This window comes from Bos mutus, chromosome 29 (genome assembly GCF_027580195.1).
Source record: "Bos mutus isolate GX-2022 chromosome 29, NWIPB_WYAK_1.1, whole genome shotgun sequence".
Classification (NCBI taxonomy): domain Eukaryota; kingdom Metazoa; phylum Chordata; class Mammalia; order Artiodactyla; family Bovidae; genus Bos; species Bos mutus.
In genome coordinates, this window is record NC_091645.1 from 6,692,409 (window position 1) to 6,836,587 (window position 144,179).

Genomic DNA, 144,179 nt, shown 5'->3' on the forward strand with positions numbered 1-144,179 from the left:
GTCTCAAGAAAAGGAAAGATGGCATAGTAGCATTTGCCACCGAAGTATTTTCCACTCAAAATATACCACTTGCTCAAACTCTTTCTCCTTATACCAGCTTTTCCTGTGTTGGCCGAAAGAATTCCTTGTCTCCTTTGGTCCTACAAGAGGTGTGCCATGGAGTCCTCAGTCCTTGGCTCTCTCTGTGTTCTATCCATGGCTTGGTATATGTGTGCATGCATGCGTGCTCAGTCGCTTCAGTTGTGTCCAACTCTTTGTGACCCTATCGGCTTTCCTTTGTCCAGGGATTCTCCAGGCAAGAATACTGGTGTGGGTTGCCATGCCCTCCTCCAGGGGATCTTGCAAACCCAGGGATCAAACTCACGTCTCCTGCATTGCAGGTGGGTTCTTTCCCTGAGCCACCTGGGAAGCCCTACATGTGTGCAATTAGCTATATTTAAAGGTAGAAAGTCTCGAACATTCCAAGAAAGTTTTATCAGATAAAATTGTATAAGATTTCAGATAAGTGAGATTCCTTTCATTTAGGATATTTGAAAAGATATATTGAAATATAGCAAATGATAGCAAATATAACAAATATTAACAACCGTGTCTTGTGTTCTGGTTCCCCCGATCCCTAGAAAGCATGCAGCTTTCTTCCCTTTTCCTACTAGAGTCTCTCTGCTTTATCACCAAGATCAGGGTCTACACGAGGCTATGTGGTAGCTTTGTTCAAATGAGAGAAAGGTGCCCCTTCTCTAGGTGAAGGCAGCCCAGCACCAGATTGCATGGTCTGGTAAACAGAGCACAAGCTGGTTTCAACCCACATTTTTTCCGTTGGTTGAGTGCCCCTGTTCAAGGTGTAACATGCACAGTTGTCTATGGTGGCATCGACCATCATTCACTTAGATATTGTACCATGAATCAACTTAGACTAATAAAATGTGATACGTTAATGGAGGATTTGGGAAATAAAATTCTCTATGGAAGCTACTGAAAAAGATAGTCGGTTTCATTGGACATGAATAAGAAAGAGATAGCCTTAGTTAATGCAGGATCATGAGATCTTGTAACCAGGCCCAATAGGAAGGTATATTAGGTATAACACACAAAGACACAGAAATGGCTCAAATACAGTACAGGTTTGCTCCTCACTTACATCAGTTAAGTTTTTTATTGCTGACATCCAATCAAAAATTGCCAGCACCCAACAAGGTTTTTGTGTTCCTATAAACATTGTTGGGGCTTCCCAGGTGGTAAAGAATCCACCTGCCAATGCAGGAGACACAGGGAGGTGGGTTCAATCCCTGGGTCACAAAGATCCCCTGAAGTAGGAAATGGCCACCTGCTCCAGTATTCTTGCCTGGAAAATTCCAAGGACAGAGGTGCCTGGCGGGCTAAAGTCCATGGCGTTGCAAAGAGTCGGACGTGGCTGAGCACGCACACACATAAACATCGTTGAGCTTTGTTCTGGGGTGGTCTTGCGTTAGTTAGAAACAGTTTTATTCTTTCAGGTTTTACTTTTATTATTTGTTAAGAACAATGAGAGAGCCTTTAGTTTCGGGCTAATTTAGTCCCACTGCTGAGACAAGACTCCTTTGAAAACTACTTAATACTCCCATGAATTATGAGGGTTTTCAGCCTAGCTGGATTCTGTGCAACCCCATGGACTATAGCCCTCCAGGCTCTTCTGCCAATGGAGTTTTCCAGGCAGGAATACTAGAGTGGGTTGCTGTTTTCCTCTCCAGGGGATCTTCCCAACCCAGGGATTGAGTCCAGGTCTCCTACATTGTGGGCAGATTCTTTAACCTCTGAGTTACCAGGGAAGCCTTAGCTGTTGAGAAGAGACACTAATTTCAGCCCTGTGTGAGTTCCAGATAGTGTTCCTTCTGCTGCTGCTGCTGTTAAGTCGCTTCAGTTGTGTCCGACTCTGTGCGATCCCATAGATGGCAGCCCACCAGGCTTCCCTGTCCCTGGGATTCTCCAGGCAAGAACACTGGAGTGAATTGCCATTTTCTTCTCCAATGCATGAAACTAAAAAATGAAAGTGAAGTCACTCAGTCGTGTCCGACTCCTAGCGACCCCATGGACGGCAGCCTACCAGGCTCCTCCATCCACGGGATTTTCCAGGCAAGAGTACTGGAGTGGGGTGCCATTGCCTTCTCCAAGTGTTCCTTCTAGAACATTGTTTTTCCAGACTCAAATAGTTTCCTCACACGTGCTGATCAGTACTGTGCTGAACACTCAAGGGGTACCCTCTGCACACTTCCCAAGGGCTCTCTCTCTGTGCCGCTCTACCCTTTATGATGCTTTATCCTGTGAACTCTAGCTGCCTAGGTACCCTTAGAGTCCCATCTCTGACTCCTCCTCCAGACAGTGTGCTGGGCCCTGCCTGAAGTCGCACTCCCTGAGCCATGTCCCAGCACCTCTCTCTCCAGGGTTGGAAGGATGGGGCTGATCTTGCTTAACTTCTCAATGACCACACTTCTTCACTGCCTAACGTCTATGACCAATGCCTTGAAAACCATTGTTTCAAATATCTTGTCCTGTTCATTGACTGCTTTGGGAAGGAGGGTAAATCTAGTCTCTTAACTCCATCTCAGTTAGAAGTGGAAGTGCCCCAGCTCCTTACAGCTCCTGGCTCCTCGGCTCTCAACACAAAGCTTGCAGGATCTCTGTGCTCTTTTCCGTCAAGCCGCAGAAAGAGAAAACATACAAAGGATCACATGTGGGTAATTTTTATGAGTCAGGTCTGAAGGGGGGTTGTTCACATCTGTGACGTCTCCCTGGCCAGACATGGATCACATGGCCACATCTGACAGAAAGGCTAACGGGACATTATAGTCAAACAGAAAAAGGAAATGGGTTTTGGTGAATGTCTAGCCAGTTTCTGCCACGTTGCATTTTTATGGACACCAAATGCCTATTTTATCCTTCCTTCCACAAAATAGAAGACACTTATTCTGTGTCAAGGAAGACAGTCATCCATGAATTTATGATCTTCAAGTGATGCTTGCTCTTCTCCACTGAGTCTGAATAGCACCTCTAATTATCTTGCAGGATATGAAACAAACAAACAAAAAATACATTATCTGTTTCCCATGCCCACCCAACATAAAGTATTGGAGCAGAGTCCGTTCAGACAAAGGAAAAGAGTGGGATTCTACTGTGGCCCATAGCATTGATAAATGCTCTGCCAGCAGGCACGGGGAGGCCCCTCTCCCCTAACAAATAGGGCAGGTCCTTTGATTAGACTTTTATTCTAGTTTCTGAAAAGAACATTTTCATCTTTTGCTTTCTGCAGGCCCTGGCTCCTCCCTCTGGGAGGTGCTTCCTTATTAATTATCCTTCCTGATCTTTTTTTTTCAAAATTATTTATTTATTTATTTTAATTGGAGGCTAATTACTTTACAATATTATAGTGGTTTTTGCCATGCATTGACATGAATCAGCCATGGGTGTACATGTGTTCCCCATCCTGAACGCCCCTTCCACCTCCCTCCCCATCTCATCCCTCAGGGTCATCCCAGTGCACCAGCCCTGAGTGCCCTGTCTCATGCATCGAACCTGGACTGGCGATCCAGTTCACATATGGTAATATACATGTTTCAATACTATTCTCTTTTATGGTATGGTGACAGCCCAAATTCTGTCCTGAGGAGCAGTTTTTTCTCAGGGGGTACATAGATTTCATACTTCTTTTCTGTTCATGAAATTTTGGAGCCTGTCTGTGTCTGAGGCATGTGTGGTCAACATATCTTTAATATTGGTTCATGGCCATGTGTAGCCTTTGCATGCTTCTGCATGCTTTCTCCTTCCACAAGCTATTAGATTTATGCCACTTCTTCTTGGCCGCAACACAGTCACATGACCAAACCTAATTGTAAGGAAGGCTAGGAAATCATACAGTCCTCTTGCCTCATCAGGAGAAAGCAAAAACTTTGGTGAGCAGCTACCCAGTTTCTGCACATAAACCAAAACTGCGGAAGGTCGAGTAGGAAGATCAAAAAAGTGAAATCCTTCTTGACATCCTTGAGCTACTCAATCAAGTTCATTTTATTAATAGCACTGGATTTTTCAATGGTGTTAGCTAACATTCTTTCTATTGCTGAAGAGTTTTAGTGGGGTTTTCTACAACTTGCTATGCCAAGTATTGTAATTAATACAGTTCAGTTGCCAGAAGAATTTTCCATTAATATCAACTAACAAACCAAACACCCTGTGATGCCTCCCAGTTATCTATTTGTGTAAAGAAGTTAGAATGTCTCATGTTTGGGTTCCCATTGAAGCATCTGATGTATCAGGCTTGCATCCTGAGAGATTCAGCTTAGTCCATGGGATGAGGCTTCAAAATACATAACACAAGAGTTTGGAGGCTGGCTAATTCCAGGTTTGAAGAACACTCGGAATTCATGTTTATCTGAGAGTTAATCTCTTAGTAGAAATTCGATGTGTGATGCTCCCCTGGTAGTGGTTTACTTGCTAAGTCATATCCGACTCATTTGTGACCCCATGGACTATAGCCCACCAGATTTCCCTGTCCATGGAATTTCCCAGGCAAGAATACTTGAGTGAGCTGCCATTTCCAGGAGAAGGAAATAGCAAGCCCGACCTCAATTCCCAACTTAGGAACTGAGCCTGCATCTCCTGCTTGCCAGGCAGATTCTTTACCACTGAGCCACCTGGAAGTCCATACGGCGTCTCAAGTTCTCAGAATCTACGACCACATCTTTGAACTTCTCAAGAGCAGAAGAAAACCCACAGCTTAGTCACTGGTTCAAACTTGACTCCAGGGTTTTGTTTGTTTGCTTTTCCCGGCTGAGAGATCGGTTGAGTCTTGGCCACACTTCTTGGTAATACCCAATCTGAACTCAGGTCTTAAACTAAATTCAAACAATCTTACTTCTCAAGGCCAAAATAAAACTGAGCACAGTTCTCATTTTGTGGTGTCTGCTTCCTTCTGTCTCCTTTGTCAACAGAGAAGCTCACTGGTGTCTGCCTCCCTTTGCTTCCTTATTAAGAAGAGAAACTCATTTTCCCATTTCCTTTTTCTGCTTTTGGGAATCATTCATTCATTCATCAATTCAGTCAACAAATATTTACTGAATGTCCACTGTGTATCAGACTCTGCACTGTGCTAGGAAAAAAGCTAGACTGAGCAACTTCCAAAGATCAGAAAGGAGAAAAGCTCATGGAGCATTTAGGCAATTTCTAGAATGGTGCTGTGGAAAATAAGCATGGGGGGGAAATAAGGTGTTGAAGTTAGATACTATTGAGTTTAACCTCCAACTTAATTACTTACAAATTGTGTTAATTGTGAAATTAAGCTATCCTATCTGTGCTTTAATTTCTTTGTTGTAAACGTGTGGATAATACCATTATTTCAAGGTTAGATTAATAGCTAAATGATACAGTGTTAGTGAAAGCGCTTGGCACAGAATGGGGCATAATAAATGCTCCCTCTTCCCTCTTTCTTTTTTTCTCTCTCACCTTCCCTCTACTTTCTTTCACCTTCTCTCTTTCTCTTTCTCATTTTCTGTTTTCCTTCCTTCTTTTCCAACACCCTAATTTTCTACCTGCCTTTTCCAGTTAAACATGCTAATGGCTAACTTTCCATCCTCTAAGGTTAAACTGAAATTCCAACAAATAGTCATCAGCGCAAACAGCGCAGATTATATGCCCTTTAAGTATCTAATCGAGACTATAGATAAAAATTTCACTTATGAGATATGTACTTTCTTTCCTTCCTAGATACTGCATAGTTGGTTTTTTTAATTCTAACTCCAAAAGTAACACATCACTGTCCAACTGGGTTGATGGTCTAGTGTTACTTCCCAGACATGTTACAGAGGAGTTACTGTAGAGAGCAATTAGACATCCAAAATAATAATCAAAAGTTAAAATGATGACAGAGCAAAACATTTTAATGGAAGACGGAAAAGCATGAGGATTTAGTAGAGCTTTTAAAGCTACTCATTTATCTAATTGACCATACTTGATAAAAAATTACTATTTGGATCTATTTCATTTTAATAAATAATTATAATAGGTGAATAATGAAAATAAATAGGCTTGTTTGATTCCATTTGCCAAATCTTCATCTTGAAATAGAGTATTCATTTTAGTGCTCTAGAATTTGAGTATATCATATATTATCATATATTACAGGTAGCATCTTAAAAAGGATATTTTTGTAGAATGTATTTGTTGACTATCACCCCAAATTAAATCTGTACTTTAAAAAACTTTGTCTTTATTAAAATGTGTGAAATGCTTTGAGGCACTCAAGATAAAGAGTGCCAAATACTAAGTATAATTAGATGTAGAAAATTTGCACGTGCTAAAAATTATGTTCAAAGGCCTCATTAATTTTTTTTGTGAAATTCACATTTTGAATGAATTCCCAAAATATATGAAAGGTAATTTTATAAAGCCAAAGAAGACTATTTTTATTACTACTTATTTAATATTTTTTTAAAAAGACAGATGTTGTATTATCTCTTGAAAAGGAAATATTTTCCTAACATGCCATTTCCTGTGATATATCACTTCCTACACAATATGATAAAAGTCAAGAAAAAATTCATTAAGACTCAAGTGAAGTTATACTTAACAAGCTCTATTGGGGTTGAGAACTGATAATTTGCTAAGCTTCATCTTAGATACACTTTTAAAGGACAACGATCTATGATTGTTTGGGAAAAAAATTTATTTCATAGTGTTTGAAATGAGGGAAATCCTCATTATGTAAACAAGTAAAATTAAGAAATCAAGGTACATATATAGTTCATTATAACTATATTTATATACCTACATATTAAATATACATTTTAAGAATAGAAATAAATAATAAAATAACACACAATATAATGTTGGCAGTAATTGTGTTAGATGATGAAATTATGGCTGGTTTATTTTTTCTACTTTTGATACTTGTCAAACTTTCTGAAAATGAACCTTTAGGAATGTAACTACTATTTGTCTCTGAGTGGTGAGTGAAAATTCAACGTTAAATATATGTATTAGCAGAAGCATTTATGACTTACTAGTAACTCTCCGGAGAAGGCGATGGCACCCTACTCCAGTACTCTTGCCTGGAAAATCCCATGGATGGAGGAGCCTGGTAGGCTGCAGTCCATGGGGTCGCGAAGAGTCAGATACGACTGAGCGACTTCACTTTCTCTTTTCACTTTCATGCATTGGAGAAGGAAATGGCAACCCACTCCAGTGTTCTTGCCTGGAGAATCCCAGGGACGGGGGAACCTGGTGGTCTGCTGTCTATGGGGTCGCACAGAGTTGGACACGACTGAAGCGACTTAGCAGCAGCAGCAGCAGCAACAGCAGTAACTCTCCAAAAATAAATTTTCTTTTTGGTAATTATATTATGTTCCTTCATAAAATGGATAATAGTATGTTACAGATTGGTGAAAGGAAGTTCAGAAAACTATTGCTTATTAAGCAATAATAGTTTAGATTTTTGAGCACCTACTCTACATACTTTACATTCTTCTACTTAGTACTCAGAACAACCCTACTAGGGAGTACTAGTTTTATCTCCGTTTTACAGGGAGTACACCGAAGCACAGAGAGGTTATGTATCTGGCCCACGGTCACACAGCTAACAAATGACAGCAACAGAATGAACCCAGGCAGTTTGGCTCCAGTGATTTCCCGTGATTATCAGGTAGAGAGTGATAGAGCTGCAATTCAAACTCAGGTCTTCTTGATGCAAAAGCAGCATGCGTTTTAGACTTTCAGAGCAGCTGGGGAATCACTTTTAGCAGGGCTCAGTGATGCTTTCTTAGGGGAGGTTGAATTCTTTTTGTCTTTTAGATTTATATATGAGCTTTAGAGTTCTTTTAGCCCTACGGGATAAACATCATAGCTAGTCTTATAGTATTTAGTCTTATAACAGAGCGCTAGGAAGAAGTCATAACTGACTTTTGTATAGTGATCTCTTCAATTTCCTAAACAGTTGCTTAGTCATTTATGTGATTTGATTTTTAGAACCAGGGAGGATGATAATATTCATCACATTTTACTGCTAAAGAATCTGAGGCTCAGGGAGATCCAATGACAGTTCAAGGTCATATTCCAAGTGAGTTTTAGAGCTGAGACTTGACCCAGGAATTTATCTTTTTGGTGGAATTTGAAGAATCATGTATGCAAAATTAAGAGTTATTGTTGGCCTCCACATTTAGTATGCCCCAAGCATCAGTCCATGGGGTTGCAAAGAGTCAGGCACGACTTAGTGACTGAACAACAATAGCAATGATCTGTTATGTATGTTTCCTTCTTTCAGCGGAAATGACCACTCCTTCCTTTGCTCGGACCTGTAATTATAACCCTTTTAATAATGCTTGTCAGCCCAGCATTCCAAATCTTGTTTTTCCTAGTTCTGCTAACTTCTTGTATAATAAATACCGGGCAGCACTAGCTAATTAGCAAACAGCAGACACTGCATACTGATACTTAATTCTTACTCTTCCACGGCCCCTGTTTGCTGCCAGTGACTTGTGACCTCACCATGAACCCAGATGCAATAAAGCCACCACTGTGATTAGGCTTAGAATACATGTAATCTTCTTAGCCTTAGTTGAAACTGTGAAAATCCCTTTCATCTTCAATTATTATTTATTTTGCCCTTTTCTTCAGAGGGCAAGGGGTTGTCTAATCCCCCAGGCTGAGCCTCAGGAGTCTGTTTTAGCAGGAAAGAATGCCAGATTTGCATACCAGGAGCTGGAAGACTGGGCCATGGGGCAGAGAGGCCATGACCCTGGTGGGGCTGGAGGTGGGGAAGCTTCAGGACCTTGCTTGTCTGATGGGTATTTTCCAAGGGAGCTGCTTGAAAAATGACGTGTGAAAAGTTCCTGGCTATGTAAAATTCTCCTACCTGGAAGAGAATTAACAAACTGTAAAACAACAACAATGATCCCTAAACTGAGGTGCTAACAGTGACTCAGGAGTCACTGGTTCAGAGGATTCAGCTGATTGAATTTTTGCATTCCCAAAGGACCTCAAGTCAGTAAAGCCAAGGTGTGCTCACTGAAGACGCACAAACTTTATTCCAGAAGAGCTGAGCACGTTGGAAGATGTGTTCATCAAGACCATATGCCCAGATTGAATCACCTTGGAGGAACTCGGCTTTAATGAGTCAGTGGTAAAGGCTCGGCTGAAGAATTGTTTCAGCAGATGGAGGAAGTAGCAGCAAGACAGCTGCCACTGCCGTAAGCACTTGTCTAACGGGGCCTGGAGCTTTAGCTTCACATGATCCTGATCTTCTTGAGACTGCTGGAGGTCCTGGTACCATTTTGGGGGGAATTTATTATGGGATTATCAGCTTTAGGAAGGCTAATGGACAAGTCCGGGGGCATCCGACCCTCTCTGTACCATATGCCACATTGTGCAGTAGCATGCCTTCCCTGGGGAAGATGATCCCAGCTGTCAAGATAAGCATCTCTTCTCCAAGGTGCACTGACCGAAGGAGGCGGGCACCACTCAGCGTGGCTTCTGACTCAGGAACTCTGCTGCTGACACAGATCTGGGATTGAAACCCTGATCGACAGAAAGGTATTCCAACACCTTTAGTGCGTAGACTTAGTCTATACAGACCAGAGCTAAGAGTTTGGTTTTTTTTTTTCCCCCTCCTTTGGAAAGAGCAATGACAAAAGCAAACTCCCCTCTCTGCTCATTAAGATGTTGTCTGTCTTTCCTTTTGGTTCTTCCTAAACCAACTTTCTGAAATACAGATGGTCATTAGATGCAGAGAGGGTGTAGGGGCAGGGATTACTGGGGGACAACAGAAACATGTCATTTTATCCTGTCTCCCAGGTTGCCCCAAGTTGAGTTCAGCTCAATGAAAGGATCTTCATTCGGTAATGCAGTTTAAGAATTCCTGTTTCCCACAGACCATCTATTATCTGTTTCACAAAACACCTAGGTTACGGTTAAGGCTTTGGGCGCGTCAGGACTTGAAAATCTACAGGCAACTTACAATTCCAGTGGTATTTAAACACTTCCAGTGTGGTGCACTAGGCGTTGAAGTGCTGGGTAGTAAATTTTCCAATAATTTTTAGGAAGCTTCTATGAGATTGTTATTTAAAAAATTAATTGATCAAGGAAGCTATTACATTTCTTTAAAAAGTAAATAGATCTAAACATTTCTTGGAAATCAAGTAACTGCTAAGAAAATAATCAACTAATAAAACACTCTCAGTGGAAGACTTGGAAAAGTAAGCTGAGGAAATCTTCCAGAAAGTAGAATAATGAGACAAAAAAGAACAAAATAGTAATTTTTAAAAGTCTTAATAATGCTGGTCTAGAGTTAGTTAGAAAAAGGTAGAAAAAAATTGTCTAAGAAATAATGCAACAATGCTTCTGGAAAATCAAGTGCATGAGTATCTGGGTGTCAGAAATTACTTAGTTACTTAAAACAAGGTATATTATGTAAAATCTCAAAATGCCAAAAGTAAATAAAAATAAATAGTAAATCCTGAGAGTTCCAAGATAATCATACATTAATTTTCAACATTTTTAAAGTCAATATATGTATATTATAGAGAATTTAGAAAAGTACAAAGATGAAAAATCACCAATAAGTCTATCATTCATATTTTAAGTTTCCTTCCAGCTATATGTATAATCACGCACATATGTTTGCAAAATAGGGTTGAGTGTACATATGTATATATGTATATGTACACATTTATGTTTCATATGTAATTTTATATCTTGCTTTTTCCAGAATAATATTGTATCCTAAACATTGCATGGCTCTAAATATTTTGCATAAACATGATGTTTAATGGCTGTAAATATTACATTTTATGGATATGACATTGTCTTTTTAACCAATTTTCTATTCATTGGTACTCAGATGGCTACTAAAAATAGTGCTGTATTAAATAGCTAGTGCATAAAGTCTTTGAAAGACTGATTATTTCCTTAGGATGGATTCTTACAAGTGGAATAAATGTTTAAATGGCATTTACTCTTTGTTGGATAATTATGCCTGTATTTAAGACTCTTAATGCACATGGCCAGGTTATTGTTGAGAAAGTCTGAACAATTTGGTGAAGCCATTCGAAGCGGATTCCAGGTGTATGAGATGAAGCGACCAGACTAACTTGGGAGTTAGTAGCAGAGTCACATGGAGAAGGCAATGGCAACCCACTCCAGTACTCTTGTCTGGAGAATCCCATGGATGGAGGAGCATGGTAGGCTGCAGTCCATGGGGTCGCTAAGAGTCGGACATGACTGAGCGACTTCACTTTCATTTTTCATTTTCATGCACTGGAGAAGGAAACGGCAACCCACTCTAGTATTCTTGCCTGGAGACTCCCAGGGACAGAGGAGCCTGTTGGGTACCGTCTATGGGGTCACACAGAGTCGGACACGACTGACGTGACTTAGCAGCAGCAGCAGCAGAATCACAAATGGAACACAGTTCTTAAAACTTGTAGTCCAGCAGCCTTTGGACGCCCTGCCCCTGCCCCCTTTGCATTGCTTTCTGCAGAAGCGGGTAGCAATGTTTAAGTTCCTTGTAGAAAAAAACAGGCAGTGTATAGCACCCAGGACTCTAAGTAATTCAGTTCAGTTCAGTTCAGTCGCTCAGTCATGTCCCGCTCTTTGTGGCCCCATGGACTGCAGCACACCAGACCAGGCCTCCCTGTCCATCACCAACTCCCAGAGCTTGCTCAAACTCGTGTCCATTGAGTCGGTGATCCCATCCAACCATCTCATCCTCTGTCGTCCCCTTCACCTCCCACCTTCAATCTTTCCCAGCATCAGGGTCTTTTCTGGTGAGTCAGTTCTTCACATCAGGTGGCCAAAGTGGCCGAAGTGATTGGCAGTAACATAAGACATGGTTTCATATCATTCATGTTTTCCATCGTCATTAAAGCATTTACTGTCTGTGCCAATCAGGACATTTAATGTCCTGCCGTAGCCCGAATGACAGAATGTCTTGAGCCCACAGTTGGAGCATGGCAGAGGCTGTGCCAGGTGCTGGTAGGGTATAGAATTGGTAGGATATAGAGTGGGAAGAAATCTACAAAAAGAATGCCGATAGGACATGCTGAGACGGCATATATATAAACTCCTGTTTTATAAGCATGCTTGGGAGGGAGACGACCTTGTCCTGTCTTACTCAAGGAGGCTTATCATTTGCAATTTTCTTTGGCTGCATAGAACAGAAAACACAACTCAACAAAGGGTTAAATAAGATAGAATGTTTGCCTCTCACACATAAAATAAGTTCAGAGATTGTGAGTGGAAGAATGCCCCACTGAAGTAATTTATTTATTTACATATATATATATTTTCTGGAGTATAATTGCCTTACAGTGTTGTTCTTTCTGCTCTCCAGCAAAGTGAATCAGCTCTGTGTATACACATACCCCCTCCCTCTTGGAGCTCTCTCCCACCCCCACCCATCCCACCCCTCCAGGTCATCACAGAGCCCCAAGTTGAGCTTCCTGTGCTTTACAGAGAGGATTGATCTGGGAATAGTGGCAGGTGCAAGCAGGGAAAATGGAGTCAGGAGATGGCCTTAGGAAACCGCTACTTGGTGAGACGTCAAGAAGGGCTGAAGTGAAGAAGACAGGGTGAATGGGAGAGAGTCTGGAGGGGAGCATCAGAGAATCGGTGTCAGAGTGGAAAAGTGAAGTCGTTCAGTCGTGTCCGGCTCTTTGCAACCCCATGGACTATATAGTCTATGGGATTCTCCAGGCCAGAATACTGGGGTGGGTAGCCATTCCCAGGGGATCTTCCCAACCCAGGGGTCGAATCCAGGTCTTCCGCACTGCAGGTGGATTCTTTACCAGCTGAGCCACCAGGGAAACCCCAGAGTGGGAAAGTGGGGCACAAACAGGAAGAGGGCAGAATGACAACAGGGTTTGGGAGGCCATCCCCCTACGAGAAGACTTCTGTCTCCTTCCGGGGATGCGTGCCTTGCAGGGAGGCTCCCGTCAGTGACTGGCCTGCAGACCCGGCTGCCAGGCGTGCAGTCACTCCAGGACAGCGTGGGGACTTTGCTGCCCCGGAAATGGAGCTTTGGTTCTCTGGGGAAGGCATGTCTCTCAGCACTGATAAGATAAGTGGAATCAAGATGAGAAAAGGTTGGCTGCAAAATTACCGAAACTTAAAATGCTGATACTCTGTACTTCCTGGAGAGATCTAGAAAAAGTCATTGTGATGATTGCTGGGAATCCTCCTCTAAGATCCATTCAGTGCACATTCATTTTTTTCTTCTTTTGAAAACAATAATTATTCCTGTAAAAATAGAAATATAGAAAAGTAGAAAAATACATAATAAAGCAAAGCAGTAATTTTGTCATCTAGAGATCATCTGTGATGACATATCGGTGTATGATTTTCTATATCTTTATGTGTGTTTGTGTGTATGAATAATGGAAATTATGTATTTTATGCCAAACTGGGTTTAGTACAAATATAGTACAAATACAGAGATTATCAGCAGACACTTGATAGTTGAACAAACTAGGTATATATTTTGTAATTTTCTCCCAATTTTAAAATGCAGTGAAAAATATTGTGAATATCTTTCCAGATAATTCAGTATTTTTCTTAAACATCATTTATAAATGTTGTATAATATGTCATCATGTATTTACAACATTGTAATATTTCACCTGATGCACATTTAGAAAATGCCAGTTGTTTTCTATGATAAACAACATTGTAATATGCATCCATGGAGTTAAATTTTTATAAACTTCTCTCTCTAATGATAGATGTTCATAAATTCCTACAAATAGAATTTTTAGGTAAAGAGACACATGCATTTTTAATGTTTTTGATACATATAACCCAATTTTTCTCTAACAGCTTTTTCTTCAATTATAATCCCACCAAGATCATGTTAATGTCCATTCTTTGCATCCTCACTGGTATTAGATATTTTTATATTAAAACATGTATGTCATTTAGAAAAATGCAAAATGGTTTCTTGTTATTGTTTTTCTATTCCTATTACTGTGAAAAATAATTTTTGACATTATTATTGACTTTTTGTGTGGTCAGTTGTCTTCAGTTGTTTATTTGTATTCCTGTTCTTTATCTATTTGGATATGTTAAAACAATTTACAAGAGCTCTTTATATATAAAGTATAAAGTATATTCCCTTTTTGCCTGCCTTAAATGTCAGACATTTAAGGCAGGCAAAAATCTTCCCTATTTCGCATTTGCAAAATGTTTTTCCTCTTATGATTTCTTCCTTTTGCATAATGCTTAAAAATCCTTTGACCACAATAACATTGAATAGGTATTCACCTCTATGTTCCAACAGCATCTTTATGGACTAGAAGAAATGTATTGAGGGACCTGAGATAGAGTCAGAAGACTCGGGCTGCTGGGATGTGTGGCAATAAAGAGGGAGGAGTCGAGTGTGGCTGTTTCCAGGCTCGGTAGGCTTCGGGGAGGGTGGAACCAATGACTAAAACCAGGAATACAGGAAAAGGAACAAGTCTGTTGGGGTAGATAATGACTGCAGCTCTGTACAGGTTGCATTTGAGATGTCTTCCAGGAAGCCTGGCAGAAATGCCCAAAAGGCAGTTGGAACAAGGGTGCAGAAGGCAGGAGTGGGACTGGGGTTTTCAGTACAAATACAGAGGTCATCAGCAGACACTTGATAGCTGAACAGCATTTTCAGCGCATCTCCTGGATCAAACAATGTGCTGAGCAGTTTACTGTATTATTTCCTTTAGGAGGTAGAAATTATTATCCTCATTGTATTTAATTAATTTATTTCTTAAGTAAATATTTATTTAATTTTTGACCGTGCAGGTCTTCGGTTGTAGCCCAAGGGCTACTCTCTCAGTGGCCCGTGGGCTTAGTTGCCCCTTGGGTGTGTGGGATCTTAGTTCCCTCACCAGGGATTGAACCCATGTCCCCTGCTTTGGAAGGCAGATTATTAACCACTCAATCACCAGGGAAGTCCCTATCCTCATGTTATATATGGGGGACAAGCCTACAGAAGTTAGATGACTTTACTAAGGTACTACGCCTGGTTAGTGGTAGACCTTGGCTGTAAAATGAAAGAAGACAGTCTGATGACTGAGTTTAATCTCTAGCCAGTTTTGCTCTTTTATCACAGGAGTGTCCTCAAGCAAGGAAAGTCCGGGTCCTGAGGGTGGAGAATTGCCCTCTGGAGTAGTGGGCAGCAGAGAAGGGGAGAAGCCAGCAAAGGGGTCTGAGAAGGAAGCAGAGGGCCGTGTGTGCGTGCCGACTGACACTCCAACCAGGATGCTCACAGTTTGATGACAGGGGCTTATGTTCTAAATATTCTCGTAGATACATGAGACCTGACTCCTCAACCTGACCCTCAAAAATTCAGTCACAATGTTTTACACAAACATGTATCTTGATTTGACCCTGATGCTGTGTCAGCAACTTTCTTGAGTTACTCTCTGAGTCAGACCGTCCCAGTCCCTGGGTCCCCACTTGTTATGAGCGAGGGGCTCATTGCCTTTTGCTTGAGTTGTTGAATGAGTATGAGTATCCTTTTACCTTTGAAGCATACATTTTTTCCCTCTTTTGTTAGATATTTCCCTGCATACTTAGGACTTTGTAAAATATACAGTCAGCCCCTTTTCTTTGCAGTCTGAATGTCTAGTGTGTGCGTGCACAGTTGTATCTGACTCTTTATAACCCCATGGACTGTAGTCTGCAAGATTCCTCTGTCCGAGGATCTTTCCAGGAAGAAAATATTGGAGTGGGTTGTCATTTCCTTCTCCATGGAATCTTCCCCACCTAGAGATCAAACCCACGTATCTTGTGTCTCCTTTGCAGGTGGATTCTTTACCACTAGCGCCACCTGGGAAGCCCAAATAGTGTTGCATATTTCTAGACAAGGGCTGCACCCCTGAATCAATACTGGACGTAACTCCCATTGCAAGTTAACACAGGTTTTAGACCAGCCTAGTAGATTAAAAGCAAAGTCTTTGAAGACAATAAAGAAATGAACTGCAGCCTTAACTTGGCAAAACTATTTATTAAAATAGTGATTTAGGAGATTTTTTTCAAATGCCACTCTCAGCTGTATATCTCATTTGAGAACTCTAATCCTCTACTTCAGGAATGAACTTTCTTTAGGACATCCCTGGCTTGTCCCTGTGGTTTGGTATAATTATTAATGGTGACCCCTTTCACTCTCAAGAGTCCCAGTTCGGATGATAAAAATTTATGGTGTCCTCTAACAGGCCTTTTGGAATAAAGTCCATGTCTTTGAAGATTGTGTTAATCTAAGAAAAATCACTTTACCTGTCCTACAACAGAACATTTGGCACCCTACCTTACAGTCATTTACATATTTCTTCCGAGCAGCAATTAAAAACCACATAAGCTAATGAATAACTCCTATGGCTCTCCTATTGTTCAAAGCAAATAAAACAACTTCATAGGGGCTCGCCTAATATAGGAGGCCTGGGAGGGGAGCATGAGGGTTTCAAGTTTGTGTTTGCAAAGCCATCATTTAAATTAGTTTTTCCACTTAATATGTGCAATAATTTGTTCCCACACTGGTCAGCAAGGGAGCGGAGTCTTAGAGAAATCTGACTCTGTGCCGTGTGCGACACCATTCATCCTTGAATTCCGAGCCCTTTGTGATTTCCTACACCTTTTACAGACTTGAGTCACCCGCTTTACTGTTTTTCAGGAGAGGGTGTGCTGTGGTTTAGCAACCTGAGGGTAGTCAGATGGTCAAAACATCCCCAAAGATGCTCTGAGATTTACTGCGGAAAGCAGGTTTCATGGTGCCAGGCGGCTGCTGGGAGGAGGCGACACATGGCACAGCAGCAGACCCTTCTTTCTGGAGGGAGAACGGCTTGCCAGGATAAAGCTGGGCACCCTTGTGGACAGTCTGAGGCAGATGGGGTCTCAGGAAGCCTCATGATCTGGGGGTAGAGGGAGGATGGGAGACAAGGATGGTCTGCCTGTTTGCTAAGGCCCTTGCAATCTAAAGAAGCTCTAGCCTGACTCTAGTTTATATTCTGTCCCCACTTACCTGGGTCCCTGTTTGCAATCTACTTCTGAGCAAAGGAAATAAATTCAAAGCAAAGCAAGGGAGCACAGACGCGTTTGCCCTCCAAAAAAAATGTGCTTGGAGAGCGCTTATCTTGGGGGAGAAATATACAGCAGCTGAGCGGCTTACAGAGCCACAGCCAGGAAACTAGAAGAGAACTACAGCATAAGGTTTGGTTTGAAAATGCCTTTGCACAGCCTTTTTCCACCTCTCAGGTAATGGTGCCATGGTGGGGTGGTTAGAAGGCTGGGCTGTCACTTGCCGGAATACATCCAGAAGACCCAGAATACTATTTTAGAGTCAGAGGTACTCTGCAGAGATCTCGCAACCCAACTCTGTCATTTTACACAGGGTCTTTCAGAATCTAGCCTGTGAACTGCTAGGCCGTGGTGCTTGTCAAGCCACTCTGAAAGTCAAAAGTGAAAGTTGTTCAGTCGTGTCTGACTCTTTGCGACCCCCGTGGACTATACAGTCCAGGGAATTCTCCAGGCCAGAATACTGGAGTGGGTAGTCTTTCCCATCTCCAGGGGATCTCCCCAACCCAGGAATCAAACCCAGGTCTCCTGTATTGCAGGTGGATTCTTTACCAACTGACCTATCAGGGAAGCCCTTCAAGCCACTTTAGTCTAAAAGATTTAAAAATTGTAAACTGAGAGTCATTTCTTCCCTCTGTGAAGAACTGTCATGAGACCTAACTGAGTGACCCTGGAAACAAGCTGCAGGACTTCCTTCCCAGTCAGCAGCTCGCTCACCGTGACCGACCACTGTCCTCGGAGAGGCAGCAAAGTCGAAACCTCAGGACCCAGTCCTCAATTTTGCATTCTCTGGTGTAAAGAGCCCTCTTCCCCTTGTGTATAAACTCCAGGTCCTGAATCTTGGTCAGCCTGCTACACACAGTAAATCTAAACCTCTGATGCTCCAACAGGCCTGGGTGAGAAAAGGAGATGAGGTGAGGATGATTCAGCCAGACCCGGCTGGGAGAACACGCTGGGGCCTGTGATGTTGGATCAGGCAGAGCTGGCTCACATGATGTCTCAGACAGCCACCCCCTCCTTGCTTCCACCACCATTAGCTTCTACTTCTTTTTTAAAATTTTAACTTGTGAAAACTTTATTGTTTTAAATAAACTTTTAAGTGCAGACCCAATCTCTAATCCACATAGAGTGAATGATTTACTTTTCCATGTTGTAGGGGAGTCAATTTTGTTAATTGTGTTTTTCAAGGAATTTGCCCATGTTGCTTAAATTTTTAAATTTATTCACATTAATCTGTTCATAATATATTTTCATTAATTTTTTTTTAATGTCTATAGGAACTCATACTGCCAATTTATGTTTTCTCAAATTAGTACTGGAAAATTTAAGTTTGAATTTGGCTTTTTCATCACAAGCTGTTTGCCCCCATGTACGTTACTTAAAATGTCTAGGCTCTTTACTGGATTAGAAATATATATTAGAGGCTAGGATACTATAATATGATCCTTATTATTTAGTTAGTTTAACGTGCCATGAGATAAGAAAAAAGAGAGTAATTGCTGTAGCCGATACTATTCTTGGAAGGTATCACAAGACACTGATACTTGACCTGAACATTTCAGGATATGTGAGCTAGCTTATAGGGCTGCGTATACACACCCAAAATGTCTAGGTCTTGTTTTCCTCATTTGTAAAATGGGAAGAATAATCGTATCTATTTTTAGGACTGCTGGGATGATTAGATGACATGTGTATAAAACCTGGCGCATACCAAGTGCTGGATCGATGCTTGCTCTTATTATCATGTAACATTATCTGACCAGTTGTCTAAATTGTCTTTCAATGCTGCTCAGAGCTTATAGGAGAGGATAGGAGGAAACTAAGCCATGGATGCCCTCAGCACTTACAGCCCAACTATCCTCCTGTTAGACCATTAATTGGGCTTCCCCTGTGGCTCAGCTGGCAAAGAATCCGCCTGCAACACAGGAGACCTGGGTTCGATGCCTTGGTTGGGAAGATCCCCTGGAGAAGGAAAAGGCTACCCACTCCAGTATTCTGGCCTGGAGAATTCCATGGACTGTACAGTCCATGGGGTCGCACAGAGTCGCACGACTAAGCGACTTTCACTTCGTTTCAGACCATTAATAGTTGAATAGGTGTGAAAGGCCCTCGGCGTTCACACTCCCAAGCTGTACCAGATCACGGAAAAAGAAGAGGCTGGGGCAGCTCAGATGACTAGTGTGAGGTCACTCACCTCGAAAACCAGGAGTGCAGGACCCAAACCCAGCTGATGGGCCTCCTGAAACTGTTTTACGCGTTGCCTCGCCTCTAAATTCTCTCTACCCCGCGGGGCGGAGGCGCAGCCCACGACCTCAAGAGTCCCATGTTCAGCCAGACCGGTTACCTACCGTCTGTCTCCCCGCAATTCACTTAACTTTTTAGACACTCTCACTTGCCAAACCTGAAAACTGAAACCCACACCTCCAGCTTTGTGGCCAGGATTACAGGCGAGAAAAGCACTTCGGAAACTGTCAGGAGCTGTAACGAATAACGTCTGCAAAAGGGCATCTGCGCGTGAGCCTCCCCAGTCTCCGGGGCCCAGGAATCGCTCGGGTCTCCCCCCGAGCCGCTCGGGCGGGGTGAGCAGGCGGGTCAGCCCGCGGGGCTCGGGTCTGGGCGTTTCTGCAGCGGCCGGGGAGGAGTTCCGCCCTCGCCCCCGTCCCGCCCCGCCGCCGCCTCGCGCCCGCACTCGCGCTCCCCGAGTCTCTCTGGCCGGCCCCCGGCAGCGCTTCCCGGGTCCGCAGCAGGCACCGCGCGGCAGGCGGGCCGCCACCATGCAGGTCCCGCACAAGGAGCACCTGTACAAGTTACTGGTGATCGGCGACCTGGGCGTGGGCAAGACCAGCATCATTAAGCGCTACGTGCACCAGAACTTCTCCTCGCACTACCGGGCCACCATCGGCGTGGACTTCGCGCTCAAGGTGCTCCACTGGGACCCGGAGACCGTGGTGCGCCTGCAGCTCTGGGACATCGCTGGTGAGCCCCGGGGCCGGGAACTGGGGCGGGGGCACCTCGCAGACCATCTCCTGTGCCAGGGCAGCGGCTCGCGGCCCCGCGGAGACCCGGGTCTACCTCCCGGGCGCTGCGCCAAGAGAAACTTTCCGGGGTGGACTGCAAACTTGGTTTCAAAGGAAACAAAAAAAGTTTCTCCCTAGCGCGCTGCAACTTCACGTGCGTTCCTTGGCGCTTTGCGGCGGCTGCTTTATCTCCGCCTCCCACAACCTCCCCTGGGATCTCTGGGCTCAGCGCGGGCCTCCCCGGGACCCAGAGGGAGACCCTCCGGAATTGCACTAGGTTCTGATCCCCAGCTCACTTTCCGGGCACCGGCAGTCCTTCGGGTGACGCCGCCCGGAGCGTCCCGCCCGCCCTTCCTAGCCTGGTGCCGGGACCCGCGAGGGGAAGCCCCTAGACCAGTTCACAGAGGGAACCAGGAGAGTTCCGGACTTGTGGTGTTTCCCAATTCCTGTTCCTAACTGCTCCCTTTATTCCAACTTTCGACACCCGCTTTTCTAGCGTTCAATCAAGAAAGCTGGAGGTTCTCTGCTTTGAGAAAGCCAAGGACCTTTCTGTGTCTGCATTGGGGGTAAATCTCTCACTGTTTCTGTTTGTCCTTCTGTCTCTCTCGTCTGTGAGAAGGAGATCGAGTATATATATTCCTGTTAGGGTCATTTTTGTATAAGGGTCTATTCTTTGCGACCCCATGGACTCTAGCCCACCGGGCTCTTCTGTCCATGGAATTCTCCAGGCAAGGATACAGGGGCGGGTGACCATGCCCTTCTCCAGGGGATCTTCCCAACACAGGGATGGAGGCCAGGTCTCTTGCGTTGCAGGCGGATTTCTTTACCGTGTGAGCCATTGGGGCAGCCCCTTTCTATGACATTCGCCACAGATTTCTTGATTTGTTCCTAAAGTTTTCACTGAGAGGTCTGGAAAATGAGGAGCCTCTTACAATGTTTGAAATCAGAATTTGATTCCCAGGGTTTGTACCAGGAGTTGGGGCTTCAGTCTAAGGTGGAGGTGCAAAGTGTCCCTGGACCCAGACTGTCGGCGTGTCCAACCCTTCACTGCGGATCCCGAGCTCACCATCCTGCTCCCCACAAGCCCCTTCAGCTCAGCCGCTTCCCCGTTAAGTTGGAAAGCAGTCAGACAGTGACAACTTCGGGACTCTCCTGCTAAGAAATTTTCAGGTCCCCTGGGATTCCTTGTGAACCCCTTCAAACAATCAATCCACTTCACCTGGGTCTATTTCATAGTCTGTGGCACTAGGAACCTTTACAAGTGCTGGACCCAAACTGGCCACTTCTGTTTGAGAAAATAGGTTCATTTTAGCAGATGCATTTGACTGGAAACTTTATTATGGCTTGAAGTGAGAACATATGTGGGAAGTTTTCCGAAGGGCATTTCTTGTTGTGGGGATTCCGGTGCCTCTTTAATCAGGAGCTGCCAGGTCTTATGATAAAACTCTTGACATGTGAACAGATTCATGCCTTTAGTGGCATCGTTAACTGCTCTAGGAGCACAGGGATTAGCAGAGACCAGAAGATGTCATTGGCCACTACCTGATTGGGCTGTATATGTAGAAAACCCTCTGTGAGCCTGGGCACTTTGCTGCTGCTGTTCTTAGTGTCTAACACCTCTGATGTTGCATCAACATCTCTAGGACCCAGGTGTAGAATTAGCTTACTCTTTGAACAGGGGTGTAGCTGTAATTTAGTTTTTTATGTGAAAATCAAATGAGGATGTGACCTCAGGCATGTTACATAATGTCTGTGAATCTCAGTGTCCTAAGAATACTCGGGTATAGAGATGAAGAGCCTAAATTCCACTTGAAATGCTTCCATCTGAATCCCTGTTTCACCCCATATCTCTTGGGCAATTTTAAGTAAGTTTCCCAACTTCCTAGTCTCCGTTCCTTATCTGTAAATAGAATGCTTTCTCCCAACAAAGGAGAAAACGAGAGGAAAACCGACAAATGCTAACTGAACCCATTAGTACTTACTCCCTAGGAGACCTGCAGGAATTGTTGCTATACTAGCTACTTTTTGTTTTTTGAATATGTGTAAATGCTAGGCAAGAAGGACATGATATGAGTGTGCTAATTAGATCTTATTAAACAATAATTCCTGATGAACGAATATAACCTGTTCTAAAACACCCAGCACCATTTTCCAGCTCTATCCATATTACAACATGCCATCTTGAGCAATTTCATTCTCAAGCTTAAAAATACCTCCTCCAGTTCTGAAGTTGCCGTAGAGGCTATAGTCACAGAAGTCTGTGTATATAAGAAATCCAAGGAGCCTCAGAAAGTCAGTTCTATAGCTATGGTGGTGTGCACCATCTCTGTAGGGAAGTTTATTTTTCCCAGAGCTTTGATGTTCAATGCTAACCTGTCATTTCAGCCTCCAGCCCAAAGAGCGCTGTGGGCTGGGTTTGAAGTTCTTGGTGATGGTGGTTTAGTCACTCAGTCGTGTTGACTCTTTGCAATGCCATGGACTGTAGCCCACCAGGCTTATCTGTCCATGGGATTTCCCAGGCAAGAATACTGGAGTACCTAGCCATTTCCTTCTGCATGGGAACTTCCTGACCCAAGGATCAAACTGGGACCCCCTACATTGCAGGCAGACTCTTTAACCAACTGAGCTACCCAGGAAGCCGGCTTAGAAGTTGGGCAGCAGGCAAAGCTTATTGAGAGGTGGGGGGGGTGGAGCTGGGCCATTGTGGGGAAGGATGATTGGAGTGTAGAATGGACATGTTTCAAGCTCCATAGCTAGTCCTGTGAAGAGTAAGTGCATATGGAACCCAGCCTCAGTGGCCCAGTCAGACCCCAGTCAGACCCAATCAGCTAAGTGTATCTTAGAGTGTCTTTAGATCTGCCTGTCGGTCCAACGTTGGGGAATGCTTCCTGTCTGCTTGCTGCTTACTTTTGGCAAGTGTCTTACAGGCACGGGTAGTGACACTCATTTTGAGCTTGCTAGGGGTGTTGATGAAGTAGAGGAAACTTGCCCTGTCCTGAGAGGATATCACATCCATCTGCTATCAAGGGAATCTTTTGCTCAATTAGACTTTTAATATCCATTTGGTTCAGGGCCAAGTCGGGTCCTATTTGTTCAACTATTTCCCGTGATCTTTGTCTTGTGGTCACTTAGACTGGCCAGTCTGCTTCTGCAAAAGACTGCAGAAAGTACCTTTTAGGAACTTGTGAAGTAGACCTTGAAATCACTGAGATGAATCCCACAAACCCCATAGAAGACTCTGAATCCCAGTGATTCCACCATAGAGGAGCATCTGAGTTAGCTTTGGATTTGGAAACTCTTGATAGAGTCAGAGAAATTAAGTAATTTTGCTCAAGGCCACCCAGCTAGTAAGTGGAAGAGCTGAATTTGACTCAGGTCTGTTTGATTTGGAATCAAGCCATGCTTTTTATAACCATAGCCCTGTGAGGGACCCACTGGGGTTATACACAATTCCTCTTTAAGGGCACTGCTTATTTAGTAGATGGATTATCCTTGCCTTCTTTCCCTTATTGCTAATATGTTTTTGGATGGTACCACAGTGCAGAGAGTGAAAAGAAATGGAACAGAAATCTATTTCTGGGCTTCCCTGATGGCTCAATGGTAAAGAATCAGCCTGCAATCCTCCTGAGACATGGATTCGAGCCCTGATCTGAGAAGATCCCACATGCTGTGGGGCTCAAGCCTGAGTGCTCGACTACTGAGCCTGTGCTCTGGAGCCCCGAGGTACAGCTGCTGAGCCCTTGTGCTCCAGATACTGAAGCCCACACGCCCTGGAGCCCAGGCTCTGCAACAAGAGAAGGCACCACAGTGATATCGCAGGGAAAGAAAACAATTGCCACTTGAAAGATGGGCAACTGAGATCCAACAAAGTTTCACGATTTGCCCAATGTCAAGTATTACAGCTTTAGAATATCCATAATGTATAATCCATAATTAATAATATATAATTAATTATATATTTAATAAATATAATAAATAATATATTTATTAGAATACATCTGAAGTATTCTATTGATTATTTTGATGACTCCATTAGCACTTTCAAAGATAACAACACAATTTTGTCTACAAATCTTGCTGTGCTTTGGGAACCAGGTACTGGAATTAGGACAGTGATAGTAATAGTAGCTAACATCTTTAGACATTTATTCTTACAGTTGTCGTGCATACATAATTTTTAATTTCCCAGTAAAATAGCTGGTTAAGTGGTAGTGCTGGAACTTAAAACTTGGTCATTGAATCTAGCTCCTAGGTTCCTAATAGTTTTGCTCTACTTCCCACAGTTCAGAAATAGAATACTTCAGATGTAGTCTAATAAATATAAATTATGGATATTCTAAAACTGAGATACTTGACATTGGGTAAATCATGAAACCGTGCTGGATCTCAGTCCCCATCTTTAAAATGACAATTGTTTCATGGTATTGTCTCTTGCAGTCTCTTTCAGCTCTAATATGGTCTCACTGCCCAGTTGCTTCTCTGGTAGCTCAGCTGGTAAAGAATCTGCCTGCAATGCAGGAGACTCTGGTTCAATTCCTGAGTCAGGAAGATCCCCCGGAGCAGGGATAGGCTACCCACTCCAGTATTCATGGGCTTTCTTGGTGGTGCAGATGGTAAAGAATACACCTGCAATGCAGAAGACCTGGGTTTGATCCCTGGGTTGGGAAGTTTTCTTGGAGGAGGGCATGGCAACCCATTCCAGTATTAACATGCCCAATTAGTATGTAACAGCTTATTCCAACTTTACTTACTAGCTTTGTGACTTGTACAAGTTACTTAATTTCTGTGCCTTGGTTTCCTGTCTAAAACCTGGGGACAATGGCAGACCCTGCATCTTAGAATTGAAAGAATGAGATGGGTTAATTCATGTAAAGCTGTGCCTGATGCGTTCTGAATGTTAGCTATTACTCTTCTTTTATTAACTGTTATCACAAACTTCTTTCACATACATTTTCCTGCTTGATCTTCTCAGAGTTGCTGAGGGCATAGACAGAGCAGGTGGTGTCAAACCTATTTTATATTAGATCAAGAATCAGAGACCCAAGATCACAACAGCTCTCATGTGGCAGAGGAGAGCAGGAAGAGCAGGTCTGTTTAACTCCATCTTTGATGCATATATTTGAGAAAAATGACCAGATCTGTGGGTCATCAGAAAACTCAATCCCACATTTAACAGATACAGTAGAAAATAAAGTTGGCAGGTGATGTAGAGAATCCTTCTCTCCCATGTGAAAAGTTTCACGGCAAGACTCTCCTAAGTAATACATTCCCCTAAATAGTTAAAATCCAACACGTAGGAAAAATATTTCCCCGCAGGGCACATCTGTATTGACTTTCCCCACCTAAGCCATGTGACGAAGCCCTGGAGGACATTAACTCTCCAACAAGCAGAGGGGCAGCAGAGCGGGTCTAGAGTTACCCGCGTCTAGAGGCAGGAGCCCAGAGCATCAGTGGCCCTGAAGGTCATCTGGGTCACAGTGCTCGGTGGTTTTAGTGTCTGTGATGTGCTTCCACATTGTAAAATTCAACCGAGGTTTTGGACTTGACCTCTCTTCAATAGACTTCAACTGAGACTTCCCTGGTGGCTCAGACGGTAAAGCGTCTGCCTACAATGCAGGAGGCCTGGATTCAATCCCTGGGTCAGGAACATCTGGTAGAGAAGGAAATGGCAACCCACTGTAGTATTCTTACCTGGAAAATCCTATGGACAGAGGAGCCCAGTAGGTCTACGGGGTTGCAAAGAGTCAGGAACGACTGGGTGACTTCACTTTCTATTCAATATCTATTTTTTTTTTTTAATTATTTATCGGCTTGCTGGGTCTTTGCTGCTGTGCGACCTTTCGCTAGTTATGGTGAGCAGAAGCTATGCTCTGCTGGCAGGGCATGGACTGCCGTGGTGGTCTCTCTCGTTGTGGAGCCAGGCTCAGTGGTTGTGGCTTCTGGACCCTGGAGCATGGGCTCGATAGCTGTGGCCCCCGGGCCTAGTGGTCCTGCGGCATGTGGGATCTTCCCGGATCAGGGATTGAACCCGTGTCTCCTACATTGGCAAGTGGAATCTTTACCACTGAGCCACCAGGGAAGCCCTTTTATATCTATTTCTAAAAGACAGATTCTCCGGGAGGTTTTAGAAGTGTCTTAAATATTAATGCAAGGGATCTGAAAATGTAGAGAGTGCTAAATTTGGCAACCGCTATGCCAGGCAAAAAAATAAAAATGCATGGCAAGTCTGGGCCACGTTCAAGTGGGCAGTTATTGTCTTGTTTCTAGCCTGGCTAATTACAGAGTTTCTAAATACCATGTGGGTTAACATGCTATGTGCTTACAAGTAAATAATATGTACACTGAACGGAACAGTGAACTTTCGACATGAGGTGAGGGCTGGGTGGGGAACACACCTCAGGGCTTCTTACAAGGAGGTTGTTAGACTCTCTGGGCATCACAGACACATGGGCATTAGGCCTGTGGGATACGTTCTCTAATCTAGGCTTTAGATTAGAGGACTGGTTCTGACAGGTGGGCACAGAGCAGCCTGACCAAGGAGCGCTGAAATGCTTGAGAGGAGGGAATGTGGGGAGCAGCTTCTATGTGTGTGTTTGATTTTTTCAGCAAATGTGTCTATTAAATGCCTGCTGCTTCCCTGGTGGCTCAGACAGTGAAGAATCTGCCTGCAATGTAGGAGACCTGGGTTCCATCCCTGGGTCAGGAAGATCCCCTGGAGAAGGGAATGGCAACCCGCTCCAGTATTCTTGCCTGGAGAATTCCATGGACAGAGGAGCCTGGCGGGCTACACTCCATGGGGTCGCATAGAGTCAGACATGACTGAGCGACTAATATACACACACACACACATCTGTTAGGCACTGTACTGGTTGGGGAAACAAGAATAAAGACTTGAACAAGACCTTAACAAGTTCATGGTTTAGTGGGCATGATAGCGTGAAAGCAAATACACTGTAATGGTGAGTAAATTGTGTTGGTAAACGTGACTCTGAAATTCTCTGGTGATACAGAAGGGGTCCTGTCCACACCACATCCTCCATTCTCTGAGATTAAGCCTGATCAGACTAAACAAAGCCTCTGGCTAGGGTGATTTCCTGAGCTCTTTCCTAGCACCAGTGACTCCCCGGGAGGGACTTCCATGCCACACACCTTGAGACAAAAGTTCATCCTCTGGCCCTTTTTAATTCTGTCTCCTCCTGAGGAGCTCATGCATTCCTGTGGCTTTAAACTCTGTACTGGTGACTCCCAAACTGTGCTTATAACCTTGCCTTCTCATGAGGTTCAGACCTACAATTCCATCTTCCTACTGGACATTGCCTTTATGATATCTCAGATATATTGCAAGATCAATATGTCATAGCCAAGTCGCATAAAAAAGCAAGATTGCTTGTTTTCTCTAGTAATAGAGTAATATATGCTCAATGTAGCAAATGTGGAAAGTACAAAAGAAAACAAAAATACGACACAGCAACAAGGAACATAGACGTTACCGCTCTTAATGAAAGTAGTAAATGATGTCTTTGCAAATCTTAACCAGAGCTATCTCTCCACGTCCCGATCTTCACAGTGTAGTGAACTATACTGCTTTTTACCCAGTTACGAAGCCCTGAAACCTCTGCTGTCTTTTCTCCGTCTCTTCTGAGCTGCGCATGCTCTCCATCTCCAGGTCAGATGGTGATTGTGCCTCTCCGGCAACTGCCCTAAACCAGGGGCAGCTCTGTTATCCCCTGTCCTGCTGTCCTAACTCCCTGGCTAGTTCTAGTCTCCTCCTCCTCCAGTTCTTATGTGGACTAAGGTCAAGTTTATCTTCCCAGAATATCGCTTTGGTGGTTCTTCATTGCCTACAGATTATAAACATCATGGTGAAAGAAATGAAAGTCCTTGGGATGAGATGATTGGACAGATGATGACTAGAAAGAGGACAGATTCTAAATTTTAGAGCTGTTGAGGGAGAAGTTCGTGGGGTCCAAGATGTTCAGAAGTACGTGGAGTCCTTGAGGCCTGACCTGGTGCAAAGGAAACCCGGGATCTGTCTCACTGTGGACTTTTCAGAACACAGTTACTCTCATTGAGGGTCAAAATGATACTTAAGATTTTTTTTTAATGTGTTTAACTTAAAAAGTCATTTTACAACATGAGAATTTGAGAAGTGTAAGATCCTGCCTGGGAAAATGTGTTCATTCATTTGATAAGCACAGGGTTTTTAGGAGGGGATGAAACAGGCATTGGTATGGAATCTGATATTCCACAGGGGACATGAAGTTATTTAAATATAATCATGCAGATGATTACTGACTGTTTTGATAAACCTCTGAAGGAGAAATGTCAGGTGCTAAAGAAAGTCAAATCATGGGCCCTGCCATCGCCATGGTGTGGAGGAGAGGGCTGTGGCTAGGAGGAGGTGGAGAGAGGCAGCAGCAGCAGACAAATTATGAAAGGATGCATTTGCTCTGCCAGTGGTTAAGAGGGGTCGTTCTGTACATTTATCCATTTATCAGAGAAAATCTTTGCAGTTAAAACAGCACCATGATTCTGGCAAATAGGTCATTTTATTTCCAGTTTTATAAGCGAGGAGACTGAGCCAAGGGTAAGTAGAACGTGGTGCCTGGTACGCTGTAGTTGCTCAGTAAAAGTGGGTTTGGTGTTCAATGGCCAGTGGGTTGATACTACGGTCATTGCGCAACTGAAACATTTTGAGGAGAGTTGTCTTGTGGAATGTTTAGACTTGATTGCTCCCTCTTCTGAGAATTAACGTTGGAAAACCCTGCAAAGCTTTCAACGCATTGAGAGTCTTTTTAACAGTGTATTCTCTTTGCTTCTGGAATGGACCTTCCCAGATGGATATGGTGGTCCTGCTGCTCCTTGGGTGGAAATAGGTTTATTCTGTGAAGGGAAGAGCCTCATCTTCTACGGGGGTGTATTAGAGCAGTCTCCATCAACCTGACAAGGTCAAGTCTGAGACTCTAGCCTGGGATTCCAAATTATTGAGTTCCACTAACTTTTTCCAGTTGTTTGAGAGCTTGCTTGAGAAGTTATATGGTCTTAAATTACTCTCTGAAAATATGTCAGGGTTTAAACTTCACCATTCCCCACTCCCTTTAGCTTTCTATTCTCAGGTATTAATCCTGTCCTATCTTTTCTATCTTAGAAAATAGCTCTCTCTTATCCCTCCTTTCAGTAGACATGTTTTCCTCACAACTCGTCTGAACTACTGCAGCATTGCACTAAAGCTCATCCCTTCCTCAAGCTTTCCCGCCCATCAGCTTGCAATCCACAGAGGTGAAGCTCCTTAAGGCAGCGTCTGTCTCCAGTCAGGTGTTCTCCAGTGTGGCAGCCTTCAGTGGATACTCATCACTCTCAGAGTGAGAGACTAAGCATTTTAGCATGAAGTTCAAGGCCTTTCTTGATCTGGTCATTGTTAGCCATCCTAGTCCCATCTCCTGTACCTGTGATTTTGACCATTCTGGATATCTTACTGTGGCTTCAGTTCAACTACCATCCCCTTTATACTGTGGCTTGTACAGTTGTCTCTGGCTAACTACACTTTCCCCTTTCTTTTCTTAAATAGCTCCTATAGGCCTTTGGTCATCACCCATCTCACTTCCTTCAGGAAGTCTCTTTTGAGTCCAGGTGGCTGAGGAAGATACTGTTTATCTGCTCCCATAATATCCCATGCTTACCCCAGATTAGAAGTCCTCTACCACTGCATTGAGATGCTTTTTCTTCCCAATTATAACCCTAGAACTTGGTTCTAGTCCGTGTTTAGTGAGTTTTATTCAATAAAAAGCTTCAGTCAACTATTTCATCATTGCTCTAAAAATTTCTTCAATAAACAAAAGAAACTTTTTGTTTACAAACAAAAGTTTTTCATGCTTCAAAGACTTGGTAATTTTCTGAACGCTAACAGAAAAAGGCATGCCTTTTAGAATTGATAAATACAGCAATCATTTTTCTTAAGGTGGCATTCCATTCTATTTTTCACCATAAAAACTAGGGAGTGACCTTAAAGAGCATTCTTAAGAACTGTGCTTCTTCATTTAACAAAATCTTCCTAATTCAAAGTGAAACGTCATTCATTTGGAGGTCAAATGACAAAGCTGTATTTTCCTTTTATGATTTTTGGATAGATTAGATGAAGTAATAAAGGTAATTTTGACAGAGTTAAAACCTGTAGGTCATCAAAACAAATCCTGCATTTTACAGTTGAGGAAGCTGTGCTCTGAAAGGGGGTTTCTATTGATTTCTCAGGCTCAGAGAGCTAGTCAGAGGTAGAACTGGAACAAGAATGCTGGCTTCTCTGATTTGTTAGGGATGAGATGTGAGGAATTAAAAAATTCTTTTTAAACACCGGGTGTTTTGGCATTGTCTTAGTCCTGGGGCACAGGAATAAATGAATTTAGTAGGTACTCAGCTTTGAGAGCTTCCCTGGTGGCTCTAAAGCGTCTGCTTGCAATGTGGGAGATCTGGGTGTGATCCCTGAGTCGGGAAGATCCCCTGGAGAAGGAAATGGCAACCCACTCCAGTATTCTTGCCTGGAGAATCCCATGGACAGAGGAGCCTGGTAGGCTACTGTCCATGGGGTCGCAAAGAGTCGGGCACAACTGAGTGACTTCACTTTCAGCTTTGAGAGTTCACAATAAAGCAATAAAGAAGAGAGAATGTTGGTATGGCGTTGAGGTGAACCAAAGACACCCACAGTTTGGATTCAAAAGACATGCCTGGTTTAATTTCCCCAGTGCTCCATTACAGGCTCAATATGTGGCCCCTTGGACTTCCTCTTCCTTATTCACACTCCGTATTTATCGCCTCCGCACCTCTGCTCCTGTTCTTCTTACTAATTCACATGTCCTTCCCTTTATCTCCACATACCCAAAGACCTGCCTGAAAGGGACCTCCTGTACAAAGACTTCCCTAATTCTCTCTTCCAGTGGTAACTTCCTTCCTCCCTTGAATCAACACAGCTCCACTCCCTCCTGTCTTGTCTCCTTTCAGCAACTTATTAGAGTTCTACTGTACCTCTGTAGATATCCTTTCCAGTATTTAGCAGAGCTTGCTGCAATTATTTGTCTCATGATCTAATGAAATGACTGTGGACTTAGCCAAGATGTGGAGAAAGAGAAAGTACCATGGAGGAGAGTGAAGCAAAAGCAGCTTTGGGATGCAAAGGCAAGCGAGTTCAGGAAGAGGGTAGTCAATCATTTCAAATGTCCGGGAGAAATCGGAATTATTACTTTTTGCTCTGAACCATTATGTTTTCTAGTCTGTGTTATCCTGATTCATTATTTAATCTTTCTTCCTCATCAGCCTTGTGTAAATGTGCTCTCTCGGGAAGGACAATGGACAACTTAGCTTCTTGTACACCACCTCAGCCTATTGGAGATCAAGAAATTATCTACTGTGTGAGGGATTCAAACACATTTCAACCTAATTTGTAGGGTGAAGTTTGACAGCAAATGATTTAAATTACTTGTTGACAGGACTGTTTCCCCTGTAATATAACGTGTTATGAATACCACCATTTATTGGGTGTCAGGCATGGTACTGTGCACTTTTTGTGCATCATTTTATTTACTGCTCACAAGGAACTGATCTTATAGGTTCTGTTACTAACCTCATCATAGAGGTCTACGCTTACAAGGGCTAAAAAACAGATAAACACACAAAACTCTTCAAAAGGTGCATAGCAGGTAAGAGATAGTGCTGGGATATGAACTGAGATTTGCCCGGTTACAAAGTAGTAGCTACCTTCTAACTGCTCCATCTACTATTGCCTGTGGGGTAATAGGTAATATGACAGTGTGATAGTTTTCACATATCAAGGATTAAGTTGCATTTTGAAAATGGATAGTATTTATTTTAAAGGAATATTTATTATTATTTTTAACCCTTCTACTTTGGATAGAGCTAAGAATTGAATGAGCTGAATTCTTTGCATATATCATTGCTTAGATCATGTGGTTGGTTTGACTTATTAAGAAATATCTACATATACTATATTTAGACAGGAAAACCACAGTGCATAAGGGATATAGACTCTAGTTTGAAGAATAAAGATAAGAGTAGCTATGATGCTTGATGGTATTGGAATAAAAATTAAGTCTTTATGGTGGTAGAAGGGGGTGTGTGTGTGTATCTGTGCATTTTAAATTTAATGAAAGAATCCTCTAGACTAGATTTGAGAAGCTACAACAGAGTTTCTCAAACTCCTCAGTTCACAGAACCTTTAGTATCAAAGTACAGATAATTTTTTCATGGTGTCTTTAGGCCAACAGAATATATATTCATCAATTTTTTATTTTTTATTATTTTTGTAATATATATTTTATTGAAGTATAGTTGACTTACAATGTTTCAGGCGCACAGCAAAGTGACTCAGCTATACATATACACATACATTATTTTTGAAGTTATTTTCCATTAAAGCTTGTTATAAGATATTGACTATAGTTTGTTAAGTAATTAGCACCAACAATTTCATAAGTATTATAGTCTAATAATTTAATAGTCCTTTGGGAAAATGGAGGACATAAGTGAAAATGATTTTTATTTCATTTTTAATAGCTATGATTATTTACGATAGGGACATGTATTGCTTTGGGCTATAGAACAGCATCTCAAAACTGAGTCAGAGTGGTCACCACCACCCTCATTTCCTGTTTCTTATTGATTTTCACATGATCTTGCTTTTTATCACACAAACTGCAAAAACGCCAGCTTCAAAGAGATATGAGCACATCAAAGGGAATGTAGCACAATCTAATATTAAAATCGTGACCTGCCTCTAGTTAGTAGTTCCCGAGGTGTCTGATCTTGATCACCACTGCTTGCCTGGGTAATTTAAAATTATCCAGTTGCAACCCTGTGACTTCACTGAGGCCCCCCAGAGCACCTTGGAACACATTTTGGGAATTTTACCTATGAAGGAATCTGTGAATTATTTAAGAGTGAAACCCTTAGAGTCCAGGGTCCCTTGTGAGTTATGAAAGTATCTTTAAAGAAACTGTGGAGAGGCGGTTCTGAACTGGGGACAGATTTTTTTTCGGAGTGGATTTTAAGAGTGAGCAGGAGCTTAGTAGTCATGGAAAGTCAATGAATTGGATTAGAGATCTTGCTTTATTCAGTCCACTCCTCTCCCTGATGGGGCTCCCTCTCTTAAATAAGAAATCATTCATTGTTACTTTATTGTGTAAAGAGTACTTGTGTTACCAGCTCCATTCTGTTTTGCAAGACCATTGTGAGCACAGACTAAGAGCTTCTCAGAGTACATGTACGAGGGAGAGATCATTGTCATTAAGTCACTATGTCCAGCTCTTTGCAACCCCATGGACTGCAGCACGCCAGGCTTGCATGTCCTTCACTATCTCCCAGAGCTTGCTCAAACTCATGTCCATTGAGTCAGTGATGCCATCCAACCATCTCATCCTCTATCATCCCCTTCTCCTCCTGCCCTCAATCTTTCCCAGCATCAGGGTCTTTTCCAGTGAGTTGGCTCTTCCCATCAGGTGGCCAAAGTATTGGAATTTCAACTTCAGCCTCAGTCCTTCCGATGAATATTCAGGGTTGATTTCCTTTAAGATTGACTGGTTTGATCTCCTTGCTGTCCAAGGGACTCTCAGGAGTCTTCTTCAGCACCACAGTTCTAAAGCATCAATAGAGATCAGTATTAGAGGAATTCCACAGCGGGCTTGAGCAGACTACAGTGTAACTGGGGACATGGTCTGCAGTTTGCGGCACGTAGAAAGCGGTGTGGGGCGAGGTCTGATTGGACGGGCGAGCCAGTGGCGCGTTGTCAGCGCTGTCTGATATCGGGGAGGAACGAACTGAGCCTGGGGCCAGGTAGTCAGAAAAAGGTCCAAGGAGGTAGGATTTGGTACAATCTTGAAGAATAGGTAGGATGTAGTCAGGCAGAGTCAGAGATGGTGTATGTTCCTGTGAGGATGGGAAGGCCGTGGAATGGTGAATGAAAGCAAGAGGCAGAACTTAGTGAGCCCGGCAAGGCATAGATTGCTAGATTGCACGCAGCAATCCACAGTTTGAGGATTAGCCTTTGACTTGTAGATCAAGCTGTGAAACCTTAAAAATCCCACAGGAGCCCAAGGGGTAAAGTAAATGAACTCTTTTCTCTACCTGGCAATCACTTGTTCATCTTTCCTAAGGTCTTCTCTGAAAAAATCGGTTCTCACTTCTGGACCACTCACTCTTCTGCTCCCTGTTTCCCTAGGAAATGAAGATAAAACTTCCCCTGAATCCTGGTTCCCATTTTGTTTCTCTGCAAAATTTCATGTACAGCTGGATGGTTGTATAGAAATGAGGCTGAGTGTGTTAAAGAGTATTTTGAGACAAAGAACCAATCATGGGATCCTACATAAGCATATATAAGAGACTTTAAAAAAGTGGATCAATAGCAATGATTTACTTTAAAATAAAATTATATAAATGTCATTGAATTCCAAATAGTTTGTTATAATTATTTGAATAAAATGGATATAGATACATACATTTAAATTTAAGGCAGTGTTATCTAACAATGTGAAAGTAATAGTATCTTAGCCACCTTTTTTTTTTTTTTTGACTTCAAAATTGAGTGCTTGGCTATGGAAGGCAGTTTGGCAGTTACTTACAAAACTAAATATACCATATAACCCAGCAACTGTGCTCCTTGGTATTTACCCAAAGGAGTTGAAAAATTATGTCCACACAAAAGCTACACACAGATGTTTATAGCAGCTGTATTCCTAACTGCCAAAAGTTGGGAGCCACAGAGATGTCCTTCAATAGGTGAATGGTTGGGGCTCCCCTGGTGGCTGAGCTGTAAAGAATTTGCCTGCCAAATGCAGGAGACTCAGGTTCAATTCCTGAGTCAGGAAGATCCCCTGGAGAAGGAAATGACAACTCACTGTGGTATTCTTGCCTGAGAAATCCCATGGACAGAGGAGCCTGGTGGGCTACAGTCCACAGGGTCACAGAAGAGTCAGATTCGACTGAACACACACACAGTTGAATGGTTAAACCAGATAATGGAATATGATTCAGCATTAAAAAGAAGTGAGCTATGAAGCCATGAGAAGACATGGAGGGAACTGGAATGTATATTACTAAGTGAAAGAAGCCAACTTGAAAAGGCCGTACGGTATGTGATTCCAACTCCATCACATTCTGAGAAAGGCAACGCTATGGAGACAGTGAAGAGAATAGTGGTTGCTAGAGTTGGGGTAGGGAGGGGGTGAAATAACGGAGCAAGAGGATGTTCAGGGCAATGAAAGAACCCTGGATGATCCCGTAATGATGAATACATGTCCTTAAACATTTGTCCAGTGCCGTAGAAAATACAACACTAAAAATTCACCCTAAGGTAAACCGTGGGCTTTGAGGGATTATGATATGTCAGTTTAGAGTCAGCAATTATAACTGTTAGTGTATCACTCTGGTGGGTGATATGGATAACAAGGGAAGCTATACATGTATCGGGGCAGAGAGTATATGGGAAATCTCTGTACATTTCATTCAATTTTTCTGTGAACCTAAAACTGTTTTCAAAAATTTAAGTCTCAATAATGATAAAAAATAAACATAAAAAAGACCAAGTGCTTGGTACTGATCAGCTCAAATGAACTCGACGGAGCAATTCATAAAATATTGACCCCAGATTTCTGCATATTCTGAATTTTCAAGACATTCCATACTTGTATTTATCTTCCAATTTGCAACTGTTGGGAAATTGTTCAAATTGCTTTAAATCTTGTGTGGGTCACATAACATGTGAGCAGCCCAGTCTCCCATTTTGGCACCTGTTCTGGGCAGCAGTAGATTTAATTAAGCAAATTATAGAGTGACAACAGGGCTTTGGATGGTAAATCTAGCGGAGGTGTACAGAAATTAAAATACGAGTAAATCTCCAGTCCTGACCACCTCAGCCCTGGAACTTCAGACTCACATATCCAGCTGCCTACTCACCACATCTGCATAACGGACATCTCAAACCTAACATGTCAAAGTCCTAGTCGACTTCCGTGAAACCTGTGCCTCCCAAAACCTGCTCCATTTCAGCTAATGGTAGCTCCATGCTTTCAGTAATTCAGGTCAAAAGCTTGGTAGTCATGTCTGGATCATCTCATAAGTTATAGTTCACCTATCTTCTCTGTCTCCAAATATATCTGGAAAAAGGCCAGTCTAGACCATCTTCACCACTGCCCCTTTGGTCAGCATCAATATCTCTTGCCTGGACTGTGGTTTCCCCGCTTCCAACCTTGATTCCTGTATGTCATGCCTCAATGCAGCATCCATAGGGGTCCATTTACTTCTATCGGTTCTTGTTTCTCATCTGTGCACACTCTTTCATCCAGAATAGCAGGTAGCCTCAGGATAATGGCCTGAAACTGTCAACAGTCTGGATCCTGTGATCCGCCTGCCTCATTGCACATTCTTCTTCTCCTTGCTCAGCTCTCACCAGCCAACAGTCTCCCTGTGTTTTCCACATGCGTGGCAGACACTTCTGAGCCTCAGCATCTTTGTACTTGCCACTCCTCCTGTCTGAAGCCCTCTTCTCCTAAGCGTCCTAATGTCTTGCTCCTTTACTTCTTTTTGATCTTTACTCAAATGATACCTTCTCACTGAGCCTTCCTTATCCATCTTGCTTTACTTTACCCTGGCCTCTTATGGCTCAGCTGGTTAAGAATCCACCTGCAATGCAGGAGACCTGGGTTCAATCCCCGGGTTGGGAAGATCCCCTGGAGAAGGGAAAGGTTACCCACTACACTATTCTGGCCGGGAGAATTCCATGGACTGTATAGTCTACAGGGTTGCAAAGAGTCAGACGTGACGGAGCAACTTTCACTAGCATACTCATTTCTCATTTGCTGCTTTTTTCATTTATTTAATATTTGTTTGGCTGCATTGGGTGGGTCTTAGTTGCAGAGTGCAGGCTCAGTGGCTGTGGCACGTGGGCTTAGGTGACCTGCGGCATGTGGGATCTTAGTTCCCGGACCAGGGGTGGAACCCACGTATGTCCTCTGCATTGCAAGGTGAATTTTTAACCGCTGGACCACCAGGAAGTCCCTGCTTTTCTCCATAGCACTTTTCACCAGATAATGTAATATTATATGTATCTTACTGTTTTTGTTTACTGTGGATCTCTTTTTACTAGAATGTAAACTTCATGAGGGCTTCCCTGGTGGCTCAGTGGTAAAGAACCCACCTGCCAGGAAGGCAACAATTTTTAATGTTTTTTTTTTTCCCCCTTAGTTGCTGATTTTTTTTCATTGCATGTTTCTAGTGCCTGGAAATTCACTGGCATTCAGAATTTTTTGTTAGATGGATGAAAGTAAAGTGGTAGGACATAACTTAAATAAAGTGATTTCAGTGGGAGTGGAAAGAAAGTGATAATTGTCGGGGACATGACAGACGATGATTCTTAAAGACTTGGTAAGCCTGAAAGTAATCACTGGGAGGGAGTGAAGAGTCAGGGGTTATCTGTTCACTCAGCAAGGAGATCTTATTGACCACCTACTAGGTGCCCAGGTCAGTGTTTGTCATGGGGCTGCAGAAACTTGGCTCTGGCCGGGGGGGAAAGAGGCTGGCAATTTTGTAGGGGATAATTACCCAAGGTTAATTCTAGAATAGAAGCCTAAGTGACTTGGAAAAACAGTGATTGATTGACACTTTTCTGTCACTGGTTTGGTGGAACAAAGAAGTGAGGAGAGATGATGAAAAAGTTCCAGAACCACTGCCAGAGAGTCAGATGGGCTCTTGGAAAGTGATGAGAACCATGCTCTCCAGCAATAGCCTGACTCTGATCCTTGTCGGGGGGGGGGGGTCTCCCTGAGCCTTCAAAACCTGCTTATATCACAGGAAATTCAGTGGCCATTTACTCTTCGTAGCAACTGGATGTTTTTTTTCTCCTTTCTCCAGATCCTTGTTCAAAGTTCATGGTTACTTTTGGTTTTATCTACCTGCTTTTCATACCATTTCTCTCTAGAAATTAAGAGCATACCTTGGTATGGTATACTTTTAACCCTACTGATCTTGCCATGACCTCCAAAATTTATATTTGGAATAAATTGATTCCAAGAGATTATTTCTTAAGATGAGAATTACTGTGAAAGCACAACATTCCAGTCTGAAATTCACTGCAAGGATATGCACATAACCCTGTTGTAATAATGTTAATTTTCTCCATCAATGAACATCTATTGATTATTTACTGAAAACAAGAGGAGACTATAGAGTAAGTGTATTAGTAGGTGGCACTGGCTCATGAAAACAAGATAATGCTGTATTTTAGAGGAAGGAAGAATTTTAATTTCAGTTTATTTCTACCACAATACTCGGAGCTCTTACTGTATCCAAACATTAGAGGAATAAACTTCAGATTTACGGTGTAAAATGTGACCAGCCTGCTCTCCAGGTTTTTGCAATGCCAAGTTGGAGACAGAAGCATGAAGATGCAGCATGGTAAGCGTGAATGGAACAGGATAAAGAAAATGCTGTGGGGTCGTGAAAAAGGGAGCCAGGGTTCCGGCTGGCAGGTTCTGTGAGGTTTCAGGGCACAGAGATAGGATACACAGGATGTAATTGAAGGTGAGAGGGGACATGTGGAAGGAATTCAGACTTTGGGAACAGAGCTGCAAGAAAAAAAGGCCAGGAAAGCCAGAGAGTAGTGAAGGATGTATTCTGGGAAGGACAGGTCACCCAGTGTGGCTTGGCTGTGGAGCACTCGGAAGGAAGGGACGGGAGAAAGAGCTTGGAAGGGTGGTTGGAGACAGTCTTCCAATGTGTAGTTTCATTTGAGTGTCTTTTTTTAAAGCGTGGAAGAATCATTGAAGGGCTACAATGGCAGAGAATAGTGGTAATATTTGTATTTTGAAAGTGATTCTAATAGAAATAGAAGTTTTAAAACTTCAGCTAGAGAGGGCTTAAAAAAAAAAAACAAAAAAAGAGTTTCCTAGGCCCCACACAAAAGCAGTACAATAAGAATCTCTGAGGAGGATGCCCTGGGGACGGGTGTTCTGTAAACATTTTGGGTAATTTCTTCTGTCCCCCCAGCCCTACTGAGATATGTGTTAGTCGCTCAGTCGTGTCCAACTCTTTGTGACCCTATGGACTGTAACCCTCCAGGCTCCTCTGTCCATGGAATTTTCCAGGCAAGAATACCGGAGCGGGTAGTTATTGCCTTTTCCAGGGGATCTTCCCTACCTAGGGATCGAATCAAGTCCCTTGCACTGCAGGCAGTTTCTTTACCCTCTGAGCCACCAGGGAAGCCTCTATTGAGATATAAGGTTACTCAGTTTGTGTAAGTTTAAGGTGTACAACGTGATAATTTCATATATGTGTATACTGTGAAATCATTCCCACAGTGAGGTGAATAACATCTCCATCACCTCACATAGGAACTCCCAGGTGGCTCAGTAGATAAAGAATCTGCCTGCAATGCAGGAGATGCTGGAGTTTGATTCCTGGTTCAGGAAGATCCCCTGGAGGAGAGCATGGCAACCCACTCCAGAATCCTTGCCTAGAGAATCCCATGGATGGAGGAGCCGGTCAGGCTGCAGTCCATAGGTCGCAAAGAGTCGGACATGACTGAAACGACAGAACACACACCTCACCTGATGACCTTCTTGTGTTTGCTGAGAACATTTGAGACTTACTCTTTTAGCAACTTTCCATTATGTAATACAGTATTGCTGACTACAGTCACTGTGCTGTGCCTGAGATCTCCAGAATTTATTCATCTTATAACTGGAAATTCACACCTTTAACCAACATCTCCCCAGTTCTCTCATCCCCTAGCCCCTGACAACCACCATTTTATTCTTTGTTTTTATGAATTTTTGGCTGTTACGGAGTTTTTAGTTTCTTCCTATTAGTGAGATCAAATGGTATTTTTCTTCCTCTGTCTGACTTATTTCTCTAACATAATACTAATGTTGTTGCAAAAGATAGGATTTCCTTCTTTTTTACGACTAATATTCTGTTGTACATGTATATAGTTGGTCCTCTGTATCTGCAAATTCCACATCCACAGATTATAAAGGACAGAGTGCATTTTATAAGGGACCTGGGCACCCGTGGATTTTCATATGTTTAGTGGGTCCTGGAACCAATGTTCTGCGTGTACTGAGGTTTGACCAACCACATTTTCTTTGTTCATTGCTCTGTCAATGGACATGAGAGTGCCTGTTCAAGGCAGTGATTTCATTTCCTTTATCTATACCCATTAGGTGATTTCTTGTGCTGCCAGAACAGCAACTGTCTGAAGACCTGTGTTAGTTATATTTATATTTATTGTAAGGGGAAATGGAGGTGATGAAAACTGAGATGCCAAGAACCTCAGGAGCTTTCAGGGGTCCAGATGAGGGCTTGAACTGGAGCAGAGAGACTGCTGATGGAGCAGAGGGGCAAAGTCAAGAGCCCCTTTTGAACTAGAAGTGTTGGTGGGATGTGGGAGACCCTTTGTGTGTGGGGATGAGAAAGGAGCTGGAAGATGACTTTAGGGACCACTCTGGTGGTGGTGTGGATGGTGTTTCTGGGAGCCACCACAGGGAGAACAGGAGGAGTAGGAAGCAGATAACCAGATGTCTTCATATGGGGGAGGCTGATCAAAGGGGGTTGGCCAGAGGCAATAATGAACTCAATTTAGGTGTGTAATTCAGTTCCTTGTTTACCAATGAGGTAACTGAGACACTGAATGATGACGTGACTAGTTTGAGGTCACACAGCTAGTTGGTTATTAGAAAATCCTCTTGTTTTTATACCTGTCTAGAAGATTCACTGCTTGGTTATGCTGAGAGCATCCAGATAGTACTAGTAAATAATTACCAAGTGAAAAATATTATTAGATATATACTATAGTGGTGTTGCTGGTGTATGTTTTTAGCTGAATCCATGACAGCAAACTGGCCATTGCAGGCCGTTGGAAGAGAGAACCAGGTCTTGATTTCATGGTGTTATCATGGGGCTTTGTGCATATGTGCTAAGTCTCTTCAGTCGTGTCTCACTCTGTGTGATCCTATGGACTGTAGCTGCCAGGCTCCTCTGTCCATGGGATTCTCCAGGCAAGAATACTGGAGTGAGTTGCCATGCCTTCCTCCAGGGGATCTTCCTGACCCAGGGATCGAACGCGCATCTGTTACATCTCCTGCATTGGCAGGCAGGTTCTTTACCACTAGCACCACCTGGGAAGGCCAACATAGAGCTGCTGCTGCTGCTGCTAAGTCGCTTCAGTCGTGTCCGACTCTGTGCGACCCCATAGACAGCAGCCCACCAGGCTCCCCCATCCCTGGGATTCTCCAGGCAAGGACACTGGAGTGGGTTGCCATTTCCTTCTCCAATGCATGAAAGTGAAAAGTCAAAATGAAGTCACTCAGTCGTGTCCGACTCTTTGCAACCCACCAGGCTCCTCCATCCATGGGATTTTCCAGGCAAGAGTACAGGAGTGGGGTGCCATCACCTTCTCCGGAACATAAAGCTAGGAGACATGAAAACAGCAAGCGTACTTAGAGATTGGCCAGAACAACTTGATTTTACAGATAAGAAAACTGAGTCTCAGGGAGAGAAATATAGTTGTATAAGGCTGCACAGGTAACGGACACGACTGAAGTGACTTAGCAGCAGCAGCAACAGCACAGGTAACAAGGGATTAAGATGAAGCCTCCCCCTGCCCCCACCCCACTCCCTCCGGCCACCTTCTGACCCTTCAACTTAGTGATTTCTGTGGGAGGTCATCCGAACTATTACCGCAGCCATTGTACTAACCTTTGTGATTCGGCTGATTGCTTTATCATTTAATATCCCTTTAGACGGAAAACTGAATCATGAGCCATGTCCACATGGCTATGGAGTATGTGTTTAGGTTCGACAAGAAATGGGGACCTACATGGAAAACCAACTTATTTTCAATCTGGGCCTCCAGTATGACACTCTTGGTTTAGAAGTTCTGTATCTACAGCACAAAGCACCGAACCTGGACCATATTGTCTAGTCAATAAATGTGGGTCAAATGTGTGATTTGACCCCAGTGGCGTTTTTTTTTTTTTTTTTAATTATAGTCTTTGTTTAAAAAGTAAATCACCTGTGATGGATTCCTCAGGTCTCTACTGGGTCCACATGTAGGCACTCACTAAGCGTCACATGGTTCTCATTCTTTTCTTAAGAAACAGCAGAGAGGGCTGTCAGCTGACGAAGGCAGGATAAAATGAGTGCCGGAAAGCTCTTGGTCTGAATGTGACCTCTTGCTGGAATGCCAAAAATACGAACTTGCCAAGTTTCCTGGCCCAGTGACCTCCATATACAAAGGTCTTTTCTTTCTAGAAACAAACCTTTTTCTTCTGGTTTCTGATCTGACACACATACCCTCACAAACTCAAACACACACACACACAGAATCCCTACGAAAGTGGAAGTCTATGCGGTCTATGTAGTATATCTCTTTTTTTTCTTCCTGTATAGACCCTTTGCCATATATTTGAAATGTAAAATCTTTCTTCCTAAAGGCTGCCTTACTGTACTATGAAAACCCTGGACAAGCAGATTATTGAATAACCCATGACTTTGCCCTTCATCTGATTATTTCTCTGAAAGGGATCATAAGACATCCTGAAAAAGCCCAGAGGCCTTCAGAGTTCCGAATGATCACAGAGGACCTTTTTCCCTTGTCTTCCTGAAATGTCATGGCCACCCTGATCAGTATCAAAGGAAATCACTGTATGCATAAGGATCTAAAACAACAAAAAACGGAAATAAAAGAAATTTAGAACTCATTTTGGAAAAATGAAAGTTCATCTGTGGGCTTTGGGTCATATGAGGAGTATTATACCACTCTTTCATTGACTAGATGACTGTGAGGAATTTTTTTTAAATGCTGGTATAACCCAAGTAAGGAATATTTTAGGACAGTCATGTGGCTCTGACAAAGTGCTCTTCTTTCCAGTGATATGTGCCTGAGAACACAGGCTCACACACTAGGTGAGGAAGCCTTGACCTTCATGTGTTTTCATTAAGTGCTTATGGATCAGTTCCTCTTAAAATCCACAGTGCTAATGCCGGTGTGAACATGACCTACAAAAGAATTTGGTAACTTGAATTAAAACTCACCATGACAAAACCTTGAACTCAAATGTTAAGTGTCCTTAGAAGTATATTGACCTACAGATACATGCCAGTTTCAGCATTTTTTTTTAAAAAGAAGTTGGCTTATTCAATACACACTTTGTTTTAATTTCTGAAACTTTATAAAACTCTGAACATGAAGAAGTTCCCAAATCACAATAAAATAACTCTGCCTGGTCATACACTTCTGGAGTTTGGGGTTCAGAAAACATAAACCCAGTCTTCAGTATCTCCCATCTTCAGCAATTACTTGTGGACAGAGTTAAAAGCAATAGGATTTTTTTCATATTTGTTGATCAGCTCAAATTCTTGTGATGTTCTTTCATAAACTCTGGTCTAGAACTGATTTCACTACCATTGTCATATTGTCTTTTATAATTTTTAACATGCTGGAGAAAGGGAGAGAAAGCTCAAGTACTAGCTAGTTGCTAGGGACTGTGCTGGGTACTTTATATACATCAGTTCATTTCATCCATGTAACAGCCCTGTGAGGTACATATTATTACTTTTGCAGATGGGGAAGGCTAAACTTATTGTGTTTAAGAAACTTGCTAATATTCATTTAGAAAATTAATAATCAGAGCAAAACTGATTCTGGCTGATTGGTCTAAATAAGACCAATCCATGGTAAAGAATCCAACAGCAATGCAGGAGACCTGGGTTAGATCCCTGGGTTGGAAAGGTCCCCTGGAGAAGGGAAAGGCTACCCACTCCAGTATTCTGGCCTGGAGAATTCCATGGACTGTATAGTCCATGGGATCGCAAAGAGTTGGACATGACTGAGCAACTTTTACAACAACAACAATGTATTTATATGTCAGAAGGCTTTCCTTACCCAATAGATTGCAGACTAGTTAAGGGTATAGGTCATCTAGTTCAGTGTTGTATTCCTAGCATGTAGCTCAGAAACGGGCATCGATGGATAAACATGTGTTCTATTCAGTTGAGTTGGATGGGACACTCCTGGTACATAAACCCAGGGGAGAGAGAGTACAAGACTATGGTTTAGTAACTGAGGGTATTTGTTGTTGGTAAATGACTATGAGCTTTGGATGCAAAAAGCTCAACTTTGGATTGTAACTTCTTAAGCTTGCATCTGTATAATTTGAAGAAGTTACTTAGCCTCTCTTGGTCTCACTTTAAAATGGGAATATTAATTGTACCTTCGTGATTATTTATGAAAATTACATTTCTGATGGTTAGCAAATGTACTATTATCCTTAATAGGAGTTGAATGAGGATGCCTTTGTAACATGCTAATCTAATTAGTACTAATTGTCCCACTAAAATGTAAACTCCATGATGGGAGGTATTTTCATGTTTTAATCATTGTATTCCAAATATTTAGAACACTACTGTCCAATAGAGCATCCTATGATAATGAAAGTATTCTCTATTGGGGTGTCTAATACTGTAGCCACAACCACATGTGGTTATCGAACACTTGAAATGTGACTGTGGAACTGAATTTTAAATTTTATTTCATTTTAATTAAACCAAGGTAGGCATATGTGCTAGGGGTACACTGTATTAGCACAGTCCTGGAGTGTTACACAGTCCAAGGATATTTCAATAATTACTTATTACATGAATGAATCCCCTTGGGATTCAAAACAAACAAACAAACAAACAAACAAGAGCTTCCTGGTTGTGTATTTAGTGCATTTTTTATAGAGAAGCAATGAAACACTTTACGGAGTGATCTGCTCATTCTGGAAGCCTTGTTAGAGTCCAGTATATGATTCAGTTTACAACAGAAGTGAATTTTTGATTTCTGTTTCTTTTTGGTGATAGGTCAAGAAAGATTTGGAAACATGACACGGGTCTATTACCGAGAAGCTATGGGTGCATTTATTGTCTTCGATGTCACCAGGCCAGCTACATTTGAAGCAGTGACAAAGTGGAAGAATGACTTGGACTCAAAGTTAAGTCTCCCTAATGGCAAACCAGTTTCCGTGGTTTTGTTGGCCAACAAATGTGACCAGGGGAAGGATGTGCTACTGAACAACGGCCTCAAGATGGACCAGTTCTGCAAGGAGCATGGTTTCGTGGGATGGTTCGAAACATCAGCAAAGGTAATGTGACGTTAAAGGATAAGCTTATTGTAGGCAGGATTCACAAAGAAAATGGCATATCATCATCATCATTATTACCATAATGATAGTATATGTTTGTTTAGCGATTTGTAGTTCTCAAACTGCTTTAATCTCGTTCTTATTTCAAGGGGATGGGTGCAACTGTGACCCACAATTTAAGGTGTTTGTGGCTAAGGCAGCAAAGCAACCTGTATGTGATCACACTGACAGTATTCAATAACTGTGTTCATGTATGGAGTGCTTATGATATGCCAGTGGGATTTTTGTGTGTTTTCTCATTTAGGCCTCACAATAGCCCTGGTAGGTAAGAATGATTTTAGTCAATGAAAGAAACAGGCTTCACTTTCAGTGTCAGTGCTTTACTCAAGTATTAGTTGACTCCATCAGCACTTAATATGTTTCACTGTGTATCAGGAACTGTGCTTTGCCCTAGAAATGAAAAGATGGCCAGAGCACAGAACGAGCACATTGGGAATGTTGGAATAGTGGGCTGAGAGAATGGGTGGCAAATACGCCTGTAAGGAACATAGTGTGGCTTGGCACTGCTCACCGTCCTGGTGGCAGCGAGTAGCAGGAAGTGTGGGCAGAGTCAGGGCCGGAAGACGCAGAATCCAGTGTGAGCTGGTGAGAGGCTTAACCTCCCCTCTGTGCTCCACGCTGTTATCTAATGTATCAGGGGCACAATTTTTACTCTGCTCCCTTTGTCTCTGTGTCTCAGTATCAGAGAGAAAAATATTTTCATCATACATTTTGAAAAAAATTTAAAAAATCATAAATTAAAAGTAAATGGTTTAATATATTTTTCTGATATTTTCTATGTGCATATATATATATATATGTTTTGCATTACTAAGATTGCATTCTGCATAGTTGTAAATCATAATTTTCCACTTATTTATTTGTGGAATACACATATGTATACTTGTGGAGCACAGGCACTGTGCTAATTGTTTGGGATTCATCTTTGAGTAAGATAGGCATTGTCTCTGCTCTGAGGGAAGTTAACACCTAGGCCTTGCTGTGAACCTTTGAGTGCGTGGTTTGGAAATACAGCTTGAATGGACATCATTTAAGTAGGCTTAAAGAAAGAAAGAAAGAGAAGTCATTCAATTGTGTCCGACTCTTTGCGACCCCATGGACTATAGCCCACCGGGTTCCTCCGTCCATGGGATTTTCCAGGCAAGAATACTGGAGTGGGTGGCCACTTCCTTCTCCAGGGGATCTTCCAGATCCTAGGACTGAACCCAGGTCTCCCACATGGTAGGTAGACGATTTACCGTCAGACGGTAAATAGGCTGAGGAGGAGCCTCTGAAGGATTTTACACCAGAGGGTAGAGTGGTCAGATTTGCCCTTGGAGACTCTGGAAAGACAGATTGACGTGGTAGTGATTGTATTCTTATGAGAAAACAACAAAGCCTTGAGCTAAGGTAATGGCTGTAGAGATTGCAGACAAAAACCTGATGTGAGACTATCGCTACAGTGAAAGCTTGAGCAGGAGGACTGAACAACTGCTTGGGGTGGGAGGCGCTGGAGCGGGAGGTCGGGGCGACGATGCCTCTTATCTGACCTGTTGGTTCAGTCTTTGGGGGAGGGTCTCAGTGCCCGCCCTCTCCCAGTGCTGCCTCTAAGTTGGCCTTATGTTTAGAAAGTTTTACTTCTTGGTTCCTTGTTTTCCTTCTTGAGGCCTCAGCATGCTTGTACGTGCTTCCCCTTTTTCCTTTTAAAATCCTTTGTTTTCCTTATTATTTTTTAGGATTTTTTTCCTTAGATTTGGGACACAATACCTGTTTTCTATTTCCTGGCTCTCATTGAACCTTGTCGGTTTGTTTGTTTCAAGAATTTATTGTAATGATAGGTCAGCCAAGTAATACTTGCTGATATGATTAAGAGACGGACATTTAAGAAACACTATCCTCCGCCCTCCTCCCCACCCCTCCACCATCCCCCACACCAAGCGGCTCGTGGAATCTTGGCTCCCTGACCAGGGATCGAACCTGTGCTGCCTGCATTGGAAGCAGAGTCTTAACTGCTGGACCGTCAGGAAAGTCCCAGAAATAGTACATTTTTAATAGTTATTGGGCGTTAGTCTGGCTTTTTAAAAAATTCCATAATGTGGGTGAATGCATCCATTTACCAATTCCTTAGCCCCATACTCAACTTCATTCCACGGATCCTTGAATATTCCTTCAAATTCCTTTCTTTCCTAAGAGTCTCCAGCCCAGAAGCCTCTAGGCACAGGGGGAAAAACCAGAATTTTGGAGAACTCCTTTTCTCAATTAATGACCTTACATCTGGAGGGCAATCTATATCGAATGACTCATATTATGTAAGGATATATTTAAAGCCATCATTCTTTCATTCAGCAAATGTTATGGGATGCCTGTTATATACCAGGCACTGGGAACAGAGAAATTTATGAAACAGGATCCTGACTTCATGTATAACAATAACAACAAAACCTAAGTAAAACATACGGATATATCCAATATATATTGGACAGACAATAAGTACCAACAGAAAAATAAGAGAAAAGGAAGAAAGAGGCCTATGAATTTGTGAGGAGGGCTGAAATGTCTTGTGGGACAAGGACTTTCTTTCACTTCATGCTGACATTCCTTGCACAATGATTGCAGTGTCAAACTCTACTTAAGGGCATGATGTTAATTAACTTAAGGCCTGGCTGACCCACCATGCACTTTAATGCTGGATTTCTAATCCTCCAAATCCCAAATCCTTTACAAATCCAAGTGTAAACTTTAAGAGAAGCTTTGTACAGAGAGAGGGCGGACGGAGTTTCCCAAGGCTAAAGGGCACTGAACTGCTAATATGACCAAGAAGGTACAAGGCCTCACTGTAGAAGGTAGAACCTACACCTGTCTTCCCTCCAAGCATACTGCTGTTGAAATTGTCCTTCCGGATGTCTTAATAATGAAAATGGCTTCCCAGAGCCAGGCGGGTTTTCAAAGTTGACACCGAGGTGTGCAGGAACAATCCTGCAGCAGGAACAATACTGCAGCCTTGATTAGTCAGATTGTTCCCAAAGTCTTTTTATTTTTAAGATCTCTGATAAAGCTCTGCTTCCTTTCTGAGGACAGTATTTCAGCGTTTACAAAACAGAGGCCCGGCTCAGACTGTCTGCCTGAAGCTAAGATGGCAGCATTTGGAGGCAGCACCAATTCATTCTTTGATTACCTTTGGGACCAGGGAACATTTCCCATAAAGATCTTTGTCTTATAAAAGTGTCTCTCCTAACAACGTGAGTCCTCTTGGGTCACATCATTATCAGTCTGGTGATAAACATCTGATTTTCTTTTTTTTTAGTGTTTCCAAAACTTCTAATGAGCTAACGTCCACAGCCTCTGGCTTTGTTCTCCCAGCCGCCTCTTGCACAAATCCTGTGGGCATCATCAGCCGTCTGGCCATGCCCGAAGCTGAAACTAGCAGGATGTTAGAGGAGCTTGTTCTTTAGACAAGCCTCCTTTCTGCTGCTGACCCCACTGCCAAAGTAAATTTGCCTTTTGCTCTTCAATCTTCTCGAGAAACTTTCTGCAAGAATTTTCATGCCGTGTGCTGTTGCTGGAATACGCATGGTACCCTCTGGCTGTGAATTAAGAGAGGGAAAAAAATTAAAAGTAAATGTATGCTAGCATCTTTGGTTTTTCACACCATCTCTTCAAATACCAAAAGCAAAGGAAGGAAAAGAAAAGCAGTCTCCTAAGTCAGGTTTTCTTGCGTTTTCAACCTCTGCATTCTCTTCTTTTCTTAGCCATGTTTAGTTGAATTCTGCCTGGGGATTCACTACAGCCAGGTAACATATAACTGGGGTGAGCATATGTCCCATTTTCTGGAACATTCCTGATTTATGCCTGGGGTCCTAGCAAAATTATTTTTAACACCTTCATTTCTGGTCTGTAATTTAATTTAACCTGTAGGTCAGGAGCTCTGATGCATCTCACTGTCCACATCATACCTTATCTCTAATAATGGCTCTTATGCATTTTTGTGTCCAAGCTCGGTATTTATAATATGCTTTGGTAGATTTGTCTATTTAGAATGAGGGCCTTGGCCTGCTCTTGCCAGAGCATTCCCAAGATTGAGAATCCTATCTTTTGGGCCCATATCAACGGCTGATGGAGCCCCCTGACCTTCTACTCCATTTACCTGGTGCCTTCTTGATACTTTTTGCCTGAATCTCTGAAGGTACTTCCTTTGGATTCATGCTATGGCCAGATCCAATTACCTTTTTGAGTTACTATGAGATTAAGTAACCCAGGGCTCCCTGAATGTTTTATGTCTGATCCCACCACACACACATCCCACCTTGTCTCAATCTCTGTAGCTGACTCTGAGGCTCACAAAAGCTGCACTCAGAAGAAGGGTCTGTTTCTACATCTCAGTCCTTCCCAGGCTGCTCCATCTTACTCTTGTGCTGTGGTGGTTCCCATGAGGTTGTGTTCAGAAGCAGGACACCAGGAAAATGCCATATGGATGGGAAATAATAGGGCGGGTGGGATCTACCCGAGCGGCCACAAGAACAGTCTCAGAAAGACCTGCAGTGTCTTCTGTTTATGCAGCCTCCACAGCATGCTCTACTTCTGGAAGATTTCCTTTCTGTTTCTGTCCTATTTATAGTGACCTTTAGGCCCACTTCAATCTCAGAATATTCTAAGATCAATAGGTACCCTAGAAGAAACTTTCTAACATTAACCTCTTGAATTTTAGTCTCTTCCCTAAAACTAAAAAGCAAGATGTTGATGTGTGGCCTGCTAAGGGAAGGAATATACCCAGTAGTAGTTTCTATAAGACATCAGTAGCTTTTAGGGAGAGGAGAAGACTCTTGAGAGTTGATTGGACAACAAGGAAATCAAACCAGTCAATCCTAAAGGAAATCAACCCTGAATACTCACTGGAAGGACTGATGCTGAAGCTGAAACTCCAAAACTTCGGCCACCTGATGTGAAGAGCCGACTTCTTGGAAAAGACCCTGATACATGGAAAGATTGAAGGCAGGAGGAGAAGGGGGCAACAGAGGATGGAATGGTTGGATGGCATCACAAACCCAATGGACTGAGTTTGAGCAGACTCTGGGTAATGGTGAAAGACAGGGAAGCCTGGCGTGCTGCAGTTCATGGGGTCACAGAAAGTCAGACACAACTTAGCCACTGAACAACAACACACGGGGGTTTCATGGTGCAGCGAAACACCTATTTTTCATGTGTTTTGGGTTTCCAGTAACTGTTGAAAACGCATTTATTATCTTTAGGGAGCTTCTCGCCAGGGAAGGCTTACCTCCCCAGGGAGAGCCCATAAAACTTTCTTCTTTTGCTTTCTTTGCAGCTAAAAAACAGGCATATGACCTAGATTCCGCCTACAGACTGATTCGTAAGTGAGCAACTAGAGGATAAAGGTGCAATGCAGAACCTGTGTTTTGCCCCCTCTGGGGAGGGTGCTGGCAGAACAGACTTCCGTTTTTGGGAGAGAGTGTGGTTTGCTGAGTCCTCTGCTGGATGCAGGATCAAGATCCCGTCCCAGGAACAACTGCATTCAAGTTGAGCTCCTCAGAGCTTTGCAGATTACAGGACCTAGTGTTCAGTGGTGGCTGGTAGCAGTGTTCTCATCACACTTGTTGTATATGGGATCTGAGTTTCTGGAAGCTTAGGCTAAATCTGGTTTTTCTAGACTACTGTTTCTGTAGCCTACTGAGTAATTCTGAAAAAAATCTAATATGCCTTGAATAAATGATTTCATGTTTAGCTAGCATTGGCTTCTGAGTCTTGTGACTGAGAATTCAAATTAATATACGTGATCAAATGGGTTTGAGAAAACCAACTTCGCTGTCCCCTTTGCTGTTGGAATTCTCAGGCCTTTGATATCTTACACACATGCTGAATCTCTGGTAATAACCATGTCTAGGTTCTTCCTGTTTGCTGTATGTGAACTTTGTGTAGAAATTTTTACATGTATGAACTCATTCAATCCTGGCATGATCCTATAGAGTAACTATTAATGTTATTACAATTAAAAAAAACATTGAGATGAGACCTAGGCAATTTCCCTAAAGCTATATAGTTATTACCTTACTTCTTTGATTCTAACAGACACTTTTTGTTCCTTCCTAGATTAAGATTTCAAAATCAAGATATGTCTCTAGTTAGTGTGGATTTCTAAAACGACAGTGTGTTACACGTGTAGTGATATTTTTTGTATTATCTCCTCCAAAAGGGCACTCTCTCAGGCATCAGTTTGTAAATTATTTTTGGCCACATAGAACACTTAACAAACTAATAGAACACTTTAAGGAAATGCTGTGAAAGGGAAAGACTGAAGGCAAAAGGAGAAGAGGGCAGCAGAGAATGAGGCGGTTGGATAGAATCACCGACTCAAGGGACATGGATCTGAGCAAACTCCGGGAGATAGTGGGGGATGGCGGAGCCTAGCGTGCTGTAGTCCATGCGGTCACAGAGTCAGACACGGCTGAGCAACAACAGTAAGGAAATGCGGGCCTAGAATTCTCTTGGAAAGGGAAAGTTTTCTGTATTTCGTTGTATTTTTTTAAAACGTTTTTTAATTTGTTATAATATTGCTTCTGGTTTACCTTTTGGTTTTTTGGCTTTGAGTCATGTGGAATCTTAGCTCCCTGACCAGGGATCAAAACCTCACCCCTGCATTGGAAGGCCAACTCATAACCATTGGACTGCCAAGGAAATCCCTGTATTTCATTGTTTAGTAAACTTTTATTCATTATCATTATTATTTTTTAATTGCTCTGAAAGCTGAAATAAGCAGCAGTTAAGTGGCTCATTTTCTAGAAACTGCTTGAAGGGTAGGATCACACATCATTTATTTTTATAGGCTTTTAGAAAATATGTAATTAGAAATACAATGCATTTATACAAACCGGAAATGCATTGTTGAGCTTGGGTATGGGTAGATGGTTACACTAATTCATTTTTTAATGAATTGAGTATAGGACATTGTTCTTAAAAAATCCTTTTATTTTTCAATCAAGTAGTAAGCCATCTCTGGCTTAGTCCCAAATTTTAAATATCAGTCCATGAAAAAATTCTTGATAGTCACTGGTGCATTCATTGATTCAACACAATTTGTATCAAATGACTGTTCAAGTCTGTGCTGTGAACAATGTGTATTAAACCTTTTCTGGGCTCAGAGCATGCTTTTAGGTTCCTGTTCTTAAAATGCCAGAACTCCCTATGGGAAGTAGATATGCCACATTTTAGGCATCTGTCTCCAAAGACTTTATCTGGAGTTGTAGGCTGTGCCTCCCCTGACTCGGTTGGGGTACAACATGTTTAACCTGGCATTTTTAACCAATCTGCTTAAAGCTGTTGTTCTTAGGAACATAAAAGGAAGGGCCCAATTTGAAAATCCAAAACCAGACCAAAGTTAGAAGGTATCATGTACAGGAAATGATGGCAGTGGTTATGAGTCATGATCATTTCATATAGTGACCACTAGTCTGTAGTACAACTATTTGAATCATCATTTCTGACAGATTCTTAATGCCCTGCATGAAAAATGGAATCATTGCTTGAAACTGAGAGTAGCTTAAGTATGAGTCTTAAATTCAAGCAACTCATCTGTTTAGGAGTCAGTATAAACTAAGAATAATATTTTAATTTTTAACTTTAGCTAATTAATTCTCCAGAGGTTTTCTAGGTCTATGCTAATTATTTGCTAGGTAATATGGGAAGAAGCACAAGCTGGAATCAAGATTGGCGGGAGAAATATCAATAACCTCAGATATGCAGATGACACCACCCTTATGGCAGAAAGTGAAGAGGAACTAAAAAGCCTCTTGATGAAAGTGAAAGAGGAGAGTGAAAAAGTTGGCTTAAAATTCAACATTCAGAAAACTAAGATCATGGCATCTGGTCCCGTCACTTCATGGGAAATAGATGGGGAAACAGGGGAAACAGTGTCAGACTTTATTTTTCTGGGCTCCAAAATCACTGCAGATGGTGATTGCAGCCATGAAATTAAAAGATGCTTACTCCTTGGAAGCAAAGTTATAACCAACCTAGACAGCATATTCAAAAGCAGAGACATTACTTTGCCAACAAAGGTCCGTCTAGTCAAGGCTATGGTTTTTCCTGTGGTCATGTATGGATGTGAGAGTTGGACTGTGAAGAAAGCTGAGTGCCGAAGAATTGATGCTTTTGAACTGTGGTGTTGGAGAAGACTCTTGAGAGTCCCTTGGACTGCAAGGAGATCCAACCAGTCCATCCTAAAGGAGATCAGTCCTCGGTGTTCATTGGAAGGACTAATGCTGAAGCTGAAACTCCAGTACTTTGGCCACCTGATGCGAAGAGCTGACTCATTGGAAAAGACCCTGATGCTGGGAGGGATTGGGGGCAGGAGAATGGGACCACAGAGGATGAGATGGTTGGATGGCATCATCGACTCAATGGACATGAGTTTGGGTGAACTCTGGGAGTTGGTGATAGACAGGGAGGCCTGGTGTGCTGCGATTCATGGGTTCGCAAAGAATCAGACACGACTGAGCGACTGAACTGAACTGAACTAATGGGCTCCAACTATGACTAAGACATTGCAGAAAAATAAAGACAGACCCTCAGAGGTTATTACCACAGCCAGGTGTGCGGGAGGCAAGGAGTTGCATTTGCCATCCTCTCCTGCAGGGATTGCATTTGTATTACCTGCAGTGCAGGTCCTTCTTGTCTCATGCTTAGACAGTTGTTATAGACTCCAGACCTGGCTTGAGGTAGACTATACAACATGATGCTAAAAATTCAACCTATCCAAGGAATCACTTTGATTTTTTCATAGTCCAGTTCAAGAATCTTCTGTAGGGTGTACTTCTTGATTTAAATTTAGACATCTGAAAGCAGAGGTCAGCTGGCTATGACCTGTGGGCCAAATGTGGCTGCCCCTCTGTAGTAAATGAAGGGTTATCAGAGCACAGCCATGCTCATTGGTGCACGTGTTATCTGTGCCTGCTTTTCTACTACAACTGCAGACTTGAGTAGTTGCAACAGCAGCCTTGTGGCTTTCAAAGCCTGAACTATGTATCATCTGATCTGACCCTCTACTCATTATGTCTTACAACAGCAACTGCTTCTCTTTTTAGCTTGTGGCTTTACATGCAATAGCTCATCCTTAAAAGATTCTTGTAAGTCCTTTTATTATTCTTGCTTTATGGATGAAGGGATTAAAGTTTAAATTGGAGAACACAAATGACTTGCTAAAGATCTCACAGTTGGTAGGTTGTAAAGTTGGGATTTCAAGCCAGATGTGCTAATTTTACACTCAGCCACCACCCTGCACTATCTTATAGCCTTTTCCAATCTAGCCTTATTATATAATAACTGTTTATGGAGCAACTGATACTTGGTTGGCTAGAGACTGGGATCCATAGATAAATATTGCGTTGGCCAAAAAGTTCATCCGGGTTTCCCCATAATGACTTATAGACATCCTAGAGTGCACAGTGTACCCTCTCAAACACACTTCCCAAGAAAATGATTTGGCCCCAAATTTCAATAGTCCTGAGCCTAAGAAACCCATATATCATGCTTTATCTTAGAATTTTCTAAATCCTCTAAGGAAAAGGTACTAATTGAATACAAGTTCCTGTTGGTTGGGAGTTTTCTCTTAAGGAAAATCAAGTAGGGTGGGCTTTTGAGATTTGTCTGTTTACCAAGTATGCAATTATATGAAAAAAGTTATGAGATAATTCTTGCCCAGTGGTAACAGTTGTTAGATTGTGGGGTTGTGGGTGATCTTGTTTTCATGTTTCTGGTTTTCATTTTTTTTTTAATTTTTTTTAAATTTTATTTTATTTTTAAACTTTACAAAATTGTATTAGTTTTGCCAAATATCGAAATGAATCCGCCACAGGTATACATGTGTTCCCCATCCTGAACCCTCCTCCCTCCTCCCCCCCCCTCCGATACCATCCCTCTGGGTCGTCCCAGTGCACCAGCCCCAAGCATCCAGTATCGTGCATAGAACCTGGACTGGCAGCTCGTTTCATACATGATATTATACATGTTTCAATGCCATTCTCCCAAATCTTCCCACCCTCTCCCTCTCCAACAGAGTCCATAAGACTGTTCTATACATCAGTGTCTCTTTTGCTGTCTCGTACATAGGGTTATTGTTACCATCTTTCTAAATTCCATATATATGCGTTAGTATACTGTATTGGTGTTTTTCTTTCTGGCTTACTTCACTCTGTATAATAGGCTCCAGTTTCATCCACCTCATTAGAACTGATTCAAATGTATTCTTTTTAATGGCTGAGTAATACTCCAATGTGTATATGTACCATAGCTTTCTTATCCATTCATCTGCTGATGGACATCTAGGTTGCTTCCATGTCCTAGCTATTATAAACAGTGCTGCAGTGAACATTGGGGTACATGAGTCTCTTTCCCTTCTGCTTCCCTCAGTGTGTATGCCCAGCAGTGGGATTGCTGGATCATAAGGCAGTTCTATTTCCAGGTTTTTAAGGAATCTCCACACTGTTCTTCATAGTGGCCATACTAGTTTGCATTCCCACCAACAGTGTAAGAGGGTTCCCTTTTCTCCACACTCTCTCCAGCATTTATTGCTTGTAAACTTTTGGATCACAGCCATTCTGACTGGTGTGAAATGGTACCTCATAGTGGTTTTGATGTGCATTTCTCTGATAATGAGTGATGTTGAGCATCTTTTCATGTGTTTGTTAACCATCTGTATGTCTTCTTTGGAGAAATGTCTATTTAGTTCTTTGGCCCATTTTTTGATTGGGTCATTTATTTTTCTGGAGTTGAGCTGTAGGAGTTTCTTGTGTATTTTTGAGATTAGTTGTTTGTTAGTTGCTTCATTTGCTATTATTTTCTCCCATTCTAAAGGCTGCCTTTTCACCTTGCTAATAGTTTCCTTTAATGTGCAGAAGCTTTTAAGTTTAATACACCACATTAACAAATTGAAAAATAAAAACCATATGATTATCTCAATAGATGCAGAGAAAGCCTTTGACAAAATTCAACATCCATTTATGATAAAAACTCTCCAGAAAGCAGGAATAGAAGGAACATACCTCAACATAATAAAAGCTATATATGACAAACCCACAGCAAACATTATCCTCAATGGTGAAAAATTGAAAGCATTTCCTCTAAAGTCAGGAACAAGACAAGGGTGCCCACTTTCACCATTACTATTCAACATAGTTTTGGAAGTTTTGGCCACAGCAATCAGAGCAGAAAAAGAAGTAAAAGGAATCCAAATTGGAAAAGAAGAAGTAAAACTCTCACTATTTGCAGATGACATGATCCTCTACATAGAAAACCCTAAAGACTCCACCAGAAAATTACTAGAACTAATCAATGACTATAGTAAAGTTGCAGGATATAAAATCAACACACAGAAATCCCTTGCATTCCTATACACTAATAATGAGAAAACAGAAAGAGAAATTAAGGAAACAATTCCATTCAGCATTGCAACGGAAAGAATAAAATACTTAGGAATATATCTACCTAAAGAAACTAAAGACCTATATATAGAAAACTATAAAACACTGGTGAAAGAAATCAAAGAGGACACTAATAGATGGAGAAATAGACCATGTTCATGGATTGGAAGAATCAATATAGTGAAAATGAGTATACTACCCAAAGCAATTTATAGATTCAGTGCAATCCCTATCAAGCTACCAACGGTATTCTTCACAGAGCTAGAACAAATAATTTCACAATTTGTATGGAAATACAAAAAACCTCGAATAGCCAAAGCGGTCTTGAGAAAGAAGAATGGAACTGGAGGAATCAACCTACCTGACTTCAGGCTCTACTACAAAGCCACAGTTATCAAGACAGTATGGTACTGGCAGAAAGACAAAAATATAGATCAATGGAACAAAATAGAAAGCCCAGAGATAAATCCACGCACATATGGACACCTTATCTTTGACAAAGGAGGCAAGAATATACAATGGATTAAAGACAATCTCTTTAACAAGTGGTGCTGGGAAATCTGGTCAACCACTTGTAAAAGAATGAAACTAGAACACTTTCTAACACCATACACAAAAATAAACTCAAAATGGATTAAAGATCTCAATGTAAGACCAGAAACTATAAAACTCCTAGAGGAGAACATAGGCAAAACACTCTCTGACATACATCACAGCAGGATCCTCTATGACCCACCTCCCAGAATATTGGAAATAAAAGCAAAAATAAACAAATGGGACCTAATTAAACTTAAAAGCTTCTGGTTTTCATCTTTTAGTGTGATTATGTTGCTTTTACAATGACAAAGATACATTTATAAATAAAGACATAATAAAATTGAAAAAAAAAAAAAAAACAACTGTTGAAGCTTCTGTAGCCTTTTATGGATTCTCTGGCTGAGGGGCTGATGCTCAGGGACATAGTCTGACTCATGGCAGAGTTTTCCCTTCTCTGTTTCCCACCCACCTACTACTGTAATATCTGAATTTTAGTATTCCCAGTATTCATCTCCATGCTTTTTCCATGCAGCTCCTTCTGCTTCAAATATCCTTCTCTGGTCTTTGCCTTAGGTAATTCCAGATTTTCCATATCATTGTTCTCTTCCTACTCACACCGTACAGCCTCTACAGATGTTTCCTTGCTGCTAAGTCACTTCAGTCATGTCCGACTCTGTGCAACCCCATAGACGAAATGTGTCTGCTCACAGTACAGCTTCAAGGTCCCTCACCCCAAAAAAAGAAAAAAAAAGTTGGGCTGACAGGCCACAGCCAAGCAAGATGCTCACTCCAACAAGCCACGACCCTGCCCTGGGGTGTGGGGGGCACTGGCCTTGGCCGGCCGGCTCCAGGTGGTCAGATGCCAGGCTGTGGGTCCTTAGCAGGTTTAGTCATTAAGGTGTCTGCAAATAAAGTTCTCAAAACATCTGTGCCTTTACCAAGGGAGGGAAGGAAAGAGGGTACAGGAGATGCTGGCAGTTACTCAAATCCACCCTGAACCAGTCCTCGATGGCCACGGGTCCCAGCCAGGCAGGGAGGACTCTGTTACCATTCTTTCTTCTTCTCATCCATGGACACACCCCCCAGGCCCAGGGCCACCACCAGGAGCAAGCCTCCGATCACTGACATGCTCCAGGCAAGAACACTGGAGTGGGTTGCCATTTCCTTCTCCAATGCATGAAAGTAAAAAGTGAAAGGGAAGTTGCTCAGTCACGTCCGACTCTTAGTGACCCCGTGGACTACAGCCCACCAGGCTCCTCCATCCATGGGATTTTCCAGGCAAGCGTACTGGAGTGGGGTGCCATTGGCTTCAGCATTTACAGATGTTTCCTTAAGGAACTCTGCCTCTGCTGCCTAAGTGTCTGCCACTGGGCGGTGGCCCTCTGCTGGGCCAGCTCACCCTGGGTGGCTCGGCCCTCCCTCCGGATGATGGATGTTGCCTACAGGGTTGAGGCAGGCTATGAATCTCTGAGAGACTGTGTCTCTCTAAGCCCAGAAAATCCACCTTTTCCTCAGCTGGATCCAGGCTGTAGGATCACTATGGATTTCTGAACCTGGAAAAAGACTCTGAGAAGCACGGAGGGGCACTTCGGCAGAGAATGGTGAGTGTAGGCGTGGAGGCCGTGTAGATGGGGGTCAGGCTCTTGCCTTGGAACCCGAGGTGTGTGGTTTTGGGCCAAACACTTAATCATGCTGAGCCTCTATTTCTCATATGAAAAATGGAGTTGTCATAAGAATCAGTGATAGTAAGTGCAAAATGCCTGGAAGATTAGATTAGGTCTCTCTTAAAAAAAATACACATGTGTGCAAAAATTGCTCCCAGTTTCAGAGGCTTCCCAGACAATCCTGCCCACTGAGTCATGGATGCTTGTTCTAGAAGCAGCCCATGGCACCTTCAATTGCTTAATTCCTTTCTAATGATATCTTTAGAAAAATGTGTTAGGATTAGGGGACTCCTGGAGAAAAAGTTCTATTCAGCTGGGGCAGGAATTTTATGTTGGGGTGGAGTATCAGACCCAGAAAGGGAACAGGGAGCCTTGTCAAACAAAACTCTCTCCTCGGATTTTTGCACAACCCCTCTGTCGATGGTACGTTACTGTCCACCCATCCCCTTTGAGGATCTCTGCGTGTATTGAGAAAGGACTTCCCTGGTGGCTCAGACGGTAAAGCATCTTGCTTACAATGTGGGAGACCTGGGTTCGATCCCTGGGTCGGGAAGATTCTTTGGAGAAGGAAATGGCAACCCACTCCAGTACTCTTGCCTGGAAAATCCCATGGATGGAGAAGCGTGGTGGGCTACAGTCCATGGGGTCGCAAAGAGTCAGACACGAGAGATGTTGCCCTGGGAGTGTGTTGCCCTGCTTCTTGGTGTGGAAGCAGGACCTGGAAGCTGGCAAATGATGCACTTAATTAGAGGAAGAGTGGAGCTCTGTTCTAAAGGACAGTAGAAGAGCTCAGAAGGACGTGATGGGTTTCCTGGTGCCAAGACAGGGCGCCAAAATTCGAGGCAGGGAAAATCTGAAATCTTTGTAAGATTTCCACTTTTTCACTTTTAAAAATCCTATCCTATCTATCCATCATAATGATTTCTGTAAAAATCTTTTAAAGGAAAAAGGCATATCTTTCAGGATTTCCAGGAGGAAGGATATTCCTGAGGTTCTATCCTCTCTGGAGCTTAATCTGCAGCAGAGGTGAGGAGTATGGAAAAGTGTAGGTGAAGGAGGATGGGAAAAGCAAGTAGAATCCAGTGCCTTTGGGAATGGAAATGTTGCCTGGGTACAAACCATGACAGATATGTCCTCTTTGGTCTCTGATTTTCAGTAGTAAACCATGGCTGCAATTCCCAGACTCAAAGAATGATTAAATACCAGACTTAGCTTCTGGAATCAGCATTCTTCCTGGATCTCTACCTCCAGCATGGCTTCCTTCCAAACCTCAGACTTCCAGGTCCCTCTGGATCTCTGCTTAGATCTCACCTCGACAACTCTTCAAATCCAACATGTTGGAAACAGATTTGTTAGCTCTTCTGCAAATTAGATCATCTTTGTGGGAGACCTCACATCCACCCAGACATTTGATCCATACTCCCATAGAACCAAGTTACTTATCCTTCAGAAAGCCCAAATTCCTGAGCAAAAAAACCCCCAAAAAACCCAAAACCCATAGTGATGCTCTTCTCTGCCTCTCCGAGTCTATCCCTGGCTACTTCCTACCTGTTTATCCCCTAGTGATACTAAACTGCATCAAGTCCCCTGTTCACATTCTGGAATTCCTGCTTCCTGGAACATGCTTCCTACAGTTAATTCACCTGTCCTCCACTCTTCCTTCAGGACTCAGCTCAAGCATCATCTGCCACTGACTCTCAGGTAGTCTCTCCTATCTCTTACCACATTGTGTTAAACTTTTTCCTCTGTGGACCTGTCTCCCGTGCTGACTGTGAAATCCTCCTGTTTACCCATCCAGGTGAACATCGATCACTTGGTCAGTGTTTATTGGCTGGAACAGAATTTTTTTGCTGCAGTGCTTTTCAAGCACTTATTCAGAAGATTCTTTTTTCTGTATTATTCTTTCTTCTGCCTGTGGTGGGGGTATTTCTGTCCTTAGAGAACTGTGAAGAAGAAGCAGAAAAATTAATTTACTGCTATATTTCCCAGGAGCATACCACATTATGTAACTCCTTTCATCCAGAAAGCTCTCTAGACACTTTGCACAGCAGGGAGATTGCAGCGTCCCACAGCGTGAAGCGGGGGTAGAGACGAAAACTGAAGACGAGGGAGACCGTCCCCCTTAGTGCCTTGGGCCCAAACTAGCAACTGCAGAGTTTTTAGCTCGGTGATTCCACTAAGACTGCCCAAGAATCTACCATCAGCCTGTGGATTTTATTAGCCAGCATATTGCTTCTTCATACCCCAGAACCAGCATCGAGAAGTTTCCTCCTCATTGAAATTCTCACATACCTCTCGCTGGTTTCAGGTATTGTCATTTGAGCCACACAGACTGCTGTTTTTGTCTTTTATTTTTTAACTAATAAACAGAGTTTCAGAGAGGTTTTTCAACGATTTTCACTGAAGAAACGAAGCCTAGACAACAGATCTAGGCTAGAACTCTCTCCAGTGATGTGATTCCTGAATAGAGTCGTACATCAGGAACACCCGGGGAGCTTGTTGAAATATACCGCAGGTGCCTTGGCCCTAATCTCAGAAATATCCAGAGGGGCAGAGGATGTATGTTTTTGGAAAACAGTGCTTTGGTGATTTTGATATCCACAAGCTGTTTTACACTTGAGCACTCACTCCTTCATTCATTCCTGATATATTCCTTGAAGACCTGTTGTATATCCAAGCACTTTGCTAAGCACTGAGGCCCTGGTGATGAAGGGTACAGTTTCTTCCCATTAAGACGTTCTCAGTCTCCTGAAAGAAAAATCATATAAATGAATAACTACAATATAGTAGGAAGTTCCATAAATACTAGTGGACTCTACAGGGCTGTGAGAGCACTTGAAGGAGAAGATGTTACCTCTACCTGTGAATGAGGCAGCTAACTTGATATTTGTTCTGAGTTAGCAGGGATAAGAGAGTCCCCAAAGGAAGATCCAAGGAGACCGCTGGGAGGAGCTTCTTTTTAACATGTCTGTGCAGAGGGGCATAGGAATCCACCTTTAGAAATCCCTGGGTGTTTTAAAAAGCAAGGAGAGTTTCTCATCTTTTAAAAAAAATTTTGCTGTTGAAATATACTTGATTTACAATGTTGCACTATTTACAATAGCCAACACATGGAAGCAACCTAAAGTGTCCGTTGACAGATGAATGGATAAAGATGTGGTGTTTATATACACAATGGAATATTAGTCATAAAAATAATGAAATCCCATTTGTAGCAACATAGATAGACCTAGACATCATCATGCTAAGTGAAGTAAGTCAAGACAGAGAAAGACAAATATTATCTTTACCCTAAAATATCAAAGTAAGGATGCGTCACTACCTAGTTACCTAGCTTTATCAGCCGTCAGAAAATTGTCGATACAAGACCGTGGAGACTTACTATTAAAAATAATAGAATGACATCCCCTATATGCAGAATCTAAAAAGAAATGATACAGACTCATAGACTTAGAGAATGAACTTATGATGGCCAGGGGAGAAGGGCGGGGAAGGGGTAGCTAGGGAGTTTAGGGTGGATATGTGCACACTGCTATATCCTCAATATATTGTCAAGTAAAAAAAAGGCAGATTAAAAATTAGTATGTTCCCTGTGAATTCTTCTATGTAAAAATAGAAATCTATATATACTTAGAAAATCTGGAAAGTTATACTGCATATTAAACTTTTAAAAATGGCAAGCTTTGGGAAGAATTTAAAATTTCCTATTTTTACTCTTCCAGATTAAAAATAAGCTTTTATAATAAAAAATGGATAACCAACAAGATCTTACTGTAACTCTGCTCGATATTATGTAACAACCTAAGTGGGTAAAGAATTTAAGAAAGAATAGATGCACGTATGCATGTATAACTGAACCACTTTGCTATACACTCAAGACTATCGCAACATTGTTAATCAGCTACACTCCGGTAGAAAATAAGAAGTTAAAGAATAATAGAGACATGTGGAAACTAAAGTCCAGCAGGATTTAAGACACTCACCCAAAGGAGTACCAGAGCTAGGATTTGAACTGGGTCTGATTGATTGTGGATCTACCTGGTGCTTTCTTTCCCACCTTTCTACTCTTAAAAGTGTGGGCAAAGGCTCTGTCTCCTCTCGCCAGACCATTGTTAGAAACTTCTGGAAGGGGTTGCTTCCTTTTTTCATGAGGGAGTTTGTGGCGGAGACGTGTTTGCTTTCTTCCTCTGTGTGTTTCCCCCCTTTTTTTCAGTGCTGATTTGGTCTGTTCCCATTTTGTGGTCCTTTCCCTCCTTCGATGCGTCTTGCGTGCCATCCCTGAAGGACCCTTAGGTTTGTGAGCGGCAGCGTTGCCCTCCCATGGCCTTGTTTCATCTCTGCTTCGCTGACTAGTGAGGTATTGATTTCTTGGGAGAACCTGCTGGGACAGGGGATGGCGGTGGGGGGAGATCAATAGTCCATTAGACAGAAACTGCCTCCCAGTCAGCCTGCTCACTGACCTAACATGCGGGAGTGCTGTTTCAAGGATGAGGTTAGCCTGGGGTGTCCAAGGGTGATCGGAAGGGATGAGATTGTTCCTGGAATAATGTAGCAAAGCCACGGACAGAAAGATCGAGAGCTGTAAATCCACGTCCTTGAACTAAATGAAGTGGAGCCATCTTTTGAGAAAAAATTTGCCTGTCACAGGTTGCTTCAAGGGAAGGAAATTCTGTTGAGACCCTTTCTAATTCTTAGGTCACTTTGAATTCTCTAATGTAAGCATGATCTTTGTGAATCGTGAGGCAAGTCACTCAGCTTTCATTTTGGGGCTCCCAAAATGAGAGAGAGGGGTGGCCGCAGTGGGTGCCTAGCAGTGCTTGTACAGTGTGTTTCTGAAACATTGTATGTAAATCCCGTTTTTACATGCTGCCTCAATGGGCTCATTGTGGCAGGTCTCCCAGGATGAGTCCCTTTGAAAAGGAAGAGTTTCTTGGGAAAGAGAAGTATCATCGTCTGGTTCATGTGGTTATAAGCATAGTTCCATGTTGCAGATTTTTGTAAAGAAGGACAGACATGAGCAATAAATTTAAATTATCAAAGTCTCAAGAGGCCTTGTGTTACTACGGTAATAGAAACCCATACTCAGACCCCCATTGTCGCCTCACTGTGTCTTCTACCATTGCATGGAAACCCAGGAAAAATTAGATTTGGAGAGTACTTCAAAATCATCTTGTCATCTAACTCCTTATTTTATGGTTTCCTTTATTCGTTCTTTAGAGAATCTGAGTACCCCTCCTCCAGCCTAACACTGTGTTAGGCTGTAGGATTATGCTGGGCAAAACAGATCAAGTCCGTGTCTTTTGAGAGCCTGCATTGTAGTGTGGCTGTAGGTAATTAAAAGATAAATAAGTTTGTCCCGTAGAACTAAGTGCTAGGGGGTTCATTTGTACAGGAAAGGAGCCTAGAGCTTAAGTCACATGTATGCATGGGGATTCAGAGAGGAAAGCAGTTTTAGACAGGTGACTAGGGAAGGTTTCACTCAGGTATTTTTTTTTTTTTTTAATTAAAGGTTTGGAAGAGGGCCAGCATGGAGTCGTTTAGATTCCCGGGAGGGGAATGGTCATGGAAGAGGGTTTAGCATGGGCAGAGGTGCCTCTGGAACTGGTAGCTGGGCTTTGCTAGGATGACAGAGATGAGGTAAGAGGTGATGTGTCCAGTCTTTAAAGCATTGTGACAACTTTGGGTTTTGCTGTCAGTGAGATGAGAAGACATCTGCTTTGATGAGTGCTATGATTTGATTTAGACAGTTGTTCTGGTGGTTATGTTGAGCTTGGATTATAGTAGGAAAAGTTGGAAGCAGGAAATCAGCTAGGACTCTATTGTGTATCTAGGGAAGAAAAATTCTGAAAAATAATCAAACTCTATATGCTTTAAAAATATATTTTATTTTTTAACTTTTTGGCCACACGTGCAGGAACTTAGTTCCCTAATCAGGGATCAAACCCATGCCTCCTGCAGTGGAACTTTGAAGTCTTAACCACTGGATTGCCAAGGAAGTGCCTACATGTATTTTTGAACATACAGCAGACAGGATTAACTGATGATTTGGATGAAGGTTATGAGAGAAAGAGGACATTTGGGGATGGCTCCACAGTTTTTGTTCTGAGCAACTAGAGAAGTCAAGTTGCCACTGCCTGAGCTGGGGGTCCTGAGACGTGAATGGGCCGTAGGGAAAGCTACAAGGACTCAGTTTTGTGTATGTTAACATCTAGGAGACATCTAAGAGCACCTGGCAAGTAGGTAGGTGTGTGTGATTCTGGAGTTCAAGAGAAACATCTAGGCCACGATAAGAGGACCAAGGACTGATCTCTGGGTACGCCCAACATTTTGACAAGAAAATGAGGCCACTGAGAAAGGAAGGGGTAGAGGAACTGTGTATTTCACAGAAGAGCTAAGATTGGAAAACAGTGGACTCTGCTCAGTGCACAATTATAATAAGGTTACATTTAGGTAGCCTGGGTTTTCATCTTCTTTGCCTGTGCTACTCCTCTCAGTAATATAGTGGGAAGATGTTGGACGAGAGAAAAACAAAATACAAAACCAGATTGCACCGCACTGGTGCTCTCTCTTTTTCTAAATCACCAAAAATTAGATTTATTCACTGTGCCTCTGCTAGGTAGTGGGTCTGAAAATCAAAGCAGACAAGTAAGATGACTAAGTGATGGTCTCCCTCTATGCCAACAACCGGGCACTTTCTTTTAAGTTGCCAGTCGTTCTAACATAGGTCAGAGGTGTCTAGGATATGATTGAAGCGTGCCTTCTGCTAGGTTTTTGGCTGGCTGGAGATATTTAAATCTAACTTTAAGAGTACTTATGCAAATTTGTTTCAGATCTTAAAAGGGCCAAAATATTTAGAAACCTTGTAAATTACGTTCATCATATAGATCAAAAGTCTGCTTTTGTTATTTGCCAAGAATATTCAAAATAATGATATTTAACATTTGTATAGTCCTTTAGGATTTAGAATTTAGAATGCTTCCAGCATCTACTTATGTATTTGCTGCTGCTAAGTCACTTCAGTCATGTCTGACTCTGTGCGACCCCATAGACGGCAGCCCACCAGGCTCCCCTGTCCCTGGGATTCTCCAGGCAAGTACACTGGAGTGGGTTGCCATTGCCTTCTCCAATGCATGAAAGTGAAAAGTGAAAGGGAAGTTGCTCAGTTGTGTCCAACTCTCAGCGACCCCATGGACTGCAGCCTATCAGGCTCCTCCGTCCATGGGATTTTCCAGGCAAGAGTACTGGAGTGGGGTGCCATTGCCTTCTCCAACTTATGTATTTGGCTGGCTACAAATCCTCAGCACAAAAAGATTTTTTCACTCTTTTGTAAGACTTCTCTTTGTTAAACTCCTGCCTGTAGTCAATGTGAAATGGCTTTCAGAACGTTTACCATTCTGGTTTCCCTACCTGGATATTCTCTAATCTGTCCATATGCCTTTTTCCTTTTACTAATGTAGTGACCAGATCTGTTGTCAACATACCAGATGTAGAAGCATAGCATAATGAAACTTAAACTTACCTTGCCTAAATCACATTTCTATTTTAGATAGTATTGTCCTGTGCTAATTTCTTTTAACAGCCGGATCAAACTGTCGACACATGCTGTACTCATGGTCATCTAAACGTCCCCACCCTTTTTTTCCTGCAAATAATAGACCATCAAAAAAGGTCTTATGCATTTAAGCTATTGATAATTTGAACCAAAGTGTGATATTTTAGCTATAGGATTTCCCTATAGCTCAGATGGTAAAGAATCTGCCTGCAAAGCAGGAGACCTAGGTTCAATCCTGGGTCAGGAAGGTCCCCTGGAGAAGGAAATGGCAATCCAGTCCTGGAGAATCCCATGAACAGAGGAGTCTGGCCAGCTACAGTCCATGGGCTCACAAAGAGTAGGACGTGACCAAGTGACTAACACACACACCTGGTAGTATTTTATATTAATGTCTATTAAATCTTATTCTGAGGCTTCAATCTATGATTCCAGCTTCATTTTTAATCTACTACTTTGCTTATCAAAGTCAGATGTCAGTTTCCCTTAGGGTCATGTCCATCTACCTTTGAAAGAGACTCTAAAATCAGTGACAGCCGGCAGTTGGCCTTGGTTGCTGTTAGGTTCTAGAGGCTGACTTGGGTTCCCAGCCACAGCCTTCTCACAACACGACAGAAGAAGAATCTCTTTCCAGTTGGCTATGACAGAGGCTCATATAAGGCAACTTAACCAAGGGGGTGACTATTCCACCCTGTTTACAGGTCCGATCTACACTCAGTGGTCATGTGTCCCAGAAGGCAGAACTCTCATGGACAACTCTTAGATTTCTGCCTGCCATAGTGGTTTCCAGGCAGAAACAAGTTTTCTGGAAAGTTTAAGAGCAAACTGACGTGTAACAACTGAGTGTAAAGGACATGTAACGACATGTAACAACTCTCCATCCTTTTTGACCATCAAAAAACAAGTTTTACTGGAAGCCCCACCCAATTGACTTCTGCTTATATTTCAATACCCACAACTACCCTTAGCACAAGGAAACCAGGAAAATCAAGTTTTCACTATCTACTTGTAATTAGGATTCTATTAGAAAGGAAGAGGAGATGTTGCATATTGCATAAATACACTAGCCAGGGCATGAATGAAAATGCCAAATGGAGAAAACGAATCTTGTCTAGTTTAGGAAAAATGGAAGTTAATAATGAAAAAAAAAAATCACAAAAAAGCTCCCACACAGGATTAATCATTGTTAACATTGTCATATTTCTTAACTACATCGTATTATATGCAACTTAAATTATGAACATTTTTGTGATAAACTCTTTGCAAATATAGTTTAATAACTGTATAATGTTCCATCATAAGGCTACACCATAATATCTCATAATTAATTCTCATCAGTTCTTCAGTGCTCAGCTTTCTTACCTCTGTACATGACTACTAGAAAAACCCTACATTTGGGTAGCTTTCACTATTATAAATAATAATGTCATGATGAGTACTTTTTATGTAAAATATTTTATACATTTAAGATTATTTTATTAGACTTTATTTTTAGTCTTGTTGTTCAGTTGCTCAGTTATGTACAACTCTTTGTGACCCCAGGCTTCCCTGTCAATCACCATCTCGTGGAGTTTGCTCAGACTCATGTCCATTGAGTCGGTGATGTCATCCAACCTTCTCACCTTCTGTTGCCCCCTTCTTCTATTGCCCTCAGTCTTTCCCAGCATCAGGATCTTTTCCAATGAGTCAGCTCTTTGCATTAGGTGGCCAAAGCATTGGAGCTCCAGCTTCAGCATCAGTCCTTCCGATGAATGTTCAGGGTTGATTTCCTTTAGGATTGACTGGTTTGATCTTGCAGTCCAAGGGACTCTCAAGAGTCTTCTCCAGCACCACAGTTGGAAAGCATCAATTCTTTGGTGCTCAGCTTTCTTTACAGTACAACTCTCACATCTGTACATGACTACTGGAAAAACCATAACACTGACTATATGGACCTTTGTCAGTGAAGTAGAATTTAATAGAATTACTGAATCAAAAAGAATGGACTTTTTATGGATCTTATTACATAATTTCATACCTACTTTCCAAAATGATGAGCTAATTTATACTTGCCAACATGGATAGATGTTTTCATATTTCTATGAAAACACTCTAAAATCCCAATTTTATCATAATGTCAGTCTGCTTTTTACCTTTGTATCTAAAAAAAAAAAAAAGTGCTAAGTATGCCTTTTATGACTTCCTCAAAACTTCTAATAAAAAAAATGAGGTTAATTCTTTATAAGATCAGAGGTTTGAGCTTTGTGTCATTACATGAAAAACTATTCTTGTTTAGTGTAATCAAATAATTAGTAGTCCTCAGGCACCATTTGAGACAATTAAATTTACCAAGTTTGCCTCCAACCTACAGCCACCTCGTCCATAGGACATTATGGTGGGTATTATACTAAACATAATGCAGAAGGCAGTCTTCTGAGCATTCAGTCTGAAATCTTTATTACAGAAAAAAACAGAGTTAGTTTTTTTGTGTTAGCTCTGCCTTCTCTGTGTCATCTATTTGTCCCATACCATATTCTTCAAGCATTAGCCTGCCCCTTTGTGATACTACTTTGCTCTGAATAAACTCCAATACTGGCTTTTTCTGCCTTTAGCACTTTCTCCAGGCATGTTCTTAGACTCGGTCTGAGCTTCCTGACCCAATCTGGATGAGTTCAGACCACCCTTGAATCTGTTCTGAGTTCACTTCCCTTCTTCTATCTTTTGTATGTGTTATTTTTAAACTTGATCTTACCTGAGATATTCCTGTAGCCAAACTGGTCTGTTTTAAAGAAATTTTTCCTTTCTTCTTCACTGGGTTACTTGTGATTGTATAGTTAGAATCTCTGTTTCTGAGCGTCCTGATCTTATTTTTCCCTAGACTCAGTCTTATGGATAGTTTTCCATCTGTGAGGAAAACCTACATAACTTTCCATTCATTCTCATCTATTTCTGTTTTAAAGTTCATGAAATATTTATAGATGTACTCTTTCCTTCCTGCTGTATGGGATTCAGGGGTGAAATAAAGATATTAGGACTTCCTACACTATTCATGGTTCAAAATTAATCACGCTTATTTTCTTTGTGCTACACTTTTGAATGTCAGTATTCAAAAATATATATTCTGTATGAAGAACTTAGAAAACAGCTAGAATTATGAAACAGAAGATTAAAATGATTTGTAATCAAACTACCAATAGATTTCAGTGTTAAGATTTGGTCTGTTTCCTTTCTAATCAGAAATGTGTATATATTAAAAAGAATTTCATCCTATCCCTTTTAAGTAATATTTATCCATAAAGTGTCAACCCATAGAATTGGCTTGTTAGATACAGACTTATAGTTACATATATACAATACCAGCAGGAGGAAGAAGGAAAAAAGAAGTAAAAAAAAAATAATTATTAGGATTAGCAAAAAAAAAAAAAAAATAGGATTAGCAAAAAAAAAAATTAAATTGTCTTCTGAACAATATTTTACAATGCAAGAAAGCATGTAATACATCTTAAATGGTTCTTAGGAAAAAAGTCAATATTTTTAAAGTTTACATTTGAAACAGAAGCATCCTTTATCTGGAAAAATTATTGTCCTTTTGAACCTATTTAATTCAGTAGATTTCTATTAAAAAAATAGAAAATCAGAACTGAGATTGTCTTAAGCTCCAAGTAGCCTCTTTTGTTCTCTCTCTTTTATTTTGTTCCAGAAAAAATTATTCAGTAACTACTTATGCCTTTCTGAAGAGGTACTTCTTGTCAGAAAAACTTCATTTTTCTCTTTTTGTATGTTTAATATGGAAGCCTCAATTTCCCACTTATTCTGCATATGTTGAAGTTATCAGATGCCACTAGATATGTATCTGACAATGTATAACTTTGTGGGAAAATAGTTTTCTATTTCTTTTACAAATTATACATTGCTTGTATCTGTTTAAAAAGTTCATGCATATATCTGCATTGCTATGGATGATTGCAAATGTCCATAAAACAATATAGTATTAATAAATACCACTGAAGGCTTCCTGATATTTGCAGTGATTCTCTCGTGCTTTTTGTGCTTTTACCCTAGGCATTCCCTTTCAGCTCTCCCTACAGGTTGTCCATAGGTAGGTCTCCATCTCCTATGTATTCCTTCTCTGAAATCACAGTCATTAGCCCAGAGTGCTCACATGACCTAAATTGGGCTCAGTCCTAGTATCACTTCTCTCCTGGACACAGAGTCACTTTAGTCTCAAGTGTGAACGCGAGACTGAAGCCAAACTCATCAGCCTTCTCCCCCAAGATTCCTCCAGCTGAGTTTGAGGGAAGGAGGCTTTTTCTCTTTAGTGACAGAGCTACAAGAATATTAGCTCAGAGGCTGCTGGCATCTGTTGCCCTCATTTTTTTTTTTTTTTTTGGTGGCTGTGCTGGGTCTTTGTTAAGGTATGCAGGCTTCTCCAGCTGGGAAGGGTTGAGGGGAGGTTAATTGCCCTAAGGCTTGTGGGCTGTGGTTATTGACCAGGGATCACACCCATTCCCCTGCATCTGCATTGAAGAGGGGTTTTTAATCACAGGACCTCCAGGGAACTCCTGTCTGTCTCCCTCTTTATATGGAAAAAACAGCTGGACAGAGAAAAACAAGCTGACCTGCTGGTGTTTGAGAGCCTACGGACATTTTCTAAGGGTCTTGGTGTGGACTGAATCTTTTACCAATTCTGTTTCCCCTGGGAGCTAGCCTCCAGAGGACCTAGACAATTCAGTGAGTTTCTGATTTTTGCAAACCAAAAACTTCTGGCTAATCATGTAGATGGAGCACACTCGTGCTAGTAATGATTGGTTAAATGAACGTCTCATACTTAAACTTTAAATTTGAGAAATCTTTCCCATTAAGGAAGCATTATTCTTAGGACTCTTACGAATTTAACTACACTAGTCAAGCGCTGGAGATGGTCTCAAGAGTCATCTTCAGTCCTGTTTGGAAAAAGGCAGGGTATAAATACTCTCCTCCTGTGCCTGATGAAACTGACGTCAGAGAGGAGGCTTGATCCTTTTATAATGACTGAGCTAATTTGTAGCAGCATCAAGGTTAGGACCCGGGGCCCTTAATTCTCTTGTCTAAAGCTATCCCGAGTTTAAGGGGAACTTCATTATAATAGATTTCAACATAGAGCAGCTCACAGTATTTTTTGTGATTTTTAATTGGTATCAGTCCATTTTTCTTTCCCTTCCCCTGGCCAGTCCATTCATAAGATACTTGTTGAGCACATACATGTCAATAGGCCCTGTGTAAGGTGCTGGTAACACTCCCAAGTGCATAAAGGGCCACTTTCTCTCTTAAGAATTTTACTATCTGGTGAGAAGGTAAATTTCTAGGAGTCATTGCAATTGTGCATGATTAGAATTTCAATAGGGAACTGCTATGGATGCACCTGGCACCCCACTCCAGTCCTCTTGCCTGGAAAATCCCGTGGATGGAGGAGCCTGGTGGGCTGCAGTCCATGGGTGACTAAGAGTCGGACACGACTGAGCAACTTCACTTTCACTTTTCACTTTCATGCATTGGAGAAGGAAATGGCAACCCACTCCAGTGTTCTTGCCTGGAGAATCCCAGGGACAGGGGAGCCTGGTGGGCTGCCGTTTATGGGGTCGCACAGAGTCGGACACGACTGAAGCGACTTAGCAGCAGCAGCAGCAGCAGCATGGATGCACCTAAGAGAACTACCCAGCCCTACCTTGCTCAGGGTGGGGTGAGGCGCTGGTCGGAGAAGACTCACCAGAGGGAATAATCTCAGGATCTCATCATTCCAAACCAGGCCCATGGCTTACAATTTTGTTACAAGTGTGATCTCACCCTCCTCTGTTAAAGTCATGTTAAAACAAAAAGTAAAAACAAACAAGCAAAATAAAACACGTCAGAATTTCCATAATGGTCCATTGGCTAAGACTCCACACTCCAATGCAAGGAGCCTGGGTTCGATTCCTGGTCAGGGAACTAGATCCCACATGCTGCAACTAAGGAACTGGCCCAAATAAAAACAAATAACAAACAAACAAAAGCATGTACTTCTTTTCAGGTAAGGCTCAGAAAAATGGAAAAAGGCAAAAGTGGAGGTAGCACGACCTATGAAAGGGTTAAAAAAGCCACCAGTATAACACAAAATCGGTTAATCTATCCTGTTAATCGGGTTAATTGGTTATTGGTTAATCGGGTCTCTATCCACCCAGCCCTACAGAGGCCATCCACAGCCACTCCCATTTATTCTACCACTGCTCTCAATCAAAAGTTGCCAAATTGTGCAAAGAGGAACACCAGCCCTAGGAGACAGAGCATGAGATCAGTATTCTGTGATCAGATAAGTTCACAGAATCCTGCATACTCATTCTCTGCTTGGAGATAGGAGTGGGGAAGGGGAACAGCTTGTTCCTTTCTAAGCCTCCCCTCCCAACCTGAATCTGCCTGAGGAATCCTGTGATAAAGAAACATTATGAATTATCTTAAACTTAACATGCCTAAAATTATTTAGGCATGTTAAGTTTAAAAAATTGCTTTTTCCCCCTGTATCACCTTACAAAACTGCAAAACCTGCTTTAAGATAGCTTACTCTGACAAAGAAGTATGTTTATCCCTTCAAACATTCTCATATAAAACTTACTATGCAATGTTGGATTATTTCCAAAGTGTTGTATTTTCTTCTCAGGGGCTCTTGCATGCCTAAACTATTGCTGCATTCTTTCAAATATCTCATCTCATCTTATACACATTCACAACAACCTTGCAAAACTGTCATTTTAATCCCAGATTATAGGTAAAGTAATTGAGGCGCAGAATGAGGAGAGTGAGGTTATGGTGACTTCTCTGAGATTACCCAGCTAGCATTGACGGAGCTAGTATAGTTCTGAGTCTTTCTACCACACTGCTCCTCTTCAATAAATACATGCACAAGTAATAAATGTTGAAAATAACTAAAAGATTTTAAAACTGGGTAATGTACTTGAATTTCATCCAAAAATTCAAAGCAGAACGCAATGGAATCCTTGTGAATCAAGTAGACACCAGCAGCTATATTCTTCCAAATGAACTGTGTTTGGCAGTTACAGACGGAATAAGAATAACCCAAGCAAAACACATGGAGGGAATGGCCTATGGCTTAGCTTAGCTGGAACTTAGCCAAGTGAGGAGAACCAGAGGAGAGGAGACAGCAGAGTCAAGTTGTGGCCGAGCTGGCTGGCCCTCAAGGGTCAAGTGTCAAGGGTCAAGTATCAGGGTCTGCACTGATTCTGAGCAGGCAATGGGAGCCAACCCAGAGTTTTTGAGCTGGGAATGGGATTGAGGCATGACCATCACTACGTTTTGATGAGAATGGTCAGGAGACAATCTGGCAGGAACATGGAGGACGCTTGCCATGGGAAAAAAATGAAGGCCTATGATCAGAGAAGAGAGGCGATTACACAGGGCTGACTCAGGCTGAAATGTCAGAATCTGATTGTGAGAAAGGAGCATATCACTGTCCTCATCTCAAAGCAGGGGCGGAAGAGGCCTGAGCTAATGAGATAGTCACAGCCTGGCTGACTCCACAGTGTAAGAAAGCACAGAGTGTAGACTTTGATGGATAGTGCTTGGTCCCTGAAGAGTGCTCAATGATTATTTGCTGAAAAATGAATTATTTCGTTTAGTTACATGATCTTTCAATATTACATGATAGGAACTTCAAATTGATGTATCACCTCTCTTTTTTTTTTTTTCCCCTATTACAAGTGTGTAGAAGGAAGAAAAGGATAATGTTATTCCATATCAGGAAGAGAAAAAATTATATAGCACATGCAAAGTACTGCCTCAGAGAGGTTGCCCAGGCTAAGAATGACTTGGTATCTGACTGAGGAATTTAGGAGTTAGACATCAGGGCTTATTGGCAAAGAGTAGACATAGCTTCTAGGGTTGGAGCCACAGTTCTGGTAGCTAGCTAGCATCATGACCTTCCTAATATAAAAAGGTGATAGAAAGATGGATTTATTTAGTTTTATCCACACATTCACTTTTACTCATAGTTCTTTTCTCTATATGTTTTCACCCAAGAGAGTATTATTCTAAACAGAGGATGTTTAAAAGCTCCTCTGTGCCCCGCTGGAGGAGAGCATGGCAACCCACTCCAGTATTCTTCCCTTGAGAATCTCATGGACAAAGGAGCCTGGAGGACTACAGTCCGTAGGGTCACAAACAGTCGGACAGGACTGAAGCGACTTAGCACGCACACACTTGTTTCGGTATGTTTTCACTTGTTTCTATATGTTTTCTATAAGAGAACATTATTTTAAGCAAAGGATGTTGCAGCCATCGAACCATCACATTACAGCCACCTGCACAGTGAGCCCTGAGGGATCTCAGGGTAAAACAGGATGCCCTCCATTTAGCAGTCAGCTCCTGCAGCCATCCTTGAGGACACTCAGGGTGAAAAAGCCCAGGATATTGGCCCCAGACAGCTGATGTGCATATCAAAGGCATAATTTCATTGAGCCCAGACCCTTGCATTTTCCCATACATAGAAAAACGCTAAATTCCTTCACTTGCCATATCTGGTTTTTCTTAGTTAACAGTAATTTTTTGATGTTCTGATTACCTGATTATTGTTGCAAAACCTCCTGTGTATCCAGGCTTCTCCTTTCCGTCTTCAGAACAGTTGCTCAGAGCTATCAAGAGGCTAAGTCCTGGGTTTAAGTCCTCAGCTTGGCCTGCAAACACAACATCATTCTCAACATTACAACATGTCAGTTTTCTCACCTCTCAACTTTTCATTCCAACAATACTTTCTGAAAAAGTAAAGATTTCAAACTCTTCTACTAAAAAGTGAGTTAAGGGCTGGATAAAAGGAGCACATGTAAAGAAAAGATAAACTAAATAAATTCTTCAGCTAGAACTGACCTCCCATTCAGTTTCATAAAAGTTCTTAAGAGAAGATGATATTAAAATAATTATGTATAATATAGAGTCATTAAAATACATAATGTTCCCCACCTTCTACTTTTTGCCCCAATGAGAAGGCAATGGCACCCCACTCCAGTACTCTTGCCTGGAAAATCCCATGGACGGAGGAGCCTGGTAGGCTGCACTCCATGGGGTCGCTAAGGGTTGGATATGACTGAGCGACTTCACTTTCACTTTTCACTTTCCTGCCTTGGAGAAGGAAATGGCAAACCACTCCAGTGTTCTTGCCTGGAGAATCCCAGGGACTGGGGAGCCTGGTGGGCTATCGTCTATGGGGTTGCACAGAGTCGGACACCACTGAAGCAACTTAGCAGCAGTAGCAGCAAGATATTTCCAATCATGCTAATTCTGTCAAGTGGGTGTTATTCTCTCTAAATTGTAGCTGAGGTCCAGAAAAATTAAGTATTTGTCTAAGTTCACCTACTTATTAAATAGCATAGGTCACCTGAAGTAGTTTTTGAAGCAACAAGATATGAAGAGTTATTTTTAAAAGAGAAAAGTCAGTACTCTGACATAGGTCCACTCGACTGCAAAGCCTTTAGCAGTTCAGCTCAATTTTTATAAACTGGTTCAGTCAGTCTTCCTTCGTTTTACCTAAAAAGAATTGTGTCAAATCGTAGCTGGAACACAAGATAAGAACAAGCAGTTTGACTTGTGAAGTAAATTCTGTTGTGCATATGTTTTCCTTTTTACCCCCTGAAGAAATAACTCACAACTGAAATTGTCTTCAGGTTGAAACCTGAACTTGTTGCTGTTCTGAGGGCCTCCTTGATTAGGTCACGCATTCATTCGTTCGTTCACTTCCCCAGTATCTTCCAAGTGCCTGCTACTTGCAGGTACTGTGCTGGACACTAGGCTACAGCAATAAGCGCCCAGGAGCCTCCTGTGCTGTGAAAATACAGACAAACCAGCCATCATATTGACTAGTGATAGGTGCCCACATAGAGGGGCACTTGTCTTAGCCTGGGGGAGTGAGAGGCAACTTCTTATGAAAAGTGATCCCTGAAGAATGACTTAAAGGGAGAAGGTGAAGAGAGGCAGATTCAAAAACAGAGCATGTATTCATCCGAGGGCATATATGTGATGTCTAGGGGCTTCGTCTGTGTGTATCATTTAATCTAACAGGTACCTTATGCACTGTAGTTGTCATTAACCTCATTTTACAGACTAAGCAAAGGAGGCTCAGGGTTTAGACTTTCTCTTGGTCCTGCAGTAAATGGCAACCGAGTTTCCAAGTTTGACTCCAAGCCTCATTCTCTTTCCGTTACTTCCTGGGACAGCAATGTTCTAGTCTCAGTCCTCTGACTTGGCACATAGAGATGTCAGGATGGAAGCCTTTAATCATGGTAGAAATGTCCAACTCTGTGAGCCCATGGACTGTAACCCGCCAGGCTCCTCTGTCCATGGGATTCTCCAGGCAAGAATACCGGAGTGGGTTGTCATTTCCTTCAGGGCATCTTCCTGCCCTAGGGATTGAACTCGTGTTTCCTGCTTGGCAGGCAAATTCTTTACTACTGTGCAAGCTAAGAGCTTGGTTGCTCAGTCCTGTCTGACTCTTTGCAAGCCCTTGGACTGTAGCCAGCCCACCAGGCTCCTGTGCCCATGGAATTTTTAAGAATACTGGAGTGGGGTGCCATTTCAGGAAATCTTCCCAATCCAGGGATCAAACCCTTGTCTCTTATGTCTCTTGCATTGGCAGGTGGATTTTTCACCAGTAGTGCTACTTGGAGAACTAAGAGGTAGCCTGTGTGATGCCAGGCACATCTCTTCCCTCCTCTGTGCCTTAATTTCCTAATGCATCAAAGTCAGGCTGAATTAGTGCATCAGCTGAATTATTGATGTCTAATTTCCCTCTCTCTTTAATGTTGGGTGGTTCTCTATAAACTTGGAGATGCTCCATGGCTGGAGTGGAGCTCTAGGTGCTGGGAGAGGGATGAGAGGGAGATAAGGAGAAAGGGCTCTAAGGTAGGAGGCCCTGGGACTGTAGGAAAGTGGGGAGAAAGAGGGTGTGAGATGGACTTTTACATCTAGTGCATGAGGGACAGGGGCTGAACTTGGGTCACGGTGGGGATAGAGGAGTTATTGTCTGAGGGACACGGTCTTTGGAGCTGATCTTATCTGTGAACGTTCTCTTTCTCCATATGTCCATGCTGACAATGGGACTCTATCCTGTGTTGAAATCAGTGACAATATGACTCCACCCATCCTTCCCAGTGCCTATTAGGTAGACTAAAGTCTGATAACTTTCAGATCTGTCTTCCTTTCATTGAGAACATGTGGCAAAATGCAAAACTATGGGCTTTGGATTGAGGTAGACCCTCGCTTGGGCCCTTACAAACTGTTGGCCGGGAACTATAAGACATCAATGAGGAGAAGAAGAGATGATATAGAACCTTTGAGGATTGGATTGGAAGCCAAATTTTGCCTCTTACTGTCTCTGAGACCTTGACTATGTCATTTTAGCCGCTCAGAACTTCACTTTCCTGTTCTGTCAAATAACATCAATACTTCCCATCTTGTCTTTGTCGTGAAGATTACATGAAACTCCAGCTTCTGAGAACAAGGTCTGAGATGTAGGGCTCAGTTTAGAGGAGTCTCAGGAGAAGCTCATGACTGCCAAAGGGAGGAAGTAGTTGCCCAAAGGAAGGGAAGAGTGATCTGGGGGGTGAGGGAAGAAAACGCTCTGTACAGATGGAAATACGGGTGTGCATTGTGCTTGCCCCCCATTAGACTGGACCTACAGTCAATGAGAGCTCGCAGAGGGTTTGCCACTTATGCACTCCATAAACAAGCGCTGGATCTTCTTAGAGAAAGTATTTTCAAAGCACTTGTTCTGAGTAAGACTTCTTGCACTGGCATTATTATCTGATGAGCCATCTGCTCTAATTAAAATTTCACGGAGCTGAGGAATTTAGTACCCTAACCTCAGAGCACCTGGTACACTTGGTGTGTTGGAGGATGATGTATTTGGAAAGATTAGAGGAGGATGAATTCTCTTCCAGCTTCTAACGAGGCAGAAGTAAAGGTTTTCTGCTAGGATGTTTTTGCTCTCTGGCTCTGGGGGTGGGGGGGGGGTGGTCAGAGATTAAATAATTTGCCACCAGACAGATGTTCTAAAGAGCTAATTAAAAAAACTGACACGTACCCAAGACCTCAGATAGTTAGATTTATATGCCTTTCTCTCTGGGAAGATCAAAATCACTGCAGCTTAAAATCGCTGCACTACATGTTATTTCCAGAGAGTTCACGACTGAAATGAAAGGAGCATCTTTAAAGACATTCTTAATGATATGATATGTGTCTCTTAATGATATGAGTGTGTCTGAAATCTGAAGGCACATTTCAAAGAAGTGGAAAATCTTAAAAACAAAAAAAATACCCATGCTGGGCCTCATCCCAGACCAATGTCTGGAAGGAGGGCCCTGGCAACAAATTTTATTGAACTTGCTGAATGAATATGCAGCCGGGATTGCATACTGCTGATTTAGAAATAAAACTACTTTAATATCTGTTCTAATCTTGGAGATAAGGTCATGTCATATATAGGAGCAGGATAGAAAATGGAGTTAGGTCTATTTGGTTGGAATGACACATTGACCAAGCTCTTACTCTGTTCTAGTTAAGTTACTTAACCTTGGTAAAGGTTAAAGTTTCCTTACCTTTAAAATATGGCTGTTAGTTATTTAATAGATTTTTGTAAGGATTGGATGTGAACAATGTGTCCATAAGTAAAGCATCTGCTATATGCCCAGCACAGTGTGGACACTCAGTAATACTATGGTAGTTACCACCATTTTTTTTTTTTAACTAAAATGCTTTGTTGGGCATTTTAAGGCTACTTTTCGAGGCAAGCTTAGAGATGTGAAGATGAGCACACATCAACCTAAAGTGGTCAGCACAATAGACCACCTTGTCATACTGCAAATATGTAAAGAAATCACAGCCAGATTCAGTCTAAGTGTATGTGTCTTGGAAGTCTTAGGATGGATAAATTACCTTTACTGCAAAAGATGCTCCTGCAAGTGTTGTTAAAACTCTCTAGAAGAAATGTCAATAAAAATTCCCAGGTAGTATTTTGCACTTAAACCAACAGCTGATTCTCAACAATCACCTAGAAAATGTGGGCCTGGCTGTGTCTACTTGGCTGCCAAGAAGCACAGTCAGTTATATCACAATATAATTGCCCCAAAGGTCCAAACCTACAGTTTTATCAGGCAGGGTTTGATTGTTCATGCTCATGTTTCACAGGAGAGGGAGAGGGAAGTGAGTTCTGTATTGCTCTCTCTTCTGCTAGTCTAGACGTTGGCTGTGACTTTAAGAGTGAACAGAGACAGAAGGGCAGCAGTGCAGAGCAGCCTGGCCTAGGCCCTGACACAACTTCTAAACCGTTTAAGGCTGGAAATGCATGCCCTGCTTATACTGCGCTCCTTTATTTATTTGGGGAAAATACTTACGGGGACTTGAGATAAGGCTGTGCCCTAAACACATACATCTTGCCTTTTTACAGTTAGTATATTGTAGAGATCACGGCAAATATTAGTGTTTACTGTTCTTAGACTCACATCTGGCTCTGGGCCAGCCACCAATCCCGTCTCAATCTCAGTTTCCTGAGCTGCAAAGTAAAGGAATAGAATACACACATTATCATGTTCTCCTGGTGATTAAATGAGGAGAATATGTAGATAAATAGCTGAGAAAAGAAGAGAAACTAAAGGCAAAGGAGAGAAGGAAAGATATACCCATGTGAATTCGTCCACAATGCAGGAGACCTGGGTTTGATCCCTGGGTTGGGAAGATCCCGTGGAGAAGGGAAAGGCTACCCACTCCAGTATTCTGGCCTGGAGAATTCCATGGACTGTATAGTTCATGGGATCACAAAGAGTCGGACATGACTGAGCAACTTCACTTTCACTTGCACCCATCTGAATGCAGAGTTCCAAAGAATAGCAAGGAGAGATAAGGAAGCCTTCCTCAGTGATCAGTGCAAAGAAATAGAGGAAAACAATAGAATTGGAAAGACTGGAGATCTCTTCAAGAAAATTAGAGATACCAGGGGAACATTTCATGCAAAGATGAGCACAATAAAGGACAGAAATGGTATGGACCTAACAGAAGCAGAAGATATTTCAAGGAGATGGCAAGAATACACAGAACTCTACAAAAAAGATCTTCATGACCCAGATAACCACGATGGTATGATAACCCACCTAGAGCCAGACATCCTGGAATGAAAAATCAAGTGGGCCTTAGGAAGCATCACTACAAATAAAGCCAGTGGAGGTGATGGAATTCCAGTTGAGCTATTTCAAATCCTAAAAGATGATGCTGTGAAAGTGCTGCACTCAATATGCCAGCAAATTTCTAAAACTCAGCAGTGGCCACAGGACTGGAAAAGGTCAGTTTTCATTCCAATCACAAAGAAGGGTGATGACAAAGAATGTTCAAACTACCACACAATTGTACTCATCTCACACGCTAGTAAAGTAATGCTCAAAATTCTCCAAGCCAGGCTTCAACAGTACGTGAACCGTGAACTTCCAGATGTTCAAGCTGGTTTTAGAAAAGGTAGAGGAACCAGAGATCAAATTGCCAACATTCGCTGGATCAGAAAAAGCAAGAGAATTCCAGAAAAACATCTACTGCTGCTTTATCAATTATGCCAAAACCTTCCACTGTTTAGATCACAACAAACTGTGGAAAATTCTTCAAGAGATGGGAATACCAAACCACCTTATCTGCCTCCTGATAAATCTTTATGCAGGTCAGGAAGCGACAATTAGAACTGGACATGGAACAACAGACTGGTTCCAAATTAGAAAGGAGTATGTCAAGGCTGTATATTGTCACCCTGTTTATTTAACTTATATGCAGAGTACATCATGAGAAATGCTGGGTTGGATGAAGCACAAGCTAGAATCAAGATTTCTGGGAGAAATATCAGTAACCTCAGATATGCAGATGACATCACCCTTATGCCAGAAAGTGAAGAGGAAGCCTCTTGATGAAAGTGAAAGAGCAGAGTGAAAAAGTTGGCTTGAAACTCAACATTCAGAAAACGAAGATCATGGCATCTGGTCCCATCACTTCATGGCAAATAGATGGGGAAACAATGAATGGAAATAGTGACAGACTTTATTTATTTATTTTTTTGGCTCCACAATCACTGCAGATAGTGACTGCAGCCATAAAATAAAAAGACACTTGCTCCTTGGAAGAAAAGTTATAACCAGCCTAGACAGCATATTGAAAAGCACAGACATTATTTCACCAACAAAGGTCCATCTCATCAAAGCTATGGTTTTTCCAGTGGTCATGTATGGATGTGAGAGTTGGACTATAAAGAAAGCTGAGCACTGAAGAATTGATGTTTTTGAACTGTGGTGTTGGAGAAGACTCTTGTGAGTCCCTTGGACTGCAAGGAAATCCAACCAGTCTGTCCTAAAGGAAATCAATCCTGAATATTCATTGGAAGGACTGATGCTGAAGCTGAAACTCCAATACTCTGGCCACCTGATGCGAAGAACTGACTCATTGGAAAAGACACTGATGCTGGGAAAAATTGAAGACAGGAGGAGAAGGGGACGACAGAGGATGAGATGGTTGGATGGCATCACTGACTTGATGGACATGAGTTTGAGTAGGCTCCAGGAGTTGGTGATGGGCAAGGAAGCCTGGTGTGCTGCAGTACATGGCATCCCAAAGAGTCAGACACGACTGAGCAACTGAACTGAACTGAACTGCTCCTTGGAAGAAAAGCTATGGCCAACCTAGGCAGCATATTAAAAAGCAGAGACATTACTTTGCCAACAAAGATCTGTCTTGTCAAAGCTATGGTTTTTCCAGTAGTCATGTATGGATGTGAGAATTGGACTATAAAGAAAGCTGAGCACCAAAGAATGGATGCTTTTGAACTGTAGTGTTGGAGAAGACTCTTGAGAGTCCTTTGGACTGCATGGAGATCAAACCAGTCCATCCTAAAGGAGATGAGTCCTGAATATTCTTTGGAAGGACTGATGCCAAACTAAAGTCCATCACCAACTTGATGGACGTGAGTTTGAGTACTCTCTGTGCATTGGTGATGGACAGGGAAGCCTGGCGTGCTGCAGTCCATGGGGTCACAAAGAGTTGGACACGACTGAGTGACTGAGCTGAGATGTAGATAGCATTTATTAAATGTATGCTATGTCCTCTTCACTGTTCTAAGTGTTTTGCATGTTGTAAGTATTAACATGTATTAAATTACAATCATCTGTAAAGTAGATTCCTTTTAGAGAGGAGGAAACTAAGGTGGGGAGTGGTTGAAACAGTTTTCCCAAGGTCACATCACCAGAAAGGGAGCTGTGATAAGTTTGGCTTCAGGCTTGTGCTATATGTACTATACACTGTGCTCTTTTGCAGAATGCATATGGTCAGTATAGTGCTTGCTCCTCTACCTGGCTTCCTCTGATAGGTTCCAATCTGAAATAGATGTGCCACGGCAACCATGGTACACATAATAAGTATTTCCCAAGGTCTCACTGATAAATTAAGTAATTAAAAAGAGTACTAAGGGTCCAGGCCTTCCCTGATGGCTTACTGGTAAAAAATCCACCTGCCAATACAGGAGACATGGGTTTGATCCCTCAGTCGGGAAGATCCCCTGGAGAAGGAAATGGTAACCCACTTCGGTATTCTTGCCTGGAGAATTCCATGGATATAGAAGCCTGGTGGGCTACAGTTAATAGGGCTACAAGAGTTGGACATGACTTGGTGACTAACCACCACCACCCAAGGGTCCATATAAGTTTTGTCTAGTAATGGATTTGTATTGAATTGTTTTTTGACACTTCACTTGCAAAGAAATCTCAGTGGCTCTGTCTGGCCAAGTTCTCATTCAGGGTTCATAGTAGTCAGGTTCCAGACACCCTTTTCAACCTTATTATACCTCTGCTGTTTACCTTGCTAGTATAAGTTCTCGCAAGGACAGACTTTAGTGTTGTCTTTGTATGCCTCGTTCTTAGGAGGAATCTAAATAATTTAGATTGAGTGACGGTGAGTCATCATGAATTGCTACCCTGTTCCCATGTACAGTCTAAATGTAGGCACAGCCACTCCTTGGCTCTGATGGTTTCCTTAGTCCAGAGCCCCATCCTCCATAATCTCACATCCTAGTCTTGACACCAGCTAATGTGTTAAAAGTCACAGTTTCACTGGTATCATCTTGTCTTTTACTAAAATGACCCTGCTAGGCTGCCACTAATTTGGCTTAAGTTTTAGCTGTTTTTCTTATGAGGTTGGTGGATTTTCATTCATTTGTCCACGCTTCACTGTCTTCATTAGTAGATTTTGCCAATTTATACATTAAAATAAAAGAACCCTATTTTACTGGCAAGTTAATATAGGAGTGGAGGTTTAAAAAATACTACTGTCAAATCTAACTTATATTGCTTATCTAGGAGGGTGCTTCTTAATGCTTAAAACTTGCTTTATTAAAGAGAAAGGATCTAAGATTTATTTTGCACCCACTGGTCCTAACAATGTAGTAAGAACTTTTGTTATTGCTCTTGATTTTGAAAAGTTGAAAAAGGAATAAAACTTGGTAAGAGCCAGGCTTTGATGTCAGCAACATCTGGTTGTGAATTCTGGCCCTCAAACCCTTCTGCTGTATGATCTTGGTGCTGGGGGGAATCTCTTAATCTCTCTAAATTTGTCTTACCTGTGAACAGATATGATATCCCACATTTGATATTTGTGACTGAGCATGCAGCACGTGCATTATCATCAAGACTGTCACATAGATGAGGAAAGGGAAGCCCAGGGACATGAATTCTGGCTCTCCAGCTTCCAGTCCAATGGAAGGACTGCACTGCTTCGGCCGCTCTGAACTTGGGCATGAACACGTGACTTTCATGGGACAATGAAATGGGAGGATAAACGCTGTGTCTCCCTTTCACTTTTCTCCAGAAGCAATAAGAGCCAATGCTCAATTCACCATGTCTGTTCTCCCTGCTTCTGCAAGCATGGCAAGCATAGAGATGGAATTCTCTTGGCCTGGGTTGATGGTGGAAAAGCCAGGTATCCCATGATGCATGTAGGATGAGTGACAAGGACTTTGTTGTTTTAAGCCACTGATTTGGGGGTGTGAATGAATTCTGGTATAAAAACCAGTAAGAACAACAACAACATCACAAACAAACAAAAAAACAACAAGAACTTCACCTTGTTTTAGATTTAGAAACCCTCAGAGGAATTTTTATTAAGGCTCTGTTAAATGTGAGAGGTTTGTTGTTTGTGGAACTCAAAAAGTTACCGAAAGCTTTCATAGCAAGTGAACTCAGGGTTGAGCTTAAATGATCAAAAATGTGCTAATGAATATTTACAAAACAAATCCATATATTTACTTTTGTGAAAGACTAAAATGTAAAGTTCTTAGAAGGAATAAACAAGAGCAAGGGGAATAGAAAGAGGATGCATGGGACAGGGTTTAGAAAGAGATATTTAAATACTGCCCTTTGTTTCATATAAATCTCTGCTCTGGTGTTATTCTAGAATACTGAATACTAAAAGCTGTTTTCTCCCCTTAGGAAAATATCAACATCGATGAGGCCTCCAGATGCCTGGTGAAACATATACTTGCCAATGAGTGTGACCTGATGGAGTCCATTCAGCCTGACATTGTGAAGCCACATCTCACATCGCCCAGGGTTGTCAGCTGCTCCAGCTGTTCCAAATCCTAGTAGGCTTCTGTGCTGGAGTATGGTGGGAGGAATCCAATCATCTCATGAATTGCGTCTCAAATCCTACCATCTTGGATAAATGTCAGGATGGGGATACACCTGGGGCAAGCCAAAGACCTATGCCTGTAACTTTCTTTCCTCCAAGAGAAATAGCAAATGTTCCTTTTTATGTCTGCCCCCCCACCCCACCCCGCACAGCATCAGCACAGTGTTTACAAGCTTTTAAAATATTTAGTCTGTTACAAAATTCTGTCTTGTAGCTGACCGTAATTCTGCACAAACAGAGTTGGCCCTATTATTGGCGTCTTTGGGTCAGCCAGGGCCTCAGGTCTGAAAGAGAAAGGGGACAAGAACAGACTAGCTGTCAAGTTAAGCGCTGGCTTTCACTTTGCCCCTGGTGTCTTTGTCCAGACCTCAGTACATCCTCTGCTGCTCTGACAGGCCTATTAAGTAGAAGCTGTCCTTTCTCCAGAGATGACCTTCATTCTCAGCGGACCTGGAGTTGTCTCTGATTTAGCTCTTCAGAGTCGTGGACACAGGCTTCCTGTGCTTTCGTTGCTTTTATTGTCAATTGCCGTGCCCTGAATGTTGGTTTCACTGAAAACTTTATGAAAAGACCTCCCCTGGTACGTGCCTTTCTGTTCGCTTTCTCTAACACCCGAGCTGTGGGACTCTTCTGTATGTGTAATATATATTATATATATTTTCACAAGTGAAAAATAAAACATGAAAAGATGCTGTTTCCTTATTTCTGCAAATGCTTCAAGTTTCTCAGTATTCTGAACTTTTTTTTCTTTTTTTGACTGTGTGTCCATTGTTCTCTCGACCCATTTCTAAAATGTAATTTCAAAAAAGGGATGTGAGGGACGCACTTAAAGGAAGGGTACTGTTAAAACTGAGATGAGTCATGCATCTCGTCTGTATCTACAGTTCATATTGGCATGTAGGCCAAGAGTGCAAGCAGTGTACCTACACAACTTTTGGTTAAGCAGAGGAATATATTTTCATATATTCTGGCCAGGAAAGCTGCCAAACCAATCAACATAGAGAGAAACAGCTAAAACACGCGTGTTGATATCTTGCTTTGTACGATGTTTGTGGTACAGGTATGGTGCAGGTAGCTACCGCTCTTGAAGGGCATTAGTTTTCATTGGTGTTGATAATATACTCATAGGAACTTGGTAACAGATTTTTTTTTTGGGTGTCCTACCCATATTATCTTGGCATTCATTGTCTCCATAAATACCGACCACACCGCTTCCTATTATTCGTGTTTGTGATCCTTTCCCTAAGGGCATTCTCTGGCCCCTGGAACTCTTGACCCATGAGGCAGGCAGGCCAGTGAGTTAATATCTCCAGAGCATCCCTGAACCAATGACAGCAGGGATTGGGGGATAAATACTTTAGGTTCTTTTTCTTTCAGGAAGACCAGTTCTGAGCATGCTCTCTGCAGTCTCTTAGACACCCCCAGTGGGATTAATAGATCTTGGTTCTCATAGGGGAGACCTTCCCACTTGCCTCATCCTTTATGGTCTTCATTTCATCCTTATTGGCTTTCATCTTTTTTAACTCCATTTCCTTCTTTCCTCACCGCCTCACTCTTCTACAAGTGCTTCCTGGGTCACTTTCTAGATAAGTTACTTTCACGCAAATCCTTCTTTCAGGGTCTTATGGTAGAAACCAAAACCTGCCCAAGTTAGTTGGGATAGAAGTGGTTTAGGAAGCTGAGGCTTGACACGAGCTTTTGAACTGAATGACTCACTACCTAGGTGGTAGCAAGGAACCCCTTACTGGTGGATAATATGGGGGAGCCAATCCCTGGCCAGTTATAGCATCATAATTACTAAGAGTCTCATCAGGTAGATTGAGATAGAATACAGTCGAAAGTAAATTTTATGTTGCTCTTGTGTTGGAAAGACGTGATTGCAGAGTTTATTAACTTCTATGAAACTCTATAGGGAAAAAAAAAAAAATTACAGGCTTGTGTCAGTTAACACTTGACTCGAGATTTGGTATAAAAATTTAAAGACTTCCAACCAACAATCAAAGTGACCCTCACTTCCTTCAGCCCCAGGATAGGCCATGCTGAAAATCAGGCCTAAGATTTGATTTTAGGAAAAGAAAACTATAATGGAGGCTACGTTCACAGAGCTAGCAAGGCTTCTCCACTAAAATCAGGGTCTTTATAGGGAAAGAGTCAGACACTGAGACATGCGAGGAAACATTTGGGTAGATGTTCTTAAGAGGCTTGAACCCAGAGAGTCTTCTGAAACTCTGCTCCAGAAAAAGAGGCCCTTACCCTCTCCTGTGGAGAACAGCCGGTTACCACGTTAAAACCCCACCTCAGCAGGATGTTTTATAAGGTGATGTTTCCCTTCTCAAGCTCTGCTCCCATCTCCCTTCATTGCTTCTAGACAAATAATTAGGATCAAATCTCAGTATGACTTGAGTGGAAAAGTATGATCCGTGTTTCAAGATGAGATGGATTATTAAGCAAGTGAACTATTGAACCTGGCTAATGATTGCTTCTAGGAATCAGGAGGATATTCTGAGGAACTGGTCTTGAGACACTGGATCAGAGAGGACAGAACGTAAGATCAGATAACAATCTATTTGTTTGAGAGCACTCTTATGTGGGTTAATTTTTAACATTCTGGGCAAGTACACCTGGAGCTGATCCCAACGTGCTACTGGAATAGCCCTTAAAAGCTTGGAAATGATGTTGGCCTAAAACAAACGATGTGGTTATGCCAGAACCACCTTGGCAAAGCACTGGAGAAGAGTTCCAAGGTCTCGGAGAGGTGGGCATGTTATAATGTATTTATTTTGTAATGTCAAAGAAACTACCAGCTGATTATGTTCCCCAGGAGAGCCCAGATGACGTTCGCTTCACTAGAACAATAAGGTTGTTTAGTCACTAAAGTCACGCCCAAATCTTTTGTGACCCCATGGACTGTAGCCCTCCAGGCTCCTCTGTCCATAGGATTTCCTGGCAAGAAGACTGGAGTGGGTTGCTGCTTCCTTCTTCAGGGGATCTCCCCCACCCAGGGATCAAACTCACATCTCCTGCATTGCAGGTGGGTTCTTTACCACTGAGCCACCAGGGAAGTCCCCCCAAACCAATAAGGCATATCCCCAAAAGAGGGATGCCAACTTCAGTGAGAAGGTCAGTGGTGCCTGTTCCCCATAATCCATTCTTGAGACTGCATGGTTCAAAATGTGGTTGTACTATTAAGTGATACTGTGTATGTAGTGCTGAGTCCTAGATAGCTAGCATCAAAGGGGAGAACAAAGCCTTCCACCATCACTTTAAATAATCCACTTAAGAAAGTGGGCTTCCTGTCCTACTGTGTAGCCCAGGGAACTATATTCAATGTCCTGTGATTAGCCATAATGGAAAATAATATAAAAAAGAATGTATGTATTTATAACTGAATCACTGTGCTGTATGGCAGAAATTAACACACATTGGAAATCAACTATGCTCCAATAAAATAAATTGAAAAAAAAAGAAAAAGAAAGTGGTCTTCCCCTTTTTATAGCTTCAGGTTTTGCTGAGTTAGAACTCTTGATAGTTCTACCAGGGGACACAGTAAACCTACGACTTCGGCTGCAGCCTGATCATTCTTGGCTCTTATGCCCAGTGGCCAGCAGTCAGAGAAGGCAGTTACTATATGGACAAGGGTAATTCATCCTGATTGTGACGATGCCATAGAGTTGTTGCTAAATAATGGAGCAGGAAGGAGTATGTCTGGAAATCATGGGACTCACTGGCCTGCATCTTGATGCATCCCTGGTGAGAAAACGAGATGGCAGTTGCAGCTACAACATCTTGATGAGGACAAGCAACCAGGGACTCATCCTCTAAGGGCTCAAAGACTGAGTCACTTCACCACACGATGAACCAGACTAGAAGCAGCTTGGTCTAGGGAATGGAAGTAATAAAGGAGGGAAATGATGAATATCAGTTATGGCTTCAAGATTAACTACAGCAGGAGACTACAGCCTTCCTGTTTTAAGTTCTCTCTTTCTTGGTCTCTCTTTTGGAACTATAACAAGTGATCTAAAAGAAAATATCAGTGAAAAGACAGAATGAACTTGACCTGCAATGTGAGTGAATCTGGGTAATGCATGCAGTGGGCTATGGTAGACCATAGCAGAGGAAAGACGGATGGCAGGAGGTGAAGGGGCGACAGAGGATGAGATGGTTGAATGGCCTCATGGATTCAAAGGACTTGAGTTTGAGCAAACTACGGGAGATAATGAAGGACGGGGAAGCCTGTGTGCTGCAGTCCACGGGGTCACAGAGAGTCAGACACGACTGAGCGACTGAATAACAACAACAGAAGCAGAGGAAGTGAACAATCCATTGCAGTCCCCTGACATCCCCCCAATTCTACCTTAAAATGGTCTTTAGGTGCATGAAGCATATTTGTCTCGCACGTTGGACAGATGGGAGTGCTAGAGTTAATGCCTTCAGGAGCAGCCTCATCTGAGACTAACGTAAACTGGTAGATAAATACTTCAGCGTCCCCACCCCTCAGGTGGGATTCACCTGAGCCTTGCTGTATTTACTCAGAGATGCTCAGCGCAGCTGAGTCAAGTTTCACTCAGTGCAACCTGCGCGTTATCACACCCTTTTTTTTCCTTTCCTTCCCAGTCTCACTGCTCCTCTATCAATGCTCCCAAAGATCACCTCCCCGTTCAGAGATTTTCATGTTTGATTGAGTTACAGTTGCCAGTGGCTCTTAAAATGCCTGAGCATCGAGACAATAGCCCTTATTACCATGCAATCGCTAGTCCACTGCTTTTGTATTTAAACATGCACTGAAATGTGATGTTTAAGATATGCATGGTAAGATCAGAACTAAGTATAATAACCCTCATCCATCCCAGAAAGTTGTTATGTGTACTGTCTGCAAAATGAATATTCATGGATTCCTTCTCTCCCTTGACGAATATTCATTGAACAATGACTGTATCCCCATACTTGGCTGGGCCCTGTTGTGGACATGTGAATAACTAAGTCATGGTCTCAGATCTTAAAGTGTTATGATCAGCTAGGAGACACAAACATGTAAATAATTCACCATGAGTCAAGAAAGAAGTCAGATGTCCAACCCAAGACATCTCTTCTGAAAACATGATTTATTTCTAAATGCAGAAGCTGCAGCTCCAAATGTATTTAAGGAAACAGAATATACGTGCCTACATACATTCTTCCTGGGACACTGGGATCTAGCCACTTTAGACTACTTTGTTCAGCTAGCTCTCCCTGCTGTCTGCAATATTCCTTTCCTTTCTTTGTGTGGAAATCCTACCCATTCCTTAAAGATGAACACTATGGCACAGACTTTTAGTCTCGCCTATCTCTTGAGTGCATGGTAAGTCGAGTCAGTCGTGTCCAACACTTTGTGACCCAATGGACCATAGCCCACCAGGCTCCTCTGTCCAAGGGATTCTCCCGGCATGAACACTGGAGTGGGTTGCCATGCCCTCCTGCCGTTCCCTACCCAAGGATTGAACCTGAATCTCTTATGTCTCATGCATTGGCAGGCGGGTTCTTTACCGCTAGCACCACCTGGGAAGCCTGTCTATCTCTGTAAATGACGCCAATTTTCTTGTAATTTGCACAGCTCTTGATTGATTCTATCATCAACACTCATATACCGCTTTATAGTGCTGTATCAACTTTTATTTATAGAACACATTCTATAGGACAATCACTGATGTGCAACTTTATTATGCCATTCAATTCCCATGGCAACGCTACACAAAAGTATTCATCTCCTCATATTATATATGGAGAAATTGAAGTACACAGATATTGAGCAATTTGCCAAAGCTCACACAGAAACCAACCGGCAAAGCAAGGACTCCAACCCAGCAGCTTAATTCCAGCATGCTTTAAATGGGTGAAATGTGTGGTGTGCAAACAAATAGGAATAAAACTGTGACAAGAGAAAAAGTAAGGCCATAGGAGAAAGCAGCATGAGATTATTGTTTCCCCCACTGCAATACATTAGTGGCATTATGGAGCATAGTCCTGGCGTTTTTCCACAGGACGAAATCCTAGGAATCCTTTATACCACTATCGTCATCTACCTATTTTTTCATCACTTCTCCATTCATGACTCACACTCGGATGTTGGAACTAGCATTATACATGGGTTTAAATTTAGATACATCACAGTTTTTTTCTGTCTGAAAATATTCTTGGCTTTCTGGGATCCCCAAGCACCACACAACTCCCCAGTACTGTAAGAGAAGAGAGCATGAGAAATCTCAATAAACAGGTCAGAAGTGCTGATGAACTAGTCAAAGTAACTCTCAAAGATGAGGGCAAATGCCTCTGAGGAGCAAATGAACAGTATTTCACTGCATTGACGAGTGAAATTTTCCGTTTCAACAAACCCACTTATTTTGTTCAATCTGATAGTTTCTCAAATTAAAAGATGCTTACTCCTTGGAAGAAAAGTTATGACCAACCTAGACAGCATGTTAAAAAAAGAGACATTATTTTGCCAACAAAGATCTGTCTAGTCAAAGCTATGGTTTTTCCAGTACTCATGTATGGTTGTGAGAGTTGGACTATAAAGAAAGCTGAAGGCCGAAGAACTGATGTTTTTGAACTGTGGTGTTGGAGAAGACTCTTGAGAGTCCCTTAGACTGCAAGGAGATCCAACCAGTCCATCCTAAAGGAAATCAGTCCTGAATATTCATTGGAAGGACTGATGCTGAAGCTGAAGCTCTAACACTTTGGCCACCTGATGCAAAAAACTGACTCATTTGAAAAGACCCTGATGTTGGGAAAGACTGAAGGCAGGAGGAGAAGGGGATTACAGCGGATGAGATGGTTGGATGGCATCACTGACTCAACAGACATGAGTTTGAGTAAACTCCAGGCATTGGTGATGCACAGGGAAGCCTGGTGTGCTGCAGTCCATGGGGACGCAAAGAGTCAGACATGACTGAGTGACTGAACTAACTGATAGCTTCTCAGAATGTTAATATTCAGGCACAGGCTTTAGTATATACGTACTTCCCCGGTGGCTCAGTGGGTAAAAAATCCACCTGCAATTCAGGAGACATAGGAAACGCTGGTTTGATCCCTGGGCCAGGAAGATCCCCTGGAGGAGGAAATGGCAACCCACTCTAGTATTATTGTCTGGAAAATTCCATGGACAGAGGAGGAGCAAAGAGTCAGACACGAATGAGCACACGGCATGCAAGTGCGGTATGCTCACTGAAACTGTCATTGTAGACATAAAATTCTGAAATTCAAAACTCCAGCTGGCCCAGATTATGCTTTCTATTGGGACAAAGTTTGTTTCAAAAGAGCTTAGAAAAACCTGATGAAAGTTTTGTTTTAATGTGAAATATCAAAGAGTTGCTATTACTTCTAATACAATACAATGTGTATGTTCTGTTCCATCTTCAGCTGAACTTTTAAGAAATTACCTTATGCCAGATGTGTAACATCAATCAGTTTGCATTCATTGAACAAACAGATATCATACGACGGCTTGAGCAAGTTGCTGTGCATTTAAGTAGAACACATGTTAAGGTCTCTACTAAAATGCGGAGTACTTAATATATGTTAGTTTCTTTCCTTTCTCTGTGATAGTTGTTGTCATGGAAACATGAGGAATAAAAGTCATGGGTCCCTGCTCTTTAAATTTGATCTTTTCTTGGGGAGAGTAATGAGACAGGCAAAAGATACCATTACAGATCAAGAAATGAAGATGGTTTCTGTTTCCACTACATAAAGAGTCCTCATTTTTATTTCACTTTTATAGTAATTATTAATAGTTATCATTTATTGCTCAGTTCTATACTGTAAGTTTCAAATGTAATGTCATTTCATCATCACTACCACACTATTGGGGGGAGAGTGATTTCACATTTTATGGATAAGAAAAGAGAATGATAAAAAATAATATGCATATGTATTATGTGATTCCGGCAGGATTTCTAGTCAACACATCTTCCTTTATGTCCTCCCAATCAAAGGCCCTCATCCCTCCAGGCTAAAGTGACAGATTTAGAGAGGAGCCTGTGATCCAACCGATCCACAGAATCCTCTCCCATGCTTCCTGCCACTTCCCATCAGTGCTTTCGGAAAGGGGGCCACAGGGAATTGCCATCATTTTCTCACCCATGTAACATGCGACAGATGACAGTTAGATGAGCCATAGTGGCTCAGATGGTAGAGAATCCGCCTGCAGAGCAGGGGACTTGGGTTCAGTCCCTGGGTCTGGAAGATGCCCTGGAGAAGGGCGTGGCTACCCACTCCAGTATTCTAGTGCTCTTGCCTGGAGAATCCCATGGACAGAGGAGCCTGGCGGGCGACAGTCCATGGGGTCACGAGAGTCGGACACGACTGAGCGACTCACACTTTCTTCCATTCCATTACACAGAGAGGTGAGGAGGCCACCCTGAGAGAGAGGAGGGTGGAGAGAAGTGGTAGGACTTGGCCCAGCTGTGTATGACCCCTGATTTAAACTTTAACTTGCCGGTTCACACGAAGCAGTAAAATCCTCTTTGGTTTCTTTGTTTATCTGTTTGAGGCATTTTGAATTGCTCTTTTGCCACTTGAAACTCAGACTCTACTGAAAATACAACCACACAATTAACAGTGGTTTTGTAGTCACATATCTGTGTACCGGTCCATGTTTTTTTTTTTTAAACTTTTTTTATTGGTTTATGACATTGTATAAGTTTTATGAATATAATATTATAGTTTTACTTCTACACTATAGCATGCTCGTCGGAGAAGGCAATGACACCCCACTCCAGTACTCTTGCCTGGAAAATCCCATGGACGGAGGAGCCTGGTAGGCTGCAGTCCATGGGGTCGCTAAGAGTCGGACACAACTGAGCGACTTCACTTTATTTTTTCACTTTCATGCATTGGAGAAGGAAATGGCAACATTCCAGTGTTCTTGCCTGGAGAATTCCTGGGACAGGGGAGCCTGGTGGGCTCCCGCCTATGGGGTCGCACAGAGTCGGACACGACTGAAGCGACTTAGCAGCAGCAGCAGCATAGCATGCTCATTACCAAAAGTTTAGATTCCATTTGTCATCGTACAGCTGATCCCCTTACCCGTGCCATCCTGCTGTCCCCCTTCTCCTCTGATGATCACTATTCTGTTCTCTGTATCTATATGTTGGTTCTGTTCCTTTATTTTAATTATTTTAAATTTCACAAATGAGTGAACTCATACTGTAATCTTATTTCTCCACCTGGTCTATTTCACTTAGTGTAATAACCTCAAGGTGTATCCATGCCGTTGCAAACGGCAAGATTTCTTCTTTTTTATGGATGATTCATATTATATTTTATACACACACACACACACACCACATCTTTATTTGTTCACCCATTGATGGGCACTTAGGTAGTTCCTATATCTTACTTGCAGTAAATAATGCACTGATGAGCATAGGGGAGAAGATAACTTTTTAAATTAGTGTTCTCACATTCTCTGGAATCACATAGTAGCTCTATTCTTAATTTTTTGAGGAATCTTCATACTGTTTTCCATACTAGCTGCACCAATTTACATTCCCACCAAAAGTAGGTGAGGATTCCTTCAGGTGTCTAAAGTTTACTTATAATAATAGATCTCACGTAAAAAGGAGATTTTTATAAGCATTGGAGGCTTTACCTCAAATATTCTACTAGTAGGGAAATAGGTAGAGTCATGACTGACGGAAGAACAATGTTTTATGTTAATAGTAACTAAACAGTCAGTATCCCCAAAGTAAATAGGTAAATAGTGACAAGGGGCTTATAGATTAGAAATAAAGCATACAAATGTTTTTTGGGAATCGATGACATTGTGAAATTACTGCAGATGAGTTCTAATAGGCATAATATACCACTTGTAGTATTTAAATTAATATTTTGAAATTAATATAAAAACACTTTTTCTTAAATTGTAATTTAAATTGGAATTTGGGATTAACAGATACATGCTACTAACAAGGACACTAACAAGGATCTACTGTATAACACAGTGAACTATATTCAATATCTTGAAATAATCTAAAATGGAAAAGAATCTGAAAAAGATTGTATATATATTATATATTTATTATATATGTATATACATAACTGAATCACTTTGTTGTACACCTGAATCATTGTAAATCAACTATGTACACTTCAATAAAAAATTAAATTTAAAAATGCTTTAACCAGATGGTATTTGCAAATCAAGAATCAGGAGACAGTTATTACTGAAATTTCATAAAGTAAGTTCTGGAAATCTCTATTTTACAGAGAGAGAGAAAAAGAACATTGAGAGGAGTCCAAAAAACATGGAAAATAAAAATTTTGTGAAAGTGCAAAATAGTGTGGGATCATGGACCCTCCCCGAAGAAGCATGAGAAGGAATTTGATAAATGACTCAAATTCTGGTTAACTTTAATAAAAGTGATATTCAGTTATCCCCTTTAGCAAAGGAAAAAAATGAGAGGACAAAGATTAAGTTACATTCAGAAATGCTTTGTTTGGACATAGCACACAAAGAACCATAGGGAGTTTGTGGAGGAACACAATCACTTGACTATGACAAATAAATTAATGCTAAATCATAAGAACTGAAAAGCTACCATCAGTTCAGTTCAGTCGCTCAGTCGTGTCTGACTCTTTGCGACCCCGTGGACTGCAGCACACCAGGCCTCCCTGTCCATCAGTAACTCCTAGAGCCTACCCAAACTCATGTCCATTGAGTTGGTGATACCATCCAACTATCTGATCCTCTGTCATCCCCTTCTCCTCCCGCCTTCAATCTTTTCCAGCATCAGGGTCTTTTCAAATGAGTCAATTCTTCACATCAGGTGGTCAAAGTATTGGAATTTCAGCTTCAGCATCAGTCCTTCCAGTGAATATTCAAGACTGATTTCCTTTAGGACAGACTGGTTGAATCTCCTTGCTGTCCAAGGGACTCTCAAGAGTCTTTTCCAACACCACACTTCAAAAGCATCAATTCTTTGGCACTCAGCTTTCTTTATAGTCCAACTCTCACATCCATGAGAGATGACTACTGGAAAAACCATAGCTTTGACTAGACAGACCTTTGTTGGTAAAGTAATGCCTCTGTTTTTTAATATGCTGTCTAGGTTGGTCATAGCGTTACTTCCAAGGGGCAAGCGTCTTTTAATTTCATGGCTGCAGTCACCATCTGCAGTGATTTTGGAGCCCCCCAAAAATAAATAAATAAAAAGCTACCACAATAAATTATTATTTAAAATGCTACTTATTTAGTAACTACACTGTGCCCACTACTGTATATATGCTACTTTATCTTCATAACAATGCCACAAGATCATCATTATTAACCCAATTTTACAAATAAGAGTCAACCCAACTTTAGAGGTTAGAGATATTTAAAAACTCTCCCCAACTCACATAGCTAGCAAGTGACAGAGCCAACAGTCAAGCTCAAGACTGGCTGCTGTGACCACATTTTCATCCCACCATAGTTTAGATGGCACCAATTTTTAAGTTGAATATTTATTTTGTGAATGTATCAGTTAAGATTCAGCAAAGAGATGAGAATTCCATGGACAGAGGCTATAATCCATGAGGTCGAAAAGTCAGACACAACTGAGCAACTAATACTTTTACTTATAAAGTAACAGAACAAAGAATATCTAATATAAGGAATTATTAGTGAAAGATATTAATTAAAAAGAAATTAGAAAGAACCCCCCAAAATACCAGAGTCAAAGGTGCAGGGTAAAGCTTCCACTTCTGTGGCTTAGGAAGAGCATCCGAAGCAGGAAAACACTTGGCAGTCTCCCAACTCCCTACCTCTTGACTCCAGCTGTGATTCAGACCTTGATGGAGAAGGTATTGCTGAGACCTATAGGCTGGTGATGTTCACTGAGGTGCCTCATGCCAGAGCTGGTGAACAAGAATCCGGTCACTGGGAAGTTGCCTGCTGGGGTACCACTGAAACTCACCAGAGAGCATCCACTACTTGCTTTCCATCACTGCCAATGCTTTCTGGCAAAAAAAACCCCACCCTTTCTGCTGGTAAGGAAGGTGCCCTCTGGCAGTGCACCGTACAAGCAAGAATAAAAGCGCTGATTCCAGGCACAGAATCCCATTCCTCCTCCAGTATTCCTCTAGCACCCTCCACTGACAAAGTCATATACTGTGCTGTCTGTGAAAAGGGGAGATGTTTACAAACAACCAGATCTAGAATCAAAAAGCTTGGGAAAGAGGGTAGATTTGGAGGACCAAGGCAATACGTTGATAATGGGCACAGTGTATTAATTAGGGTCAGTCATGATAACTGTGAGACCAAAGAACTTTAAGCCAGTTTCACAATAATAATGATCATGACATTGAAATCATGATCAAGAGACTCTACAAGGTTACTCTTCTATAAGCAGAAATTCAACCACAATTCTTCCCTTGTGGACCTCCATCTCCTGGAAGTCTTTTGCTTCTGCAAATGGGAAGAAGAAAACAGGAGATTGAGGACCATGCTTTCAAGCCAGTCCTGTACATCATTATATCACATTTGCCTACAGTGGACTGACCGAAACTTAGAAGATGCCATCTATTTGTAAGAGCAGCTGGGAATGAACCAGAGAAAAAAACAATGGAGAGTGAACATTTGGCTTGTCTCTGCCACATGAGATAACAAATGTTTGCTCTGTCTTATTAGCGGTAACCTTGTATAAGTTGTTATGCCTCTCAGAGTCTTAATGAACTTATGTATCATATAAGATAATGATATTTACCGATAAGAATGCCGCGGGATTTAAAGAAGTATTATATAAAGCACTAAACAGCATGATCAATGCAACTTAGATCCTGCCGTTTAGTATTCAGTACATACTTAGCTATTCAGTAAATATTAGATTCTCTAAATCAGTCATCATCAAGGGTAGAAGAGAGAATGGGTAAGGCATTAAAACCTCAAAAAGATGGTGATAATGGAAAAAATACTTCAACTAATAGTTTTATATTTGGAAAAATAAAATATCTAATATTTTTATAATAGGCATCTCAGAAGATTTAAAAATCCTCACGGATTTGTGACGGTAAGGACTGGAAGATGGGAGTGATACATAGAAGGTAGAGAGGGTACCGGGAGAAGGCCATATCAGAATCTGATGTGTGTTTGTGAGACTAAAAGAAGGAAAGAGAAGAGAGGGATAATGTAACACTGACTGAACAGTCATGTGCTCAGGGAGGGGAGAAACAGTGCCCTAAATGCTCATTAGGTGCCTACCTAAGGAGCATCATCACACCCATTTGGCTTAACTGGTACACTTGAAGTTCAAGACATGAAGCTTGAGTGCTTTTGTTCCGAAATGATATTTGTTGTTCAGTCACTCAGTCATGTTTGACTCTTGCGATCCAATGAATTGCAGCACGCCAGGCTTACCTGTCCTTCGCTATCTCCCGGAGTTTGCTCAAACTCATGTCCATTGAGTTGGTGATGCCATCCAACCAACTCATCCTCTGTTATCCCATTCTCCTTCTTCCCCTTCTCCCTGAAATGATATTACCTACATTCAGATTCCAGCCTTATGACTTAATACTCACTGCCCTTAGAGAATCTATTTAACATCTCTGTGGAAGAGATGGCTAGTTGCCACCTGCTGTTGTCTGAATGTCTGTGTCCATCACCGACTCAGTGGACATGAGTTAAGTAAACTCTGGGAATTGGTGATGGACAGGGAAGCCTGGTGGGCTGCAGTCCACAGGGTCACAAAGAGTCGGACACGACTGAGAGACTGAACTGAAGTGAACTGAATATATATACATATATATATATATAATGTGTTTTTTTTAACTAAACCATTAATACTGGACACCTAATATACTGTCAGTAGCTCTGCCTTTGCACAAGCTGGAATCAAGATTGCCAGGGGAAATGTTAACAACCTCAGATATGCAGATAACAGCACCCTTATGGCAGAAAGTGAAGAGGAACTAAAGAGTCTCTTGATGAAAGTGAAAGAGGAAAGTGAAAAGGCTGGCTTAAAACTCAACATTCAAAAAACTAAAATCATGGCATCTGGTCCCATCAGTTCATGGCAAATAGATGGGGAAACAATGGAAACAGTGACAGACTTTATTTTCTTGGGCCCCCAAATCACTGCAGATGGTGACTGCAGCCATGAAATTAAAAGACACTTGCTCCTTGAAAGAAAAGCTATGACCAACCTAGACAGCATATTAAAAAGCAAAGACATTACTTTGCCAATAAAGGTCTGTCTATTCAAAGCTATGGCTTTTCAAGTAGTCATGTACGGATGTGAGAGTTTGACCATAAAGAAAGCTGAGTGCTGAAGAATTGATGCTTTTGAACTGTGGTGTTGGAGAAGACTCTTGAGAGTCCCTCAGACTGCAAGGAGATCCTACAGTCAATTCTAAAAAAAATCAACCCTGAATATTCATTGAAAGAATTGATGTTGAAGCTGAAGCTCCAATACTTTGGCCACCTGATGCAAAGAACTGACTGATTAGAAAAGACCCTGATGATGGGAAAGATTGAAAGAAGGAGTAGAAGGGGATGGCAGAGGATGAGATGGTTGGATGGCATCACCAACTCGATGGACATAAGTCTGAGCAAGCTCCAGGAGTTGGTGATAGACAGGGAAGCCTGGCGTCTTCAGTCCACGGGGTCACAAAGAGTTGGACAGGGCTGAATGACTGAACTGACTGATGCCTTTAAATAGTGCTACAAAGATAAATTTTCATGCATGCCCATGATCAATTCTTTAGAATAAATTCCTAGTAGCAAAATTGCTGAATCAAAAGTTAAGCAAAATTTTAAAGCAATCTTTATAATTGCTTTTGGAAAGTGTATACAAATTTCTACTCTCATCAGTGATATTTTGAAATATCCAAAGTGCACAATAAGATATGATTATAGCTCCTATTTATATTCACAAGCACAGCAGATCCCCTGCAGAAGGTCTTCCAATGTGTTTGGGGGAAGGGTAGTAAATATATGAATAGAAGAGAAGGCTTTGCTGACACTAAAAACATGTCAGATTACAGCAATGTCACTTTCCATTGGAGATCAGATTAAATTCAAATGTGAGTTTCTTCTCTCTCCCTCTCCTGCAATACCCTTGAGAAAGATTGGTTTGTTCTCTAACAGTCAAAGTATTATGGCAGTAAATAAAAATAAATTTAAGAGAAAACAGGGTTTACTAAGAAGTATTTTGTCTACTTAATAGGTAAAATCTGCAGGCTCTTGCAAAACCTGCTTGCCCATAATACTACTAAAATTAATAAGTTGTCATTGTGTTTTATAGTCAGTATCATAGTACATCTATGGTACCAAAAGTGTTTACAATTTGGACTGCTGAATTATTTTAGTTTGTTCTAAATCCATGGCAATAGAATATACTTCCCCAAACTACTGGCAGAAAGTGAAGAAGAACTAAAGAGCTTCTTGATGAAAGTGATAGAGGAGAATGAAAAAGTTGGCTTAAAACTCAACATTCAGAAAACGAAAATCATGGCATCTGGTCCCAACTTCATAGCAAATAGATGGGGAGACAGTAGAAACAGTGGCTGACTTTAATTTTTTTGGGCTCCAAAATCACTGCAGATGGTGACTGCAGCCATGAAATTAAAAGACGCTTACTCCTTGGAAAGAAAGTTATGATCAACCTAGACAGCATATTAAAGAGCAGAGACATTACTTTGCCAACAAAAGTCTGTCTAGTCAAAGCTATGATATTTCCAGTAGTCATGCATGGATGTGAGAGTTGGACTGTGAAGAAAGCTGAGTGCAGAAGAATTGATGCTTTTGAACTGTGGTGTTGGAGAAGACTCTTGAGAGTCCCTTGGACTGCAAGGAGAACCAACCAGTCCATCCTAAAGGAGATCAGTCCTGGGTGTTCATTGGAAGGACTGATGTTGAAGCTGAAACTCCAATACTTTGGCCACCTGATGTGAAGAGCTGACTCATTTGAAAAGACCCTGATGCTGGGAAAGATTGAAGGCAGAAGAGAAGAGAACGACAGAGGATGAGATGGTTGGATGGCATCACCAACTCAATGAACATGAGTTTGAGTGGACTCTGGGAGTTGGTGATGGACAGGGAGGCCTGGTGCTGCGATCCATGGGGTCTCAAAGAGTTGGACACGACTGAGCGACTGAACTGAACTGGAGTGAAACTATGGAGGTTGTTCATACATTAACTTAGCATAAACTAGAATTCTAAAAACAGGATATATACAGGCATGGCAGTTTTCCCCTCAGTATATTCAGTCTATTTTAATTAAAAAGGGAACCAGGTTCTTTGATAGATTAGTGGGACATAAAATATGAAACATCAAGGGTTAGTGAGGTATGCATTATAATTTTAACCGGCCATTTTAAAGTATTTTCTTATGCTATTTCTTGTGGTTTTTTTTCCAGGTTATGCATCATCTCACCATCCTCTTTCATTTCTTTGTTTCCTCAGAAGAATGCTTGTTGTGTTGTATTTAGTTGCTAAATTGTGTCCAACCTTTTTGTAACCCCTTGGAATGTAGCCTGCCAGTCTCCTCTGTCCATGAGATTTCCCAGGCAAGAATACAGGAGTGGGTTGCCATTGCCTTCTCCAGGGGATATTCGAGACCCATTGACTGAACCTGAGTCTCCTGAATTGGCAGGCAGATTCTTTACTGAGCCACCACAGAACCCCCGGAAGAACGCTAGCCTCCTAGAAAACAGTCATTCCGTAAATGCTTCTCAATTTACTTTGACCTTAATTCGGAGTTTACGACATCTGTGAGACTATGCTATCCTCATTCTTGGGGATTTGGGATAGAGGGTGGGGTGAGTTCTTTTATTTGTGTCTGTGTGTGGGGAGGACGGGGCGTGTGTGATTTATCGTTAAGGGAGGCCATCAGAAGTTGCCAGGATTAAATACTTTCTAATAAAACAGCAAGAGTAAAATTCCTAATCACGGAGTTTCTGACTGGATTGAATGAGAGAATTTACTTGAAACAGGGGTTCTCTGGTGGCTCAGATGGTAAAGAATCTTCCCGCAATGTGGGAGACCTCGGTTCCATCTCTGGGTTGAGAAGATCCCCTGGAGGAGGGCATGGCAACCCCATTCCAGTATTCTTGCTTGGAATATCCTCATGGACAAGGGAGCCTGGAGGGCTACAGTCCATAGCGTCGCAAAGAGTTGGATATTACTAAGCACTAAGCATACACAGTTGAAGCAGAGTGTCTAAAATCTTAAACTAAGGACATGCTAGCTATTATTATTCTGATATGTATTAAGATTCACAAGGCAAAAGTCATAACTGGATACTATGTTCAAGGGTCTCTTCTGTGGCAACCATGTATTTAGATTTAGAGAGATTAGAGCCCAACACTCCTATTCTAAGAGGATGTCAAGCCTTGCAAGCGCTGGAGGAGGCTCATTTGGCATACTTTTACATACGCTCCCATTTGTTAACCTCCTAGCTGGGAGCTCAGAGTTTGTGAGGGGTGTGTGTGTGTGTGTGTGTGTGTGTGTGTGTGTGTACATGCCCACATGTCCCTGCACTGTGTTTTAATTTAGCTATGCTTACACTTTGGCTTCGTTTCCTCTCCTTAGGCAATTCTAACGGAAGGCAATGGAATGTTAATATGATTTAAACAGAATTTCCTGTGTCAATTTGAAGTTCTCTTTCTCCTTCCCTTCATATGATTTCTGAAATGTCACACACACACACACACACACAACAACTTGAGAGACTCAAGAGGGAATGAATTCTGTGAAAACTGAAAAGCAAAATAATATAACAAAGAAAAGGGTTTCCTTGAACTCTAGAGCATAAAAGTCATTGAGTATTTAATAACAAACCAGATTTTAAGCCCAGTCTATTTTTCATTTTATAGCATTTTAATATATTACACGTAATCAGTTTGCAAAGGAGAAAGTTACATAGACAAATTTCCTATTCTATTGAGATTGCATTTGATTTTTTAGATCAGCTATAATTCTATTTGGCTTTTAATAATCATTAAAACAAATAAAAATGATTAAAGAGCTTTATTTGAAACAAACAAGTAGGGAAGCATTTTCATTTCTATTGTTCAATTCTATGCTCAGTTAAAAACAAAAACAAAGAAAAGATTCAGGATAGAACTAGCTTCTCTACAAAGAATCTATTTTATGACTTTTTTTTTTAGTTTCATGCCTGTTAAGAAGACACAAATTGAAGATGGACTGTTTTTACACAATGTAGGGGTCTGTTCTCTCTAGGACATGATGGGGATGTCAGGAATAAATATAATACATAGGATGTCCTTAGTCATTAACTGTTAAATCAGGCTTCTAATAGGAGCAGCCCACCGAGGTCAGCTGAAGTGCACACTAATAGCACTGGCCTTGGGTTTGACTCTTCTGTCGCGTCCCAGAGGTGCTTTTGTAAGACATTAGCGAAAGCACAAAGTATAACTTTCTTTCTATATCGTCCCCCAAAGCTAAGTTGCTTTAAAAACATAGAGTGGCGATGTCTTTAGGGTTTTACCCAAGCCATTCATTTTACAAATGAAATTGAAGTTCAGGGAGGTCAGTGACATATGTGAGGTCATGCAACAAGGTAAGATATAGAATAATGGCTAAAAACTACATCTCCACCATTCCCCTAGTAATATTTCCTGCCACTGAGTGTCTATCGGGTACAGGCCATTCCACTCACATTATTTTACTTAATTGCCATCACAAATTTGCAATGTAGATTTAAATTTATGTTTGACAAATACAGGAAACAAGGCTTAGAGAGGGTAATACCTTGCGTGAGGTCACACAAAAGTAAAAATGGGTTCAAATCCAGTTCTGACTCAGCGGGGTGTCCTTCTGGTACACCGCCCTGTCTCCTCCACAACAGCCTCTCTATTCCATCCTGCTCTCTCTAGCTGTTGACGTATCTTTCATTGTGCTTCTGCCTGGTTTGTACTAAATTTCCAATAAGAAGTCAGGCAGGCACTGCAAATAGGAGTATATGTGATACCTATACATTTAAAAATGCATACATATAAAACATACATTATAGAGTAATGTGTATTATCTGCATCTCTAACATTACTGGTCTGTACTGGCTCAGAGCGGGCTCTGGGCAAATGCCAAACGTGCTTAGCCATTCTCCTTGATACATCAAATAGAAAGGCAGGATGACGGCTGTGTAGAGGGGCTGACCACAAAAGAGAGTCCTGAGTAGTGGAGGATTGCCAAAGCGACGCTGTGTTTGTTCAGTGTTTTTTGGATCTTCACTATATTCAATGTTCACAACCAAATATTCCTTTTTTACATAAATAACTCATTATTCATTTATTTACATGAATAGCAACAGAATCAATTTCAGCACAATAGTATTCAAACTATTGACATCTTAACATCTTAAAGTTAACAGTCTTAAGTATTATCATTTAGAAGGCTTAATAATGCTTTAACATATTTAAAATATTTTGGCTTGTTTGTTTTTTTGCCAGTCTTATTGAGAAATAATTGACATATATCATTGTATGAGTTTAAGGGGTACAGCATAAGGTTTGATTTAATATGCTGTGAAATGATGACCACAAGAGTTTAATTAACATCCAGCATCTTATACAGATACAATAAAAGAGAAAACAACTTTCCCTGTGATGAGAAAAGTTAGGATCTACTCTCTTAATGACTTTCCTTTACATCAAATTATAGTATTAACTATAGTCATCTACACTGTACATTGTATCTCTAGTACTTGTTTATCTTATATCTGGAAGTTTGTATTTTTGACTACTTTCCTCCTATTTTCCCTCCCCCCACCTTCCTGTCTCTGGTAGCCATAAATTGAATCTCTTTCTCTATGAGTTTGGTGAGGTTTTTGTTTTTGTTTTTTTGTTTTTTGGATTTCATCTATAAATGAGATTGTATGGTATTTGTCTTTCCCTGTTTGATATATTTCATTTTGCCTCAAAGGCCCATTCATGTTGTTGTAAATGGTAGGATTAGTATCGCAAATGGTAGGATTCAAGATCCATTCATATTGTTTCAAATGGTAGGACTCCTTGTCTTTTAAGTAGTTGAAAAATATTCCATTTATTATATATATACATTTATTTATATATATTTATATATATTTACATTAAATATATATAAATGATGACCACAAGATGTTAATTAACATCTAGCATCTTATATAGATACAATAAAAGAGAAAAAAATTTCCCTGTAATGAGAAAAGTTAGGATCTACCCTCTTAAGAACTTTCCTTTATATCACATTATAGTATTAACTATAGTCATCTATATTATACATTATATCTCTAGTACTTGTTTATCTTATATCTGTAAGTTTGTACTTTTGACTATCTTCCTTCCAATATCTGTAAGTTTGTACTTTTTACTTCCTTCTATCAAAATAATTATTATTATATTGTAATAATATATTTTATATATATATACACATATATATATATATATACCACAACTTCTTTATTCATTGATCCATCAGCGGACACTTAGATTGTTTCCATGTCTTGGCTATTATGAATAATGTTGCTATGAAATGAAAGTGCAGATATCTTTTCCAGTTAGTGTTTCATTTCCTTAGGCTATATTCTAGGAAGTGGAATTGCTGAATTGTATGACAACCACTTATTTTACTGATAAGAAAGCTGAGGCTCTGATATTTGAATGTAATTAAGATATCAGCTATTCAGAAACATAATCAGAACTTACCCTCCACCTTCAGAAACCTCTTTGGTCCTTTTCTAATTATCCAGGCTTCTCTTAGTGTAGGAATTTTTTGGGGTTTGGACATGAAGGTTGGCTATGAGAATGTAGAGTCAACGGGGAGATGAAAGCATGAAGGAACTCCAATGCTGTGTGTAGGATTTAATAAATTTGGTCCTGGTGCATTCATCACCTCCCCACTACACCTTTATGAGAGACAGAGCTGAAGCCACCCTGCAGCCCCCAGCCCTGTGAGGTCGCAGCAGCCCTAGCGTGTCCTGGCTGTGCCTGCAGAGGACTCCATCCCCACCGCCGGCCACTCGTTTCCCTGTGTTCCTGCAGAGCAAGGCACATGCGTTACTCACAGTAAAAGACTGCTTTTCTTTCCAAATTCAGACTTGGCATCATTCCCCCAAAGCTGATGAGCTCTCTGGGGCACAGATGGAGTGGTGTGTTTCTTCCGTTCCCCGCTCACAACCAGAGAGGTGCTGAAGGTGCGCTGACTGTCTGATTGAGCCTGCCCAAACTGTGTGTCTTGAACTGGACTGGAAACACTCTGACCCCTCCAGAATGACAGCCACTTCATGGCCATGGGAATAGGGATGGAAAGAAAAGTCTCCTTTATGTGTAAAACCAAGTCTGTCTTGACTTAGATTGTCCTGTATTTGAAGTTTCTTTGTAGACAATGAATTTCTAAAATATGGGGATCCAGATTTCCTTTTTCTTTCTTGTATTTTATTCATAAGAATTTTTTCTGTTTAAAAATTTTCGCAGGGATAAATTCTGCTTTTTCTTTCAGAAAGACAAAATAACAGACAAAAGAATAGGCCCCTCCTCAACAAGCAAAATAAAAAACCATTTCACCACATTCATACTACTGAAAGATACACTCTGGTGATATTGTAAGATACATATATTTCTAGACTATTTTCTGTGTATACATGTTTTCTTTCCTTTTTAAAAAATTTTAAAATGTGGTATCAAGTTATTTACAGAATGTTACCTTAAATAAGATAATTTCTTCTCTGTACAGAACCTCTTTAAAAAAAAACAAAACAAAACAAAAAAAAAAACAGGTTTTAAAAGAAAATCTTGCTTCCTTCCTTCACTTTATCCTCACTTTCTTTCTTTACTTCATTACTGTTATTGTAATAGAATTCTTTCTCAAGTGCAATTTATTTATTCAACAAGTTGCCAGCAATTTTGAGTTGCTATGGATCATTTTTTTGTCTGTTTTCTAGAGGTTGCACCCTAATGGTTACTAATGAACAATGTGCAAATAAATATACAAGATGGTCAATGTTAATGAATTTCACAGAGAAAAATAAGGACATGTAAGAGGGAGAGAGAATATTTTGTTGGGGTCCTGTTTGCATAAAATAGTCAAAGAAGTCTTCTATGATGCAGCAACCATTGAGCAGAGACTTAAGCAGAGTTTCAAAGCAAAACTAAATCATGAAAATGTTTGAGAGAAGAAAATTCCAGATGGAAAGAATAGGAAATGCAGAAGCACTGATATTTGCATGTATTTGGAGAGTCCGAAAAAAACCAAAAAAATCTCAAAAAGGCCAGTGTGACTTGAAGATATTGAGCAAAAGGAGAAGAACAGCATAGGAGATAAGAAAGAACTGGGAAGGGAGATGATGCAGTTTTTTTACCTTGCCTTTTAATTGGAATAAAATAGGGAGTGATTGGAGAAGGCAATGGCACCCCACGCCAGCACTCTTGCCTGGAAAATCCCATGGACGGAGGAGCCTGGTGGGCTGCAGTCCATGGGGTCGCTAAGAGTCGGACACGACTGAGCGACTTCACTTTCACTTTTCACTTTCATGCATTGGAGGAGGAAATGGCAACCCACTCCAGTGTTCTTGCCTGGAGAATCCTAGGGATGGCGGGGCCTGGTGGGCTGCCGTCTATGGGGTCGCACAGAGTCGGACACGACTGAAGCGACTTAGTCGCACACTACTGAAGCAACTTAGCAGCAGCAGCAGCAGCAGGGAGTGATTAGACAATATTGAGAAGAAGAGTGGCATGATCTAGTTAGATCTGAAGAAGACCTCTCTGAGGTCTGAATGGAGAAGAGGTTATAGAATCAGAGGCAACAGCAGAGAGACCAGGTAGGAGATCACTATGATGATGATCTAAGCGAGTGATGATGTTGGTGGCAGTGAAGGAAGGTTTGAGTAGAAATGAAAAGGTGTGAAATAGCCAAAGAAGGGAGGAGGATGGCTTGATTAAAAAAATATAATAGTCTGACAGCACAAAAAACTTATTTGAAGCTGATGGTTGTGAATTTAACATAAGGTCAGCCAGTATTGTTGTGCTTCTTTTTCCCAGGCGCATATGCCACGCAGGTTCAGTGAGAGTAGGAAGAGATTTAGATTTAACCTGCGTTGTAATTTAATGCGAAAGTACGACTTAGGAAAAGAGGGACAGTTGAAATCAGAGTGTGTGTGAGAGTTCATACAGTAATTAGCAGTGGAGTTTCAGTGGGTAAGGGCGAAAGTGAAGACATGAGGAGTTGAGGCACAGTAAGGAGCTGGTATTAAAGGTATGCCTGCCTGTGCACACGCTCAGTCCTGTCTGGCTCTTTGCAACACCATGGACGGTAGCCCCCCAGGCTCCTCTGTCCATAGGATTTTCCAGGTAAGAACACTGGAGCAGGTTGACATTTCCTTTTCCAGGGGATCTTCCTGACCCAGCGATTAAACCTGCATCTCCTGCAGCTTCTGCATTACAAGCAGATTCTTTACCACTGAGCCCCTGGAGAAGCCCCTAAAGAAGATGAGGTCCATGCTATTAGAGAAATTATCCATGTGTCTATTTAAACCACAAAAAGTATTATCACACAGGTGGAATTAGAAAGTCATGGTGAGTCACAGGATAAAATCTTTAATTACAAAGGAAGAGAGTAGTTTTGGAAGTTGGTGTCTCTCCAGGAATGGGGGAGAATGTTGTATAAACACTCAAGCTGGGTGAAAGAAAGAGCCCACTTACCCAGGCTCCTGACCAGTGGAAGAGACAGAAAACAGATCATTAAAGCTGTGTTCTATGTGGTCAACCAGCCATGGAGACAACAACCAAAGAGGGGAAGGTGTTGGAGGAACCTTCTCAGATAAGGTGGCTGGGAGTCCTTTGAAGGATAAATGCATCTTTCAAGACAGATAAAGAGGTTAGGGCATCTTGCAGAGACAGAAAGTGTACAAAAATGAAGTGAATTGTGAGGGGAGAGTTAACTGGCAGGGCACTTACTGTGTAAATAGTATATTAATAGAAGTTGTTGAGTTGGGTCTGAAACACAAGCTGAAGCCATGGTAAGGATGCCTCATGTTGTAAACAGTTGGAGTCACCACTGGTTTTAAACAAAGGAGTGACCACCAGGTCTAGATTTTATAAAACTTCTGGAAGTTGTATGGAAGATGGGTTGAAATCAGCCCTGGAGGTGGAACACAAATTAGGACGTTGTTATAATAACCCAGGTAAAAATTGGCAAGGGTCTCAATCAGCAAGAAGAATGGCTGTGAGTATATAAGGTTGCAGCTGATATTTTTTAAACCGTATCTTTAAATGTTTTTCAGTATATTCACAAAGTCTTTTGACGAAGACTACAATCAGCTTTAGAACATTATCATTACCCTTGAGAGAAACCCCATTACCATGAGCAGTTACTCTCAATTGCTAACCCCTTCCCCGTTCCCTAGCAATCACTTATCTACTTTCTATCTCCCTTTTTGTTGAGTCACTCAGGTTGTGTCCAATGCAACCTCAGGGACTATAGCCTACCAGGCTCCTGCTTCATGGGATTTCCCAGGCAAGAACAGTGGAGTGGGCTGCCATTTCCTTTCTCCAGGGAATCTTCCCAACCGAGGGATTCAGGGAATAATTTACTACTGAGCCACTGGGAAAATCCTTCTATCTCTTGGATTTGCCTATTCTAGACATTTTCCAATAAACTGAATCATAGAATATGTGGTCTTTCATGACTGGCTTCTTCACTTCAAGTGCAAGTTTTTCTGTGGACGTGTTTCCAGTTCTCTTGGATGTATACCCTAGGAGTAGAATTTCTGGCTCATACAGTAACTTTATGTTTAACTTTTTGAGGTACAGCCATATTCTCTTCCAACATGGTTGTATCGCTTTACATTCCCACCAGGAATATATGAGACTTACAATTTCTCAACATCCTTATCAACAATTATTATTGCCTCACTGTTTTTGATTATACCTCCCTAGTGGATGTGAAGTGGTAACTCGTTGTGGTTTTGGTTTGCATTTAACTGATTTCTAACGATAAAAAGTATCTTTTCGTATTTTTATTGGCCATTTGCATATCTTCCTTAAATAAATATCTATTCAGATGGTCTGCCCATGCTAAACTGGCCCCCTGTCTTTTCATTGAAAGTGTTAGTTTCTCAGTCGTGTCTGATTCTTTTGGAGCCCTTGGACTTTAGCCCACCAGGCTCTTCTGTCCATGGAATTCTCCAGGCAAGAATACTGGAGTGGGTTGCCTTTCCCTTCTCCAGGAGATCTTCCACACCCAGGGATCAAACACAGGTCTCCCACTTTGCAGGCAGATTCTTTACCATCTGAGCCACTGTCCTTTTATTATTTAATTGTAAAAGAGTTCTTTATATAATTCTCTATAAAAAAAATCTCATATCAGACTTATAAACATTTTCTCCTATGGGTTATCTGTTTACTTTCTTGATGGTATCCTTAGAAGTGTAAGTTTTTTATTTTGGTGACATCTGATTTGTTCATTGTTTCTTTTCTCTCTTGTGTGATTGATCTCATAGCTAAGAAGGTTTTGGCTAATTCAGGGTCCTGGTGATTTATTCCTATGTTTTTTCCACAGTGTTTATACTTTTAGCTCTTATGTCTAGGTCTATCACATATTTTAGTTAATTTTTGATCATGATATGAGGATGCCGTCCAGCTTCATTCTTTTGCATGTGGATTCCAGTCGTTCAAGCATCAGTTGTTGAAAAGACTATACCAGCACCTGGATTTAGCCTGAGAGCCTATGCCCCTGCTGAGGACGACCCCTCGGGCTGGTACTCATTGCATAACCAGACTCCATGCCATCAGAGGCCACCTCCCTCTTGTGGCTTAAGGGGATGCTGTTGCAGGGAAATGTTGGAAGAAGAGAAAAAAGGAGTTAATGGATTAGAAAAGGGAGCACTTTGTAAGTAACTCTCCATATTTCCCAGCTCTCTCTGGGTTAAGGGGTCTCAGAGAGGACCAGCCCAGGAGATAGATGAATATGGGAGGAAATGGACCCCAAGGTGCCTGTGTACCACTTGGATACATCAGTGGGATTAATGGAACAAGCTCAAGTTCCAACGGTTGCCTATTCCTTTCAAAATGGAGATGTTTTCTCTAAGCAGGAAAGGACAGTATTGGCCCAAGGGTAAAAGAGACTGCCTGGATTGGGTCCTTGTAACTGTTTCATTTTACTTCTTCCTCTTGCCAGCCCCAGCTTGGCCCGATATTTAATTGTATTCTGACTTTGGAGTCATAAGAATGCTTGAAATACTCTGAACATAAGTCCTTTATTACTCTTGTGAATTGCAAATATTTTCACCTAATACACAGCTTGCCTTTTCACCTTGTTTTCAGTGTTTGGGGAAGAGTAAAAGTTTGCATTTTATTTGAAGAGCAATTTATAATTTTGTCTTTTATGTTTCATGCGTTTTGTAGCCTAAGTAATGTTTGCATAACCCAAGTTCATAAAGATGCTTTTCTATGTTTACTTAGAATTTTAGCTTTTACTTTGAGACCATGTTCTGTTTCAAGGTAATTTTTGCCAAGGCTGTGAGGCAAGAGGGGAGAGGAAGCAAGGTGAATTTGTGATTTAAAAAAAAAGTCTTTGCTACAAGAGACAGTTAAAAGCAACCATTCCATAAGATGTATTGCTGTACACAGATGATGGAAACCCTGCTGATGCTGCCTGTGGAGGTGGAAGGGGTTTCATCAGGCAAGGTCACCTGGTGTCTCTTGATGGGAGAGTGGAGTGGAATTCCTCTACCTGTGCTCCTATATACATGAATGTTCACAGCAACCATATTTACAATAGTCAAAATCTAGAATCAAGCCAGATGTCATTTAGGTGAGCATTTAACCAATCTGTGGGTAAGCCATCCTATGGAATACTATTCAGCAATAAAAAAGAACAGACTATTAAAACACACAACAGCTTGCATGAATCTTCAGGGAACATGCTAGGTGAAAAAGTCAATCACAAAAGGTTACACACTATGTGATTCCAATCATATAACTTTTAGAAAGTTATTTTAGAAATGGAGGACAGATTAGGGATTGCCAAGTATAGGCATGGGAGAAGAGCAGGTGGGAGAGGCAGGCGTGATTATGAAAGGGCGTCAGGAATGATCCTTGCAGTGCTGGAGCTGTTGAGTACCTTAACATGAGGGACAGATACGCAAAACTACACCAGTGATGTAACTGTATACAATTTCACACAAATGCACACACATACACACTAAAACATGGGAAATCTGAAAAAGATTGGTGGATAAACCAATGTCAATATGCTGGTTATAATATTCGCTTTAGCTTTGCAAGCTGCTACTCTTGTCCAAAACTGAGCAAATTTTACAAGGGATCACTCTACATTATTTCTTGCAACTCTATGTGAATCTATAAAGATCTGAGCACAAATTTCAATTAAAAATTAGAAAACGGAACTAAAGGATTTTAACGGTCATTCATCTCACCAAAGGTTACACAGGGCATGTAAGGACATGAAAAGATAGTGACCATCAGTAGCTATTAAGAAAATGCTAATTAAAACCACAGGAATGTGTTGGAGAGGCTATGGAGCAGCAGGAACTCTCATTTGGTGCTGGCTGAGACGCAAAATGGCACAGCTACTTTGGAAAGTAGTTTAGTAGAGTTTTCATAAAGCAAAAATTACAGCTGTTATGTGAACCAGATATCTTACATCAGGGTATTTACCATTTAAAACAACATGTCTAGGTAAAAAAATCATGCACTGATGGCCATAGTCACTTTATGCATGATAACTCCATTGAGAACTGGGAACCCAGTCATCTGTCTACTGATAAACTGATCAACAAAGCACAGTTCAGTTCAGTTCAGTCATTTAGTCCTGTCTGACTCTTTGCGACTCCATGAACCACAGCACGCCAGGCCTCCCTGTCCATCACCAACTCCCAGAGTCCACCCAAACCCAGGGCCATCGAGTCAATGATGCCATCCAACCATCTCATCCTCTGTCATCCCCTTCTCCTCCTGCCCTCAATCTTTAGAATGAAATACTACTCAGCAATGTACAAAATGAGTGGACTGTTGATAAATGCACCAACATGAACACATTTGAATATCATTATGTTAAAGGAAGGGATCCAGGCACAAAAGAGTACATAATGATTTTATTTATATGATATTTAAGAAAATGCAAAACCACACTGACATGAATCAGATCAGTGGTTACCAGAAGCTGACATTGCCTTCAAAGAGACATGGGGACTTCTGGGGTTGTTGGAGATGTTCTATATCTTGATCGCAGTAGCAGTTACATATGTATATTTGTCAAGAAGTATGAAACGTTATACTTAAAATGGGTGAAATGTGTTTTATATAAGTTATACCTCAAGAAACCTGATTTTATAACATCTTTAGGAAAACCATGAATAGATTCTCCTATGCTTAATCTGGGGATTTCTGAACGTTGTCTGATTGGCTCAGTTTGCTTTAAATCTCAGAACTGGAAGGAATCTTGGACATGGATATTTGGGTCACTCTCCTGTTTTACACGGAACAAAACTGAAGTCTAGAGAAAACAGTCTTTCCTAAGGCCTCACAGCTAGTGAATAAGAAGCTCGGACTAGAAGCCACTCTCCTGAATTTCTAATGTTCTTCATTATACAGTGGTCTCCTCTGAGGGTGCAGACCAGGCCTTAGCAATCTTTCTTCTTGAACTCGCAGCTGCTCTTTCCACCTGCGGTCACCCAGCGTGGGCCTCTGTATATGGCACAGACTGTCGTATTTATTTTTGAATTAATAACAGAACCTGAGTGGCAGAGGCTGGGAGGAAGGACAGTGACAGGGGAAAAGGTCAATGCATCATCATTCACTCTACACCCAGCCTCAGGATCTCACTGCATACAAATGAGAAGAAAGGGATCTTCTTAGGTCTATGTTAAAAATTTCAGTTTAATCCAGTTTGATTTCACTTTCAATTGATATTGTACTTTTGCACAATATCAAAATTGTATTGTACTTTGATATTGTACTTTTCAATTACAGAATTTTCATTTGAATATCTTCCATAAGATCAGTTTTTAGCTAAATTTTAATCTCTCTGTCATTCATTTTCTCTTGCTTAGTCATGTTTATCATTGTGAGTTCTCATTACTGCACTCCAGCAGCTTCGGCTGATTTAATTATTCCATTGTTTTTAGTTATGCAGACTGTCCTTTGTTGGTCTTATTAATTTTTAAAGAATTTTGATTGCTTATTAAAAATACAGAGACTTCAGATGATGTTGTCTTTCACCCTTTTCTTTCTAGGCAGTTAGGGTGGGGGCCTTAAGCCAATCATGGCCTGTTCTGAGGAAAGGCTGGGTTTTTGCAGCTGCTATAAGGGTGAATAATTTATCCCCAGTCCTCCCTACTCCCCTCGGATTTTCAACTGGGAGCTGATATATTCCTTACTCCCCCTCCTTGTGAGTACAGAAATGTCATCTCTGTGTTTGAGACTAAGGAAATCCCCTGCTCAGATCTTCAGAATCTTTCCGTGAGAGTCTTGGCTCCAGCCCCGGGGAAAGCCGGAAACGGGTTTGAAGCCCCTCAATTCTCCTCAAAATACTTTGCTGGCTTTTCTGTGCCCTCCACAGACTGAAAGCCTGAATTGTGAACTTCCTGTCTGTGCCCAGAACCAACAGCATCCCCCAGGGTGAAGGAAGTGACAGAGGGTGAGTCCAGGTGATCGGGGCTTTTCCTTCCAGAATTTCAGTCCCTGCAGCTCTAGTCGCATCAGAAGCTTTCTGCTGCTTTCTAACAGCTATTTGCTGTATTTTATTGTTTTTCTCTCTAGTTTCTTTTGTCGAGAGTACTGCCCCACTCTTAGCTAGATGACTGCACCTCAAAATGCAAGTCTAGGACTTGCCTGGCGGTCCAGTGGTAAAGAATCCGTAAGCCAATGCAAGGGACACGGGTTCGATTCCACACTGCAGGGCAACCCAAGCCTGTGTGCCATCAGAGTTGAACCTGCGCTCTGGAGCCTTTGAGCCCCAAGCACTGAAGCCCACGCACCCTAGAGCCAGTGCTCTGCAGTGAGAGTAGCCTCTGCTGAGCCCACATGTGCCAGTGAACGCCCAGCACAGCCAAAAATACAATAAATAAATCATTTTAAAAAATGCAAGTCTAAACCACTGAAGTAAAATTCAACAGGTAAAATGCCTATATTTAAAGCTCTCAGAATAAACTTGCAGAAAACTGAGCCAGAGATTCAGGATTGGGACGATTACTATAATGACTTTTCGGTTGTTTTTACAAATCAACATTTTGTTTTCATCTGTATTTGCAGGAATAGTTACCATTTTTGTTGACATTTATACACACCTGGAAGCATTCTAAGAACTTTCCACATATAATCTCTTTTAATGTCCTCAGCAATACCCCTTGATGTGGACCAATTATTCCCATTTTACAAATTGAGACACTGAGAGGTCATATAGCTATTGAAAAAGAAAACAGATTCAAGACGAAATTTTTTCTCAACCGCTAGGCCAAACTACCTTCCACGGGAACCAGTTTGACAATATGAACTGCCTGTTGCGTCTTTCACAATTACTTTCCTAATGATACAGTACATTTCCTAGGACTCGTTCATCTGTGGCTTGTCTTAGGTGCAGAAGGTTTCCTGCGGCTCCTGCAGGGGTAGCCGAGATCTGCTCTCTATCGGCACAAGATCCTCAGCCGTAGAGAATTCCCTGCCCTTTCCCAAGGTTAGAAGATTTTTTCTTCTGCCACTGTCCCAGGAGCAGCAAGTCTTGGCAGATTCTGTGCAGAAAAGGGTTTCCCATCCCTCCGCTATGGACAGGTGGATTTTTGCTTCCACTCCTCTCCAAGGAATAATACCTCTCTGCCCGAGTCCAGGTAGGCTGTGTGTATATGTGCGTGTGTTTGGATGAAAAGTTGGTTATACCCGCTCCCAATGATGTCAGGTTTTTGCCTTCTATGGGGAATGAGTCCTGGAAGACAGGGAAGGTCTTGTGCTTATCCTCCAGTGGCCCAGATCAATCGTGCCTTGCATGCCCGCACCACCGAGCAGGGCTGTTTCCACTCAGTTCAGTCGCTCACTCGTGTCCGACTCGGCAACCCCATGGACTGCAGCACGCCGGGCCTCCCTGTCCATCACCAACTGTTTCCACTCTCTTGCCCCAAGTTCCTTTTTTCTTTTGAGCATCTAGTCAAGGCCCGTGAGAATTCTAAGTGTGTCCTTGGGAACTCCTCCTGAGTCTTTTGGGCTCCCAGTTGTTTTAAACTTTTCATGCTAGTTCATATTTGGCCTTTAAAAAAATTCATTTAAAATTTAGTTGGCGTTTTACCAGTTTTACGGCATCCACTTCTTCCTCCCTTGTTCTAGAAATACTGACACAGTTCACATGTCCTGTCTCTCCTTGAAGGAGCTTATCACTCTTTGAAATTCAATCCAGGTCTTACTGTCTTGAAACCTCAGCTATCTGATGGGCTCAAGAGAAGCTGTAATTTTGAATATTGCTTTTTATCTCCCACCCCAGTTTTTTTTTTTTTTTTTTTTTTGTGGAGGGGGTGGTGGTGATGAGAGGAAGATTCTTTTTCAGCTTTCTCCATTCAGAGTGAAAGTGGAATTTTTGTCCAATGTGCTTGGCATATGCTTGCTAAGTTGCTTCAGTCATGTCTGACTCTTTGTGATTCCATGGGCTGTAACCCTCCAGGTTCCTCTGTCCCTGGGATTCTCCAGGCAATAACACTGGAGTGGGTTGCCATGTCCTCCTCCGGGGGATCTCCCTGACCCAGGGATCAAGCCTGAGTCTCTTATGTCTCCTGCATTGGCAGGCGAGTTCTTTGCCACTAGGGCCACCTAGGAAGCCCATTTTACTCATCTTGATACCCTGAAGTCTGGTAACCTGAGATGACTAGTATGTCATTCTTGATCTCAGTCTTCAGTGTTTTTATTTTTGTTTTTAAAATTTTCTCCCTCTCTCTCTTTTTCTTAGATGATATTAAAACTTGAGAAAGTATTACCTGTCATCAGGAGGACAGTCATACTTTTAATTTCCGGAAAAGCTTTTTTTAAATTGGTCAGGTCCATGTTGCTTCCTAGTGCCCTACTCAAGATACTATTTCATCAAAAATAGAATGAACTGGTGCCAGAGTTAAAGATGCTTTGACTTCAACTGATGTCCTCAATTTATTGATTTTATAATTCCTTGATACAGACAGCAATACTTTGTTTATCACAGCCTGATTGAAAAGGTTGACTTGCCATTTTAGGGGAAACTTATACTAAGATAATTCCTGGGTCAGAAAGATCTGCTGGAGAAGGGATAGGCTACCCACTCCAGTGTTCTTGGGCTTCCCTTGTGGCTCAGAGGTAAAGAATCTGCCTGCAATGCAGGAGACCTGGGTTTGATCCCTGGGCTGGGAAGATCCCCTGGAGAAGGGAACGGCTACCCATTCCATTATTCTGGCCTGAAGAATTCCATGGACTGTACAGCCCATGGTGTCACAAAGAGTCAGATACCACTGAGCAACTTTCACTTTCATTTTATAATAGTATAAAGTACTGGTTTGGGTCAATGTATTTCTATAATACCTTTAGAAAAATTCTTGACTTTTAATATAAAAAGTGTCACTGTATTTGGTTTTGTTCAAATATTAGTTAAATGAAAAAGGAAGAGGGCTTCCTTGGTGACTCAGTGAACCCTTCTGCCGGTGGTGGCAGGACACACAGGGTCAATCTCTGGTCCTGGTAGATTCCCACCTGCCGCTGCAGTGTGTCTTGCACCACAGCGATTGAGCCTGTGCTCTAGAACCCGGGAGCCGCAGACACTGAAGCCCACGCACCCTAGAGCCCGTCCTCTGCGATGAGAGACACCACCGCAGCTAGAAGCCTGTGTGCCCCCACTGGAAAGTAGTCCTATCTGCAACTAGAGGAGTGCCCTGGCAGCAGCAAAAATCCAGCACAGTTGAAACTAAATAGTTGTTTTAAAAAATGAAAAGGAAAAAACGTCAGGCTTAAATACAATGACAGTTCAGAGGATCTGGAAATCCCTAATTTTCTGTTTTAATCCTAGTTTGCATCCTAACTTTCAAATTTACTGTTTTTATATGAGGTTCCTGAAGGTTCTAACAGTTCTTCAGATATTGATTGCTTTATTTCTAGTTCACAAGATCAGACAATGCCTTCACATATAAAAGTTAACAGAATTTTAAAAAATAGTACAAAACACACGGAAGTATAGATGATATGTTATCCAAAGTATGACTCAGCAACACCTAGATATTTTATGCACACTCACCCAGGGGTTAAAATGTGTATACAATGAGTAAGGGTTTATCTATCTTGATCTGACATCACCATGTTTTCCAACTTTAGTATTGTATCACATTCTTTAACCTTCCATCTAAGATACTGAGATTTAATTTGGCCATTTTGTTGAGTGTTTTGGGAGATTTGGGACCTAATTTAAAAGAATGTCTTCTTTCTTTTGATAAACAGTGGGGAGAGACTGTCATTTGAAGCTAGATTAAAATTTTAACTCTGATTCCTCAAAAGTGAAGTGGGGAAGAGGGCAGAATTAAACTCTCTGGGGATTCAGATTGGATCAGATCAGAACAGTTGCTCTGTTGTGTCCGACTCTTTGCGACCCCATGAATCGGAGCACGCCAGGCCTCTGGGGATTAGATGAGATAGTATGTGAAAAGTATGAAGGTTACTATGTTGCCATTTTAAGACTCAATGCTATTTTCCTTTTGCTTTACATGTCTTTAATATGGCAATCAAGGTGTTCTAGGAGCTCTAGGAAATGGCAACCCACTCCAGTATTCTTGCCTAGAGAATCCCAGGGACTGTGGAGCCTGGTGGGCTGCCGTCTATGGGGTCAGACACTACTGAAGCGACTTAGCAGCAGCAGCAGCAACAGCAGGAGCTCTAGAGTTGGACAGAGGCTTGAATTCCAGGCTCTTAGCAGTGGAATGTGATGTGATTCCATCTTAGCTAAGTGGAATGCAGTCCACTTAGCAGTGCTTGTGATGCTAGGAAGCTACCTAACTTCCTTGAGTTTGTTTCTCCATGAGGGGTCGCAAAGAGTCAGACACGACTGAGCGACTGATCTTATCTGATCTGATCTGATGAGGGGTTCCCAAAGGAGAAGTGCTGTCTATTGAGAAAATTAAAATGACAAACTCTTGTATCTAGAAGATATTCAACGAATGTTAAAAGATACCCTGTTTTTAGATATTCATTCCAAATTTTCTCCTCTTTTCTTGATTTCTAGATACACCTCATCCCTGTCAATTTGGAACTTTCTCTTCTAGCATTTTCTATGCATGTCATCCTAACCATCACTTTGTATAGAAATATTAATAATAATAATTGGCTCAACTTTTTGAATGCTTGTCAGATACACCAAAATAGTTTAAGCACTTTATATACATTATTTCACATTTTGTCAATCCTTCTTCAATCCTAAAGGAAAAATTAAGTCATTGCTTTCTGGGTGAGATAGACAGGAATTAATTGAAAAGGAACCCAAAAGAACTTTCTGAGGTAATAAAAATGTACTGTGTGTATTTTTTAATTTTAATTTACTTTATTAAAATTTTTTTTTAAATTGAAGAATAGTTGCTTTACAGAATTTTGTTGTTTTCTGCCAAATATCAACATGAATCAGCCATAGATATACATATCCCCTCCCTCTTGAATCTCCCTCCCATCTCCCTCCCCACTCCACCCCTCTAGGTTGATACACAGCCCCTGTTTAAGTTCCCTGAGTCATGCAGCAAACTCTTACTGGCTATAAATTTTACATATGGTAACATAAGTTTCCGCGTTACTCTCTCCATACATCTCACCCTCTCCTTCCTTCCCCACCCCATATAAATCTGTTCTCTGTGTCTGCTGCTGCTGCTAAGTCACTTCAGTCGTGTCCGACTCTGTGCGACCCCATGGACTGCAGCCTACCAGGCTCCTCCGTCCATGGGATTTTCTAGGCAAGAGTACTGGAGTGGGTTGCCATTGCCTTCTCTATGTCTGATTCTCCAAAAAATGTGCTATATCTTGATGAAAGTGTGTATACATTTAAAAACTCATAAATTGTACGTATTAAATATGGCTCTGTCATAGAAGATAGTTTATACTGTAATGAACAATTCAGAGGAAAAATTAAGCTTCTTAAAAATATCCTACAGAATAGAAATTTTTATAACTACTTTCCAGATGAAAAAACTGAGAACCTGAATGTTCAGGTAATTTCTTCCAGTTCACGTTTACTGGTGACTGTACAGAGGTCAAATCCAGGTGTGTTTAAGCGCACAGCCTATACACTTAACCACCAGGCCCCACTCCCTGCGGGGAAACTGGCGCATCCTGCCATGTTTTGCAATCAAACTGTATTATTTTATCCTTAGTAACCATGTCACATCGACTAAGACAGAGCAACATGCTTATGTTTTTTTTTTTTAATATTACGTGCTTTTATGATATTACATACAAATATCCTGACTTCTTCCTGGGGATATGAGTTACACAAAACTGTAGAAAGAAAACATACCTGTTTCAAAATGTTTGGGTAGGAGGATGAGACCTAGGATTCATCCAGTGGAATCAGTTCCTCTCCCTCATCAGCATGCATTTCCAACTATTTTGAGAGTAATATGTTGGCTGCAATAATCTCAGGCAACATATTCAAATGGTAGCTCGTAAGTCCTCTGATATGAAAGATGTTACCACGTCTGTGTGCAGAGAGCCAGCGAGGAGTTGGGCGTGTCTCTAAGGTGGAGCTTTAGCAACCAAGTGAACCTATTATCTCACCATCGGTTAGAAACTGTGTGTTTAAATCTCCAAATCAGAAATGTCAGCAGAAGTCCCTGAGTGCTTCAGTGATTATAGAACAAAGCAGTCTGCCATGACTGTGCAGGGCTGAGGTCACTTCAGGGTTATATCTTCTGTAAATGAGGCAGCAGTTTCTAAATTTACTATCACCTTACTTGATACTTCTCCAAACTTCTCATTAAAACGCTCAGAAAAAGATACAGAAAACTAAACCTGAAATATAAGTTTTCATAAGGACATGTGATGAAATTGAAAGGATGTTTTTCTCTTTGTATCATGATGAACATAAACTTAGAAATGTCTTATTGGGCTATATAACCTTTGTGGTTCACTCTCTGAAACCAAGTATTAATGGAGAGCACTAATACATCTATTCAATCCTCACGGCAACCCTATAAGGCCTCACTATTTTAAAAGAATTTATTTATTTTTAAAAATTAACTTGCTTTACAATGTTGTACAGCAAAGGGAATCACCTCCATGTACACATATATCCCCTTCCTCTTGATCCTCCTTCCCGCCCCTCCTTACCCTACCCATCTGGGCTTCACTATTAATATACCCACCCATGGATTAACAAAGTATGTTAGCTGGCTGTGTTGATTTTCCCAAGGATACACATCACACAGTTTTGAGTGGGAGAGTCAAGACTCAGTCCTATTTATTTATTTGAAGTATAGTTGATTTACAGTGTTACATTAGTTTCTGGTGTACAGCAAAGTGATTCAGGTATACATATGTATATTATTTTCATTATTATTTTTATTATTATGTATATTATTTTCATTATTATTATTATTAAAGGATATTAAATATAGTTCCCTGTGTTAAAACTGTAGGGCTGTGCTGTTCATCTCTTATATATATAGAAGTTTGTGTTTGCTAGTCTCAAACTCCTAATTTATCCACCCCCCACCCCCACATTCAGGCCTTTTTAGCTACCCATTTTCTCCCATTATCAAATATTCTATTCCTTCCCCACTAAAATTGGAAAAACTTGTTGATCTACTCTACTGCCTATACTTGTTTCTGTGGCTGCACTGACCTAGGTCAAGGTCAACTTGTTTGCATACTAAGAAGACTGAGAAAATAAATATGTTCAGGTTCTCTAGGGGCGTAAAGTATGGGATATTCAAGACTAATGAGATAAAAATACTAGATTGAAATATTCTTTGCAGCAAGTGTATCTATATTACAGTATAAAAATTTTCAAAAATATTCTTAGAAAATCATTTAGTATAACTTTAAATTTTTTTTCAATTTTGTATGATCTTTCTAAAGTTGCAATTTCCAGAACATGTGCACAAGTCATCTTTGTTCTACTAAAGATGATTTGTGAAAATATTGTTCTGTAGTTAAGGAAGATTGGAAGGCGGTGCACTCTGTAGTTTTCCTGTGAAAACCAACATTGTGCGTCAGTAAATAAAAGCTCTGATAAGCACTGCAATAAAAGAATCTGTTTAAGGTTTAACCACAGTTCCTTCAAGTTACTTGAATACAGATTTTTCCTTTTCAGGCAACACCTGTCAAAATCCCCTAGTTATCTGCTCTAAATGCTTAAAATGTATGGTTTTTTGAACATATTGGATTATCACTAAATGGATTTATTTCTGTGAGTCCTCCTGGAAACTCTGTATTTCAGAGCTTTTTTTCTCTTCATAGCAAAATGATTATACCTCCATTATTTACTTTTGTTCTCGATCTCTTCAATGTTTATAACATAGGTCAGAAACCACATCTTTCTTTTCTTAGTCATCACATGTTGGTGTCTAGAACAGTGCTAAATATACAGTGTGTGTGTGTGTGTGTGTGTGAGCTCAGTCGCTCAGTTGTGTCCCACTCTTTGTGATGCCATGAACTGTACTCCACCAGGCGCCTCTGTCCACGGCATTTTCCAAGCAAGAATACTGGAGCAGGTTGCCATTTCTTAATCCAGGGGATCGCCTCTAACCAGGGATCGAATTGAATCCACATCTCCTGTGACTCTTTACCACTGCACCATCTGGGAAGCCGAAATATACAGTAGGTGTTTCATAAATGCATGCTTATTTTCTTGCTGAACCCAAATATCTGAAAGCAAAAAAGTGTTTGAGTCCACTTCATAAGAAACATATCTGATACAAAGATCCTGCTGGAGAGTCAATATGGGCACTTTTCCACATTCCTCAGGAATAATGTACACGGAAGTAGTAATTCCTCTTTCTTGCTTTTGCACTGAAATCATCTTTCCTCTTATGATCCCATAATGAGGGAAGAAGGGAAATATTAAAACATGATAAAGGTCAAGGTTGTCACTTACATTAAAAGCCATTTAATAGCACTCTCACTATTACTGCTGCAACTAGCTGACATTTATTGAGCATATTGTAGGTGACAGTCTTTAAGTCACGTGGCAACCCTATGAGTTAGGTACTATTATTCTCACCATATAACTGCTGAGGAAATTGGGAGTTAAATAAGAGACATTACTTTGCTGACAAAGGTCCATCCAGTCGAAGCTACGGTTTTTCCAGTAGTCATGTATGGATGTGAGAGCTAGACCATAAAGAAAGCTGAGTGCCGAAGAATTGATGCTTTTGAACTGTGGCGTTGAAGAAGACTCTTGAGAGTCCCTTGGACTTCAAGGAGATCTAACCAGTCAATACTAAAGGGAATCAGTCCTGAATACTCACTGGAAGGGCTGATGCTGAAGCTGAAACTCCAATACTTTGGCCACCTGATGTGAAGAACTGACTCATTTGAAAAGACCTTGATGCTGGGAAAGATTGAAGGTGGGAGGAGAAGGGGTTGATAGAGGATGAGATGGCTGGATGGTATCACCAGCTCGATGGACATGAGTTTGAGCAAACTCCTAGACAGAGAAACCTGGTGTGCTGCAGTCCATGAGGTCACAAAGAATCGGACACAACTGAGCTGAACTGAAGTCTACAGTAACAGAAGAACAATGAAGTCACAGAAGCTGGTCAAATCCTAGATGTTAGACTTTAGTTAAATTTCAGTTCAGCTCAGTTGTGTCTGACTCTTTGTGACCCCATGGACTGCAGCACACCAGGCTTCCCTCTCCTTCACTATCTTCTGGAGCTTGCTCAAACTCATGTCCATTGAGTCAGTGATGCCATCCAACCATCTCATCCTCTGTCATCCCCTTCCCCTCCTGCCTTCAATCTTTCCCAGCATCAGGGTCTTTTCTAGTGAGTCAGCTCTTCGCATCAGGTGGCCATGGAGACTTAGGGGAAATCAATTATTCATGGGGTTGTAAAATTTTAACTTTAATTTGTCTAACACTCATTTAACAGGTGAGGCAAATGCAAGCCAGAGGATTTCAGGGACTTGCTGAATATCACCAGCCTTTTTAGTATAAAATCTGGCACTAGAAAACAGTTTCTGAATTCTTAGTCCAGTTCTTCTATGTTGCATTTTTATCTTCAGTTCAGTCGCTCAGTCGGGTCCGACTCTTTGCGACCCCATGAATCGCAGCACACCAAGCCTCCCTGTCCATCACCAACTCCTGGAGTTCACTCAGACTCACGTCCATCGAGTCAGTGATGCCATCCAGCCATCTCATCCTCTGTCGTCCCCTTCTCCCCCTGCCCCCAATCCCTCCCAGCATCAGAGTCTTTTCCAGTGAGTCAACTCTTCACATGAGGTGGCCAAAGTACTGGAGTTTCAGCTTCAGCATCAGTCCTTCCAAAGAAATCCCAGGGCTGATCTCCTTCAGAATGGACTGGTTGGATCTCCTTGCAGTCCAGGAGACTCTCAAGAGTCTTCTCCAACACCACAGTTCAAAAGCATCAATTCTTCCGTGCTCAGCCTTCTTCACAGTCCAACTCTCACATCCACACATGACTCAAGTTAATTAACAGCAGTTATGTTAAATAGCTACTTTTTAGGGAAAACATGTGCTACCACCTTCCATAAGGAGCTTAGAGATGCTTCTGGAGAGATGAGATTTACAGAAGTACTTACAAAACAGATTTGATTAAAGCACTGCAAATTTAGTATTTGATTGCCAAATCTGTTTCATTAAATATTTGTTACTATACATTATTTATTGAACTTTTCTCCTCTTTAAAATGTTGATATATGAATATAAATTTATCTGACAATTCCAAGGTGGTGAGAATTTGAAATGAAAAAAAAAAATTCTAGAACAGCAAGATTGACTCTGTTTTGTCATATATATATGTATATATTATATATATGTTTTGAAATATATGTATCATATATATGTCATATACATCAAGATAATAAGTAGAAACCACATCTCATTTTAATTTTTAAAATCTGTGATGGTGAACATGGTTTTCTTACATTTATTGGCCAGTGCATTTCTTTACATGAAATGTCTTCCTGTATACTTTTTTGGTGTTTCTATTGAGTTAATCATCTTCGTCTTCTTGATTTATGAAAGCTCTTTGTATATTAAAAACCGTAGGTCCTTTTCTGTCATACATATTAGAAATATTTCCCAACTTTGTTACATTAAAAGCTATTTCATGTCATTTTTTTCCAGTACATTAAGCACTTTTTATGACATCTTTTGAAAGATTAAAAAAGATTTTTCCCTGTACTATAAAATTTCCCCCGCTGAAGAAGACCGTTTCAGAGTGGACTGAGGGGAGTAAACCTATAGTCACTGAGATGAAGCGTTGCAGTCACAGGAAGGTTAAAGCAGAGGAGGCCCGCTCGCTTCCTCTCACCGTGACAGCTCCGGACCGTGACAGCTCCGGGCCGTGCCAGCTGGGCGCCGGTGGAGAGGCCTGGCAGGTCTTCCTTGCGCGGCCAGTCATCACAGGAGAGGAAGGCAGGCCTCATGCCTGTGCTGAGCCATTCCGAGCAGTTCTCTGGAGCCTGCGGAAGTGTCTCAGAGGCACAAAGGGCAGAAACATTACCAGCGTGGCTTCAGTCTGTGAACAAGCTAGGATAAAAAATGTGATATCATTTGAGTTTCTTTTTTCAATTAAGTTTATGTAGAGAAAAAGTCTTTCCATGGCCCCAATGTTTCTAATTTGCCTTAGTTAAATATGTTACCAGTTCAAAGCAGTCCTCTTTTTAAGGCAAACACATATTGCAATTTGATTCTTAAATGATTATTAAACAAAGCAATGTCTGCATTTACAATACACAAACAGGCTAATGTCTCTAGACATCTGGGATGTTTTATCCAAATATGTATGATTAATATTCTTATTTTACTCAGCACTGCAACTCGTGCTTAATTTGCTATTTTCACTTCCCTTCTGAAGCTTCTGCCAACTGCTTGCACTTGGGTCTTTTGCAGCATCTGTGACTGTCCACCCTTGGTGATCCCCTAAATGCTGGTCTGAACCAGGCAGAAATGAATGTCTGTGCTGGCCTTTCCTCCTCACAGCTGCCTGATCTGAAGCAGGCCCCTTCATTTTCCTCGGTTTCAGTCTCCTCATTTGCAGTATTAGCAAGAGTGTTGTTGTAACTGTGATTACTGCAATCCATGTTACCGTCACATCATCATAGGGTGTTGATAATATTGGACAGATCAATTAATAAACAATTCTTTAATAGCTCCCTCCCTTGATAAAACAAATTAATATCCCCACAAGCAATCCCAACTTCCTTTCCCTGATTCTAGAGCCTTTTTCTTAAGCTCCTAAAAGGTAAATGCTTCATGTATTTTTGCAGTGGCACAGTCCCTATTATAGGGCCTTATGTAATGTCTTCTTTCAGTGATTTTTCAGGAGGAAGGACCACTTAGGTTGGATAAATGATTTCTCTCTATCATAAGCAGCAGTTTTTAATGCAGGGACATTTGGCTATGTCCAGAGAAAATTTTGGCTGCCACAAATGGAGACTGCTACTGGCAGCTGGTTGGTGCAGGTCCAAGTTGCTGCTAAACATTCTAAAATACAGGATGTAGGACATACAGACAGCAAAGGATTATCTGGCTTCCAAGTGTTGATAGTGCTGAGGTGGAGAAACCCTGATATAACAGAAAATATGGCTTTGGAGTCAGAGCTAAGTTCCAGTCCCAACTCAGTTGTTCTCCTGCTTTGTGGATTTGGACAAGATGCTTGACTTCTCTGTACTCCCTTGTTCTGTCTGACATAAAGTGTTACAAGAATCTAGACACAGAAAGTAGTTCAGTTCAGTTTAGTCGCTCAGTCATGTCTGACTCTTTGCGACCCCATGGACTGCAGCACACCAGGCTTCCCTGTCCATCACCAACTCCTAGAGCTTGCTCAAGCTCATGTCCCTTGAGTCAGTGATGCCATCTAACTATCTCATCCTCTGTCATCCCCTTCTTCTCCTGCCCTCAGTCTTTCCCAGCATCAGGGTCTTTACCAATGAGTCAGTTCTTTGTATCAGCTGGCAAAAGTATTGGAGTTTCAGCTTCAGCATCAATCCTTCCAATGAATATTCAGGACTGATTTCCTTTAGGATTGACTGGTTGGATCTCCTTGCAGTCCAAGGGACTCTCAAGTGTCTTCTCCAACACCACAGTTCAAAAGCATCAATTCTTCAGCACTCAGCTTTCTTTATAATCGAACTCTCACATCCATACATGACCACTGGGAAAACCATAGCTTTGACTAGACGGACCTTTGTTAGCAAAGTAATGTCTCTGCTTTTTAATATGCTGTCTACGTTGGTCATAGCTTTTCTTCCAAGGAGCAAGCATCTTTTAACTTCATGGCCACAGTCACCATATGCAGTGATTTTGCGGCCCCCCAAAAGAAAGTCTGTCACTGTTTCCATTGGTTCCCCATCTATTTGCCATGAAGTGATGGGATCGGATGCCATGACCTTAGTTTTCTGAATGTTGAGTTTTAAGCCAACTTTTTCACTCTCAACTTTCATCAAGAAGCTTTTGAGTTCTTCTTCTTCTTTATGTCACAAGGGTGCTGTCATCTGCATATCTGAGGTTATTGATATTTCTCCCAGCAATCTTGATTCCAGCTTGTGTTTCATCCAGCCTGGCATTTAACATGCTGTACTCTGCATACAATTTAAATAGGCAGAGTGACAGTATACATCCTTGACATACTTCTTTCCCAATTTGGAACCAGTCTGTTGTTCCATGTCCAGTTCTAACTGTTGCTTCCTGACCTGCATACAGATTTCTCAAGAGGCAGGTCAGGTGGTCTGGTATTCAAACCTCTTGAAGAATTGTCCACAGATTATTGTGATCCACACAGTCAAAGGCTTTGGCATAGTCAATAAAGCTGAAGTAGATGTTTCTCTGGAACTCTCTTGCTTTTTCTATAATTCAGCAGATGTTGGTAATTTGATCTCTGGTTCTTCTGCCTTTTCTAAATCCAGCTTGAACATCTGGAAGTCCATGGTTCACATACTGTTGAAGCCTGGCTTGGAGAATTTTGAGTATTACTTGCTAGTGTGTGAGATGACTGCATTTGTGCAATAGTTTAAGCATGCTTTGGCATTGCCTTTCTTTGGGATTGGAATGAAAACTGACCTTTTCCAGTCCTGTTGGCACTGCTGAGTTTTCCAGATTTGCTGGCATATTGAGTGTAACACTTTCATAGCATCATCTCTTAGGATTTGAAATAGTTCAACTGGAATTCCATCACCTCCACTAGCTTTGTTCATAGTGATGCTTCATAAGGCCCACTTGACTTCACATTCTAGGATGTATGGCTCTAGGTGAGTGATCACACCATCGTGGTTATCTGGGTCGTGAAGATCTTTTTTGTATAGTTCTTCTGTGAATTCTTGCATCCTCTGCTTAATATCTTCTGCTTCTGTTAGGTCCATACCATTTCTGTCCTTTATTGTGCCCAGCTTTGCATGAAATGTTCCCTTTGTATCTCTAATTTTCTTGAAGAGATCTCTAGTCTTTCCCATTCTATTGTTTTCCTCTATTTCTTTGCATTGTTCGCTGAGAAAGGCTTTCTTATCTCTCCTTGCTATTCTTTGGACATCTGCATTGAAATGGATATATCTTTCCTTTTCTCCTTTGCTGTTAGCTTCTCTTCTTTTCTCAGCTATTTGTAAAGCCTTGCCAGACAACCATTTTGCCTTTTTGCATTTCTTTTTCTTGAGGATGGTCTTGATCACTGCCTCCTGTACAGTGTCACTAACCTCCATCCATAAGGTAGACAGAAGTAGGAATCTGAATAATCTTAACAAGACCCAGAGATTCTTTTTAATTTTTACTAGATTATAGTTGATTTAAAATGTTGCATTCAAGTGTATAGCAAAGTGTATCAGTGGTACATATACATATATCCATTCTTTTTTGATTCTTTTCTGTAAGTACTCTGTCATTACAGAGTACTGAGTAGAGCTCCCTGTGTTATGCAGTATGTTCTTATTAGTTATCTATTTCATATGCAGAAGTGTCATGTGTTAGTCGCTCAGTCGTGTCCACCCTTTTGCAACCCTATGGACTATAGCTTGCCAGGCTCTTCTGTCCATGGAGTTCTCCAGGCAAGAATATTAGAATGGGTTGCCAATCCCTTCTCCAGGGATCTTCCTGATCCAGGGATTGGACCTGGGTCCCCAGCAATGCAGGCAGATTCTTTACTGTCTGAGCCACCAGGGAAGCCCCATACAGTAGTGCATATGTATCAATTCCAGTCTCCCAATTTATCCCTTCCATGCCCCCTTACCCTTTGGTAACCATATTTGTTTTCTGCATCTGTTAACTCTATTTCCATTTTGTAAGTAAGTTCGTTTATGCCCTTTTTTAAAAGATTCCACATACAGGTGACACTGTATTATACTAGTCTTTCTATGTCATACCATACATAGAAGAACTATACAAAAAAGGTCTTAATGACCAGGGTAACCACGATGGTGTGATCACTCACTGCAAGCCAGACATCCTGGAATGTGAAGTCAAGTGAGCCTTAGGAAGGATCACTATGAACAAAGGTAGTGGAGGTGATGGAATTCCAGCTGCTGCTGCTGCTGCTAAGTTGCTTCAGTTGTGTCCAACTCTGTGCAACCCCATAGATGGCAGCCCACCAGGCACCGCCATCCTTGGGATTCTCCAGGCAAGAACACTAGAGTGGGTTGCCATTTCCTTCTCCAATGCATGAAAGCAAAAAGTGAAAGTGAAATTGCTCAGTCATGTCTGACTCTCAGCGACCCCATGGACTGCAGCCCACCAGGCTCCTCCATCTATGGGGTTTTCCAGGCAAGAATACTGGAGTGAGGTGCCATTGACTTCTCCGAATTCCAGCAGAGCTATTCAAAATCCTAAAAAATGATGCTGTTAAAGTGCTACACTCAATATTTCAGCAAATTTGGAAAGCTCAGCAGTAGCCACAAGACTGGAAAGTATGACTTTTTAATTCTAATCCCAAAGAATGGCAATGCCAAAGGATGCTCAAACTACTTTACAACTGTGCTCATTTCACATACTGGCAAGATTATGCTCAAAATCCTTCAAGCTAGGTTTCAGCAGCACAAACCAAGAACTTCCAAATGGGTTTAGAAAAGGCAGAACAACAAGAGATCAAACTGCCAACATTTGTTGGATCATAGAGAAAGCAAGAGAATTCCAGAAAAAACATCTATTTCTGCTTCAACAACTATGCTAAAGCCTTAGACTGTGTGGATCACAACAAAGTGTGGAAAATTCTTAAAGAGATAGAAATACCAGAACACCTCACCTGTCTCCTGTATGCAGGTCTGGAAGCAGTAGTTAGAACTGGGGAAGGGAAAAAATGACTGGTTGAAAACTGGGAAAGGAGTACATCAAGACTGTATCCTGTCACCTGACTTATTTAGTTTTTATACAGAGCACATTATGTGAAATGCTGGGTTGGATGAATCACAGGCTGGAATCAAGACTGTCAAGAGAAATATCAACAACCTCAGATATGCAGATAATATCACTTTAATGGTAGAAAATGAACTAAAGAACCTCTTGATGAGAGCGAAAGAAGAGAAGCAACTGGCTTAAAACTCAACATTCAAATAACTAAGATCATGGCATCTGGTTCCATCACTTCATGGAAAATAGAAGGGGAAAAAGTGGAAGCCATGACAGATTTTTTTTTTCTTGGGCTCCAAAATCACTGCGGACATTGACCGCAGCCATTAAATTAAAAGACACTTGCTTCTTGGAAGGAAAGCTATGGCAAATCTAGATAGCACCTTAAAAACCAGATACATCATTTTCCCAACAAAGGTCCATATAGTCAAAGCTGTAATTTTTTCCAGTAGTCATGCATGGATGTGACAGTTGGACCATAAAGAGGGCTGAACATTGAAGAATCGATGCTTTTGACTTGTGCTGCTGGAGAAGATTCTTGAGAGTCCCTTGGACTGCAAGGAGATCAAACCAGTCCATCCTAAAGGAAATCTATCCTGAATATTCATTGGAAGGGCTGATGCTGAAGCTCCAATACTTTGGCCACCTTATAGGAAGAGCTGACTCATTGAAAAAACCCTGAAGCTGGGAAAGATTCAAGGCAAAAGGAAAAGGGGATGACAGAGGATGAGATGGTTAGATAGCAAATCATTGGCTCGATAGACATGAATTTGAGCAAACTCTGGGAGATAGTGAAGGACAGGGGAGCCTGGCATGCTGTAATCCATGTGGTTGCAAAAAGTTGGACATGACTGAACGACTGAGCAACAACAACAAATGTAATACCGAGATCTGTGGTTCTTAACAAGACTCAAGGATATATCTATTCTTTGGACACAGAAAGTAGGGTGGACCTGATCAAAAGTATGTTTGCATAAAGAGTAGGAAAATGGATACTGTGCCTTCTCCCTTTTGTGGCCGCTGAATAACTTTTGCCTTTGCCTCTCAAAGATAGGCCACTTTAAGAGAAGCTGGAGCATGCCAAGGAGCTAAAAGTGAAGATGTTGATTCCGTTCATTTGCTGAGCTCAGTGAGTATCCACACAATTCAATGTTGACCTAATTGATTGCTTAGAATCACAAAGGCTTACTTTTACCAAGATTATTATAGTGCAGCTAGAGCCTCCAAGGAAACTGTGAGCGTCCAGAGTCAGGGTGCAGCCTTGGGGTGAGAGAAGGCAGCACATGTGCACCCACTGCAATTCACTGGCTAGTCTTCAAGCTCAAGCTTCGGTGTTGGCTGGCAGTGAGCCAGACCAGGTTCTTGGAGATACATAAACCATGTGTCCAGTCTGTGTGTCCAGACTTGCTGACAAAATTATGAGACTTCAGGGATGTATTGACGCCTGTGGTACTTGGATCAGCCATGGGGCGGTTCTGTAGGTAGAACACATTTTCTACACAGAGGAGCCCTGCTGAGAGGTCTAGAGTGGAATGAGACCAACACAGGTAGAGGGACAGACCACTGGACCAAATGCTTATCATCCATTTGAGGATTCAAGTAGGACAGAGGAGTTCCATTTTTAAGGGAAGATCAAAAAGCTCTTTTAAAATAAACTATGTTTTACAAAATGTTGAAGCACGTAGGGAGTAGGAGCTGAGGAGCCTGTCTGGGGGCCCTGTGAGCAAGGATGCATGCAATCTGTTCACTATAAGAGGCTCAGGATCAAGCCCAGTACCTGGCACATAGTAGGTGCTTAATAAACCATTACTGAATGGCCCCGTGGAAACCCTGAAACAGAACATTCCTGAGGCTAGTAACGTCTGACTCTGAATCCCTCGAGGAACACTCTGGGCAGAAACCAAGGGAGTTTCTTCCCACAAGAGGTATAATGGCTTGTGTGGAGGCCTTTGAGCTGCATGATTCATGGTTAGTTTAGGAACATTCCTGAAAGATGATGCTTCTTTCAGGAAGTGAGGCTTATGTTTTCACATAAAAGGAGTAACTGCCTAATCAAGTGGATTCCTTCTCTCACATTAGCAGTGGCACTGGAAAGAAATCAACCAATGAGAACCTACTGTATAGCACAGGGAACTCGACTCAATGCACTGTGTGACCTGAATGGGGAGGAAGTCCAAAAGGAAGGGGTATATGTATGGCTGACCAATTCATTTTGCTGCACAGGAGAAACTAACGCCACACTGTAAAGCACTATACTCCAATAAAAACTAATTTTAAAAAGAATAGAAATTAGAAGCCAGAATGAAATATAACCAAACTCAACTAAAGGAAGTGACGTATTAGGAGAGTTAATGATTTCCCTTCATAGCATTGTTAATAACTAACATTTATTAAATGACTTCCCTGGTGGCTCAGACGGTAAAGTGTCTGTCTACAATGTGGGAGACCCGGGTTCGATCCCTGGGTCGGGAAGATCCACTGGAGAAGGAAATGGCAATCCACTCCAGTACTATTGCCTGGAAAATCCCATGGACAGAGGAGCCTGGTAGGCTACAGTCCACTGGGTCTCAAAGAGTCGGAAACGACTGAGCGACTTCATTCATTCATTCATTAAATGCCTACCATGTCTCCCATATTGAGTTAAGTGCTTTCCACACATTTTATTTTTTGCTCATAACAACTCTATGATATAAATCCTATTGTTATCCCCATTCTTACCAACAATAAAATTGAGGCCCAGGGAGAGTAAGTGACTTTCCCAAGGTCATAGAAGTCTAGAACCTGGATTTTTAGCCACTATGTAATACTGCTGCTATACTACTCAGGGGGCTGGTTCTCAAAGTCACAGATTCTCCGTGCTTATCAACTGGGTCTGAGAAAATGATGCTTATGCAGGACTGTCTGAGGGTTATACTGTCCATTTGCTCCTCTAGGTACTGTAAAATCTACTTCTAGTTTGCAAATCACCAGTGGGAACGTCCCGAGATTTCATGGTTATGATCTTTCTGTTGAGTGCTGTATTTACAACCAGGGTGTTCCTGTGGGTATTGTTATTTAAATTAAACAGTGTCCTCTGTGTGAGGCCCCAGAGAAGTGATTCTCTGATTTTAATACCACTGATGAGTGTGTTTTTTCTCATGCTTTTGGTTTGCCTTCCTTTTTTACACACTGAATCATATACACATTCATATTTCCTCCTTTGTTTTGGGTGCCAAAATGTATGGTCATTCACCTGGAAATTTATAGGACCTTGCACTGCAGGTAAAAACCTCTGACTGAGGCAGAGATTTGCTGATCAAGATTTTCTGTTCAAGAGGATGCTCCAAGGAATTGCCTGACCTCCTGTTATTTCCACCTCCTGTTTATGGGACGAGTCAGACAGAGGGTGGACTCTCCACCATGACCCATCTGTCTTAGGTGGCCCTACATGGCATGGATCATAGTTTCATTGAGTTAGACAAGGCTGTGTTCCATGTGATCAGATTGGTTAGTTTTCTGTGACTGTGGCTTTCATTCTGTCTGCCCTCTGAAGGATAAAGATAAGAGGCTTATGGAAGCTTCCTGATGGGAGAGACTGACTGAGGGGGAAACTGGGTCTTGTTTTGATGGTCCAGATCATGCTCAGTATACCTTTAATCCAATTTTCTGGATTAAACATTGCTGCTATATTACTCAGGGGACTGGGCCGTGTTCCCTCCCTTTTGTTGGACCTGAGGCCAAACTATGGTAGAGGTAATGAAGATAATGACCTCCTCCTTCAAAAGGTCCCATGCAGGCACTGCTGCAGTCAGTGCCCCAGACCCTGCAGCAGGCCACCGCCGACCCACGCCTCCACTGGAGACTCCTGGACACTCATGGGCAAGTCTGGGTCAGTCTCTTGAAATAACTCCAGAAAGAATGAAGAGATGGAGCCAAAGCAAAAACAACACCCAGGTATGGATGGGACTGGTGGTGGAAGTAAGGTCTGATGCTGTAAAGAACAATATTGCATAGGAACCTGGAATGTTAGGTGCATGAATCAAGGCAAATTAGAAGTGGTCAAACAGGAGATGGCAAGAGAGAACACTGAAATTTTAGGAATCAGTGAACTAAAATGGACTGGAATGGGTGAATTTAACTCAGATAACCATTACATCTGCTACTGTGGGCAAGAATCCCTTAGAAGAAAGGGAGTAGCCCTCATAGTCAACTAAAGAGTTCAAAATGCAGTACTTGGATGCAATTTCAAAAACACCAGAATGGTCTCTGTTCATTTCCAAGGCAAACCATTCAATATCACAGTAATCCAAGTCTATGTCCCAAACAGTAATGCTGAAAAAGCTGAAGTTGAACGGCTCTATGAAGACCTACAAGACCTTCTAGAACTAACACCCCCAAAAGATGACCTTTTCATTATAGGGATCTGGAATGCAAAAGTAGGAAGTCAAGAGATACCTGAAGTAACAAGCAAATTTGGCCTTGGAGTACAAAATGAAGCAGGGCAAAGGCTAACAGAGTTTTGCCAAGAAAGTCCAGTGGTCATAGCAACACCCTCTTACAACAACACAAGAGAAGACTCTACACATGGACATCACCAGATGGTCAATACCAAAATCAGATTGATTATATTCTTTGCAGCCAAAGATGGAGAAGCTCTATACAGTCAGCAAAAACAAGACTGAGAGCTGACTGTAGCTCAGATCATGAACTCCTTATTGTAAAATTCAGACTTAAATTGAAGAACAAAGGGAAAACCACTAGACCATTCAGGTATGACCTAAATTAAATCCCTTACAATTATACAGTGGAAGTGACAAACAGATTCAAGGAATTAGATTTGATACACAGAGTGACTTAAGAACTATAGACTGAGGTTCTTGACATTATACAGGAGGCAGGGATTGAGACCATCCCCAAGAAAAAGAAATGCAAAAAGGCAAAAGGGTTGTCTGATGAGGCCTTACAAATAGCTGAGAAGAGAGAAACTAAAGGCAAAGTAGAAAAAGAAAGATATACCCATTTGAATGCAGAGTTCCAAAGAATAGCAAGGAGAGATAAGAAAGCCTTCCTCAGCAATCAATGCAAAGGAGAACAATAGAATGGGAAAGACTAGAGATCTCTTCAAGAAAATTAGAGATTACCAAGGGAACGCTTCATGCAAAGATGAGCCCAATAAAGGATAGAAATGGTATGGACCTAACAGAAGCAGAAGATATTAAGAAGAGGTGGCAATAATACACAGAAGAACTATACAAAAAAGATCTTCATGACCCAGATAATCACGATGGTGTGATCACTCACCTAGAGCCAGACATCCTGGAATGTGAAGTCAAGTGGGCCTTAGAAAGCATAACTATGAACAAAGCTAGTGGAGGTGATGGAATTCCAGTTGAGCTATTTCAAATCCTAAGAGATGATGCTGTGAAAGTGCTACACTCAATATGCCAGCAAATTTGGAAAACTCAGCAGGGGCCATAGGACTGGAAAAGGTCAGTTTTCATTCTAATCCTAAAGAAAGGCAATGCCAAAGAATGCTCAAACTACCACACAATTGCACTCATCCCCCACGCTAGCAAGTAATACTCAAAATTCTCCAAGCCAGGCTTCAATAGTCTGTGAACCGTAAACTTCCAGATATTCAAGTTGGATTTAAACTAACACAACATTGTAAACTAACTATATATCAATAAAACATAACCGTATCTATCTTATTGTTCAGGCACCATGTTCTCTGTGAAACATACCTGTCCTCCTAAGCAATGTTAGTGGCCTCTTTTACATTCCTTCTGTTCCTTACCTATCTTTCCATTACTGGCCTTATGGCACGAGGAAGTCCAGTGAGATTTCTGTCTGCCCAGCGATGCTTTGGGCAACTAGAGGGCAGAGAACGTGTCATATCCAGTAGCTGCTCAGTGAACTCTATTTGAGCTGAACTATCAATTGCGTTTTTTGCCTTCAAACTGTGTTTGAGGCATTCTTAGATGATCTTTATTACCCTTTTGCTTTTTTCCAAAATTCATACTGATATTCCAGGTGACCTACTTGCTTCACTGAGTTGTTTCAAAGCCAGGAAGCTGCAGAACACTACCCAGCGGTATAGTCAACTCAAAGAGACCTGGTTTTATTCTAGCCTGATTCTTCAAGCCTTACAGAAAAGGATGAAGTTGGAAGGCCTTTCAAACGAATGTTAATTGTCATTCCACATGCAAGCAAAGTGCCTCCTCCTGAATACCCAAGCCCTCAGAGGTGAGGCCTGGTATGTGCAAGGCCCTTCATGTGCATTAATTCTTCCAACAGTCACGAGAGGCCACATCATAGCTTCATTCTCCACAGTTTATGAAAGTGAGGTCAGGTCAGAAGGACTGAGTTGGCTAGAAAGTTCATTCAGGTTTTTCTGGACCATCTTACCGAATGAACCTTTTGGCCACCCTAATATAAGGACCTGCTCATGTACAACTGGAGATGTGCGATTTATGACTAGTTCTGATTTTAAAATGACACTTTGTACTATACTACATGGTGTAGGACACTTGCTCTATGAGCAACAATGGCATAAATCGGAATACTTTTTTCATCTCAGTCATTCAGGTGTTTTTCCCTGACCAGTGGCTTTGCTGTAGAATGAAAATGCTTAAGCATTCTAACAGTACACCTGATTGAAAACTAAATTGGCTATTTGTCCTTGGCAAACCTCTGTGTAATTAAAGCTTTTGATAAAACTCATTTAAATTCCCAGGTTTGGTCTCATGGCCCCAACCTTCTGATTTCATTTGGCTTTAACTTTACTATTGTGAGTGAAGCTCCAATTTTCCCCCTGGACACGGCTGTCTGGTGACTTTCATGTTTGTGTGATGGCTTTCTCAGAGGTAAGGGTAGGAGGTATATAATTTTCACATTAACCTTCCCCTTCACCCTCAGCTAAAGGCCCAGCAAGTAAAGAGACCCCACATACTGAAAGCACGCCAGGCTGATTTTCAGAGGGATGGCCTCAATTTCTTTTAGGCCACTGGATATTTTCATCTATTAAAGAAACTTGATTTGAGGGAAACTGCCTGGAACACAGTTGTTAATGCAGCAATGATAGATTGGTGTCAGGAACTTTTGAGAATGGAGGAAATTACGAGAGCCAAATAATACCTTCCCTTGACATTTTAAAAAGGAGAGTGTCTGTTTGGAAAGTTCAAGTGCAGACCTAGCAAAGCACATAAACAGGACCTGAATACGTTTTTCAGGAAAAAAAAGACCTAGGATTCAAATCTGGTTTGCAGTAGTCATTATATGATTCAATATAAGCATTAAAATTTACAGAACTGTTCAATAGAAGATTTGAAGTTTTAGCTAATATTATTTCAGCAACTATTTTTTCAGCACCAAATTGTCCTCACCACTTTCTGGGACTCTGTGTGTATAATGTAGTGTGTGTGTGTGTGTGTGTGGTGTGTTCATGCTCAATCATGTCCAACTCTTTGTGACCCTATGGACTATAGCATGCCAAGCTCCTCTTTCCATGGTATTTTCCCCACAAGAATATTGGAGTGGATTGCCATTTCCTACTCCATTCTGGGACTCTGATGACACAAATATTTGACCTTTTTTTTTTACATTTTCCTACAGTTCTCTAAAACTGTAACTCTTTCTTTTTTTTGTTCAATATCTGTTGCTCAAACTGGGTTATTTATGTCCATCTATCTTCAAGTTTTCTGATGCTTTTCTCAATTTTTTTCAATTCAGTTCCATTTCACCGTTGGATCCAACTACTGAATTTTTATTATTTTTTTCAAGCTTTATTAAAATACAATTGACACATAATATTGTGTAAATTTAAGGTATGGTGAATTCTTTATTTCTGCTATTGTATCTTTTAGCTGTAAGATGTCTACTTGTTTCTTCTTTATATCTTTTAATTCTTCGTTGAGACTTTCTACATTTTCATCTAAATAAATGCATAAATAAATACATAAAGAGTATTTATGATGGTTTGTTGGGTCATTTTATAATAGCTACTTGAAAAAAAAATAATAGCTACTTGAGAGACTGTTGGATAATTCCAACATCTCTATCATTTTGGCCTTGGTATCCATTGATTGTCTTTTCCAGTGTAATTAAGATTTTCCTCATGTTTCATATGCTGCCTAATTTTAAAATAGGAGTCTATCCTATTTAAATACTATGAAGAATGCTGATATTTTGTTTCAGGTAGGTGCAGACTGCCAGTCAACCCTGCTTTCTGTGGGACTGTCCATCTGTGGTTCCAATGTCAGCTGAGTTTTCAAAGCATTTGCTCGTGTCTGTCCTGTCCTACATCTAGGGGCCAGTCTGTGTCCTTGATAGTGATGTATTGTGGTTCAGTACTAGAGCTTTGCTGATTAGCATCAGAGTTATGCCTGGACAGCTTGGGGTTTAGCCCAGGAGTTCATATACATTTTTTAAAAAGATATTGATTGATTGATTGATTGATATTTGTTTGGCTGCACCAGGTCTTAGCTGGGACATGTAGGACCTAGTTCCCTGACCAGCACTTCCCAGGTGGCACTGGTAGTAAAGAACCTGCCTGCCAGTGCAGGAGACGGAAGAGACACAGGTTTGACCCCTGGGTCTGGAAGATCCCCTCGAGGAGGGCATGGCAACGCACTCCAGTGTTCTTGCCTGGAGAATTCCCATGGACAGACGAGGGCTAAAGTCCATGGGGTCGCAAAGAGTTGGACACGACTGAAGTGACTCAGCAGCAGCAGCAGGATCTAGTACCCTGACCAGGGACTGAACTCAAGCCCTTTGCGTTGCACGGAGTCTTAGCCACTGAATCACCAGGGAAGTCCTCATATACAATTTTCAGGGAGTCACTTTCCTGCACGCCTCTCTTTTCATCTCCTTGGCAGTTTCCAATTTCCTTGGGGCTCACTTTTCTGGTCCTCCAGCCAAAAAGCTGGGGTTTAGTTACCCCACCTTCCTACAGGGCCAGGACGAGGGTGAGACAAGCGAGGCCTTGCTGCAAGTGCAAAATTTAAGGGGGCGCCAAAAGTCAATAAGGAAGATAAATGAAGATTTAATGTATCATTTAAAAATCAAAATTAATGTCAAACTCAAAGTGAACAAAATATTACAATTTTAAGTAAAGACCAGATCCAGCTCTGCACTTTATATCTCGGGACCACTCATCTCACCGGAATTCCAGCCTTGTTTTTGTGTGTGTGTTTCCACACCTGTGTCTCCCTCTGGCATGAAGTTGTGGGGAAAAAAATGGTAAATACCGCAGTTTGGTGGCACTTTGAATTCCAGTCTTCTTCCTTAGCCTATCTGCTATCATTGGTTTTTCAAAGTCCTGAAGCATCCACTCTATGCATTTTGTCCACATTTCATAGCTGTACTTAGTGACAGAGACAAGGTGGAGGGTGCCTACTCCACCTTAACTAGAACCAGAACCAGAGATGACTCTTCTTGAAGTGCTGTAATGATCCATCGATCGATCGATCGATCGAGGCCAGAGGCAAGACAAGGACAAAGGAAGCAAATTCTAGGAAAACAAATAGGAAAAGTTTCTTAAAAAAAAAAATTCTGTCACATTATTTTTCCTGGTAAATCTTGGAGTGATTAAAAATAAAATTAACATTCAGACTTTCCAGGAATGATCCAATGTGTTCCTTTCCTTTCTTTCATCCTCCAGGGGAAAGTACACACATGTTTGTATGTACATGAGTACACATATCATGTGCATATCAGCACATGAGCAAGCATGTAGGCATTCATGTTCCAGAGAGAGAGAGAGAAGCAGAAAGATGGGGTGGAGGAGACAGATAAGGATGCTATAGATTTAGCTATATAAAGGTTCCCCATGTTTTCCTCAGAATTAATGAAAGAGAAAAATATTAGAATTTTGAACTTTTGAGTCCCTACCTTGGCTTCCTCTTTCCTTCTTGTTTTGGGGGAATTATCAGGGGATAAACCTCTTTCATGAATACAGTATTTGCTAGCATTGAGCACACTGCAATCTGTCCTATTTATAAGAAAAAAGAACACTTAAGCGTAGATGGTTGGTTTGAAGCAGGTAGATCAAGTTCAGAGCTGTCTTTCGCTATTTGCACACCTACCTTGAAAAAAGTTAAAAAAATATTCAAGTGCCCTGTTTGAAGTCCTTTGTTTAGGATTTCTGCTTATTTGCTCCTGGGCCCAGGAGTTTTATTTATTGAATATGGGCAGCTGTAGGTGAAAGAAAGTTAAAAAGCATTACAGAGTGTATCCAAATGTTGTTTGATCATTGAATTTGATTGGAGCAAAGGAGCTATGTTCAAAAACTGCTGAATGCTTTTTAACTTCATGGCCTCTGGACATCTTGCATCCCTAGCAACGAAAAAATAATGGTTTTAACCTACATTTTGGCCCAGAGAGTGGATTTTTCTATACTCTTGGAAAACCCTGAGACATCGCTCATCTATTTTCCCCCTTATCTCCTTTCCTGCCTCCATCCTGCCAGTGTTGTCTTCTCCCCATCTTTCCTTCCTTTTCGGAAACACCAGTTTAGCACCTCCTTTATTCCTGTCACTTTCCTAGACACCATAAACTATACAATAGTAGACGAGATAAACACTGATCTGGCTAGGAACATCATCTATTTGAGGAAACAGGCAGGACTGCATGAAAGAATTGAAACAATCTTGGAACAATAGTGTAGAAATGTCTCAGAGAAATGGTCCTTCTAGATGATATTTCTGATCTTTAGAGTCAGTTAGCGTTTCTCAAATTTGCCACTTTTTCACAGGCTTCTAAGATCATGGCATCTGGCCCCATCACCTCATGGCAAACAGATAGGGAAAAAAATGGAAACAGTGACAGACTTTATTTTCTTGGGCTCCAAAATCACTGCAGATGGTGACTGCAGCCATGAAATGAAAAGACTCTTGCTCCTTAGAAGAAAAACTATGACAAACCTAGACAGCTTATTAAAAAGCAGAGACATAAGTTGGTCAACAAATATCCATCTAGTCAAAGCTATGCTTTTTCCCAGGAGTAATGTATGCATGTGAGAGTTGAACCATAAAGAAGGCTGAGCACTGAAGAATTGATGCTTTTGAACTGTGGTGTTGGAGAAGATTCTTGAGAGTCCCTTGGACTGCAAGGAGATCCAACCAGTCCATCCTAAAGGAAATCAGTCCTGAATATTCATTGGAAGGACTGATGCTACAGCTGAAGCTCCAATACTTTGGCCACCTGATGCAAAGAACTGACTCACTGGAAGAGACCCTGATTCTGGGAAAGATGGAGGGCAGGAGGAGAAGGGGACGCCAGAGGATGAGATGGTTGGATGGCATCACTGACTCAATGGACATGAGTTTGAGCAAACTCAAAGAGATAGTGAAGGACAGGGAATCCTGGCGTGCTGTAGTCCATTGGGTTGTAAAAAGTCGGGTACAGCTAAGGGACTGAACAACAACAACACAGTTGTTTGTTGAAAACAACACTTCTTTTCCAAATAAAGAAGAAATTCTCTTTTTGCTCACTGTGTGTGCATGTGTGTGTGTGATGGGAGAGCTTTTATTTTAAAATACATACTACTTGTGTTTCAAGTGCTTGTTGCTGCTGCTGCTGCTGCTAAGTTGCTTCAGTCATGTTCTACTCTGTGCGGCCCCATAGACGGCAGCCCACCAGGCTCCGCCGTCCCTGGGATTCTCCAGGCAAGAGTACAGGAGTGGGTTGCCATTGCCTTCTCTGGTGCTTGCTGCTACCCCAACCTTATTATATATAAAGCTATGGCATTATTAAGTGGAATTTTATTCTATTGACTTTTTTTTTTATTTTGAGAAGGGCATTTATTTAATTTATTTTTTTACATGAAACTTTTAGTATTTTATTCATTTTTCATAGTTCTACAGTATTAGTAAAAATAATGGTCATTATAAATAAGTATGAAATGGAAGTTGATGAAAAAATAACCCAAGTCTTCCTTGACTCCCACCCTCCCCCAAAGAAACTAGCTGCTGCTGCTAAGTCACCTCAGTCATGTCCGACTCTGTGCGACCACATAGACCGGCTGCCCCACCCCTGGGAATCTTCAGGCAAGAACACTGGAGTGGGTGGCCATTTCCTTCTCCAGTGCATGAAAGCGAAAAGTGAAAGGGAAGTCGCTCAGTCGTGTCCGACTCCCAGCGACCCCATGGACTGCAGCCTACCAGGCTCCTCCATCCATGGGATTTTCCAGGCAAGAGTACTGGAGTGGGGTCTTTTGACTTTTGTAAGATCATTTCTGTTCAGTCTCTGAGCCAAGGTAGGTGATAATGACCCGTCATACAACGAGTCCTGGGTTAGGCATCCTGCGGACCCTTAAAGAAGACCACCTGGGGGTCTTATTTCCCTGTGCTCACACTTCCTTCCAGGCAAAGCTGCCTGAGAGGTCTTGGCTCTGTCCTCTGAGTTGCTGTCCAGCGATTATGCCACAGGCAGCCAGGGTGCCCTGAGGTTTGCCAACATAGATGGCTTCTGTCTGCTCCCACTAATCGGGGTGGGGAGCAGACAGGGATCAGCCTGTCTCCGGGGCACACTCCCTGGCTGGCCCGGGCACTGTACCTGGAAATTAACCTCCGGTTCTGTCATTCAGGAGGGAGGGTCGCCTACGGTGCCTTCCTCTGGCTGACCCAGGTGAGGTACTCCCAGGAAGCCTGGAAGCTGCTGGTGTCAGAAAGGGGTAATGAGAGCAGGAGGGGAGCCCTCAGGATCTCCTGCGGAGGCTGCCAGGCTTCTCAAACACCCCAAGGAAGCAATTACCTCTGGTGGTGGAGCAAGGCTGCATGCAGAAAGTGACTTCTCTGTTAAGCAGGAAGCAGGTGAGGAGCTGTCTGCCATGCAGAGAGAGCTATAGCTTGGAGACTTTGTTACCTGGGAAGAAGCTGACTTTTGCCTTCTGCTGGGAAGCCAATGACCTAGGATTGAATAGAAATAATTTTTTTTTTTCTCCTTGAGGAGAGATAGATCTCGAATATGGATGTGATGAAAAGGGCTTTAAAATTTTAGAACCTGGACTAGCTTTTCAATTTGTTTGAAGGCTCTATTATATGTCTCCCTAAACCCCCACTCCCTTCCCTGAGTTACGAGGTGGATTTTGTTTCCAGGATAGGGTTTTCCATCTTAATAAGTTGGGAATGAAAGTCCCTGACACCTGCTCGCTCATATAGCTCCCAGCTGGATTGGGCAGGGGAGGGGGGGTCGCTACTGAGCTGTTAGGTGTCAAGTGAAGGCTGTACTCAGGGTTCCTGGACCCTGTCACCCACACATGCCACAGCCACAGGAGGAAGGCAGTGGTGTCGTGAAAATCTCAGCAGAAGAAAAACAATTTTTGGAAAGTATGTTTGTCTTTTCTCCTTATCAAGGTCCTGCCTCTGTTGTTGGAATGGGGTATCAGAAACATATTATTTTAAGACTTATTTAAAAATGAAACATTTTCTCAGTTTCGTGGAACAGGCATGGGTCACAAAGCAATGCACCTGTGTGTGCTAAGTCACTCAGCTGCGTGCTAAGTCACTCAGTCATGTCCGACTCTGTGCGACCCCATGGACTGTAGCCCACCAGGCTCCTCTGTCCATGCGATTCACCAGGCAAAAATACT

General features: G+C 41.6%; 1 protein-coding gene across 1 annotated transcript; it reads left to right on the forward strand.

Annotated features, from left to right (window-relative positions):
* Positions 1-19,739: 19,739 nt before the first annotated feature.
* On the forward strand, positions 19,740-88,586 carry RAB38 (RAB38, member RAS oncogene family). Its single transcript, XM_005909918.3, has 3 exons — positions 19,740-20,031; positions 44,970-45,250; positions 84,960-88,586. Exons 1-3 carry the CDS (start codon positions 19,830-19,832, stop codon positions 85,110-85,112), a joined length of 636 nt encoding a protein of 211 aa, XP_005909980.1. The 5' UTR covers positions 19,740-19,829; the 3' UTR covers positions 85,113-88,586.
* Positions 88,587-144,179: the final 55,593 nt, after the last annotated feature.

What these genes read in the sequence shown, in the direction of transcription:
- RAB38 (XM_005909918.3), top strand. Translation starts at nt 19,830, where the DNA reads ATGCAGGTCCCGCACAAGGAGCACCTGTACAAGTTACTGGTGATCGGC. An exon ending in GCAGCTCTGGGACATCGCTG is followed by an intron (nt 20,032 to 44,969) that starts GTGAGCCCCGGG and finishes TTTTGGTGATAG; the next exon opens with GTCAAGAAAGATTTGGAAAC. An exon ending in GGTTCGAAACATCAGCAAAG is followed by an intron (nt 45,251 to 84,959) that starts GTAATGTGACGT and finishes TTCTCCCCTTAG; the next exon opens with GAAAATATCAACATCGATGA.